The 144,179-nt window shown below is 41.1% G+C and overlaps 3 protein-coding genes across 3 annotated transcripts in view; all 3 read right to left on the reverse strand.

The window, feature by feature from the left end:
- The window catches only part of RRM2B (ribonucleotide reductase regulatory TP53 inducible subunit M2B), a 20,156-nt gene extending 16,767 nt beyond the window's left edge, over positions 1-3,389 (reverse strand). The window contains exon 1 of the mRNA XM_030445837.1: positions 3,277-3,389. Coding sequence (XP_030301697.1) covers positions 3,277-3,324 — 48 coding nt within the window. The 5' untranslated portion in view covers positions 3,325-3,389. The remainder of the gene's footprint in view (positions 1-3,276) is intronic.
- Positions 3,390-10,790: 7,401 nt separating this feature from the next.
- UBR5 (ubiquitin protein ligase E3 component n-recognin 5) lies at positions 10,791-89,660 on the reverse strand. Its single transcript, XM_030444117.1, is given in 60 exon segments — positions 10,791-11,981; positions 13,083-13,168; positions 13,764-13,908; positions 15,233-15,346; positions 15,586-15,741; positions 17,177-17,261; positions 17,654-17,829; positions 18,151-18,211; positions 18,473-18,603; positions 18,883-19,027; positions 19,574-19,685; positions 20,261-20,504; positions 20,775-20,873; positions 20,990-21,110; positions 21,719-21,939; positions 22,498-22,611; positions 22,711-22,883; positions 23,479-23,552; positions 25,279-25,509; positions 25,894-26,105; positions 27,678-27,946; positions 28,303-28,560; positions 29,495-29,626; positions 30,732-30,843; positions 31,550-31,673; positions 31,897-32,136; positions 32,649-32,809; positions 33,022-33,151; positions 33,251-33,377; positions 33,489-33,607; positions 33,698-33,844; positions 34,785-34,876; positions 35,337-35,485; positions 36,302-36,399; positions 36,733-36,856; positions 37,279-37,374; positions 37,751-37,902; positions 39,329-39,455; positions 42,779-42,989; positions 44,030-44,227; positions 44,858-45,012; positions 45,217-45,328; positions 45,421-45,564; positions 48,022-48,134; positions 50,078-50,187; positions 50,882-51,066; positions 51,851-51,968; positions 53,858-54,012; positions 54,750-54,860; positions 54,940-55,056; positions 60,350-60,561; positions 62,490-62,639; positions 68,837-68,996; positions 70,183-70,372; positions 73,383-73,444; positions 73,446-73,503; positions 74,268-74,344; positions 74,522-74,603; positions 75,111-75,155; positions 89,548-89,660. Coding segments are annotated over 60 exon segments (8,397 nt in total). The 5' UTR covers positions 89,610-89,660; the 3' UTR covers positions 10,791-11,768.
- A 52,896-nt stretch (positions 89,661-142,556) lies between these two features.
- Positions 142,557-144,179, reverse strand: part of KLF10 (Kruppel like factor 10) — a 5,541-nt gene continuing 3,918 nt past the window's right edge. The window contains exon 4 of the mRNA XM_030445888.1: positions 142,557-143,725. Within this exon, the coding sequence (XP_030301748.1) occupies positions 143,466-143,725 (260 nt within the window). The 3' untranslated portion in view covers positions 142,557-143,465. The remainder of the gene's footprint in view (positions 143,726-144,179) is intronic.

Raw genomic sequence — 144,179 nt, forward strand, 5'->3', positions numbered from 1 at the left:
GGAGAGATGACATTTAGGAGACAGGTCAGTGAAGAGCAGCATGGAAAGGGCACTCCATGAGCTGGGCCTTCACCTTGCCTCCAGCTGGGAACCCCAGGATCAATGGCAGACAGCATCCCTGCCAGGCACGTCACCAAGAGGCTCCTAAAAACAACTGTTGTGAAGAGATGCCAGGACAGCACCGTGCAACCTCTCCAGAGGGGCTGGTGACTCACACTGACCAAAAGCTTAGCCAGGAGGACATATTCCTGGGTCAGTCCCGAGATTGCTCTGACTCTGCTGCAGAGGATAACTAACCACAGCAGAGCAAAAGGTTTTAAACACCATTGCTTTTAACTTTCTGGGAGGTGCCAAAGTCCTTTCCCTATCCGATCTGCTTGTAACTACTCACATGACAAAGGGTAATCCTTCCCTTCAATTTAGAAAATACCCTCCCTCACATTTTTAAAAAACAAACAAAAACCAAACACGTGCACATTGCACAGCCAGCATACATACCACAGATTCCAAAAAAAACTGCATCAGGAAGCACATTTTGGGTTACAATTTTACCACTTTATTATATTTTTAAATACTACTCCATTACAAGAGACAAATTACCCAGCATCATCTCTCAGAGTCTCTGCTGAAGGCCATGACAGTGCAAAACCTTTTGTATTTCCTAGGATGCACAGACAGCTGCAGTAACCCACTGGAAGTGCCAGAGGGGAGAATTTGGGCCCTATGGGGTCAGTGCCCAGCTTCAGCACACACCTTCTCAGTGCCTGCCTTGCAGCCAGCACTTCCACCTGCTTCTGCACCAGCCATCATCTTTCTATCTGCTTGCAGACTATCCCCAAGTAGTTATTTTAGCCTAACAAGGCAGACTAGCAGTTACCAACTGCCTTGAAGTTTCTAAGCTATTCAAAAGCCAGCATGCAAGGCCCATAATGCAAGGAGGTAACTGGAAAAATACTTCTGGAGTACAGAAGGGAAGAAGAGCACAGGAAGAGCAAAGTTCCAGTAAAGCAGGAAAAATGGAGACCAACACTAAGACAAGAAGCACTTGTCATTTTTCCAATTGTCTTTAACAGCTGCCATACTGCAGGCCAAAGAGAGAGAGGGATCAAGACACCAGGAATACTGTCAGTGCACAGTGAGACAGAAAGATGAGAGGAGAGGCCATGAAGCAGTGTCTATGCTCTGGGGAGCCCTGATGGCAGGAAAGCAGAAGGATGGCATCCAGGAGCCAGAGACTCAGATGACATGACCCTGAGAAGGACCATCACACAGAACTGGAAAATGGCACAAGATTTTTTAAAAAATAGTTGCGAGGTTTTTAATTTTAAAAAAATAAAAAGTCATCCCATGAGACACCACCATACTTAAACCTCAGCCCAGTGGCATGGAGTTTGACACCCAGGTTCCATTTCTAAGCTGGCAGGAAGGCATCTCCTGGCTAAAGACAGTCCTGTCTCTCCATTTTTATTTCCTTTCATATTATCCAAAGTTTTATCAGAGATTTAACCTGTTCATTAACCCAGTACATGTCTCAGTACAACTCAGCTGAAAATTCATGGAGGATCATTCTCTAATTAAATTTCGCCTGCACAGCACATTCTATTCAGTGCCAAGGCTTCAGAGCAGCCACCACCTTGCACTGAAAGAGCACATTTCCAGTCCTGCTCTCCCAGGCAGCACTGGCAGAGATACAGGGAGCTGGAGAAGGTAACAGTCATGAGGCCAATACAACTCCTGCTTTAGTCTGCACCTCCAACCTTGTCCTTAATCTATGATGTTACATAAAACAGTCAACACTCACCAAAGTAATGAAGAGCTTCCAGTAAATAATGCAAGCATGCTACTTTCTGTTCAGACGTCAGCCAAACATATAAAAGAGCTGAAGCTGGTGGGCACAGCTCAAGATAAACTCTTCTGGTGATGCCAGTAAATCCCATGGACAATAAAGACTGCCTAGAGGTACTGAATCTCTTTCCATTAATTTCAAATTCAGCAAACTAGGAAATAATTAACATACATATACGTGTACAGCCGCCACCTCAACAGCTGTTGGGCTATACATGCAAGTATGTTGGTTACATGCCCTGTATCAGTGGCATAAAAAAAAAAAAAAAAAAAAAACCAAAAAAACCAGAGCTAGAGGTGCTGGCAGAGCCAGCACTGTGATGCACCACGTACCATGTCCTGGTATCTGACCATGAGCCCTTCTGTATCCCAATAAGAGGAAGTATGAGCATCCCATGAGCTCCCAAAGACTTCATTCAGGCCAGCCTTTTGCTGGTGGTGAGGCACTCCTGAGAGATGGCTTCTGCTACTCAGGGGCAGAGAAGAACAAGACCCCTGGCTCTGCACGCCAAGGGGACACACAGGACTGCTGTTTGCCCCTGGCAGGCCCCAGTAGCATCTCTTTTTTGCGGATACTGTGTGCCACTGGTGTAAGGGAAACACTCGGGAGACTTTGAGGCTTGTATTTAACACCCCAGTTTTTGGCAACCTGAGTACCACCAAGCGACAGAAGGCTGAGAAGACCACACAGGCTTCTCTGCTGTAATGATCCATTATCCTCTCATACCTCGACCTGGCTTTGCAGGGTCGTACCGGGAAAAGACCCAAAGGGTGCTCAGACGCGTCCTGGGGAAGCCAGGATCCTCCAACACCCCCACTGCCTCCAGGGCAGCTCGGGGCAGAGGGGACGAGCTCTGCCTTCCCGGCCCCAGGCGGGCACAGCTCCGTGAGCCCAGGTCATCACCGGGGAGCTCGGGGCCTGGCCCGGACCAGGGCCCGAACCCCAGCCAAGTGTATTCACCACACGCACATGATGGTTCAGTGCTCCCCGCGGTCACGGTACCGGAGGATACGGCCTCCCCAGCCCGGGCGGCACGGGACTCGAGGGTGACCCCGTTCCCCTTCCAGGACTTCGTAAAACGCCGCGACGGAGCCGTGCCAGGAGATGCCCAAGGCGGGTGGGCTGACACCACAGCGGCCGGGACCCCTCCATTCCAGCCCCGCACTCGCCGGGGGAGGCGGCAGCAGCTGCCGGTGTCCCGGAGGTGCAGGAGGCCGCGGCGCTCGACTGGAGCCGGCGGCTCAGGCAGGGCCCAGCTGGGCGGGTGCCTGCGAGGCCGGGGACGCGGCAGCGGTGAGCAGGGCTCCGCTTCTGCCCGCGCTGCCTCCCGGAGACGCCCGCACGGCCGCGGCACAGCTCCCCGGCGGCAGACGGCAGCACGCCCGGAGCCCCCCGCCGCGCTGCCCCATCGCCCCCGGTCCCAGCCTTACCCCGGTCCCAGCCTCCTGCACGACCGCTCCCGCCCGACGCTCGCCCATGACCGGCGGCTACTGGGCCGCGGGAAGGCGGAGGCAGCTGAACGCAGAACGGGCACGGCAGCAGCCGCTCCTCCTACCCGGGGCGGGGCGGGCGGACAACGGCTGCGGTTCCGAGCCCCACGAGAAGGGATTAAGAGCAGGCCCTGCGCCGGTTCTGGGCTGCGGGCGGAGGGAGCCGCTGCTGTGCCCAGGGCAGCCGGGCACGGCCAAGCCTGGTCTCCAGCAGGACCAGGGGAAGGACCAGGTGCTCAGACCCGGTGCTCAGACCCTGTCTCAGGGGCCACCAGCGCAGGCAGAATTGTACCGGCTTCCCCTGCCACCGGCCTCCGATGCTGCCCTGACCGATGGAGAGCCGAAAGCTGAGGGCGTGGAGAGCATCGACTGCACTGCCTTACTGTTTAAGGAAAAAAATCCAAAGCAACAACAACACAAAAAGAAATAACTCCTCCTAATTAGATGAAAAAAATAGAGCTTCTGACTGATGGAAATGAAAGATGAACAAGTAGAGGGAGATAGCTGCTTTTTTGCAAGTATTTACTGAGGAATGTGTACAGTTGAATGTAGTGAAATGAGGCAACCAGGTGTTCCAGCAGAGACTCACGAGCAATGCTCTAAGCCTATGGCTCTCAGAGTTGACTAGCCCAGATCGGTGCTGTTGCTCCAAGAGCAACTGACCTCTCTGCTGGCTAGCCCAGGACTGAGCTGAGCCTGTGTCTTAGGCCTCACCTTTTATTGGCCCCCTGGTCCTGCTCATGCGCAGTGGGGGCCCACCCTAATTAGGCACAGGTGGGCTTGACACAAGCTCACGCCCACTACCTGGCAATTAGTGGCACCTGGCTGCCTTATTTCACTACAGTTGAAGATAGTGGGAACTGACACTGGGATGCAAACTGAAGTTTCCAGTATGGGATACTGGTGGGCACTCTAAAAATGTGTAAGAGCAACCTATGTAAGAAAAGAAAGAAAAGAGAAGAAAAGAGAAGAAAAGAGAAGAAAAGAGAAGAAAAGAGAAGAAAAGAGAAGAAAAGAAAGAAAAGAGAAGAAAAGAGAAGAAAAGAGAAGAAAAGAAAAGAAAAGAAAAGAAAAGAAAAGAAAAGAAAAGAAAAGAAAAGAAAAGAAAAGAAAAGAAAAGAAAAGAAAGAAAAGAAAAGAAAAGAAAAGAAAAGAAAAGAAAAGAAAAGGAAAAAAAGCCTTCTTTTGATCCAACCTGAACAAATACATTCAGAACACCATCTAGTATTTAACAGACACCATTTGTAGAGCTGAGAGGTGCTTGCAGAGGCCTGAGTGCTAACACCATGTGTGAAAGTCCTATGGATGTTTGCTTCTGTCATTTCTTGGAAGCAGATCTCATCCAGAGCTGTGAAAACATCAGAAGTCAGTGGTTTCCTCTTCCTTCCTCATCCCAAAGCTGGCCAGACCCTTGGGCCCCTTCCCTGTAGACGTGGGTTATTTACCAAAACAATCAAATAATCCATAGAAAAAGATAAAAGCCTCACCCAGTGGGTACGGCCTTGTTTGTCATGCAGACCTGAAATCAAAGACACAAAGCTAAAAGCAAATACCACTGAAAGAGAACTAAAAGTTTATGAGCACCAAGACAGTCATGCAGCACACAAGCAGGACGGAGCTGCTCTACAGAGACCAAGAGAAATTCCCAGAGCCTAGAGCCTGGAACTCTGGTTTTCCTCAGTACCAATGACACTGCACCATCCCATGACCGCTCTCCGGTGCTCCTCAGTACAGACATTCCCAACCACCCTGCAGCCAGGGAAGGTACATAGTGCACACCTCAAGACTTTGAGGGATTCTGGTATCCTTTTCCAGAAAGATAACCTTTGGTTTTGTTAGTTTTCTGTCATTAAGAATTTCAGGTATATTTTTTAAAGGCAACTGACCACCATTGAGTGACTGGAACCTTCCCCTCTCCCTTTTCCCCAAGCATGGGATATGGAAGCTGGGCTCCTTTGGACCATATATGCCTCCTGCAGCATTTTGTCTTCTTAGAGGAGCACAAACCTCACAAGGGCAGGACAGGAAGAAAGTTCAATGGCATGATCTTTGCAGAACAGGTGACAGTGCTGGTCCTAAGGACAAAACCAGCTCCATCCAGTGTTCTGAGGAGCAGAAACACTTGCCTAAGATGCATGTTACTGAGCAGTGTACCAGAAACACACACAGTAAATGAGAAAGGATGGGTTTACACCATCTGCTGTTGCCTAACTGCTCTGAGTTAGCCTTTAAGTTTTATTACCTACAGATAACCCATACAAGTTGCTTAATATTTACATATTTATGTGGATATTTATAGCTCCACTTGTTGGCCTAGTGAATATCAGGGATTCCAGTTTTTTGCCCAGAGCAAATGATTAGAGGAACACTGATCGATGCAGATCATGGCCAAATGACGCATTAATTCTGACAAATTATATATATTGGTGTGGGTAAAGCAAAGTGTGAAGATGCCTTTAAAGGAAGATGCATGAATTTATGGGCTAAGAACAGCAAGCAGCAAAACTTGAGCATACTAAAGATATTAAACAACACTGTCCTGCCTACCAGTTGTCTTCACCCCCTAACCTGACTATCCTGGCCGCTGTTTCAAAATTACCCAAATAAGGGATTATCAAAGTTTTAAAATATTGAAAAGGTTTTAAAACTATCACAAATCAATATAGTTAGCAATATAAAGGAGTTCAAGCATTTAGTGATAACTTCCTAAAGTCACAGCTGCCCATGCTTTGCACAGCAAACACCTACTTACATGGTGCCTAAAGATAGTACTGCACAGGAAATGTACAAGGATTAACCAAACAGTTGTTGTCTATCCTTGTACCTACACAAAAATCCACCAACCTAGTTAGCTGTTTTATATAAATTAATTACATCATGTACATGACACTGAAATACAGAAATGCACCCGTGGAACTGCCAAATCATTTTCAAGCAGAATAAACACACATTTGAAATACAGCATTATGAACAACTTTGCAAGATTCAGATTACTCAGCTGTACATAGCTACTACATCTTATTTAGCATGAGCTCCCTGAGGGGTGGTAGAAGCTGTATTGATGCCTTAGCTCCTGCCTGGTGCTGTGGCAGCTGTCCTGCTCTGGTCCTCACAGCCCTTCCCTGCTCTTGCTCACAACAAACATACAACAAACTGCATGGTGGGGAGAGACCCTGATCTGCAGGACCACGTTCACTGTCACATTCTGAAAGCATGGCAGCACTTCCTTGAGGTGAGGAACACTGCACAGCAGGAACAGGAGCAGACCACAGCCAGATAGCACACCCAAATGGGCATTCCTGCAGGGTGGCCTATTAATTGCAATTAATGCAGGTGCAGCAGCAGCACACACCTTTAGTACACCCTTGGACAGACACAGACCTTATGGGCTTGCCAGCAGAGCTTTGCATTCGCAAAGCAGAGTAATTTTGACTCACAAAAAAAAGAACAAACAAATAAATAAACAAAAAAACAAAAAACAAAAAACAAAAAACAAAAAAACCCAACCCCAAACCTGTCAGTATGCTGCTTTGGAAGGATGCCAGCGTATGCATGAGAACAATATACATGTTCATGCTGTATTCAGTAGTTTTGAAAATAATAAAAGCAGTGAGAAAATGTAATCTATTCTAGCATCAATTCTAACTTTTTGGGCAATGTACCCTTCTGTGTCAAGGCAAAGAAAGTTCCCAATATGTCCCATACTTTTATCTACTAAGGTATCCAGATGCAGTCATCACAGCTTCGACTATAATCCCTTTTCTCCCTCCCCTCAGAAGGTAATACTTATTTTGGCAATACTTAGCTGCCTTTTAAACTGCTTTGTTAATTTTACTTGAAGAATGACGTTTCAGATAAATTGAAGATTTTCACTTAGAAATTCAAGTGAAACCTGCTTTTTCAGCTTATAACTGCATACCCAAAACAACTATTTTCTCATTGCAGAGAAACCTTCCTACAGGTTGTGGCAGCAACCTATTTTCCAATAGGTTTAATTGACTATAGTATTCAAACATTCACATTTGTGTTAGCTGCTGTTGTCACTGGACAAGGGATACTGAAAATTTCACCATTATGGAAAGAAAAACTGAAACACTTGGGAGCAACTGATTGTTGCTTGCTATACTAAAGGGTATGTTACTTGAATAGTAACTTGTGGTGATATCACAAACCCTTATAAAAAGGTTATAAAAGAAAAGAAAACCATGGGCAAGAGAAGGGAAGACAGACGCATTTACAGGCTTGCATTTCAAGCAAGACAAAGTTATCCTCTAAAATACTACTCCACAGAAAATCCTTAAAATACAATTAAAGTCTTTCTTTCTTCTCAGTTCAGCAAATTTGCTCAGTGCAAAGAGAGCTGCAGATTAAAATCAGAAAAGCAATTTCCAACAAAGAAAGGACCCATCAGAGCTCCTGCTGATGTGAGGAAGTCCTGCCAAGCAACTACACTGGGATGGAGGCCAGATTCCAGTTGTGAAGCCTGGTCATGTCCTCCCCCCAGACCATTCAGGAATTTCCAGCAGTTCAAGACAGACACTGAAGTTTCCACATGACCAGTTCATCTACGTTTCAATTGTGTGTGGACATTCAGATCTTGGGATAACCTAATAACAAACACTGAAGTCCAATTAATACAAACTTGCAGAATTTTCTATTCCGTTTTGACAGACCTGTTCTTAAAAAGCAAACTGAAGAGTTCAGAAAAAAAGGTCAAATCATACAGTTTTAAAAGAGAAAGGGAATCCAAGCTACTAAGCTAGGTAGCTGTAGTTTGTCCTAAAGAGAGGAAGCCAGAAAAATTTAAGTGTCAATGAAGCAAAGAGGACAGACACAAAAAAAAGCTCAGAATGACATTGACAGATTAACACACAAAGACATGAACCACAGGTTAGGACACCTACAAAAAAGGGTGTTAAAGAAGAGCTGAAACCTTTCTTCGAGGGGGTTACTACTACCTACTACACAATCTTTCAGGTAGTGGTAAGAGTGACATTCAGTGTGCTGAACGAGGGCTCCCTGCAAGAGCCACCAGCGGGGGACCGTTGGTGGTGTCTGGGGTGCTTCCCCCACTTGCACAGCAGCCACCAAGGAAAAGCTTCTCTTTGGATGCCCATGTGGAAGTAAACTTCTGAAAAGAGCAGGTCTGCACCCAATTGTGCAAGTTATACAAAGACAAACATAGGTTAAGAACTCAGGAAAATGTCTTTTCCTCTGTCTCCCTACATTACTGCTGCTGTACAAGGTTACTGATTTCAGTTCGCACATTTGCCAGTTTGCAGCTTTTTCTCTGCATATTATCTAATGACCCAATGACTAACTTCCAGGGAAAAAAAGTCATTCCCAAACTAAGCAGATGGGAAAGGCCACTTGATGAAGAGTCCATAAACTTTTAAACTTTAAAACTATCAAAGCTGGAGCAAGAAATTTACATTCTGTAGGTTAGCTAAGGAACAGAAACCAATGCTGAGGATTAGCCACGGAAGTTAGCACTGAGGTGTTAGTTTTCCCTACGTTTGGAATAGGAACTAGTCTAGTAGTTGGTTATAACATTTTATTAGTAACTACCTTTATCTCCTACTTCAGCAGTTATGAACAGCTAAAGATTTAGACTATTAAAAACTTAAACATTACAGATTTTTCCTTTAACTAGTTTCTCTACTACATCTTAAAAATGGACTAACAGAAGGGCTTAAGCCAAAGGGAGATGAGGTGTATGATTTTAATAAACATTTTTCTTATTAAAATCTTGATATAGTTTAAATATACCATACAGAGGAAAAAAGCTATTTATAAAGCTACATACACATTTCAAGTCAATGACGACAGCATAAATCATTCTAGATTCCCTCTCCACTTAGCAGAATGCCTTGTGTGTGTATATATGGTGAGCTACTGAGATATCTGCATAATTTTTGTCTAGCTATACATTACAGGACTTAAAAAATGTTTAAACTATATACAGAAATATATATACATATAACATATATTTATATGTTATACATACACATACACTTATATACATATACACACAATACATATATATATATATATACACACAGTACTTTACATTTATATATGGCCCTGCATCCAAGGGCCTTGGATACTTTTTAGTACATGAAGTCTCACAAAGCTTTGTGAGGGAGGGAGCTTTATTTTACAGACTGTAGATCTGATGCCTATTCTAAACAGTTTCTTTTGTTGCTTTCTACTAACTTTACACATTTGAGTTAAGAGGCATTTTTGGTAATGTAAATAATTACACCAGTTAGAAATCCAGGCATAAGGTATAAGTTGCTCTGTACCTTTGTAACTATCCCTTAGGATATGAGAACAGCTATACCAGTACACATTTTCTCTATACTAATACACCTATATCTCAACTTGTGTAGCTGTACTGCTTTGCATTTTTAATTGATACTAGAACAGTAAAATCTGATACAGTTTGGAGCTTAAGATACACTGGAAGTCACAACAGGAAATCCAGAATAGACTCCAGTCCTCAAACATTGTCTGTATGACAAGATCCTTTTATAGGACAATTGATTTGGGCAGTATTAGTACATGCAGAACTATTTCCACATTTGATTCCATATCTGCTTACTTGATTTATCCACAGTTTAACTACACAAGCCTGAAGCAGCCTTATTTAGAAAACAATTTTCAGCATCAATATGGCAACTGGTGACCACAAATTCTGATCTCAACTGTCCTCCAGTACCTCAAGCAACTAAGTAAATGATGAAAATAGGCTTTCTTGAAAACCACAGCTGTAACTTCTGGTCATCCTCAACAAAATGACACAAAGAAAAACCCTGTGGAGCTCTGGCTAAGATGAATTCCACTCAAATTTTGATGGAACAATAGTATAGCTCTTCCCAACAAAAGGAAGGAAACAAAAATCACTAATATGGACTCATGGGGTTGGAGAAGCAAGAAAGAGGGAGGACATCATCACCACAAAAGCCCTTAACCTTTAATACTTTATTCTGCTAAGCTTTCAGAACTTTGCTTTGACATAGAAAAAGCAGCTTCTTCCTTTATTCATCACTTCCTAACTCTCAAAAACCTTTCAAGCACTAGGGAAAACACATCCTAGGTTATGGTCAAAGACTGCCCTCCCCCCAGAACTACCACCTGCTTCAAAAGTGAACATAGCATAGAACCCACTACAATGCAGTCTGAAAATTTTATTCTAACCTAATTACCTTGATATTTTTCAGAACAAGCCACTTTCCCTTCACACCAATTCTGCGAAAAGAAGGGGTTGCCTGGCCTGTTTCATGCAGGATTCTCTGCTAACTGTAAAATGTGGGCTGAATGTCTTCTGCAGGTCAATTTTTCAGTTAAAAAATTCAGATTTTTAATGAACGACTGTGTTTAGTGTATGCTGTCAGCTAAAGTATAAATGGCTAAATAAATAAAAACTATTGTTTCTTCAGTATGACTTGGTATTTTGTCTGTAATTTCTTTATTAAAAAACTGTAACAAGATACTTAAAAAAAGGCTAGATACAAAAGAAGTTAAGCTGCTCACGAACATTAAAGTTTTCCAAAATGTATCTTCAATAATCATGATCTTATAAACATTTTACAGTTACCAGAAAGTGCCCAGGCTGAGTTTACATAGTTAGATAACGTAGTACAAGTGTTGGGTTAGAACTGGTAGTGGAACAATCTCCTGACTGTCTGTTCACTGAAACAGGGATACAAAAATGTTGATTGTGAACTATGAAATACTGTGCATTGGCCTCATCGTATGTACAAAAAAACCCCAAAAAACAAAAACAAAAACCCAAAACAAATAAAACAAACCACTAAAGGTACAGATTACATGCAAATAGTAGTGATGGTATCTGATGCACCAGTGTTCAATGCAATCAGAACAAAAATTGCAATGAAAGTGGTTTCATAAATGAGCGATCCCAACTCTGGGATCTGAGCTGTCAGGAACTTTTTACAAGTTCAATATACATGATACACAACTGCAGCCAACCACAAATTAAACACCATAAAAAAAGTTAAAATAAAACACAGAACATACTTAATTTTTTATTTTGAAATTCCCTACTCCCTCTATACAAGAACCTTTGCTGAAACACTTTCCACAAAGGCAGCAGTGAATTTTCAGAACATTTTACATATTTTCCCTCAGCAAAAAGATAAATCACAGTGTAAATTATATTGTTCTGCTGTCATCTTTGGCTGGGGTTAGGCAAAGGAGTTATTGACTGGCAAACTGTTGCACTCAGATATTGCCAGTGCTCCTTAGGCCTTTACATTACAAATTTAGTACAGGAATGTTTGCATTTAAATCTTTAAGGTACCACCAGGGGTATGACAGCATTAACTTTCATAAACTTTTATAGACAAATGGAAAAATCTACAAAACTTAGCTAGTAATATTACACAGCAATACACACTTTTTATACTCTACACAAAACCAAAATTCTTGGTCTTAATGGCGAGTAACAATTTCTGTTTCAAAATCTGCTTAGAGGAATAGAGTGGGACATAAAGGCGAGAAATGCAAGTGTTTGCTGTAGGAAGATGTTGGTCATCTGGTGGTCTTATTGTGATTGATGGCATAGGCTGGAATCCCTCCTCACTGGCAGGCAATGATGGACTTGATGTCCAAAAGTAAACCTGAAAAAAGAAGACATCATTTAAAATTTTGCTGTACTAGGCTAAAGTTCAGACCGCCTACTATACATTGGATAGGGATAGCTTGAAGAAGAGCTGTACAGTCAGAGCAAGTTTGATCAGACTGTGTTCTGTTCAATCCACCAACTAAACTCAGTGGTCATGCTGCATCCATTTGTAGTAGCTTCCTTTATTTCCCTTTTCTCAACTGCTCATTATATTACATACTTCTGTTAAAACTGATAAAAGCAGCATTCAAAATGATCCTGTATCAACAAATCCTCAATGAAATGTCCCCAAACCCATCTGGTAAAATGGTGATTGCCATCAACACAAAAATTCATCAGAAATTTCTCACAAACCAGCTAGTTATTCCAGAATATAGTACTTGTACAGACAAAAGGCAGCAACAGACAACATATGTTTGTCTCATGTGTGAAATACTGTCCTTCCCTACAAAAGGAAAACCACAGATACTCCTTAAAAAAAGTGCTCTAGATTTTCCACTTTTCAAAATTAGTCCTTGTTTGTTTTTAGTAAACTCTAAAGGAAAGACAGTATCTTACATATTAGGAAGTTAAAAGCAAATACTTTTAAGAGGTGTATAATTAATACACTTTACAGGCAAATTTTGCAAAATGAACCCCCAGAAGAGTACCTGGTCTTTTTCATCAGTGATTCCTATAAGGGTCTGAGAAGGGGATAGTACCATTACAGACATCTTACACAGAGGACACAGGTGTTGTTCTCAGGATACACAGAAGTCAGGAGAGTAGATGATCCAGATAGAGAATTCAACCTCAAAACCTTACTAGCCCACAACACAGTTGATTAACCACAGTTATTCAGCTGAACAACAACTGTGCTTCCACAAGAGACTCATGAACAGAGCTAAGGACACACAATGTTTACTGTCAGTTGCAAGAAGGTCTAGGATTCACACCTTGTTTCCAGAACTGAATGTTTAACCAAATCTTACTACCCTGCTCTGATACTCTAACTCCTCTCGCAGAAAGTCTCTGCAGGTAAACACAGTTAAAATAGTAATGGTGCCAAGGTTATTCAAGTTCTTCTGCACGTTTATACTGCCAATGGACAACTTACTAGGTCTTGTCGTTCTGTCATACTCATCTTCTCAACTATGGACCAAAACCAACGCTTGAACTGCAAAAGCTTCTCAGCATTTTCTCCTGTGTGAAATAAAAATGTATGTAATTCAGCTGGGACACTGTGCAATAAATGTTAAGAGATCTTTTCTACATGTATTGCAAGTTGGACCTTCAGCTACAGTGTCATTAATAAAGTCCTGATATTGGAGACACCACTAATTTTGTGATTAATACACACACTCCTGAATGTAAAGCCTAACTCTGACATACCTCTCTACAACTCCCATCTCCTTCCTCCAAAAACATCTAACAACAGCTACATACAGTTTTAAAATTATGTAAGAAATCTTACACTGGATCAATCACATTTATACTTCTAAAACTAGGTCCGAATCTTCAGAAATATATGCTAACAATAACACAATCCTTGTATTTAATATCAAATGACATCAGAGTTGGAACAATGTGCTTCTTCCCCTCCTGCCAAATGAAAGTGAGTATTTGCAAAGGTATATAAAAACTCTAATAATAACTTAAGACATCCAGCAACTTCTTAACCAATGTAAAATCTGAAGAGGTATTTTAAGTTTAATGGTGGTAACTTTACTCCAAACAGAATAAACAGTGCTAAGTTATTCCTACAACTCTATTTCTGAATAAGTAAGTTATTTCATACCTGACTCATCATTGAAAGAGGTAAAGCTGATTAACATTTGCACATTTACTTCACCACAGCCATTTACCAAAAGTCTAAAATCTTCTGCTGTCAAATCTTCTAATGAATTCTTTGGAAGTACATCCAGGAGCCCTTTCCTCATTGCCTTAAGTGAAAACCACAAGATTCACGTTATAACCATATCACTTTCAGACTGACTTTAAACACCTCACTGAAAAGTTCCAGGTTAAATCCCCCATTAACACAAAGTTCATTATTCCCCGAGCTGTTATTTTCTTTCAAAGCTTTAACATCCAAGATGCTGGTTTCCTGAAACAAAAACCTGTGCCAATCTGCTAACCCCTACTTATTGTTGCAAGTGAAAGAAGCAATGGTTTCAATGTTTTACCAGAGGCAGAAGCAAAAGCACTCAATGTTCAGGTTATTTTGCTAAATTATGATGAATTTGATGAGAAATAAGAAAAATGCATCTTGCATGCTACTTAGCTTCCTTAGACACTCACACTTTAAAAAATGTTATATGCACATTTTCTATAATCAATATCCTGAAGAAGATTGGAAAATCCATTTTAAAAAAAGAAGGATAGGCATAAATTTGTTTCAGTAAATCCAAAATTAACACAAATGGTACAGTTATCAACTCTCAAAATTAACAAGAGTCCAACTATGAATATAAGCCAACATGAGGACCAAGTAATATAATTCCAGGAACATATGCTTTCTGTGAGAATTTTTGACCTAAACTGCACAGAGCTAATCTAGCAGTCTGCAAGCATTATCTCAGAAGTGCAGCAGGAAACCACACTCAGCAGAAACGACCAAGTTTAGATATAGTATCGTATGACAGAAGGTGGCTTTAAATACTGGACTGTCATTAACTGTCTGCAGAAGTATATTATTCCATAAATTTTATTTTTAAAGGGTTTCAAGAATCTAATTATTTAAATATAGTTTTATAATCAATTATGAAGTTTCTTGCTGGGCGAGTAAGATAGGAACAAACTTGCATGTTTCGTAACTGATTTTTTCTTCTGAAACATCACCATCAAGTCAGAAGTTCTAAGTGATTAATATAGATTTTCAAATTTTATTTTAATCTTTGTTTATTTGGCTAAACAAATGGTGGCAGATTATTATAACAAAGTAGCTCCTAAATACAATGCACAAATTCCAAGAGGACACATTTGAGCTCAAGAAGTCAACATACATGTTTAAATAATAAGATCAAGTTTAAAAGATTTTATCTTTCATTCCATAAAAAAAGAGAAATTCCTCAAAGTACTCAGCCTTTGCTGTACTGCATAAACAGCATAAACAGCTACATGTACTGCATAAACAGCTATACAATTACATAAAACTTAGGAAATTAAATATTTTTAATCAAGCCGCCAAGAATTCAAAAGAAACCTTATTAGCAATACCATAATAAGGAATTATTTTTTTCTTTAAACACTCCAGCAAAGACTTACATGTAGAGGCTGTTCTGCTACTACCAACATTCGGTGTTCTGCATATTTCCGAACATACTCATATACATTCTGAGGAGTCACTGGTATATTTACACCATTGGAAATGAGTTCAACCTATGGCAAGGTAACAAAGATCATTCATTAAATAAAAAAAAATGAAATTAGGTTATTACTACAGCCACAGTACACTGAACAGTTTGCCTTAATATCCCTCTAAAACCAAGCAAAATTTACTACAACAGATCAACTTCAGATGTTCCCTATGAATGGCTATGCTAACCAGGCTATTGTAGGCTCTACATGCATAAGTTGTCAAATTCTGAGCCTATAAACACAGGTTTAGCTGTGCTTACCTGCCCTCCACCCTCCTCCTTACAGAGGTCTATTGCAAAGGCTAAGTCCATTGCTGCAAACACTGCATCAGCGTCTGTGCTCTGGGAGGCGAGGATAAGTTGCCGAAGGCTTTCATACATAACAGGATCAAAAAAAGCAAAGTCATGCCAGTTCACCTATAAAAAGAAAAAAAAGAAAAAAAAAAGCTGAGATATTTGAAACATACCAGTTGTTTTAAGAATATATTCAAAATCATGTGATCTGTGCCTAATCCATGCACAAAGCACACATCAGTGCATGACCCACATAACAAAGCAAGCAAGCACTTGGCAATAATGGCAATCAAACTCCCACTTTAAGTCTGCACTTGAAGATAGATTAGAATACTCAACTGAAAGGCATCAGTGGAGTGTAAAGACAGCCGTGTAAAAGCCTGTCCTGCTGTTAAGGGCATAAAGGCTATAAAAATTCATGGGGTCTTTTTAAACAAATTTTTCTACCTATCATCTAGATGAACAGATCTGATGAAGGTTGACTGAGGTTGGAAACAATTTGCATCAGTGCTCCAAAATGCTCAAAGTTACCCTCCACTTGTATATTAAACACATACATGTTGCTGTTATATATATGTATTTAAATGACTGAATACCCACTACCTGCATACCAGTTTCCAACAACTTAAATACCAATGTCTACTTTTTGCTGGTTTTTATAGTTCCTTTCTTCTTTGTTCCTTACCAGCCTGAAGAGAGTCATCTACTAATTAAACTAACCTAAACCTACACTAAAATGTCCTTTACAGAACATTTAGCTGTAAGGGATACATATTCAAGAAGGAAAAAACCCACAAGAAAACAATTAGAAGGGAATCTCTTTTAGAAGATATCAGAGGATATTTGGAGGCATATCATTCTGTCATTAATCCTTTTTCATTAAAGATCATAAGTGTTTTTCAAACTGGAACAGGTTGCTGAGGGAAGTGGCTGAATTACCATCCCTGGAGGTGTTTAAAAGATGCATAGATGTGGTGCTTAGGGACATGATTCAGCATTTAATTCAACTTAAACCTAAGTTCAGACAGAACTTATAATTATGCTATTGACTAATGCATGACATGTGCAGTACATAGTTGGTGTTTTTTGGGGGTGGGGAAGCATTTTTGCCAAAAGCTTAGGCAACTACTGCATCAGGCTTTACTCTGAATGAAATTATACCTACACCTGAGACAAAATTTTAAATACAATTCAATTCAGTGAATTCTCTCAAATATTGTTAAGCTGAGATGCTACTGCCTAGTACTGTCCAACACGACCTCGTCAAGTCTTCAGTCTCACAAAGAGAATAAGGGGAGACAGTAAGCTGTTGCTAAAGAAAATCAAAAGTTAACCTATTACAAAATCATTCCATCTTAAACCAATACCTGAATTCTAGTACATCTACTCAGTTTAAAATCTAGGAAATGAAGAAAAAAATCCATTAAATTTAAAAGCATCCTTACAGTTCCAGTATCACTCTGCTAGTCAATATATGCACCATAGGGGAAAAAAAGCAGTTTTTAAAGATGAGCTTTTGTGTAATTAAAGGAAATGCAAATTTCTATGTTCAACTTACCTTTCTGCCAAGAAGAACTTTGATTACGTGTCTATTTAATGTAATGGGACACAGTTCATTCTGCAACAAGCACAGTCCTAGGATTCTGAAAATAAATGTTTGGAGTTTACTTTGGTACAGTAGAAAATTACATTGGAGATCTTTCAGTGAACTCCTATTAAAACAGTCAAAACATTCTAAGAATCAAGATGCAAACAGCCTTCCAGCCCTATCAATCCCCAGAAGGAAAGCAAGGGCATGTATAATTTAAAAAGATTTCTTGCAGTATAAAACTTCTAGACTGTAAAACAAACAAACAAATGATGGGAAAAGTAAACTTAACTTGACATTTGCTAATCCTCACTCTGTAGCTCCAGGTGAGAAATACAGAGCATAAATGTAATACAATTTTTGCAGGCTGGAGCACTGTACTCTTCCTGGGACTTTGTATGTTTATCTCTAACTTTTTTTCCGATTAGAAAGTGAACAGTAGCATACCTGCCAATGTTTCTGAAACAATTCAGCCTTGCTTCTGTGTTTTTACCAGGTCTTGGTGTATAAAAACCTCGTTTTCCAGGTTGGTAGAAAAGTGGTGCATTATCATCCCCATCATCTGTATCATCTAATTCCATGTCTACTACACTGCGGCTGGAACCATGTCGCTTTCTGTTTTCCTGGTTTGAAAGTCAGAATAGCAATTAACAAACTTCTAGTTACTGGCATACATCAAGAAACCCTTTGCTACGAGATCCAAAGATTCCAGTTTCATTGGTTGAGAAGGTCCATGATACTTCCTTATGATAACATTTAATATTTTAAAGTAATTACTGCTTAATCCTTTTTTTAAAAAAGGACAAGCAGACAGAAAGATAATTCCACAAGACAATTAAACAGAACTTTGTCTTGCATGATAAAGGAAAGCTCTGGTTACTTGACTTTTTAAAATTGCTACAACTGGATCTTAAGTAAATTTTGTTTGGGGAACAGTTCATTACCTGCACTTTATCTGAAGAGTCCAGCAATCCAAGATCCAATATACTGTCAGCACCATTCTCCCTTGACAGGGTTAAAAAAAAAAAAAAAGAAGAAAAAAAAAGGAAGAAAAAAAGAGGTAGATTTAATTTCACAATAATGAGCTGTCATATTCTAAAACCAGACATTAGATTAAATCAAAGTCAACAAGTCACAGCCCAAAGAAAACTACCTGTAACAAAAGCAAGGACAAAGTTGCATGTATCAGACTTAGATGTAGCACAGTGTTAATATTTTGACCACAAAATCAGTTTTAATTTCTTATCTAAATCCTCAATACTTTACCTGCCATGTGCAATAATGAGTTCCATTGCTTCATCAACTCTTGCTCTAAGAGAATCTTCACTAGCTAGTAACAGCAGCAGCTGAGCAGGCGACAATTCCAACAACATTCCTGTGATTTTACTTGCAAATGCCTGCGGATAAGGAATGAAATGTCTTAACTATTCTCCAGTTCTCTCATTTTCAATATGCTTTTATGAAGGCTCTATTGTTATAAATATAGAATGAACTTCAAGATACCTCCTAAGCTAAATGCCAAATTACAGAAAAAAATCAATGACAATGAATACAAAAACAGCCCTACATGTTCAAATATTTCAGTTATGTAAAACAATAATGAACAAGGAAGTTATATTATAAATTAAAATACGGCAAAATGTGTCATTAAGGGCATTAGATAGGTTAAGTCTTACTGGTTGCATTGCTTGCACTCGAGGGTAGAGCCTTTCTCCAAGGGCTTGTCTGTGTGCTGGAAGAGGGTCAGGGTCATCACTGGGATTTCCTTCTGATGCTGGTCTAAAAGGCCGTGTGTCAATGGAAAGTTGTCTTCTAAAGTCCCTTAAGAAAATCAGAGTAGTTAGTACTCATTTCAGAGGAAATACACAAAAATCCTGTGAAATGCTATCATTTGCACACTGATTCAAAACAGTCTAAGTTGTTATGCTGGAATAGAAGTGTTACATACACTGATCCAGAATGATCCAGAGAGAATCAAAGTGAACCAGAGGTTTTTTTTATATTTACAAAATACCAGAGGAACTTCTGGTATTTTGGATACAACATTCAGAGATGCCATGAACAGCAATGCATTTCTCAAACACTTTACAATTTTTATTTTAGTATACAAGTTTTTGCAACTGTTTTAGAAGGAGAAATTTATGGCATATGATTAGAGACATAATTTGTCAGTGCTGAAGTAAGCATAATTATTCCTTAAACAATTAAAGTATTTATGAGATTTAAAGAAATCACCCTGTTAATTGATCCTGAAAGTGAAAGAGACAGCTTTAATTTGAGACAGTGTAAGTATTTTGCCTGGAGATAACCAAGGCAATTATTCTATTTACCAAAGTATCTCCAGCACATGAAAAGTGTGTCACTTACCTATCCCTGTCTCTCCGAGAACCAGCTCGTAAACCGCTACTTCTCCGCATTTCTCTCTCTCGCTCCCTTTCCCGATCTCTCTCCCCTCTGTTTCTCAATCTTTGCATCAAACCTGAAGGGAGGAAAAAACCTTGGAAGCTTAATCTTCTTTACATTTCTCTTCCCTACCTAAATTTCAGTGTAAGTGGGACACAGTTTGGAAGATTGATTGAAAGCCATCAATGAGATTACACCACTTCACTTGTAGTGATCTGAATTCAGCCAGATTTAAGAACTCAAAAGTGTTTGTTCCAACTTAGAAATGCCAAAATACTTCCAGAGTTTACATATAAAAGTTATTTTTATTTACCTTAAAAATTAATTTGTGACAAACCAGATGGAACAGACATACTAAAGTGTATAAGCTCTTAGTTGCTAATTCACAATTATTACCTACTGGAAAGAAAGGTGCTCAAAAAAAGCTGAGAAATTTAAAGACAACTCGTGGTTCAAGAAAAACAAGAGCTTCCTGTTTCTGAACCCAGAAAAAAAGCCATTTCCTTGCCTCAGAGAAGTAGCATGCACAATTTTCATCATTCCCCTCCTGAGCTAACAAGTGAAATCTCTGAAACAGTGCCAAGCATTTCAACATGAAAAGCCATCCAAGGCTTTTATGTTATCTGCAGATAACTCCTGTGCATCACTTACTTGTATGGGTACCCTTGTTGGCATTCTGAATACAATCTAGATTTGGAAGTTTCTCATTTGACAGAAAAGCCTGTGCAATGGCAGTATAAAAGCTTCGTGCCACACCACTGCCTTCTCCTGGCTCATCCTTAAAGGTAACTTTTACTCTGTGTACAGCCATGGGGGTGGTAGCACACCTGCGACCAAAATGATTGTTGAGCTGCCTCATAGTCTGCTGAATTAGAAGATCTCTGTCTCGATCAACCTAGAAAAAACACAGAAAGTTCTCAGTCATTACACTGAGAAAATTACAGCTTCATGAGAAATTTCTGGACACTTTTGCCCACATTCAGAAAATACCAATTATTATGAGTGTGAAAAACGACAGAGTAATAGCAGCAAAGGTCACACAGTAAAGTTTAAGGCATCTGCATGCAGACCCTGAAATACAGCTTCTCCTATGAAGTTGCTGCAATGTGTAATTCAACTTTTAACAAAAAATGAATACAGGAGAATATAAACTAACATTTTTTACCTCCAATATTAAATCCCTGGATTGCTGGTTTCTAAGTTTTTCCATCTCCCTGCGGAATTTTGATTCTTTTACTTCAAAGCCACCTAATTCAGTCAAGATCTTAAAAGAAAATTAAAAAGGCAAAAAATTAAAAAAAAAATCCAAAATTAGAATAATGAAGGAGGTTCACAATTTAAATGTAAGATGACTTGTCCTTAACACCAGGAAATACATACCGATCCAGGCTCTGCTCCAACATCTTCCATGAATACTCTACCAAACAACTCTAAAGAAAGGCGCCAACGTCCCAGCAACATATCATGAGATATGACCATGCCCATGAAGCTACATTGTGGCCTGGCAGAAAATGGGAAAAAATGACAGATAAAACCAAGTTAAATTTCAGACCTGTTTTGTGTACTTCTACCTTCAAATGAGTTTATTTTTGATAAAGGATAAATTAATACAGTAAGTCTGAAGACAAAGCACATGAAGCTGAGTAGTTTCAGCTGCAACACAAGCCTTGCTTCCAAAGAGAAATTACATTCCAAGCATGTAACTTCACTGTTAATGGAATTCACTATTCTTGGTCGCCCTTCAATAAAGACCTTAAATTTTTTAAAAAAACTTGTAATGCAACGTGAGGGCAGTTCAATCCCTAACTGCATGATGTGCAGTCAACATCCTCAGACACAGATTGCAAATTGTCAATTCCATTTTTTAAACTTAGCTACCCAGGATATCACAGTAGATCTGCAGCTGGAGGTCAGGTAGTAAAAAGACTTTCACTGCAGTTTGTGAAGACTTCTTTGAAGACCACTCAGCTGTTCATTTAGCCACTAAACACAAACTACAAATTCAAACTAAAGTAAACCTAATTTTAATTTTAAAAGATTTTTCAGAGACCCAAAAGTCCCTTTATCAGTTCAGAAATATTGCATAGAGAAATTCTTAACTCAAACTACCTGAAAGATGTGAGAGGTGGCCCTTCACTTTCTGTCAATCCTATCTCTGCCAACAAGCTGCTTTTCAGCTGTGCTGCAAGATCATGAGCTGAAGGCCCTGGCTTTGAACTCTCAGATTCTTCTGTAGGCACATTTTGCTCCTCCCCTTCCTTCTTTTGCCGATTTTGCATGCTCATAACATTTTTTAAGTTGGCTGCATAAGACATTTTTGTTGGAAGCACCTAAAAAGGAGAAATAAAATTAAATTGCACTTTAAAATCAGTCTAAAAGGCTTTTTCAGGAAAAAATATATAAAATCTTTAAACCATACAAAAGCGAGCACAGCAATTGACCTGCTAAACATAATAACCTCAATAACCTCCATCATTTCTACAAATAGGAAAAATCATTTTCCCACTTTATGTTTAAAATTTATACACTTGCCATTTAATGATTAGTTTGTAGGCAAGTAAAATTACTGGGCTAGAGTGAGATTTAATACTTTTTATCACAAATAATTAAATAATTGGCATTTCAAAACTAACCCAGGATTATACTGCAGCCTTTAAAAATACTGCCTGAAATCTGCTATAAAGCAGTAACCATAAAAGTTCCTACACTGCAAATAAACCCAAGCATATTTTTCATTAAAAGTTCAAGTCTTCATTCTTACTGGGCTTTTAAATTATCATTCTGAAAACCACTTAAAGCTCTCCAGAAACATTACAGTGTATCTTAAGGAATGAAAGTATAAGCTTAAGTTACCCTACTGTTTAAAATAACAAAACCTTTAAAACTACCTCAAGGCAGTTTCTATCCACTGTAACTTCCATTAAGCATTTCCCACTGTTGGCAGAAGATGAATATAGGCCTTGACTTGGTCGGCCAAACAGATCTTCTTTGCGAGCATTTGGCTGAAAATTAACAAAAACATTCTGGGTAAATAATATATTTCAGTTAGAAAGGCAAAAGCAAACTGCACTTTTCTTCCGAAACATCATCTCTGATGTCACCTGTAATAGATGGGGCTGGTCTGCCAGGGGGATGGCCTCTGCCAGAGGAACCTCAAAAGGATTGGGTGGAATGCAGCCCAGGAACGTCATTGAGTCTGATCGTCTGAAAAACGGATGGTTTTGGCCAGTCTCTGCTGGGAGGGAGTCATCATCTTTGTCATTGAGTGTAGCACCTAAATATCAGAGGTGGTTTCAATTAAATTTCCACAGTTATAAAAGCCAAGGTTTTAAAATAACAACAATTCATACCATTTCCTCCTAGCTATCTGACTGGAGGAGCATCTCTGCAAATTTAAGACTTTAAGGAAGAATGCTTCCAGAAATCTCAATGAAGTTGCTTAGTCATCACTTTTGTTCTTTTTACTGTAACTAGTTTTACAGAACATGCATTCCTACACTATATGTATTTAGGATAAAGCATACATCTACCATTTTTAACAGCAGTTTCATCAGATAAAAAAATGTTAAAATCAGTTTACCTCTGATTCAAATATTATATTCTGTCATTGTGTGGAATGATAAGTAAGGGCACAAACTCTGCAGTTTAGAAAGAAAGGAGACAAAAAGATGTCCCCAAAATGAGAACAAGCAAGGTAAGAATAAAATCGGTAAAGTAACAATGGTAAGAAAATCTTACTAAATCCCAACTTTAATGTAACATACACAAGAAGCAAAATTTATTCAAAGTCTGTCTCAGCTAGCTAAAGGGGAAAAACACACTAAGTGTTGCATTTCTGGCATTCTAAAGAAGTGGTTTTATATACTAACTCTGATTGGTGTCATCATCATTTTCATGTTCTGAATCTTCATTGTCAAGACCTAATTCCAAAAGCTCTCGAGTTCTTAAAAAGAAAAAACAGGGAAAAAAGAAGAGTCTTGAAGAATTGTCTTGAAGAAAACATTAAGCAAAACATTTACACCTGAAGCAATCAATAAAAGCAAGAGTTTAATCAGCAACTGTACTTCAGAGCTATAAATACCAGAACAAATTCAGAGTACTGTAAAGTACTTCACAATACATACTCACTACATAACTCGCACAGTTAGCATTATAACAACTTGGCCACCTGCCAAGTTTGATCTAAAAAGTTGCAGCCTCAGTAATGTGAATGCTTGTTTTTAAAGACTATGTCACATGATAAAGACCTAGGAACACTGCATTAATGGAAAAAAATATGTAAGTAAACACTACTCTTAAATTTACTGTTGTAGAATGTGCTCAGTCCTGTAAAAATAATGTCAATGATCACATCTCAGAAGCTACTGCAAGCTACATATTAAAAAAAAATGGTTTTCACTATAATACAAAAAGGATCAAGAACTTTCATTAGTATTCATTTCTGGTAGTTTGAGCATTGTGAAGTATGTTCTGAAATTAGATGGGTAAAATTTCATTTTATATGGGCTACTAAAACATCATCTAACATCTAACTTCAAATTTGAACAACTCACCTTAAACTGAAAATCTCTAAGCCTTCATAGTTTTATAACCATTTCATGGGTATTCTGCAATTTTTTTTATGAACAGTTATTTCACAGATTTCAGTATGTGATTTTGGGGGGACAAAGCAGATCCCAGAAGTACATTACTGCCTGGAAAAGGCTTAAAGCCACAGGTCTAACTACTGAAGTCCTCTGGTACACATTTTGGGGTCATAACAAGCCTTACATTGCTAACGTAGATTAAACATAACACTGGCACTAAAGCAGAAGTCCAATATATGTCTAAAATACCAGTATCTCATATTTTACAGTTATTAGATTCATAAAGAAAAGGAAAAGTTACATCCAACTTGTGGTATTGAAAATTAATGGCAGGATTACTACTTATTTAACTGCTGGCAAGTTCAGGTACATTAAAACTTAGTAAGAAATGGGAAGAGGTGGTGTAGGCTACCAACATACGGACATTTTTATTATCATTAATTGCCATTTCAAATCAAAGAACAGTTCTAAAAAATTTTACAACTTGTTAAAAAGTAATAAATATACTTTGTGAAATGTTATGGTTGAAGTAGCAGGGATTTTCAATTTCAGGATATTTTCAGCTGTTGACTTCCCTATTGTGCTTTATATTATCAGGCAACACTCAAATATCCACAACCAAATGGAAAACAAAACTACTAAGCCCATCATAACAGACTTTTACATGGTATGTAATTCTCAATGCATTTGAGAGACTCCTGTATAAGCTGTTAACATGATAAATGTGAGGAGCAGATTGCACTTTTCAGCTGGGAAACTGTGCTGAGTACTTTTTTTGGAAACACTGCCATGGAGTTAAAAATCAAATTCAAGCTTCAGCAGTAAGAAAACCTTTTACAGCAATCGGCGTTAGAAGATTTGAACAGGATACTGCACCAGGCTTACCAGTCAAACATAAGTACATTATCCACCATTATATATATTCTTTTAATAAAATGCATGTTACTACACACATGCATATACATATATAGATATATATATATATATATATATATGAGTTGCTGAGTAACAACACCAATGACTGAAACAAAAGGGCACATGCCACTTTTCCAAAAGCTTTTATTTCTGAGTCAGCCATCATACCTTTTCCGTTCTAGCTGAGGAGTATCCAACGTCGTCTGTTGATTCATTGCTTTAATCCAATAAATAAGCGCTTGGAAAACGTATGCTACGTGCTTTAGTGAACAGACATCTAGGACAGGAAGAACATCTGAGTGCTCATCGTTGTGAGAACGCATCAAGGAGAGGGCATAGTTGAGGAAATCCCCCCGGGCTGACATCATTCCCTGCCGGGCACTGAGTAAAGTGGCACGTCTGAAGGCAGAAGAGGATTGAGTGCAGAGAGATCAGGCACTGCAGCAGAATGCATCCCTTACATAGCAGTCACTATATTTGTAATATGGATAAAAAAATCGATCCCCTCCCCTCAAAAACCCATGTGGTAAGAGGAAGAACCATAATTTTATGATTTTTATGATAAGCAGCCATGTATTTTAAACAGTTAATACCTGAGATGAATCTAGTATGTTAGAGTAGCATGTCAGAATAAAACAAGTAGCAAAACAGGAAACCAGACTGAATCAAAAAAGTACCTACACTGTTGCATTGCAAAACTAGATTCCTAAAATGTCAGTGAACAAGGTTTCAATGTGAGACTGGCAATTCATACCACATGCATTAATCAAACTATTTTCATACCTTCTCCCCTCAAGTGTTCTTAAGCTCGCTTCCTCACGGGCTGTCATCCTTTCCCTTCTGGCTGAGTTTTGAGAAGCATGGAGAGGATGATTTGGATGCCCAGGATCACCAGCAGATGCTAATGCAGAACCGTAACGCAGCTGAGCTTCAGTAGAGTCCATGATACTAACCATCCAATTCCAAGTAGGAATAAGCTTTTCTTCCACATAATTCTACAGAAAAAGAGATTTAATAAAGCTCTGCAAACAACAGAAACCTCCACCATGTTTTTTACACCTGATTCCTTACAAAAAGGCTCTAAAACTACACTCAAGAATGACTGATGTCTGAAAGCTCTACTGAGACTGATTTACTGCAGTGGTATGCAGCTCTCATCACTTAATACCTTGGTATTGTTCAAGCATTCTTCACCAGCATCTCCAAGGTGTGCACACCCTGGGGATTTTGGTCCACTTCCTGACTTTCTGGAAGATTTAGAGCTCTCATCCTAATACAGCATTCACCACACAGGTCTTTCACCATTCTTCACCCCTTGCAACTTACTCAGTGACAACAACAAAATTAAGACCTGCATAGACAACTGTGCCTGCATACAAACCTCTCCTTCCTGGTCCAGTCTTTACCTCTCCTGCTCCCAATACAGGCTCTGGAGTCTTTCTTGCCATCTGCTAGCTCCACTGGCCCGCCTTCTCACCTTCAAGAACATCCCTCACACTTCAAATGCATCCACTAAACTAACAAAATGCTGTCTCAACCATTTCTGTATTGAAATGAACCCTCAACCATCAACCTTTGACATGCTAATACAAATCTCTTGCTGCCTCAGCCCTCCTGGGCACTCATCTGGCAAAAAGGTAACCTTTGCAAAACACCTCTACTCAGCAGAGACAGTATTTTCCCATTAAGAATCTGCTGAATAGTTTCATTACAGAAAAGGCTAAAATCAGTTCTATGTTGTCTTATTATTTTCCCTGCATATTTCCCCCAGTGTTTGACCCAAGAATATCTCTAACATTTCTCTTCCAAATTGTAAGCCCTTTTCTTCCACTGCACTGTGAAAACAGAGCCATACATATACTTCATGGCTCAATCACAAGTAAATACATTGTCATCCAGTTTTTACATCCCAACACATAGTATGAATAAGAAAACCAAATAATTTGATTTCTTGGGCTCCCTAAAGCATCAGTATTATTCAATCAGTTGATTTTTGTACTGCATTCAGTACATATGATTTCACTCTATCCACTATAACCACAGTCAAGCTGATACACACTTACTGAACACACTCCTGTGTCATTTGTCTCAGAGACTTCTTTATGTACATGCCAGATACCAGTTTTCCCTTTCACTTGTTTTCATTAAGGATGCACTTTATACATGCATGTAATGGAAAGGATGATCAAGTCCCTTAAAGAAGGGACAGTGAACAGTGCATAGCATATACTTGTACTTCTAGTTTGTTGTTGTGTTTAAATGGACTTCCCAAATATTTCAGTTTGTGCCTGCTGCCCTTGTCTATTCACTAGATATCACTGAGAAGAATCTGGCTCTATGAGTGTTGTCAAACACTTAACAAGTTGCCCAGAGCAGTTGTGGAGTCCTTGGAGATACTCAAAACCTAACTGGACACAGAACTGAGCAGCATTCTCCAGCTAATTCTCAGGGAAATTGGACAAGACAATCTTCAGTGATCACTTTAAACCTTAATAGTTCTATGATTTTACCTAAAAAAACAACTGTACTGAGATTAAATTTCTCTATGGAGATTTGGATGTCCTTACCTGCAAATTGACTGCATCTTGGTAAGTCAGTTTCACTGCAGCTGGGATCTGGGAGTACACTAAATGATTGTACTTGGGAATCAGACCCATCAGATCAGATATCTGCCGTATCACAATACTGTATGCTCTTGCTAAACTGCTTGCAGATGTTAAATAGCTGCTTGCATTGCTGGCTTCAAGTGCAGCAGCAGCAGCTGCAGCACTTGTACTGATGGTACCACTCCGACGTAGGTTTGATGGATCAATATAGATCAAGCCTGCTGAACTTGCTAAACACAAAAGAAGAATGATGTTAATGAATTTATTTAACCATTGCTATGCATTTTATGTATTGACTGATACAATAAACATCTCTAGAAATAAGCTTGCAAATATTACTGACATCCAAACTATAACTAGTAAGGAATTACTAGCTATTGTAAGCATACTCCTATCTCCTTAAGAACTAGAATGTATCCTTCCTTTTTTTTAAATTCAAAACCAGAACTGAAACTGTCAAGACAGGTTATAGCAGTGTCCCAAGACAAATAGGTAACATTTTATCCCTAAGAAAACAAACTAAAACAGAGGAAAAAACAAAGCCAGAGTTAATTGACATTCATGCATGCATTTTACTCAGACTTGCCTGCTGGGGCTGATGTACTAGAAGGAGCAGTGCTTGTAGTTCTCTGGTTTTGGGTATTACGTACAGCCCATTGCATGGAGCGGGGAGCTTGGGCAGCACCATTGGCATGTGAGCTGTTTGTGGTTCGTTCCAGAGGCTCATCAAGCATGAAGGTCTCCTGCTCTATGTCATCACTCTGACTGCTGCTGCTATCAGAGTCACTGGAATCATTTGATTGAGAGTCATCTTCAGAAAAAAATGCTGGAACACTGCTAGCTCCTATTAAGAAAATAAGCAATAAAGAGTAACAGACAATGGCACTTGTGTGCAGTTGTACACATTATATCAGCATTGTAAACTTTTTCCATGAGAACAAACTACATGTACTAAAAAGGTCCAAGTACCATTACTGAAAAGGTTTAAAAATTATCCTTATATATAATATATATACTGCTAATCTTCCATAGGTTTCATGAAAAAGAGTAAGATTACTTACATTTTAAAAGACAAGAAATCATTTGAATTAAAAATTCTTTACTCATTATGGTCCCCAGGCAATGAATTCTAAATATTATGCTTCCAAACTGCACAGCAGAGCAGCTGCTTTTAAAAACCCTTAAAATGACTGGTCAGGTTTCACACTTTGTTTTAAAGCATATCTAACTCCTACATTAAAAGTGAGTGAAAAGATTTCATTTCACTTCACTTCACAAGAGTGTGAAGTAACATCTGGCTAACACAGGCAGAAGCTCCATAAGAGCAAAACAGGCTGCACCTAAGTGCATCTCCTCATCCAAAAAGTCTGCATAGTACCTTACCATAAAAGTAAGGAAAAGCAAAGGAAAAAGCAGAAATGTGAGGAAGGCAGAGGTGGGAGAGAAGAAGCTGGATGAAGAAAAAAAATTAAAGGGAAAATAAGTTTACAGGGATATTGTTACAGGTATTTGTGAAAGGTGTTTAAAATGAGAAAACAAAGTGATTTTTATTCTGTCCAATCTAGCTGTGAAGTAATTTCTCTTGTTTAAAATATATGGCCCTGTGGAGTGCTGGATGGAGGCCAGATCCAAAGACAAAGAACAGTATTTTTTAGGTGAAGCCAGTTCTGCCCTTGTCAAAGCCATACTCAATCACTAACACATTTCCTTTCCTGAACAACTTAATCCCAATATCTCAATTTTAACAGCTAAATTAAACACAAGGTGATGTGGCATACCTGCTTCTGACCCAGCAGTAGCTGCAGTGACAACACTTCTGCGGCCACTGGCATTGTCCTGATTACTGTGGTTACTCTCACTGTCACTTTCTGTTTCAGCAGCAGCTAGCAAATCCAATTCCATATCACTGCCTAGAAAAACAACATTAGAAACATCTCATGTTTAAAAAGAGAAAAAAACAGAGTAACTTTCATGACTCATCTAAGACACATTAAACAAAATCTAGATCCTCTTACTGTGGCAGAAGTTAAGATATGCAGGGAGAGGTCATAAAAGCCATGCACACATGCAGCAACACTTGGAGCATAGCTTTCTATTTTCCAGCAATTAACAATCATCTCTATCAGTATTGCATATGTACATTCAACACACACACACACACAGACACTGAAAATTAAGACTTTAAATTTCAATTAACTGGATGTTGTTTCAAAATAATATCTAAAACTTAAAACGTGAATAGAACTATCACTTTTTAATTATTAAAAAAAAAAAAGGTTTGAGAATCAAATATTCTGCATACTCAACAAGCAAATAAACAGATTTCCTGTACTGTAAATAGGTTGACTGTATACACAAAGCACAGTCAGAAAGAGAAGATGGTAAAATTTTTTAAATCATAGCTTTGGGACATCTTATCCCAAACTACTAATACAAGTCATATTAATGTCAAGAATTTTCATACACAATGCAGTAATTTTGTCTATAATATACTGAATTTAGTAAGTTGTGATAGGTTTGAAAATGGCTCACCATCATTCAGATTCCTGTGGAAAACATCTCTACCATAACCACTATTCTCACATTAGCCATACAACAGGTAGGTATTTTTTCAGTCCTTCAAACAGTTTATGTCAACAATATTTTAGAACAGCAAATACAAAAAGCAAAATAGATACTACTGACCAAGCATGTAACATTTGTTTGGTGGGCTTTTTTGTTTGTTCTTAATGGTGGTGGTGGGGTTTTGTTTGATTGTTTGGATTTTTTTATCCTTTGGTATCCTAATAGTTTCTCCTTTGGCAGAGAAAAAAAATGGTCACATAGTTGCCTGCTATGAGTTATCTAATAATGTTACCCATGTCCTTTTGGAATCAGTGTAGTCTTGACAACTGGATTCTCTCTACTCATGCAAGGCTCTCAAATCATTATCACTGACCCTGAAGATGCCTTTTAGTTTCTCATGCACAGGTTTTTCATCCAAGATGTAATGTGCATGATGTACATTATACATACCATCTTCATCATGCTCATCATGCTGTCCTTCTGCTTCAGCATTTTCTTCACCATGTTCCTCCTGTTCATCATGATGGTCTTCTTCACCAGCTACCCCCTCAACCACCTCAACCTGTACAAAGCATTGTAATTTTATACTTGAATATCTTTCCCATCAGAGATAATCTACATATTTTCAAAAACTCAGTACAAAATCCGATTTAAAAACTTAGAAATAAAAAAGCCCTTATCTACAAAGGATGACCTCACAACAGAATTTACACAAGCAGAAAATTAACTTAAAGCCACTGTAGTTCAGGTCCAGAAGTAAAACACAGCCTTGTACATTAGATTTTAATGCTCAAAAGGTAAAACTTACTGTAAAGCCTAGAATTAGTTTATAAACACTGAACAGCAATGATCCTGACAAAAGACCCTGTAGTTCTCCAACAGGACTTGAGTAATAGCAAACATGCTGAAAGATTTAAGTGTCTTAAGGGGGAGTTACAACGTAAGGTTGCATTTAAGGGAAGTCACATATGTATTTATTAGTATCTAAATCATACTAGAGTTCTGTCAAATTCAAGACACTTCGTATACTCTGAAATGACTAAGTGTTACTGAATACAAAGCAATGATTAAAAAGCCCTGATAGAACAAAATGGCACACTAGGACTTCATGAAGTACCTCTCAATATCTTTTGCAAATCAGTGGACTTGATACATGGATTTCTAGTTCAGATGTTTAAGCATGTGCTACTACATTAGGTGCTATACTGAGAAAAAAGAAAAAAGAAAAAAGAAAAAAGAAATAATAAAATAAAATAAAGAAAACTGACCTCTTCCACATCTGCTGAAACGATATCATCTTGTTCTTCATCCCTGCCACGAACTGGCTGTGACTGGCTGATTCGTCTTTGCTGAGGATTCCTTATGATGTAGGATGACTGAGATTGACTAGAACTGTTTTAAAAAGGGAAAAGAGAAAAAAAAATAGAGGAAAAAAATAAAACAAACACAGAAGAACAAAAATTATTTGGGCCTCTGGACATCAACGTGTCAGTAGGACTGTCAGTAGAAGAAGCCTCACCATACTTGTGTTAATAAAATCCAACAACGACCCAAAACAAAATCACCTTTAACAAGTCCTTGAAATGAACAAATAGTGAGCTTTAAAAAATTTTACCTGCTAGACTGGTCAGATGATGGTCTGGGTGGCAGAGGCTCCACAGAAAACAATTCCTCACTTCCCTGCATGGCATCTATACTAGTGCTAGCAAGAGTAAAGGGTGCTGTAGGACGTGCAATTCCCATCCTGACTGGAATAATTAGAGATTCTGCTACATTGCACAACTCTTCAACAGCATAGGGCAGTAGTGCCTGGAACACACGTTTACATTTTCCAATTGGCTGTGGAATAAAATTGCTAGGGAAAAAATATAGAAAAATAAGGGTCAAATATGACTTTTCATTAAAAAAAAAAAGGTAATATCAACTTTTTTTAGAATGTCAAGACTATTATCTTTAACTGATATATAAATTTGTGTATAAAGAAAAAATATGCACAGCTATTCAAGTCAGTTTAAAACATTTTTCAATAATTTGAGACAAAGGCTAGACATCTAAAATCTATTATAGACAACCAACCATAGACTGTAATTAACATGTTAAAAAACTTGCTTCCAAAAATACTAACAGTTTAAACATAAAGCTTCAATATGAACATGCAAGTTAAACAAGTGTTGCATTAAAAAGAAACATGGTATTCTAGCAGCTACTCTGTAATCTTGAAGTTTCCTCCTTTCTACACACTGCTGTTTACAGCCACACATTAATTCAGATGTTTCCCACACTATTGTTTGCTATCAACTATTCTATTAAAAGAATAAATTAAAAAAACAAAACCACCACAACCAACACACACACACCACCACTTACTTTTTCTTTTTGGAGGAAGCCATTTCTACACTAAGAATGACAAACACTCTTGCTACAGAACGCAGGAATCTCATTGTAACAGCAATAGCTTCTTCTCTGCGTCCTGGTGCATACTTGTTTTGCAATTCCTTTACCAGAGTACCCAGCAAAGTATCTAAGAGCTGTAGAAACAGTTCATTACAACCTAATAATGAAGTGTCATTTAGAAGCATGGAAAAAGACAGATTAAGGTTCAAAAGGAGACCACAGTCATAACAGTAGAAATTCACAAAAACATAACTAACTTGAAGTTACTTTTGAATTAGACTCCAAATATATCACCTGAGGTAATCTAATATTACTTTTATTCAGAAAATCTATGTCAAACACTTACCAGAATGTCTGCTGTACACTTGACAATAAGGCAGTGTGTAAAACAGTCCAAGCGAATGGTTCCACTTTGCTGATTAAGATAAACTTGTTCTTCAGGCAGAAGATGACCTATCCTACTGCTTGCACTAAGACTTGGAAAAAACAAAAACAAACAAAATAATTTTATGTAAGTCAGCAGGTCTCAAACATAAGATCCAGCTTTACATTGACATCTATTTGTAGATACACACGGGTCTTTATTTTCTTGGGAGCCAAACATGATCATTGACTTCAGCGCATTCCAGTCTTGTAAAACGCGTTCCAAAGCAAGCTGGGCAAATCGAGGAGGTTCTAGATCATGATCAGGCATATCAGAATCTAAAACACACAAATAAAAAAATAAATTAATAAATACATACACCAAAGCAATATAAGAGAGAGATGGTGAAATATGGAATTTGTCACACGTTTCACTGAAACACCTCTTACCTTCAGGATTTGCAGTTTTACGATTACGGTCTTCCCTAATTCTAGGTGGTCTGTACTGGCAGTGTTCCACAGTTTGCCTGGCAACTGTCTGTACTAAAAACAGCAGCAGATGTTCTCCCCTGTGATGAAAAATGAATTAGTGGAGATGTATCACATATTTTAAAACAATAAAAATTACTCTGCCATAGGCACTGCAAATATGAACTTGCCTGCTATTTGGCATGGTAACAAGATTTGTGGTGGTGAGCAGGCGGTAAAGGAGATCGAGGCGAGCAGACTTCTGTCCTGCTATTAGTGTTTTACATTTGCACTTTTCCCAGCAATCACAGTAGGCTGTGGGAGATGTTCGTTTGAGCCTACAAGAAACAGAAAATGAGAGCTGCAAAACTGTTCAGTAATATACTACGTACTTTCTACGCAGGCCGATGGTTTTGGTGCACACGTTAAGATTCCTACTAGAGTTTTTTGTTTATTATAACACCAAGATGCCAAATCCTAGTTTAAAAGAGAAATGCAGTTTAAATGTGGCAACTGCTGTTCTTGTTTCCTACACTGATTTCAAAAGGGCAGTTTCATTACAAAACTTTCATACTGCCTTAGTAAAATTCCCACAAGACCATTTGTTCTTCCCCAAAACAGCCTCTAGCCAAAAAAGTTTGAAATACTCATGACATGCAACAAAATCTCATCAACTATTACAGTATATTGATGAGATTATCCTTATAATTACATCTGTTAGGCTTATTATAGCTAAACTATTAATTCTGTAACATTTATATCCTGCAACAGTAGCACAAGCCATCCACAACTTCAAACCTTTGCTCAGGCTGATCAGAGACATCTTGACTGTTCATTTTACTGCTTGCTCACTTTTCCCTTTATTATAGTTGATCTTAGAAATTAATATGCTACACTTCTTTCTGAAAGTTTACAAGAATGATCTGTTATCAGGATTCACTGACTTTCAGAAAACTTCTGGAGGCACTCGGAACAAAAACATGGTATCACTTAGATATATTTGCCTTAGAATAGTAAGCACTTGGGAGGGTGTTACTCATTTACTCTAAATTCTATGAAGTGAAAAGTACAACATTGCTTCAGGTTACTCTTTCAATTCTGATCCATAAAATAAATTTTACAGAGCAGAAGAAAAAGATATTTTAAATATTCTACTAATCTTCTGTTTTGTAGTACCTGAACACTTCAACCAAGGAGAAAAACCTATTAACTATCAATAAATAGTGATTTATTGATCACCACAAATAGTGGTTTATTTACAAGAAACACACTACTTACTTGCAGTCATGTCCTTTGTGACAGACCCTTGCACATTCTGTGCAACAACAAAGAGATTCCAGCAGGCCACATGTTCGGCATTCAAATATATCCTAAAAAAAAATAATAAAAAAAAAAAAAAAAAAAAAAGCACCATAATATTATGCATACTTTTTTCTTTACAGTACTTGCCATTTCAGGTTACAATGAAATTGCTCTTGTTCAAGCCAATGCCTTCACTTAGAAGTAAATAAGTTCCAGAAAGTAAGACTCTGGTTTTAGTTAGAATATTCAGTGTTTTCAAAGAGCTGTTTCCATGAAAATTTTTGCCAAAGCTACCCAAAGGGGGAAAGCCACACCTATAAACAGCCATATCCTGACCAACAGAAGCCCCTTTGAGAGTACAAAGCAATTAAGGGAGGCAGTAACAATACCAGACTTTAAAGCTACAGCAAATCAAAACAATATAACTTCTAAATTATTAAAGTTACATTAGTGGACTAACACAACACATGATTGAAACTCATTCATATTTACTTAAAAAGAGAAAAAATAAATTTAAAAAAGGCTTACTTGGTTAATATGTTCTGCACCAGTCCATGTAAAACTGCATGTATCATTACAACACAAAACATACAAGGGAGAGTCATCTGGATTTGTACCAGAAGGACAAACCATTCCCATAAATACATCATCTTCTTTTTCACTAGAAGTTGCCTCAGCTAAAAGAACAACAGAACACCAGTGTTAAAAACAATCCCCCCAAAATAACAAAAACCCATTAAACAGAACCCATACTTGACAGACATTTGCAATTACAGAATCCTGTAGCGAATTAGAAGTCTGAATAAAGTCTTCGTTACAATTGAGAAAGCTTTCTGCTTGTCACATTACAGGTACTTCTTATAGAAGCTGCTACACATCCCTGGCCCAAAAGTACAACCACCAACTCTTCTCCAGTTTTGAATTCACTGGTATTTTAATCAATTCAGTGGATTACCCTATTGAAAGATTAAATCATTTATGGGCCATATTCTTGTAAAGAACACACAGTCCTACAGATCTTTGTCACATCACAGTTCTAATCTGCTGAAATTTGTTCTGAAATTCAACTTCGCACATTTCTCTTAAACAATGACATACCAACATGAAAAGAGAGCCACAAAACATGTGTCTACCTTAGCATACTGGTTTATCATATTGGTTTTTTTCCAATTTCAAGAAATAAGTTTCAGGTGATACCTTTGTGCACCTGAGAAACAGTACCTTAATCCACTGATGTTTGTAAAGCAATGAAATGCTAAAAAGACTGAAAAAACACAAAACCAGTAATATTCATAGAACTCTATCGTAATATACACACCACAAAAGAGGAAGACACTCCATAATAGCAAGATTTCCAAACCATACAGCAACACAGTGTTTTTTGGAAGGAGGTGTTTACCACCACCACCAGAAAAGCACTGTTCATAATGAACTGGCACACAAGTCAGATTACAGAAGGAACCACATGCTAATAATTAATGGAACTGGTGTACCTTTAGCAATTTTCTGTGCAGTTTCTAAAATTGTAATTGCTGCAGGATATGCCCGACCACTGACTGCTGACATAAATGGTGTCATGCCTCTTGCATCCCTAAGAAAAATCAAGAGATAAGTTTAAACACACTGTTTAGGTTTTTTTGTTACAACAGGAGAGGTAGGAAACAAAAAAATGAAAACTTAGCACTGCAACTCATGTGCAATAGAAAAAGCACAGACTGAATAAGGACTCTTATTTATTTTACTTCTGTGAAAAAGACCTAATTTTAAGGTACAGCAGGATGCAAACCCAGCTATAATAGTCTAACATTCTCCATTTTAACAAACACAATTTTAAATAACCTTTTAAAAACAAGGCTTCTATGTAATGAATTTTCAGTGATACAACATTACAAAGGATAGTGAAAATTCGTATGAAAATCCTTACTTGGCTGACAGCAATTCCCGAAGATAAGGTTGTAAAACAACACTGTCACACAGTAATTTCAGTATGAAGTGAGCATTTGCCTTCCGATCCTTTGATTCCACAACAGATGGCTCAGTCGAAGGACCTGTAATGAAAAAATAAAAAAAATGCAGAGAAACAATTTTTCTTCAAAGATTAAAAGCAAATAATTTAATGTTCCACTGGGGTGATTCATCAGTAGGTTGACTATTCAGTTGTTTGCCAGTCTCAGCAACATTTAACTGAAGTACTGTAAATTTCAGTTCCAAATTGCATTCTGAAATAGAGACAGTAATCCCAATTTCATACTGATTACCATAGTTTTTGTCATTCCCCAGGTAAAAATTGTTTCTACATAAAACACAGCATGGGGCTTCATGTATGTTTTGCACACTTGTGAAATTCTGCTTCAATCCAATCTTCAGCTGATAAGAGGCTTTTTCATACGCAGAATGTCTGTGCAAGCAGAGACAGCTTTTGAGATAATTTTCCTTCTAAAACATAATCATATAAGCAGCATGTCCTCACCTGGTATCGTGGAGGTGCTAGGTCCTTGGCCGGTGCCAGTCGCTGCTGTGGTAAGAGATCCCACAGCGGGGGCCAGGATAAAATCAATGTCACCATCTTTTAGTAAACAGAACAGCAGGATGTATATCAATACATAAAAACATCCCTATCAACATGCTCTTTCTGTAATGTCTAACACACTGTAGGTGCTCTGTATTTAATGGGTACTCTTTCCTACAAACAGTTCAATTCCTGTTTTAGTAATGTAACTCAACATTACAAAACACACTTCAGAGGTTTGACAGCAGTGTTAGAAAAACAAATACCACAAGATTACAGCTTTTAAGTCTTCAGTAAACTTTTAGAGCACATCTTGCTACCTCTATGGTATTAGCTATTCTAGTCTCATGCTAAAATCTAAGTGATTCACACTAAAAGCCACTGGTTCATTACTCTCCTGCTCCAGTCTAATGTGATACATGAGCAGACTTACCCGGATCCATTGCAGGAGGATCTGGAACCCAGCTGGGAGGAGCTATTGGTGGAGACACCGGGTCCTGATGATCACTTGATGAAGCACCAGCTTCATGTCTGCCCAACCCAGCAGCTCTCAAGGACCTTCTCATCATTTCCCTTAATCTCAAACTGAGGACAAAACCAAGATAAAAATACCCTCACTTTCATTTATAATCAGAACATTTTAAAGCAGAATCTTATACTGAGAAAGGAAACTGAACTCTTCTTTATCTCCATTTTTCTCCAGCATAAAGAAGAATTAACAAAGAGGTATTTTTCATTCTTCTATTCTATTTTGTTGCAACAAAATACAATGACCTTGGAAGGAGAATCAGCCAGCAATGCATTCAGACAGCTCTCAGCCCAGAACACATCTCCAGTCACAACAGCACTGCCTCTTGCAGAAAGCAGTAGCTGACAGGCATTATTACCACTATTTAGCACTGCTTTTACCACAAACTCATTGCTCAGTGTTAAGTTTGTGCAAAGATTTCTTCTTGTTGGTGCCATTTTTCAAAATCTAACTGCAAGAAGAGGTTAATGAAAGAATAAAAATGTGGCTGGAAAAAAATTTTAAAGGAGTTAAAAAACTGAGGAAAACAATTTCAAGAAATTCTGTATCATCTTCCTAGAGGTGAGGGTGGTAGGAATAAGAAGCCAAGGAATCTGGTGTGATACAAAGAGGTACAAACATAAAGGTGGCTTTGATGTTTTTTTTGTTTTAAAAAACACACTTCCTCATGAATAATGCTCGTACTGAATGCATGAGGGAAGCTTTAACCCTTACCTTTATCCCCCACATAAAAAAGATCACTGTGATAAGGACTGTAGCTTGGGAAGGATAAAGACACTATTCCATGACAATTGTTTCAACTATAGAGCCAAGTTAGAAGAAAACAATACTATGCTCTCATACAAAGTGCTCTGAACTAAGACTCAGTACAGATGCTGTCAAATTCCCTTGATGGGAGCACCACCCAGTTAACATCATGAAAAGATGATCATACATGTCCTCAGAAATCAGGATTCTGTCAGGATCAGAAACCTATCTTTTAGACCCACCTCAATACAAAAGACTCCCACTTATTGCTGAGGATAAAAAGAATTAGGTTCTTCCCCACCAGTGTTTCCTTGATCTCAGCATTATTTATCTGCAAAAGTGAGAACCCCTTGCAGAAATTATCCTAAAAGAATGAGTCTGGGCACTATCCTAGTACTTTCATGATACTTAATTTTCCTTAGCAAAAAACACTACAGTTTATTCACAAATTCTCTTTTCCCACAAGGAGAAGCATTTTCATTTAATAACCAAGAAGACAATGCCCCAACCTCAGAAAACAGAATTAGTTTAGAAATATCCCACCATAACTTTTCACACAAGAAAAGACTTCAAAACAACCCACTGGAGCTCTGGTTTGGTGCTTGAAGAAGTGAAATCTGACCTTAAATGACAGAGTCCACTCTTAAACTAGACTGACAAGGAATTCATAAGAGAATGGTAATTAATATGGAAATTGGCACAGAGAAAACAACAAGAAAGTATTGGTCATGTTACCTTCTGCTGCTTGATGATCCTGCCCGATTTCCTGGGCCATTACTTGACACAACAGAGATTGCATTTGCAATAGCTTCCACAGCTGAGAGCCTTTCAGCAAAGGTGTTCCTCTCGGAGCGCTCTGCTTCTGAAAGATTAAGACAAGTGTTAGTGCCAGAACTTCACCTGAGAAAATGATAAGGAAGGAGTATAAAGTATGAAATGCCTCTAATCATAAAATGTTCCCTGAATAATTTTTTTTTTTTTTTAAGATTTAGAGGGAGAGAGTAAGTTCATATAGAAATTTTTATTTTGGACAAGCTCAACCATGATCTGGACTGGGTTTGGCTTCTAAAAGGCCAGCAAGGAAGGCACCAAGTCAAGGCACCAAAATTCCAGAACAAGCTTTTAATTTTCAGTAGCATCAAGGCACAAGGACCTATCACATAGCTGATTTCAGACACTTGCTAAATCAAGGCTTCAAAAGTAATGACAACCAAATAAACCCAAAACATCACAGGCACACAGACACCACTCCCACCTTCACAATGAACAGCTATGAACAACAATGCAAAGTTGTAGGCTTTTAAGATAGACATGCTACCTTATGAACATGCTTAGGAAAACTAACTGTGATGAGTACAATAAGGCAGCTCAATCAGTTTACCTCAGAAAGAATACACATTTCTTCTAAAATGGAAAACCCTAAGCATCATAGCACCTAAAGGTTCCAGTCATCATGAGGACTGAACTGTGCCAGGTGCAACACAGAATATAAAAAATTGCCTGGTTGTCAGTTACAGTACAACTTGAATGAAAGACCTAACGTAGATTTATTTATCTGCAAAATAAATACCCAGATAAATCAGTAAAGTCAGCTGTGCATCATTTGCAGAGAGTAACAGTCATTGCTTTTTTAGGAGTTACTGACAAAGATCACACAGTCACTGCAGAGCAAACTATGAATCACTACAGCCATTGATCCAGAAAACTGAAAAATAAACCACTTTCAGCATGATACAGGCCAGGAGAAAGGCAATTTTCCTTTCAACTGAGTGGAAGACAGTTTTTGGTGCAAACTGAAAGGAAAAGGTTTTAGTATTTAGTTAGTACTCCTTTTTTGAGACCCCCTCAACTGTAAATGCCCTTGACTCTACAAGTAATATGTTGTTCTGTTGACTAATTAAATCTGTCCCAGTTCCCTGGAAAACTCAATTTGTAGGTGTTCAGTAAAAAAGTTATCTGAAGTTATCTGAAGTTTAGTATTGTAACTCTTCACTGATTTTACATGCTTTGAACGATTCTTTTAAACCTGTCTTTTCCATGATCATTTCCATTGGTCAAGCTAAGGAGCTAGAAAAAATCACAGAGAAACAGAGCAGCCTTCCCCCAGCTTTGTAGGTTTGGGGCCATTTTCCCTGCAACTCCTTTACTCAGCACTGTAGGAGAGAGTGCAAAACTAGGCACAGGATCAAATAAATAATAAAAAAAAAGCTTATCACAGCCCTCAATATTCCCTTTCTGGTACTTAAAAAGGAATCTATATGAAGAAGAGTGAGGGATTTCAGGCAGATACTAGCTGAGAAGTGGTAGTATGTTCTGTAATTGCTAAGGAACCATCATATTTGGAACTGAAGCCTTTACTCCTGAATCAAATTTAATTTACAGGTTAGTAGCTGGCTTTATAACTTAGAGACAGTAACAGTAGTCACCACTGCCCTCCAGATGATGCACAGAAAATAAGCTTATCCCAATTGTCATCACTAACAGTTACAGAGGAAGGTGAATGTGATTTGAATCTAAAAATATGAATTCTTTTAAATATGATTTTTGTGAGAGGAAAGATAGAGGCAGAGGGGTGTTAAAAGTCTATCAGGTTCATATTTTTCATTTTTCAGAAAGTTACTTCCAAATGAGGTTACTGAAAGAAAGTCAAGGTTGCAAAGACAAGCACTCAGATTAAGAAAAGTCAGATTAAGTTTGCCCATGCATCCTTATTTCATCTTACTTGGGTGCTTATAATAAAACAATCTTCTGTTACACAGTTCATTTGGTTTGGTTTAGGTTGGGGTATTTTTGGATTGGGTTGTTTCTCCTTCCCTCCCACAACAAGACCCCTGCCTCAATCAGTGCACAGGATGGACGACACTGAAGATGAAGGGCTGCAGGATGAGCAAGCTGTTCATGCCTTGCTTGCTGCACCATTTGGGAGGCGTGTAGCAAGGCAGCAACAGCTTGGTAAGGACAGGGGGAAGCACTGTCTTGTATTTCATGCTACTGATCGTTACTCTGGAGAACTGGAACCTACTTCTGCCACATCTAAGCACACATCACAGAACTTTGTGAAACAAGTTTTTACAGATGATCGTGATACATTTTACTCATTTCTGGACACCTAGAAGGTGCCTTATACACAGAAATAATAAACATTCACAGAACAACTAAAACTACTATTAATCCAGCTCTAGAATATTCTGAAGTAACAGCTACTCAAAAAAAAGAGATTAGGCCCTCAGCATCGTAAACAAAACCCTGAAAAATTAATCACTTTGCATACAGAAAAACTTTAAACTGTAATACCTTCAAGAGATGAGCTGCAGTATTATCCCCATTTTATTAACAGGGATATGAGGAACAATTAAGGTCTGTAAGTGACTAAAATTCAATGACAGCACCATACAAAAATCCCGCAAGGAATTTCATTCCTTATTCAGTGCAAGGTTTGTATGGAGTGCAATAAGAAAGGAATGGGGCCACACACTGAATGATGAGGATAAAAAGAAATATTGAATAGCTACCCATTCGGTGAGCACCGTCCATCTTGTGCACTGAATGAGGTAGTCCTGTGGAAAAAATAGTATGACGGTGTAATTAAAGACCATTTCACAATGAATACCCATGAAGAGCACATGGGTAACCTTATTTTTGGCATTTCCTAATTTTTGAGTGCTTGACTTAGCAACCTTGTTCTGCTACATACTTTTTACATAAGTATTTCATAGATATTTTTAAATGGTGTGAGTAACTGGCATTAACAGAAGGGTCTTTCTTTCACCTTTCTTAATACATGTCATCTGCAAGTAGCCTTTCTTATTGGAGGCATTAAAATATACTATAAAACTTGAAAAATATTAAGTATTGTTTCTCTAAAAAGTTTACTAGTGATATAATGGGGATATGAGTCATATCAAGGTGGAAAAGCACTTCTCATGTAAAATTAACATGTGGATGTGAAACACTTGTCTTTTACAATCAATAAAAACAGCTTAGTATTCTTAACTACTGAATTCTTATAAATGGCTACCAGAGTAATAAAAATGTTATCTCAGCACCTCTGAAAGGCTAGGACACATTTCAGGTGCTAAATTTGAAGATACACATCTATGGAGAATGCAGCCTTTATTTCAAATGTTCTTGAAAATGCACAGAAAGTTTATTTTCAAAGTATTTTCATCATATTGTTGAGCTCACCCTCTTCCTCTTTAGTTTCTTTGTTGCTGGTTGGAAAGCACACTGAGACACAAGCGTGCAGAATGTTGCGGTTTCCATCACATCTATGGCCAAGGAAAGTCTGCAGCACCTGGGGATTCTGATCCAAGACAACTGCTTGTTCAAGATTCATCAGGTATTGTCTGCAAGCCTCGTAGTCACATCGGAGGATGTGCTGCATTAATGTTTGTTTCTGTACTCAAAAGAATGCAATATTTTAACAATTTAAAATACAAAAGGCAGACAGAAGAGCCTCCTACATATTTCTAGTTTTCTGTTTTGGAAATTAATAGGAAGGTCTAAATCTAGAGATTAAGAGAAACTGTTGAGAATACACATCACCTCAATTACAGCACTGTGAAAGACATTCAGGCACAGACAAGTTAAAGGAAAGGAGAGGCTTAACCAGCAGAAGCCATTGGGCTCACAAAAACATGCCTCTGGCTTCACAGATGGGTTCTTGAAACAGATTACTGCTATTTGATGGAACCTGGGAGAAGTACAGGTGAAAAAACTCAGGAGTCTACTAGCTCCTATATATTTGTTTTAAACACGTGAAACATAGACTGAGAAGCAAATGAACAGAAGCTGTTGAAGGTCTGGAAGGCGCCACCCCCAATATAACAAGGTTTCCCACAGTGATGGAAAACTCCACTGTGAAATCAGTCTCAGTCTAACAGCTGTGGCAGCACAGCACCCAGCAGATCTAACTAAAGTGAACCAAATGACTGACAGATTTATAGAAGTAAGATATATAAATTCACAGCAGAACTATTCAAGCAGCACCACAGATGACTATGGAACTCTACAAGTGATTCAAGTGAAAAAAATTTTGCTCGACTCAATTTCCTGGTGTATGGTCCAAATACAAGATTAAAAAAAATAAACTACATTCATAAGAAAATAAGTTTTTTGACCCCTCAGAAAACCTCTGCACCCATAAAACAAATAAAATTGGGTCCTGGTAGATATATTTTAAAAGTAACCTAAAAAGTACCTAAAACAAGATTACCATTTAAGCCTGATAAAGAACCATGCAACCCCAAGATTGATATTTGATTTTACTATGTCAATTTATTTGTGCTTTCATTTTTCTAAGAGAACATTCCATTGAAATTAATCTTTGAAACAGTGACAATACAAATCACTATCTAAAATGAAGCAGCTTTAAGCATAGCTTTAAAACCAAACCAAAAAAAAGCACACAGTTCTGTAGTAAAGAAAACATTTTACCTCAACAGCCATAATGATAATAGCAGCTTTCTTCTTAATGGTCGAGTTAGCAGGAAGATTTGTTAAGGAATGAACACCCATTCCAAGACTACTGATAGGTGGAAGATCAAGCCAGTCAGGGTCTCGTATCCCACCCATACAATCTTTTGCCATTGGATAGATTGTACCATTTCCATCTCTAAGAATAATAGGAGATTCCTACAATTGGGATAAAAGTTCTCGTTAAGTCTCCAGAATTTATGGATATTATCCTTTCCAAATGGTGCTTACCTGCCAATAATGACAACAGTTTACCTAAAATTCTCATTTGTGCCACTTTCTCCTCTCATTAGAACTGGCACAGCATGTATGATTCCCCTTCTCAAATGCCTGAAATGTGCTTTACATAGCAAATAATATTAAAAGGTTCTTTTTTAATGATATAGGTTCATTGAAACATACAGTACCTATAGTTTTAGCTTACTTAATTCTCCAGTGAAAGTTGAACATATTGAAACAAAGCATTCAAATTCAGTTCCTTTGCAAAAATGTCTCCTTCCCCTATCCTAAGAGAATATAGTGTGTTTGTAGAAGTTACTAAATTTTTTCTCAGCCTTCTTCATGGTTGTCAGCACTTTAAATCAAGATGTATAATCAGATGTTGGATGGTAGAAAGAGTTGCACATAACCTCACTACATATTTTTTAATATCAAATACAGATTAGTATTTTTTTCTGTTAACATTTCTATTCATTCTCCAGAGCAGATTTTAATCAGACACAATTTATTCACAGATGACGGAAAGTGAAGTGCAGTGAGGGGAAATGATTAAGATGCAAAACCACAAACCTGTCCAGCTGTAAAAATAGCAACACTTCTCTCATTCTGACCCAGGAATGCAATGCTGCTGGTAGGGAAATTATTTTCCTGTTCAGCCTTTCCTGTGGCAAGGTCAAATATGCAGTATCGAACCCAGTTCCCAGTTTTCAGAACAGCATGAACTCCTTCAAGGATACATGGAGAAAAAAGTTAATGTCTCTTACTAATGGCATCCAGTACAAGAACTCCTAACTAAAGCACTTTCAAGGACTTACTAGTATCAATGGAAACAACTGATTAAGTTAGTTTAACAGTAGTTGTTTTCCATCAGGAGGAGACAGTTATTGTAAGGATCCAACAGAGTATCTTACAGGCTAAGTCCTACTTACCTTTTGAATCCACATTTACTGCTAGGATCTCTGCTTTTTCAGGAATACAGAGTTTTTTAGGTGTCCTCTGAAAACAGTCAGGAACTTTAGGAGTTCCACCAGTTTTTACAACCTGAAAACATATGTAAAATTTTAAAATGCTATTAAGTGCACAGTGCTAACACTTCAAAACACTGTTTCTTTTAATATTTCACAAAAATATACCTGCAGTTCATCTATTCTGAGTAGCCTACAATCTTGGAGAAGAGAAGAAGGATCAGGATCTGAATTAGAACTGCTCTGACAGTTTGCATTACTGGAGGTTCCTGGAAATTTCACAGCAACGTAAGCACCATCCACTTTTAGCACCTACAGGCAGAAAACATTGCAGTTTTACCAAAAGCTTTGAAGAGAAACTGTTTACATTGATTTGCTTCAAAATAATGCACACTTTAAGTAAAAACATGTAAGTTTAAAATAACCAGTGATAAAATCCTCTTTGTCATTAGCCTTGTTGTTGTGCTAACATTACTGAAATATTAAAAACTTGGATTTCTTAATGACTTCTTTAGTATCCTGAATCAAATCAAAGGTCCTTCCATTTCAGCATCCTATGTCCAACAGGAACAAACAATAACAGACAAGTGAAGCTTCTACTGATACTTTTCCTGATATCTTTCCAGCTTCTATCTACTGTAAATAGAAGGAAAAATTAATATTTAATAACCTACATAGACCTTTCTCTTCTTAATTTGTCCATTCACTTTTGGAAGAAAACAGTATTCTTATGGAAATGAGTTCCAAACACAACCAAATAGTCTAATTAAAAAACACCTACACAGGCTTTTTTTTGTTTGTTTTCCCCCCCATATAAGAATTTTATAGCCTCTGTTGCAGAATCTTAGTTCTCATTCCTCAAGATGTGTTGGCTTACAGGTTTATTATCTGTTCTTTAGACTTAATAATAAAGTTCTCCAGTCAGTCCCTTACAACTGAAGGATACAGACAAGTCTATCCAGACACACTTCATGCATCTTTGTATTCCTCTGCCCTCCAAGGAAATAGAAACTTCTACCTCACACTGACAGAGTAATTTTTGAGACATTAAGCCTCTCTAAAGAGTTGCTGACATGCATATCTAATCAGAATTGTCAAAATAGGTTTCCTCGATACTGAAACTTCTTATGCTATCACAAACAGCAAGGCCTCTTGAGTTTCTGGTTGAGACAGTAATTTTTTCAAAAGGAAAACAAAGCTAAGAGGAAAGGGGAACAGGGGGAAGGATAGACAATATTCTAACTTTAAGTAGAATTAAGATCTCAGTCTTGGTCAAAATTACATGCAAGTAATTGTCAATCTTGATTAGGCCCTAATTTCATAAGTTTCTACATAGAAAGTTCTTACAAAGCAATATTAAAGATCTGGATGTAATCAAATTCATTTAAAATGTCCCTGACAATAAAGAACACCTTTTGAATTTTCAAGATACTGCAGGTAATAAAAATCCAGCCATTTCCATGTTTTCTCACAGTATCTCTTCCTAGGTGCAGCCTATCAAGCATACTAGACAAAATAACCTATTGACAAATATGAAAGTATTAGCATATTTTTGAATTTTGAATATTATTATGGATAGAATCAGAGCACTTGTTCCCCATACAAGTAAACATCAGTCTAGCAGCACCCTTTCTAGTTCTAAATAGTAGAGCCTCACCAATGGCTGCAAGAATACTATGCAAAAATGTCACAAATCAGATCAAGTCAAAAGATTAATGAACATTAACTCTGATCTAGACAGACCTCTATTGAAACTTGAAAGACAACACTTCTCGTTGGAAGGATTCAACCTCAGATGGAACTCAAACCAGAGAGTTAAAGCAGCTCTTATTACTCCTGAATCATTACACAAGGTGGGATTTTTTGCCTTACCTATCAGTAAGTTTAGTGCAATGCATAACATGTTCTGGTCAAAAAACATCTGACAAATTACCAGGGCTTTCTCCAACATTCACAGGCTTCATGCCCATGCAGTTTACTCAATGACTGCCCTTCAAGAGAACCTAAGTGTAGCTCCTTGGACACCAAGCTTTGTAACATCAATTACTTCAACTCAAAACAGTGCTTCAAAGACTTTCCAATTTTCTGAAACACCAAAGACAACAAACTCCCAGGCTACATAGGAATGGTATGTTCTCACACAAGATGGTCATGCCACTGAGGCCATCCATATCAATATAAGAAAAAGTGACTTCTCAGAAACTCATGCATTAAAAGGCCATGGAAGACCAGATGAGGGTATATTTGGGTGGACTCTGAAAGGGCAGGACTTCTTAAGCCATGAAATCTTAAGAGCACAAACCCACATAATTAGGTTTTTGCAGTCTAAACCACTGTACACATTTAAAAATTATTTATGGGCATTATATATTTATTCACCCTAACATTATGCTGATGTTAGGAAGCTGAACTAGAAGCCAGTTAAAACAGGTGTAACTCTTCACAATCTCACCAGACAGCTGAGAGCCATTGCACAAGTCATGAAAAGCAATCTTTTGGATAAAACCACATCTGCTTTTCCATATTATGGTTCAATTTCAAGTACCAGAATGTTATTTTTAGGATTCATCATGTTCTCTTCACAACACATTCATTCTATTACCATTATTGTGTTATGGATAAATAAAAATGCACCAAAAACCATGCTAGCCAGAAACATTTTCAAGTATCCCCCCAAATATTATTTTTTACCACTTTGCTTATCTAAAAGGAAAAAACGATTTATCTCTCTCTCCCCAGAGATAGTAGGACAGTGTATTTTAGACAAACCTTGCCAACAGGAACATTCTTAACGTCCTCCACAAACACAACTTCCCTCAGAGACCACTGTTCTTCATTAACTTTCTCCTCCTCTTTTGGGGCAGGAGTAGACCGTCGCCGCTCTGATACAGAAAAGTAATTACATTAAAAAAAAAGACTTGAAATACTTCATGAAGGCATCAAAATGCAATGTGTAGTAAACACCAAACCTTTCTCACCCAGAAGTATTAACAATGGTCAAATCTAGAAAGAGAGGCTAACAAGAATCTGAATTTAAAACCACCTAAATAAAAATGTTAACACTATACCATCCCACTTCCACGTTTTTCTATGGCATTTGCACTAACAAATCCTATCTGATTAAGAAAGTAAATTTTAAGCACTTTTAAGCAAAATTATAATACAATAAATTGTTTAGGCAGGGCTCAGATATTCATGCTCTAAGTGACAAAGCTGACATTGTAAGCTTGTTCATAAACCCTTCATTCAGTCCTGCTACAGACTGTAATGCTTTAAGATCACCTTCAGGAAGTCTGCTTGTCCACTACATATGGATTTATTGGTGAACATCTAGAAGAGTAGCAAATGAGGCAGAAAATAGCTATTCAGGCTAATAGCAATTGCAATACAGTTAGATTTGCTGCAAAGATATTATCTGAACATTATCTGTAATACACTCAGGATCTAAATTTAATATGTAACATGTCTAAAACAGCCCCGGCAAAAACTTCAGATCTCCTGAATTGATTGTTGAGTACAATTAATATTACCAGCATGTTTAAAGTAAGAAGCAGAGAATTTCTAATATGCTCATTGTGGAAATAAATTCAATGCTATTTCAGAATTCCAAGCAAACTTGCAGTTAAGTGAAAAATTACAGGTGAAAGAATTGCAAAACAGAAGAAATCAGCAGCAAAAGATTCTACCAGTGAAATTAACTAGTACTGCAGATATGAGCATACAAGATTCTCAGTCACTGAATGAGCCCATTTGACTCTCTGGGTGAATGCAGTATGTGAATAATTAGAAGAAACATGAGCAGAGATAAGATTTCTTCAAGTTATGGCATTGAAATCAAGCCTGTGTAAACACCTGGGTTTAAACAAAGAAAAAAGCTTGAGAGGTCAGTTACATGAATTCTAATGAATTTTAAGTACAAACTGTAATACAAAACTTCTCTGATTAGCTTTGTTAGTAAACTATGTCTGCTTTAAGATGTCATAGATAACAAAGTACTAGTGTATGTACTGAAATTCACCTGCAAGGCAAGCTATGCAAGAACAGCTTATCTTAAAAGAATTTAAAAAAAAAAAAAAAAAAAAAAAAAAAAAAAAAAAAAAGAAAAAAAGAAGGAAAAAAAAAGAAAAAAGAAAAAAAAAAGAAGAAAAAAAAAAAGAAATAAAAGAAGAAAAAAAAAAAGAAGAAGAAGGAAAAAAGAAAAAAAAAAAAGAAGAAAAAAAAAGAAAAAAAAAGAAGAAAAAAAAAAAGAAGAAGGAAAAAGAAAAAAAAAAAGAAGAAAAAAAAAGAAAAAAAAGAAGAAAAAAAAAGAAGAAGAAGGAAAAAAGAAAAAAAAAAAAGAAGAAAAAAAAAAAGAAAAAAAAGAAGAAAAAAAAAAGAAGAAGAAGGAAAAAAAAAAAAGAAGAAAAAAAAAAGAAAAAAAAGAAGAAAAAAAAAAAAGAAGAAGGAAAAAAAAAAAAAAAAAAAAAAAAAAAGAAGTCCAACTTCTGGGCTGTAAAGAAACTCACTATCACAGTGCAATTAAACATAAACAACTTTATTTTTAGACTTCCTCTTTAGCAGCTCCTGAAGGTAACTTTTGATTCTGAGAATCAATGCTTGCTTAGATACCCCTTACATCAAGTAGTCACTGCTTATACATTTAAATTTAATACTGACAATTCACTGATTATCTAGTCTATTATAAAAGCCTTAGCAGATACTGTAGGTCAGACTGAAAGCCCAAAAACCATCCTAAAATTAATGCAGGTGTTCACAGAACTGTCTTTTATGAAGCCTTCTTATCTACACAAATATTTTAGGTTACTACAGTATACCCATTACTTACTATATGGCATTGATGCACTGCTTGCTATTGAAGATGCATCACTACAGGTGGAAGCTGGGGATGGTGGAGGACCCATCTCAGTTTTCACTGGCTCCTGTTTGCTTTCAGGTCTAGAAGTAAAGGTGTTACTTAGAATGAAGAAAGAAAATCTGAAATGTTTTCCATGACAATGGACAAAGTGCTGGTATGTCCCAGTCATGTTCCTTTAGTAATACTTCAATGAAATAACTCCATACTAGTGACCATCATCTTAACTGGCAAAGTTATATATCTAATGGAAATGATGCTATGCTGCTTAATCAGGGATTACCTTTATAATATTTACTGAGCATAGATAAAATACTACAGAAAATAGTAGTCCTTGTGTGTCCTTGGACACACTTCATTTGAAGACAGGAAGAATTATTAGTTTTATACTAATAGTTTTATTCCAGTAACCTGGAACTCTAGAACTGCTGAACTTCTTCAAGCTTTTATTAAAACTGTTTAAATCTGTTTTAAGAAGCATTTAAATGGCAACTGTCAACCTAATTATTTTTATTTTTTTCAACTATGGAGAAGCCCTGCCATGAAGGGCCTGAAAACAGCTAGTTCCTTCTACATTTTGCATTTCTATAATAGTTTCACATAACTGAGACACCTTTCTGCACATTCAGCAGTTTACAAAGAAAGCCAGAATCTTGTAAAGAAGGCAAAAATTTCAAATGGATAAAAACCTGAGGTTCCTTCTTTCCTATTTTTAATCACCAATTCAAGAGACTACCAAAGAAAAGCTCTGTGTGTATGTGTGTTCTCAACACTTACTTTGCCTCAGTAGTTTTGCTAGCTTTCTCCATGTTTTTCAAGCTCTCAGGTGACCGAAGCTGAAATCGACAGCTATCGTTCATGTTCCAAACAGATTCCATTAACACTCCCACTTTAGGAATTCCAGCACTGATTGAAAAAGCAACTGCTCCAGCATGATACAGGGGGTTATTTCTTAAACACACCTACAGACAAAAATATTTATTTCTATGAGAACAATACATTATACTGAGGGAAATTATATATGCATGCATTCTCTTGGTGATAAATGTAGTAGCAAAAAAACCAAACCAAACCAGTTTACAGTTTATGTAACTACATGATGAAAAGTTAGCACAATGTACTCTGCACTTTGCTGAGAAAAAGAAGAGGGTGCACTGCAATTCACAGCAGAAGGTAAAAGCTTTAGCAGTGCAGCTTTAAAATATATAATATTTAGATGTTCAACCACAGTAGGAACAATTCATCCCAGAGTTTATTAGAATGGATCTGGAATCAAAAGAAATGCATTACCTGGGAAGGAGCTGTTTTGCCTCATACTAGTTCTAGCACTAAATCACAAAAAGAATTCTATGGTTCTATACCAGCCATTAACTTCTTTGTTAAAAGCTTCATACCAAAAGCCTCTCATCACATAAATAAACCAAACTCATACTTAACCCAAAGTGCTGATACTTAAAACACCAGATCATTTGCAAAAGTATATGCTCTACTGATAAACACATTTCTATACTTGCTTCCTCTCACAATACAGGGTCAGTAGATAAGTTAAAACAGAAGTACTTCGTATGAATACAGCTTGTTCCTCTGTGTTTACAGCAATAATCATACTTGAAAAAACAGTAACAACACTAACAGGACATGCTTTTGTGTATAGAGAGAATAGAACCTAACTTGTTTTAGGTTTTTTAAGAGCAGGTTGTAAGGATATAGCACTGTAAAAACATCATTTGTGATGGCTGCACTTGCCTGGGTTCCAACAGTAATGTTTGGCATAGAGGAAATACCAGCACTAGACTTCGGCTTTTTATTTTTTGCTCTGGCCTTTTCTAGCATTTTCTTCCTTTGGCTAAAAGGAACAACACCCCTGTGGAAAAACACGTATTATTTTTTAGAAACACTATTAAATACATTGTGTTTAACTCCAAACACTTTATTCCACCTCCACAATGTAGTCACAATCAAACACAAATATCTGTGCCACCTTATCCAAAATCCCAATGCTGCTGAAATGACATCTTTTTCTATATTCACTCTCACTTTCCAAATTCACCTAAGCTACTCAGTTGATTAGGATAAGGAAGGAGAGCACGTGATACATCACTGCCAAACAGCTTTCCTTCCAGTTCAAAATTTCCACGACTTCTGTTGCAGACTGTATGCACCAGTCACAGCTCTCAAGTTGCAGGTTGTCCCCTCTGAACTTGAGGACAGCTTTCCCAACTCCAGTTGTAATTTCCAGACTTTGCAGTCATTTCTTTTTAAATTCTAAAAGCCTCACTTTCTCATCAGAGACATGGCTGACTGAGTCTAGGACTTCTATGATTTAAGCTGCAAGAGGTGAAAAGAGGACACATCTTTTTGCAATTGGATCCACTCAGTTCAGCTGAAAACTCCCACATTCACAGTGAAGCATGCTTACTATTTTGATACCTCATGTTTTACCCAGTGGGTTATACAGTTAGATGTTTTCACTTGAAAACCTCGATCATGTTAAATAAAACATGAAAATCATCAGTCAGTGCTGGGAATGGAAATTCTGTCTAGTGAACTACAAATCATTGTAAATAAGGATATCAATAGTAACAAAGGCTACTGTCTGTGTCAACCTGATTAATATCAAATCATCACTGCTGACTTTCAGGCTTTCCCAGAAAGGCCATGTTGATTAATAAATAAATTGCTCTCAAAGATTATATATAACTGTTAATAAATCTTTTAATATATATTGCACTTATTCTAAAAGCAGTAAAAAACCCGGGTTCTAATAGCCAGGTATCTCCAATGTTATGGCTTATTAGTTTCTGCACTAAGAGGAATTACTCTTGGTAATTAAAGAGGTATGTCATCTTTGACACAATGAAACAGCCAAAATCCAGAGAGCTATAATTTGGAGATTTGGAACTATAAGAATAAAATTCAGTTGTATTTAAGTTTACAATCCTAGCTGCAATTATACTTAAATATTTTCCAAGGAGTTATTAGAATTTAATGAGAAAGCTGTTTTATCAAATCAGTTTTCAGTGCTTGGATTTTCAAACCACCATCTAATATTTAACCCATCCATGCTTCAAACCTATTTAAGCTTCAAGCATAAGTACTGCAATGACTCCTGACCGCTGACAAAAATAACGTATTCTGACCATGTGTTAAAAATATTAAATGCATTCAAATTAGAAATCAATTTCAGAACTCTCTTGGGAATGTTATTTTGAGGAGGTTTTTTTAAAATTTTATTTTAAATTAGTGTTAGTTATCAACTTGTCAAATTTTGTATTTTACAATGTTTTCAAATGCTGTATTTTAACAACAAGCTCCAGAGGGAGCATCTGATCTTATTTCTCCCTTCTTTAAGATTTGGGTCACAAACTAACTGACCAAATTTTTCTAACAGTGCTTGAGAGAAGAATGTGGACCTCATGTGTGGGGAAGTTTGTTCCATATTTATAATCCAAAAGTGGCCTGAAAGCCATAAAGTTTGTTCTCTGATACTGTGTAGTAGTGAACACTAGAGCATTTATACATATCTCCTAAAAGAATAAGATTATTCCTTAAAGATATTATAATTGGATCCCAAAGATCTAGATATTAAAGATAATAAACATAATTCAAAAAGGGAATCAAAGCTCAAGCACACAGATACAAGACTCAAAACAGCTGTGGTTTATTAGATTTGCAATGCAGCTGAGAGCCCGGGACATGAAGACATCCAATGGATCTACACTGTTGTACATGAAAAACACAGTATTTACTTACCACCAGTACAAGTTATTCTCTAGTTGAGCACAGGTATACAGAGCACAACAGTGTAAAGAAACGATCCGTTCTCCCTGAAGCTCTGAGTATGTCTGTGCAGTGTGTTCTAATTTAGAAGCTACAGAGCTTAAAGTTTCATCTACCCATGTAGCAACCTAGGGAGGAAGGGAAAAAAGGAACAAAGAAGGTGGAGGAGGGGTGGGGAAATGAAAAAGCAAAGTTGAATCTTAATTGCAGTATTTACTCCTTTTAAAAGGAAAAAAAGAACGACAACACAAAAAACAAATTACTCCCTCATAAATTTTATACCCTACCAACCCTGACACCCTTTCTTCCCCCAGAAAAGAGCCTGCCAGATTTTTTTCCTCTATTTCCAGTTCCAGTCACAACAGGTTAAAAAAAAGTGTCATAAAAATACTTCAACAAGTGCATAAGTGCATATAATTTACCAAACAGTTTAAAGTTTACGCTTAACATGGCAGAACAGTATATTTAGTTAGCTTACTTTATAGCACTGAAAGCTTCAATGCCCTTAGTTTTTCTAGTAAATATACACAGAACATTACAAGCTTCTCTATTCTTAAACCAGTGTCAGTTTCTACTGTAACAGCAAAAATTCAAGTATTTCAGACAATCAAGTAAAACAGCTATCTTTTCACTGTTTTACCTGTAAATCTGCCAGATTTTGTGTTTTATGGGTTTTTTGCATTTTTACAGAACACCAGTTGAGTTTCTACTTTGTTTTTACATGTGCATAGAGTAAAGCAATTGGAATGGATGAACTAATTAAGTACTTTCTACAACTGATGAAGAATCAACTTCTCTGTAATATACTGCAAGTAGCTGAGAAAAACAGCTTTGTCAAATTCTGCAAACAGCACCCATCTCATACCTTGTTATTTTCAGTGGCAACAGTTGCTCTAATGCTATTTGCAGAAAGAAGCACTATCTTTTCATTGGTTAATCCCAAGAACATGGCTCGTGGATGATGTAGCGAAGGATTCTTTGGAAACAAGAAAATATTTTAGATTCTCAAAGTATATAAATAATTCTGAAACTATGAATTTAAAGATATACAGTACCTGTGCATTTCTGTAAGGCTCTGATTCACTCCACTTCCACTGATAGAGTTCTCCTTTACTGCTAACAGCCACAAGCTCAGAATACAGAGCTCCAATAGAAATAAACTTTGTTCCATCCTACAAATACAGAAATACAAAGTCTAAGACAGCAATATTATAAATACATAAAAACATACATAGGGAAAAAAAACAAACTTGTAACTGCTAAGTTGTTGGGGGTTTTTTCAGAATTCCCATGAATGTTGAAGCTGAAAGTTAAGTTACATCCAGCTTGTCTCAAGCTGAGCATGCCCTCAAACTCACACAAAACACATTACTGCTTCTGACAAAATGAAGGAAGAAGGAAAGATATTTATATAGCTATATATTATTACATATTAAATATATATTTTTATATATATATTATGTTTAAATATTTATATATTATATATAAATATACAGTGTTAAATATATTATATAGCAATAACATATGCATGGTGATTAACTTGAACAGTTTATTAAGAACTTTCACAATATTTTAAGAACACAACACTGCTTTCAGAATTAAAGATGGGATGATGTCCTGATATCTGTAATTTTTTTTTTAAATTCCCTCTTAAAATTCTGGCTTTTTGAGCCAAGCAAAAAATCAACACAATTCCATTGTTCTACTCCTAGGTATATTCATGAAGGTAATTTTTAACTATCTGAAATATCAATTATCAAATTCACTGCCTCCTCATCAAATAGTTCTTGTCTTTCACTTCTGAAAGTAAATACACAACTGCAAACAAGATCAAGTACTACATGTCACATTAATACAGCATTATGGCCTGGTATGCTGCAAAAGCTTCTAATTATAGGTTGTCCCCCACACGCACCCTTTTCTTCTTTTTAGCATGCTACCAAAACTCATATGGCATCTTTCTGGTATTTAAATAGTACCACTCTGTTCAATTGCTTCATCCTGTAACTTACACCTGGATTTCAGAAACCTGTTTTTACCAACCTCTTCAATTTGGTTAAATATCAATGCTGCAGCAACCACACAACAGTTACAACCTCACTTTTTTCCACGTTCCTGTTCCTCTTTGCATAGAGATGAACCTCTAACTGCAGACTTGTGTATCTGAGTTACTTCACAAAACATTTGTTTACTAACAAACATTTGTAAAGCTTGTCCATTCACTGCTCCACAGCTAGTGCAGCTAGAGGACAAACATGTTTTTTCTACATTTCTTTACTTGTAACAACTAAAAAAAGTACCTGCCACCTAAGGGAGAGTATAACTTTAAAAAAAAAAAACCAAAACCACCAAACCTTATCTTAAACTAGTGTAAAATCAAATGTGGACTTTTACAGCTACAAATCTGAAAGACAGGTAGATGATAACTAGTCTTCTCTGTACTGATTAGCTGTCTCTCTTCTTGACATGATACCACATTTAAGCAATTCAGCCTTCTGATGGGAAAGTGAACTCCCGTCAAGACCACTAAAACAAAAAAAAAATCCCCCTATTTGGTACACTTATTTGTGCCCTACATTAAGAGATTTTTCTTTCAGCTACAGCTTTTCAAGTAGAAACCTTCTTACTTTCATAAATCTGGATTCACTGGGTTTTTTACTATTTTCATGCCCAGAAGTATACATTTCAAAAGGTGTGAGCGTGTCCTTGAATAATACAGGATTCAGTAAATGTCTTATTTTCATCAGTATTTTGAGAAAGAAAAAACAGCAGGAAAGGATAAAAGCATTCCCAAGTGTTTCCTTTTTACATCCTGGTAACAGGATCTAGAATTACTCAAATTGTAAGAATCATTTGGTTCTGGAGGGCATTTACCAACACTGCAGAGAAGAAGCACAAATGCTAATCTGGGTCATGATTAATACTTGCCACCATATAAATACTGCATATTCTGAGGAAAAACTGCCATCAGAACCTAATGTAGTCTAATGAGATGCATCTCTATTTCATTACCATAAATGAATCTTCAGAAGTTATCTGGCCTAATGCCTCAAAGCATGGAATGCAATTCATATTTGCTCCAAGACTATCACTATGACTGGTGATCTTGCTAATATGTTTTACAGCTTTTTATAAACAGTTTTATACCACAAGCTCCACACTAAAGAAACAGAGATATGCCATTCACAATTTTTCTCTCACACCAACATATTCACTGTTGTGATAAAAAAATTGGGACCAATGCTACGCATGTCTCCATAAGGCCATTCCGAAGTGTGTACACAAAAATGCACAAACAGCATTATAGCTCTGGTTCTGTAACTGGTGTGTTATGTGTTCAGCTATAAAGTCTCACTTCAGATCAGAGAAATTACCGTCTTGAAGATGATGGAAGGTTGCTGACAAAATCTTAATATCTCAATAGCTAAAAAGAATATACCTACTTGAACAAACTAAAGGCTCAGCTGGCACCGAACTACCATCTACCAGGAAAAAAAGGGGAGATAGAATCAGAAACTTAGGGGTCAGAAGGGGCCTCGAAGGATCATTGAGTTCAAATCCCCTGCCAGAGCAGGGTCACCTACAGCAGGTCACACAGGAACACATCCAGGTGGGCTCTGAATGTCTCCAGGGAAGGAGACTCCACAACCTCCGTGGGCAGCCTGTGCCAGTGGCTTACTATAGCTGCCATACTACAGAGTGGATCGATCACACATGGCACAATGCTGCTATGTGGCAGTGGAGACTAATAGTACTAAAATCCAACAAGATTTGAGCTATCAGAAGAATTCATTCAGGGACTTGAATTCTGTTCACATATTTGGTGGAGAAAACTCTGTACCTATGCACCATGATGTTTTTACCAGGACAAGCAAAACATACATCCAAAGATCTTGTTCATTTGCTGGAAGTAATATGTTTCTTTTCCAATTAATAATTTTTGCAACATTAATGTAGTCAAGGCACTATTTTATGCCTTTGGAAACAGGGACAGTTTTTATTTGCTGCATGCTTTGGGAATTAATCAAACTGCCAGAGGAAATGGATGCAAGCTACACCAGGGGAGGTTCAGGCTGGATATTAGGAAACATTTTGTCTCTGGAAGGGTTGTCAGACATTGGAATAGTCTGCCCAGGGCAGTGGTGGAGTCAGCAACCCTGGATCTATTTAAATGGTGTGTGGACCTGGTCCTTAGGGACATGGTTTAGTGCTGAGCTTCCAGTGTTGGTCAACGGTTGGACTGGATGATCTTGAAGGTCTCTTCCAACCAAAGACATTCTGTGATTCTGTGAACATCATCAGTCTCATTGTGGGTAAAACTGAAGCATTAGAGCAAACTAACAGCTTTCCAGAAGTTTCAACTATTCCTTTAAGGTTGGTACTTTACCTCCCACAAATGCAAGTTAACTGTCCTCATTATAGACTACTAAGTTTTGTCTCAAATGCTAAATGTCAAAATAATGAAAAATCAAAAGGAAAAACATTTGCAAATTATTTCCTAGCAATTCCTCAGGTACTTTTCTCTCTACCCCTTGCTTACTGTCTTTTCCATTAACAATTTAAGATCTGCTTCCCGATTTTCAAAATGGAAGGAACATTTGCACTGGCCTTTCAGTTAAATAATCTCTGAGGATTAACCTTGGATAATTTCTGTTGAAAAATACTTCAGAGTGGGGCTACGGCAAGAAAGATGCAGAAAACATTCTTATGAATGCTCATCTGAAGAAGCGCATGAAACCTTTGACTACTTCTGGATGAAGATGAAAGGCTTTTCCAGTCAGACACCCTCATTTAACTGGAAGCCATGGTTTATATGTGTGCACATGTAAACAGGTATCTTGGAAGAAGTTCAGTATATTTAAATTGAACAAGCATGCAATTAGCAAGTTAATTCCATAAGTGATAGCCAAAATAACCTACTAATTGCCCAAGGGCAAGATCTGCTTAGTTCACATATAACAAAAACCCCATTCAGGAAAAAAAAACAAAAAAACCCACCAAACCAAACAAACAAAAAAACCCCAACTTAATTTAGTAACTAAGCTTCAGGGCCAGAGAGAAGAATGGGGTTAAAAGAACATTCATGAAGTCATAAAGAAACCAAAATAAAACAAAACCAACCAACAACAACAAAAAAAGAACAAAAAACCTAACAGTACATAAATAAATAAATAAGGAAAAGGAAAAGAAAGCAACCAAATAAACCCACAAAACAAAGCCAGTAATAGTAATAAAAGCCTTAATAATGTTACCAAAACACTGCAGTGAAAATCAAAACGATAAGTTAGTATTCCAAATATCAACTACATTTATTCTTTGATGCTAAAAGCCCTGATATCTCTCTATCTGAGCCAGATAACTCCCATTCTACCACTACAACATAGCAAGGTGGACAAAAGCTGCCAATTTTCACTGACACAGAAATTCAAAGTTACTGGCTGAAAAAATAAAATTAAAAAATAAATCACACTTTAGACATAAAAGGTCTGGTTGGGAAAGCAACTATTAGACAAACATTATTTTGTGGCTATCTTTATCTTTCAGTTTGAATGTCCAAATGAAGATGGTAACAGCTAAGGCTGAGCTGACTGCCATTAAGTAAAAATAAGCCTCTGAATTCACCTCCCTCTTCAAGCGCTCTGCCTATACTTAGTCAAAAAGGAAAAAACAGAGAAAGAAAGTGTGACACAGCAAAGCAGGAACCTTATAGATACAAACAGAAATGGCACTAGACAGACACCCCAAGTATATAAAATTTGGCCTAATAAGTACTGGTTATCACATTGATTCCTGTGAAGTTTTTTGGTTTAGGATGTTTGGTGGTTGGTTTTCTTTTCAAGCATCCAGGTAACTCTTAAAGAAAATCACTAGTTAGCAACATATAGGTGATGTTCTATTATTCTTATGCCCAATGTGGGAACTACTTGCCTTGAAAATGGATTAGGGTTACAAATCAAAGCCAAAGGGATTTTGAAGGAACAATCAATACTCATATAAAGTTACTGTTAACTCAAACCACAGCTGTGAATAAATGTAAACTTTCAGCATTGTTATTTAAAAGCCTAATGCACTCAAATTGAAAGTATCTCTGAGAATAATAACGCTAATCAAAAAAGGTTCCCTTGATGAAGGATACTTCACTTTGTCTCATGACTTTCCTATTGCCTCTTAAATACTTTGAGGACCTAAGTAAAAATATAGGGAAAAAAAACCAACATTATGACGTAGACCAGTGCCTTCAAAACACATGGAGAGGAAAACTAAAACAGCAGTAAGAGAAGCACAGCTGTAAGGGTGTAACTAGTTATAATTTCCTAAGTGCATAAAATGAAGAATATGTTTCATTACATTATCTCACATAGACTAGGATGTGGTATTGAAAAAGGAAAAACAGTATTTATTTGGAAATACTAAGCAACTATACAGGACAGCATGCAAATAATTAAAAAAATTAATAACCAGTACCTTATCTGGCCACCACTGCAAGTCTTCTCCTAAAGAAACAGGACTTTGAACAGGTGTATTCTTCTTGTCCAGGTTTGGTTCCCCTTCCTTACTTGTAGAGCCTCTCTCATTATCAAACGAGGCTCCATCAAGCCACCTCCGTTCACGCAAACGCAAAACGGACTCACGTTCACGCAACAGCTCAGAGTCTCTCTCTAAGGGAAGAAGGAGAACTGGTATGCAATTGGGTCACACCAGTGGGATAAAAGTAAGCCACTCTCTAGTAAAGACCCTTCAGGATGCAACTAACAGCAGTTAAATCTACTCACACAGATTAAAAATCAAGTCCTGACATGCAACATTCAATATATTAATCCTTTCAAGAACATGTACTTTAGAATTACTAAACACAAAATAAGCTAGAAATAAAGTCTTAAGAGTTATGTGCACTTTACAACTGCTAAAGCATTTTTTCTTACATCATAAGAGGCCAAATACATCTAACATAGCAATTGAAAGTTTTATATTACAAAATGCACATTTTTTCAGTATTATTTTATCAATGTAGTAACAAAGAAATCTAAATCTGCACAGTCTGTTAGATATCTTTATGCAAACCAAAAAAGAGTATTTATTAGAGAGTTTCATAACAAATTTCCCCCAAAAAACAAGTGATTTGTAAAGGTTAAAGAAAGCAAGCATTAAAAAAAGCTCTTGTATACATGTTTGATAATCCAACCCCTTTTCTTTAAAGCAATATTCCACAGGACTGGATTTATTAAATCGAAGTTTATCTGTTTTGAGTATATCAAATGAAAACTTTTCAAGAGTCAGACAAGTTTTAAAAAAGGATCCTTGTAGGAAAATGTTCCTTACCAAAATGCTTCCCCTCCAATTGGCCTATAAACTGTCTAAAGCCAGTACTCTGCAGTTCGCTCATGCAGATAAATTTTTAAAATCAGGTAATCAAACTAACTTTCCAAGAGTCAACTATGCATGGAAAATAAGGATTATAAAATTCTTGGTAACGTCTTATATAGAATAACCTTAGGAAAGGAAAAAAAAGGAGGAATTTAGGAGTTATGTCAGATGCTGAATATTTGTACATGCACATAATGCATTTAACCTATCAAATACTTCACTTATGCTCACAAAAATCAACTGGAATTACGTGTATGAGATGACCACATTCTTTATATCATAGTTTTTTGCCAAGTCTTGGGTCTTTTGCTGTATTAGACAAATGGGAAAATTTTTACATAAGCCAAACATGAAAGCTTGTCTTACAAATATATTTCATAAAGTACTGTACTGATTTTCTAGCAAACATCACACTGACCCCTGACTTATAATTTTGTAACAGGAACTTAACTGTTCAGCAATTAATATACTAAAACATGTTCATGAAAGGCAACAGAACTGATTCAAATAAACAATCACAGCAGAGGTTGGATTAACAGTTTGGAAATACTCTAGGCATCTGCACAACAGCTTCAAAAAGGTAAGAAATTGCTGAATTATCTGTTAAATCTCTGCTCCAAGAGGTTTTTTTTATCAGCTGCCAATAGTTCTCCTTATCCAACTACAAAAATGTTTCCAAAAACTAAAATTTAGATTTCTTCTCCCTCTTTAGTATCTAAAGTTCCTCATTCCAGAAAGGTCATTTCTGTCATGGGACAATTTAGTAAATGTGAAGAACAGTGAACAAAGAGCAACCCAAAAGAAAGGAAGAAAGAAAGAAAAGAAAAATAAGAAGAAAAAAAAAGGGAAAAGTATTAAGAATGCTGAGTGTCATCAACTGTTACTCAATTTTTTGAGCCAAATTAAATATTTGTAATGCAATCTATGTATTAGTAGGTACTTACACTACAGTTTAAAATAAACTTAACATGCAAAAATTCACACCACCTTGCAACACCAATGATTAACAGCTAGATTTTAAATAAATGACTAGCGAGGTTCTTGCAGAACTTACCTTCTAATATTCATAATGCATTAACAATTTTGATAGTCAGTAACAGTCTATTTGTCTACTCTGTATTTGACACCATATCACAGTCTACTTTCGCATTGTATCAGAATCTAAACCACCAGTGTGTACTATCACTAGCTTTTTCCACAGCAAACTACTTATTACAAAGAAAAAAAGGTGCAAAATTACCTCTGGATGAGCCTAGCCTGGAAAGTGATGAGCGCCGAAAGGATGGATAACCAAAGTAACTAATATCTTCTGAAAACATAGCATCAGCATCAATAATGACACTTGGGTGAGCAGAATGTATGTCAGCATCCAGAAGAGACATAAGATCCTCTATAAGAGGAGACAAGGGTCTTAAGTGAATAATCAGCTACTTAAAACATCAGCTAGAGAGACCATCAACTAAACAAATATTTAAAAACAAAACAAAACCTATCTATTAATTTTCTGCTCTTCAGATTCACCAGTGCAAACTCATGTGCCTCCTATGCAACCACATTTACAATCAAGCTTAGCAAACTAATGAACAAAACCAATCTCCCTACAAGAACTTCTCTGACACTCATCTAACCACATTTCCCAAACAAGACTTGCCCAAAAGACATTTTCTGTAACCCAGAAATTCAAACTTTAGCCTGTCACTTGAAAGGACAAAGCACTAGGGTAAGATAGATACATATGCAAACATGTACATGCACACTCATGCATGTAACACAGAACTCCAAAGATGACCCAGAATTAAGGGAGGACAGAATTGATGATGAAATCTGGCCTTCACATAGCCATGTCTTTGATGTCAAAAACTGTAACATTTCTCCATGGAATATGTCTTTCAGAGACTGACACACTGGTTTAATTCACAGGCTAGTAGCTTGTAGCTCTCAGAATAAAGCTTTAAACGGTAGCTACACCATTTTTATTACCACACAGTTAAAAAAAAAAAAAAAAAAAGCCAAGCCAATCCCATGAAAAATACTAAAAGTAGTGACTGCACTGGTTTCTGTGTTAGAAAACTTTCAGTTTCTCAAAAATACTCATAGTTATAAAGTATAGAACAATTTCCTTCCGTTTACTAAGCTACGGCTACCATCCACACACAAAACAGACTACTGAAAATTCATGTAATTTATTGAAGTCCAGTAGTTTGTACAGACAAAACAACTAAACTGACTGCCATCTTGCTGCTACAGAAAGGACAGTCCTACTTCCCTCCTTCATCCTGGTGGCAGGTGCTTCCTTGGGGCCACAGGCCCACAAGGTGGGATTTCTGAATCTATAAAGAGCCCATTCACCTGGCTTGAAACAATAATTCATAGTGTATAGAAGTTAAGGGGGGAAGGAATCTTCAGACTGACTTCACTGGATAGATAAACAGTGCCCCAAAGGTGGTTCCTCACCACATGTGCCAAGCTGACAAGACCCTACTGCTGACAAAAGAGACAGTTCTGCTGCTCCCCCAAAGTTTTGATCAAATTGGTGTAAAACATCAGATTAGCTTTCAGCTAGCCCATACAGGCACACAAACCTCACCACCATGCAAGTGAGTGACAGCACAGCTCCTTCAGGCAGCAGCAGCACCTCATCTGTTTAAACCACTCCTGCAGCTAACAGGAGGCTACACACAGTCCCTTCAGGAAACGCAAAGGGAGCACACATAATTTCAACACATCTAGTTCTCAGCCTCTACCTTATCATAAGAATAAAACAAAATAGTGGCTAGAAACCACGCTTTGAAGAAAAGCATTCTTAATAGTAACAACCAATTTTTATGGTTTTTTCTTCCAGTGTCTTGAATGAAGGGAGCAGGAACACAAAGGAGAGGGTATTAAAAAACTGCAAAGGAGCCAGAAGTCAGCACTTACAGCCAGCAGTAATTGACCTAACTGTTCCACTTATTGATATTGAAAGTGTTAAGAGACTTTCATATTCAGTAGAATATTCATCCTTACATTTTTTAAACTCTTTTCTCACACACCGACAACCAGCTGTCCCCAAAAAACCAGCACTGAAACCACTAAGTGCTGTAGATTTCAAAGCAAGACCTGCACAAATGCCTTTTACATAAGATAATCCACTCAGTTGCAGACTGTACTTCTAAAAACACATCACTTGGGACTCATGGTTCATGCAGTACATTTTAGCAAGTCACCCTTGACAGACTACTTGAAAATCCTAGTAAAAAAAATTGGATTTGGCAAACAGGCTGCTTCTTACTAATACACTTCAGATCCTCCAGAGTGGCCTTATCCTGTTTGCTACTTTATCTATTTTCCACTGGCTTTCCACAGCAATAAACAGCACTATACCTCATCTTCAGACTGTCAGCCCCTAAGTACCAGACTTTAAGAGCAGGAACCCCAGGTGAAACCCTGTTGTACTTCCCAATATTCACACGCTGCTGCTCCTATTCCGTCCTCCCACACAAACCACAACCACCTGCACTGTCTAGTAACTCAATTTTTTTGGTCAGTATCCAGCCAAAAAGTGCAAAAACCTTTGATCTCTTTTTAGGAAAGTGATTGGACAGTACAGAAACAACACTCTGCAGCAAAATGGACAATATTAGGTTTTTTAAGGTAAGCTAACCCAGAAATACTGTTGACAGAACACATACACTAATGTGTGACACACCCCCACACACCCTTACATTATGTTAGGCATCTTGGGTTTAGCTGAGTTTCCAAAAAGGAAAGCAAAAATTCAATCCATCAGACTAAATAACCAAAACTATATGGATTTTGGCTAAATGTGCATTAAGACAAGTGAGGAAATTAAGCCTTTTCTTACCCTCTTATTTCAGCTTCAAATGAGATTTTAACTTTCTTCCAGTATTTCTGCAAGATATCCCTTTTCTTCCATTTCCATACCAGCAAACAAAGGTGCTAAAATCAGTATGGATAGGAGCCAAATCCACTCCCCTTCAAACATCACTGGGATGCTGTGAAAATACAGACTGCAAGGCTACATCCAGCTTAAGAATCCAAGAGAAAATGCATTCTCTATGACTATTTTCTTGCTCTTGAGAAAAATCCCATGGGATGGCATCATTCACCTTGCTGCTGTGTTAGACCAGAATCAGACCACACCTTTCACATTTCTATGTGATAATTCTAATAGACCTCTTCAGTTGAGAAAGCACCTATGACTCACTAGTAAACACCATTGAAAATTGGAAGATAAGGAATATTCAACACAGAGGAAAGAGAACAAACAAAAATTAAAAAAACCCCACCTCTACCAAATAAAAAATAATAATACAAAAAGCAGTAATTCCAGTACTGAGAAAAATTTTATTTTCAGGAAGCCCATATGTAGCATTATCACTGGATTCATTAACTGAAAGCATTGCCTACATTGATTCCAGTCTCAAGTTGTGCTTCCATTAAACCTTCTCCCTTAAGGGGGCAATCATAAGTTCTCTCCTCTCTTTTCAAACACACATTAAATATTTTTATGAAATATTCAAGAATTCAATGTCTGAAGTATCTCCTCGTCTTTCAAGTTTGGATTAAATTGGCCAAACCGTGACAGCAACGGGAGGAAACATGTATTCTGGTTTCCTAGGAAACCAGACTCCCAACAGAACTCCAGAACTCATTTCTTGATAAGATATATGCATTATTCAAAACATTACCCAACTTGAAGTTCTAAAGAAAGAAATCCAACAAAGAAAACCAACCCACACCAACAAAACCACAGGAAAAAACCATACACCTAATTGTTTTCACCCAAAGACAAGGCACTGAACTGATCCTATGTTACTCTCTGGTTCCCACCTCCTCTCACTGCAAGCCAAGACAGTTAAGTACTGGTGCAACACCAGCGTATCTACTGTCAGCATTAAAAAAAAAAAAAAAAGTGGTTTTAAACAAGCTCATTTCAATTTCAAAATGCAAAATAGTCTGAATATAGCCAAACCTATGTTTCACAAGTCCCACTAGTGAGAAGCCACTACAACAAGAAGTTACCGAGCAAAAATGCAAACACCTGAACTACACAAACAACAAAATATTTTATCTCCTACAGAATCTCTATATAGCAAATTAACAGAACATAAAGCTCAGAAGCCTCTAATTCAACTTGCTATGAGCTAGAGACCTTAAAGACTTTTCTGAGCTAAATGGTCTTGTTCTATGCAGTTTTTTACCTTGATTATTTTCCTTATGTAGCTGTTAAGAAGTGTAAAATTCTCTTAGTGTTTTTTTAAAAGTTTCTGTCTTGGAAGGCTTAGAGAAGTAACCCTTAAATTTAGGGGTCAGAAAGCACCAGACATGCAGAAGAGAAATAGTAAAATGTAGCATATGGTTTTAATCAAAATGCAAGAGCCTCAAAAGCCCTGAAGCAAATCTTATCATTTGCTTTTTCTGTGCTTGGAAGGAACAAAATCAAAAAGCTTTAAAGCATAACTTGACAAGATTTAAAAGAAAAAAGACATTTTTAATCTTTCAGAATCATAAAAACCTAAGAATTAAATGCATATAGCATTTATGAGTTATCTACAGTTTTCTTTTATGAACTCTGATGTTACTGGTTTCAAAAGAGCATCCAGAAGTGAGATGACAAGTAAAAGAAAGAAGAGTACATGGTTTCCAGAGCAAAAGACTTTAAAAATGTTTCTACATCACTCTGAAGGATAAACTGTTGATTACTTTTTCCAGAGACCTACAGGCAAGTTTCTCTGGCCATAAGGTTTTCCTAAAAATTAGCCTGCATGATTATGTGTCACAAGTGAGGACAAGTAATTTGTACTTTTTAATATCTCATAGGTAGAGTCACGACCACACTGCCTAGTGCTCAGCTAGAGTTTTTCCTACTGTTTTGGTCACATTCTGGTATCAAACTAATTAATTTCTGTGCAGCAATCTTATTTTTGCTGCCCACAAAACTGACATAAAGACAGGGAAAGCATAGTATACCCTAAAAGCTGCTCATTGCATTTCTGAAGACTGGAGTGAAGACATATCAAGTTTCACTTCAGTTGTCATTTCCACATCTTTTCCCACAAGAACTGGGGGAAAAGTATCTCTGCAGTGTAAAAGAACAAAGGGGAGAAAATGCTAATATTAGGAGGATGCCAATCCCTTGTAAGAGATTAGTCTAAACAGAAGAGAAGCTTTAAAAATTAAGCCAAGGACAAAACTGTTGTGGACAGCTAGTGAGGACAGTGAAACTTTCCATAGCATATTGCTTTAACCCATCTCCAACAAAAAAACTCAGACTGTAGTGCAGACACCTTCAAATAAAAGTTACCAGTCATGGTCCTTATGATCTCAAGAGATACTAAGAATGGTTAATGCCACAAAAAGCTGGTTAGTATTGTTAAAAGGGACTTCTACTGTAAATTATTATGAACAGTGATTTATATTCTGAAGGCTGGTTTTGAAGGAATGCAAACTCCTGCTTTGAATAGCTGGAAAGGGCTAGGAGAATTTACTTCCTCCAGTGCAACTGTCTAATGTCATTAAGCTTGGGTCTTGTTCCTTTAGTGATCAAAGATTTTTCACTCCCTTCACCAGAGGATTCTTCATTCTACAGCAATATAAAGAAGCTTGACAGATGCAACTAAAACTAGAAGAGGCAAAATGAAATACAAAGCCTTTGCTGCAGAGCAAAAAAAACCTTTGTCTAATCACATGATTAACAAGATAATGATGGAGTAAGCCCATGAACCTCCCTGGTGAACCAGATGAGCAGAAAAAAAAACCAAAAAACAACCCAAAACATTTATCAGAAAAATCCCAAACATCATTTTGACACAGAGAAAGAAAAGCTGAAATGTAGTCAGAGTTTAGATGTGTTTTTTTCATGCAGTGCACTTAACACAAATATTAGATTTGGCTGCTATGTTTTCAAATAGGTATACTCAGAAACAAAAATTACCTAAATTATTTAGCCATGTAAAAGAAGACTCAAAGTCTTCCATAAAATGCAATTCTATGGGAAAGACAGTATTTTTGAAATAGATGGACTTTAATTACAGTATTTCCCAGTATAGCCAGAATACTACAGCATTTATGAAGGAAACTTGAGATGAAGCATAAATCCTCAACCTACTGTACCAACTCTAAGCTTGTTTTGCCCTCACTGAGGAATTTTATAAAAACAGCTGTATATTTTTGCTCTAAAAACTGATGTATTAAGAATATATGTTAGTAGTAAAATAACAACCAACATGCAAAGTCACTAGAAGGTTTTTAGAATTAGCTTTTATGAGCAAGCCACACAGCAGTCCAAGCATGTTGTTGAGCAGCAAATACAGATGTAAGTAATGCTGATGTTACAAACCTGAAACCTAAAAAAAGAAAATAACCCCAAAACTCTCATGCCACCAAAAGTGTCAAAAGTTACTCTTCAATGACTAAATTTACCCTCAAGACATCCCAGTGCACCATTTTTGTGCATCTTTAGACTCTGCTCCTATAGGCAAGAAATATTCTTCTTTTTATACCTTGCACAGCACAGGGCACACCATCAGTGCTTAAATACAGAAAAATACATTTATTTCTTATCAAAAGTTGCAGGATACAAACCTCCAGGAAGATATGATTCACTTGCTGTGTCATCTCCATCATCTCCATCTTCATCATCACGACTCAGCAAGTTATTTACAGCAAGGTTTACATCAAGATTTGTTCGCTGGAGTTCCCGAATAATAATACTTCTGGATTTTCCTTGTAAAACCACTTGTGCCTGTAAAAGCAGAGTATAATTGGTTACTGGTCATCCTCAGCTCACCAACCACCCTTTTTAAGAAAAGAATGCTTAATTGTAAAGAAAGTTTAATAACAACAACAAAGTCAATCACAGTACATATAGACAAAGGCTTCCATAGATTTTTTTTTTTTCACATTATCTTGAACTACATATTCAACCTTCTCTCAGTTCAAGTTAGGACACTGAATTCCAACTTTAGTGCTGTATTTCCTAATGGTCCACCTTAGAATCTACTTCTTAAAATGCTTAATGCTGTAAGCTAAAGGATAAGCAAAATATGTTCCTGAGAATGTCTGCAATATTTCTACCAAAGTGGTTACATTTACTGTGTCAATTGAAAGAGTTCTGCCATCAACCGGTTGTTCCAAAGCTATGCCCCAATTTCCTGTTTTTTTTGCATTTTTCTATCTTTTTTATTTTTTTTTTTTTTTGCCACTAGTTTCCCTTTCTACTGCCTTTCAATATAACACCACCTCATTTCCTCTTTTCTCATCATTCTGTTTCTAAATACTTCTTTTCACCAGTTTCTGCAATATTCAGATCTTTATCAGCAAAGTGAAATGCAGAAAAAAACTTCCTGAATGTTTAAGCAGACCCAATTATTTTATAAAACCCAAAAAGCATTCTAGTCTATTCCACTAATGCTAAGACTCAGCATTTTCTTTTCCAATCTACCAAATGCCGTGAAGATGACAGTTCGGAGGATTACTCCAGACTATGTGCAGAAGGCAAGAAAAAAACAGGAACAAATGCTTTCTAACACAATAAAAATAAAGCACCAATAAAAATGGTCCTGCTGGCAAGCAAAAAAATATACATTTTATCCAGCACACAAGGGTAAAGTTTTTCTCATAATGCTTGATATGATTCTCAATATTTCATTTTTTCACATCTTCCAACTGCAAATGGACAATGCACGACTTCCCCATCTAGATTAAATACCTAACTTCTCTTAGGGGAAGTTTTGGAAATGAAAAATTCTGGAAGCCAAAAAAAAAAGTCAATCACTCACTAAAGATTTACAAATACATACAACTCAGGTAGGGAAGGTCAGTCTTCTCAATTATATGCCATTACTCCTTGGAGAAAATGCACTATCCCAACACATTCTGTTCACATGCTATGAGAAACTCTCTGAGTTTTGGCAACTAGCTTCATGTACCTGTGAAATGAGTTCCTCTGGAATGACTGATGCTGGAATCACTGGTTGTGGCTGACTCCCCAGCAGTCCAGATCCTCTATCTCGTCCTGTGCGTATAACTCTGGTCTGCCTTCGAGAATCTCGAGCTCCAGCAGATGATCTACCAGAAGACCCTCCTCCACTTCCACCAACTCCTGAACTCCAGCGACTTCTAGAAATTTATAGGACATTTTTTTTTTATATAGCAGCACACTTTGATGACTGCTTCAAGAAGTAAGTTTTTAGTTTTGTTACAAATAACTTGTCGGCAGTTTCTGAAAAACACTGCAGATTGACTTCATAGACAAACGCTGTGAACATAACACTCAAAGCTCATAAGAACAAGAGTACCGGTTAAGAATTACACAGAGGAAATATAAAAAAAAAGAGCTCCAACTGTAGCCTGCACTCCTTCCTACTCAAATAGTTGTGTGGATGTATGCATACGTAAATACATGCACACATCAGTTCCTTCAGTTTCTAAAAGCAACAGTATCAGCAGCAGCATAACACTCAGCTGTTAATTTCCTACTGTAAAACCACAAGCACAGCAGCTTCATGGCCAGTGGACTCTGTTTTCAGAAGGTCACTATGTTCAGATGGGTCTTCTAAAGTTTATGAGACTTGATTTATATTAAGAAATTGCTTAAGATTACACTGAAAAAGTCAAGTAATCTTTACTGCAAAACAGATCTCACAGTACTTCTCTGATCCTCACGGATGATGTTCAAGAGATACTCTACTCTGGACTATTGGAAAACTCAACATCAACTGTATACACTGCAAAAACATATCTCAACTGACTGAACACCTTTTTCATTTCTAATATAGAATATCAAATCAATATCAAAACAAGGAAATAAAAAGACAGTAATGTGTAGAAAGAAACAACTTCCCATCATTACAACTTTCCACTAACCTCACACCACAGCTGAATCCATTCTGGAGATCAGACTAGATAGTCTGGTGTCATGAAAGGCAAAAAGACTGCTTTGTTCTTCAAGGTTTGTTGTACAAACTATTTTGAAAAATACCCCAATATGGTATCATTGCTATTTAACAATCAATACCAGCAGAACTTTCCTGCTCTCAACTACCCTAAGCCTCAATCTCCTTTCAAGAAAAAAATTTAAAGAAAAAGAAGTACATTCTCTGAAGCATTTCTAATAAATGCATGTTAAAAGTATACCACCTGTAGCTACAAAAGCTAATTAAGTAAGAATACTTGTCTTACATTTGATGGCTTATGCTCATTACTAACATGCTTCTCTTTGTTGGTAGTGGTTTTCTCACAAAAAGACCATGCAGTCACAGAATAACTCAAGTATCTGGCTAAGATGAGGCCCTATCAGAGACATCTACATTTTCAGAATTCTAGACAGAGACCACAAGGACAATGACAAGACAAAAAGCAATTCAAATATGGCTTTAGCAAATGTCTTGTCTCATGAGTCAGAAAAAGAGCTCACAAGAAAATTTACTACTGAAATGGGAAACAAAGCAAAAAAAACCCAAACAAAATAACTTTTAAAATATAATTAGTCAGTTAATCTGTTTCTAGAGGTGGGAAGAGGGCTGAAGGAGAAAAAAAAGGGGGGCTAAGCAGAAGTCTAATTCTCCCCATATTAAAATTCTCAAATTCAATTCTCACCAGGGAAGATACAGGCTCAAAGAAAAGGTTACATATTAGATTTTTATACTTGTTAGAGATGCATTTTTTACTTTAAGTTATAAAATGCAAATGACAAGGCAGGTAGCAGTAAAAAACATTTATACTGATTTAATAATTCAAATATTTCAGTGTTTCTTAACTTGGCCCTGTTATGGAGAAAAAAACCCAAACTCATAAGGACTCTGCTGTTCCTATTAAGGCTGCCTAAACCTCATCGAAATATTAATACAGACTCGAAATCCTTCTGCACATTTCTGCTCACCTACTACTTTTCCACATCTCTCCAGTGCCCACTAGCATGCTAGCAACTTTCCAAATCCAGTGATCTAATCTAAGGCCTCCATGGTTTGAATGTTTTTAGACTCAGCTTAGTAAGGTAAGTATTCCCTTCATTTAACAGGGCAGTTAGTGTCTACTGCAACTCTCCTACTTTGTTGATATTCAACTACTTATTTCTGAAACACGCAAGAGAAAACTAGGAACTCTTTAAGGTTGGAAGGTTGGTTAGGTGTCTCCTAAGCACATAGCTTCAAGCAATTTTAACCAGTTACACTTTGGAAAAAACAGCCAGGAAAAGTCAAGTCTCACACTTTGCTCAGTGAGTTTTTAACGCATGGGTTTTACATTCAGATGCACAAAGGTTTTTACAAAAAGTTTTGAGGGATGGGGTAAGGGAGGGAGCTATCTTTCATGCAATTAAGTCCAGAATGGAAATTAGCTTATTTGGTAACAGAATTAATGTGTAAAAGTTGTAGCTCCTCCCTCTTTATAAATCATTCATATGTAGAAAACAGTTTGTGAACAAAATTGTCCTCACTACAGTTGTAAACCTTAAGGAAGCAGCACTGTTCCAAAATGTCCTACAAAAGCATTTAATAAAGGGTTACTGTGACTATGTAAAGAAGATTAATTTACATTGCTCTGTCAAGGGACACCATCCAGTTTTTAAAGCTAATGATAATAAAAATCAGTATAGTACACTCAGTATATAGTAGAACTGAAAAGTTTGGGTAAACAGCTTTTTCCCAATGTTCCCTTCCTAGCACTATGTATAAGGATACAACTAACAAAACATAGTTCATTACTTGGGCAGGGGAGAGAAAGTCACAATAAAACTGAGCACACAAAGGTCTGTAAACACAGACAATTATGATTCTTCCTGCATAAAGGCACTCATTTTACTTTATAGTTTAAATTGATAGTGCCCCTCAAAAAAAATTGCTTTTCAAAAATCAAGGAACTAAAAACCATTTTAAAGAAGACAACAAAGCCAAAATCCAGTTATTCTTCACACACACACAAAGAACTCCCCATATCCTGGGTACTGAAGGGTCACTTGTATCTCTCTTATTTTAACCAAGGCAGTGAGGTTTTTTATTAGGCCCTACCTACACAACTGCTGTAATTATACGTTCCCTTACACATACTGCATACCAATTTATATATGTGTATACACATATACTCATATATGGAAAAAACAGATTGCAGCCTCAATCCTATCAAAACTTACCCAAGGGTGTTGCCTGCCAGTCTGCCCAGAGTTTCAGAACCAGACAGAAACCATGGGGAGTCCACTAGTCCTGCCTGGCCTGGAATGTCCTTCCTGCCCTGAGCCACTGCTCAACTTTTGAACTGAAAGTAAAAGATGGTAAATCAGTCACAAAACAATCCCAAATGGGTTAAGAACAAACCTGGAATCCCAGGTCTAAATTCTCAGGGACTTAGTCTGTAACATACCAGCTTAAGCAACACCCTTGGGGAATATTCCAAACTAATCTAGCCGTATATTAAGAAGTATACTGGAAAAACAAAGTGGAAAACATGCCTAACAGATCTTAAGTACATCAGCAAACCATAACAGGACAGTTTCAAATACATATTAATCTCACTGGAGTTAGCTACTGTGCTGAGTTTTCAGATAGTGTATATGTACAAACTGTAGTCACCAGGTGTTCCATACATAAACCTGAGCCTCAGTGTGCTACTTTCATTTTAGGAAGTGGCTTACATTCAAATCTGAGCCATTAAATAGTCCTATTAAGGGAAACTTACCTGGACTGAAGATAACAGGTCAAAAATGTAAGCCTCTCCAGGTGGACCACTTTCAGAGCCTACATGAGGCTTAATTTAACAGTTTTTTTCATAAGGATTTTTTTTTGGTGGGGTTTGTTTCTTTAAATTAGAGAGATCCTGTTTCACTTCTTTTAAAGTCACACCTACTATTTATTCCTACACCAGTTTATCAAGCTAGACTGTTCGGCTGCATCACCATAACCATTGCCTATCTACTCAAAGTACTCATTCCAAAAGCAATCCAGTTAAAAAAAAAAGCAAGCAGCCAAGCTGCTTATTCAGTTCAAAAGAATTATTTAATATGAAGAAAAGTATCTCTTACCCATCATTGTTATCAGGTTTACCCAATTCCAATCTGTCTGGTTGAACTGAAAAACCAATCCTGCAGACTCTACCATCCTAGATTTAAAACAAGAAAACCGAGTGTCCAAAATCAAAGTGTAAGCCAAGTTACAAAAAATACAAATAAAAACAGGTCTTTAGTTACTGAAGAATGTTGACTAACTTGATGTTAGAAGAATTAGTTTTAACTGTCTGGTTTCAAGTTTGTTATCTAAGCAGCTTTAAGTAATTTACCTCCAGAAGAAACGCAGCATGATTTGGTCCCACCACACACTGTTTAATAGTGGCCTGTTCCAATACATTCAAAGGGGGGTGGCTGAAAACAAAAAGTGAGACTGTAAAACATTTTAACTTGTAAAGTTTGAATAAAATTTAAAAAAACAACAAACTGGGCATATGGAAGGAAAAATGTGCACTACTGGTTACTGATATAAATCATTCAAGAATGACTAAATATGCATACATTGAAGCAACTATGATATATTTTTTTGTCATTAAGCACAGAAAATGGGGAAACAAAACCTTAAAAAGGAGATACCATTTTCACTTAATTGGCTCAGCTATAAACAGTAGGGCTATACTTCAAATTAAGGAGCCGTTTCATTAGGAGCATACTTAATAATGTAATTAATTATAACTGAAAACCTAACGTTTTCTTCCCAATATAAGACCTGTGTCATCTGAAGCATTTCTGAACTTTAGGATTAATAGTATTGAGGCTTTTTAAGGCTCAATATCTACAGTACAAGTGTTTGCTTCTTGTTGCTCTTAGAAAAAATTTACTTTCTGGATTAATTTACAGCAGCATGTGCAATGCCCTTACCTGTTTAAATTATATTTGTTCAGCTTCTCTGAAACTTCCCTTAATCTGAAACACAAACAAACAAAGCTCTTGCTTGAAAGACATCCTCCACACTACATCCACCTAAGAGCATATGTATGACATTATGGGAACAACTTACCACCACATTTAATGGAGCATAAATACTACTTGGTCTTAGGATTTTGTATAAGAACTGGATATCAATCAGCTTCAAATCTGTTTTTTCCTTTGGACATTTTTTGCTTCGGTTCTACCCTCCCACCCACTATCTTGCCTCAAAACTCATGTTTTGCAAGTCACTGTCAAAAAGCACTATTGCCCTGTTAGCACCATTTACAACTTCACACAGAAAACAAGCAGCAGATGAAGCAATGAGCATTAACTGTAGATGTATTTTGTGTTTGTTCATATATGCCTGAATACAGCAATCCCAGAGCAGACAGGAAATCCAAGTCTGTGTCTTAATCAGTCAAAAATCTGGCAGTCAATTCCTCAAAAAAGGCAAGAAAACAGATACCCAAAAGCCTGCAACCAAAGGGATGGACAAAGTTTGACTCGCTGAAGAAAAAACCCAAATTCACTGTGGTATAGAGTTACATAAAAACATCACCTTTACTAAAAGGGAAAGACATGTTTTCCCAAAGTACTTCATCTTACTTTCATGGCACCTAGCCAAATGGAAGATCAGAACCCAAAAAAGGGCAAACCCACAGATGGACTCGCTGCTTAGAGTATTGTGTTCAAGAGCAGAAACCAACACAGCAGTTTCTAGGCTAATTTTTAAACCACTTAGAAAAAGACCTTCTCTAGGCAGCCAAAGGAAGTCTTCTAATACCATGTAGGCATTTCAGGGTTCCTTTGTTCCTAAAGATGACAAACAAATCTGAAAAAACCCCTAAACAACTTCCAATTTTAGATTGAAATTTTGCATTATACTGAGATACAAAACCAAGATGAGTCCTGTAAAATGTAAGGCCTTCTTAATTAAAGAAAAAAATATCATACTTTTGGCACTGTGTTCAATCTAGCATTCCACAAACTTTCCTCATCAGCAACACCTTTCTAAACCTAACAAAAAGACATGCACACCAACACCTTTTTCCTATGTCTGAATCCATTCCTGCTTCTCTTCAATTTCTGCACAGAGACAGCTATGGACAACAGACTTCAGTTACTTGCAAAAATGAGGAAGATTACAAATTAGAAGTCCAAACAACAAAGTCTTAATGCTATCAACAAAGTTTAAAGTGCATGTTCTGAGGGAAAACAAGGGAGAAAAAAAAGATGCGTCTGTCTGAGAAACAAGATAAATACTGACAGGAATAACTTTCAAGCACAAGAAGAAAGGAGTACATTGAAAGGGCAGCAGGAAGGAAGAGAATGTGCTTGGAATAGCCTTTTGCTTTCCAAGTCAAGCTGCCAGTTTGTAAGAAGGCAATTTTACATTCCCAGCTTCCAGGCAGACCTACTTCACACAAGCCAAGAACACATAGACAGACAAGGTAAGATTCTGTGCACAAAAGGAAAAGGGAGAACACAAACTTCGTACAAGTTAGTTAACTACTGTGGGAGAATGCAGAATGAATCCCAAAAATGAATGGCACACACTCCACAGGTTACCCTATAGCTTTATAAAGCAAGCAGGGATCTTCTGCATAATATATGACAAGTTAAAACATCCCTGAAGTTTCATATCTGAAGTATATCACCCAGCAGTTTCCCACAGGAATCCCAAGCAGTTTTCCATCAGCATTTCTCCACTTGGTAAGCATGAGGAATGATTGCAGAATAGAAAAACTACCTTTACATTCACTGCACTGCCTGCATGAAAAGCTGATGGCAAATAAAATAGCTCTTTATTATCAGACTAGTAAGAAGCAATATTTAAAGCTACCTCATCTGAGCTTTGGATCACAAAACTTCAACAGTACCAACAAAATATATTTTTCTATTTATATTTTTAAAAATTTTAAAATATTCCTTTTCTACTTGTAAAAAATTATGAAGTGATAGGGAAGAAATATGCACAGGAAGCAGACCTGCATACTCTGTGAATCTATCAGCAATACCAGTTTCAACAGAGTAGGCTGATCAGCAACAAGCCTGGGTCAAACAAGATATAACAGCAAGCCAGACCCAAGGAGGCAGCCATGTGGCCTATTAACAGGTTTTAGCGCAGCAGAGATGCAAAGGCTCCAAAAAAAAGCCTTCTCACCCTTCCCTGCCTTGAATCATGTGGAAATGAACTCCCATGCCTATCAGTGCCATAAAAACAGTCTCAGAAATGCAGAAAATGGACACCAATGAGAAACTTAAAAGTACAGTATTTTTGTTTCCTGATCCCAGAATGTCTTGGATGCTGAATGCTCCCATTGATATGAAGTCCCAGATAGCCACCTTCCATGCCCTGAAAGAACATACAAAAGGATCCCACCCCTGATCACCATTCCAGTTTTAGAAAGCAGTTTCTGAAGAAGCAGACTTCCACAGTTGTCTGTAGTAGACAATTTTCTTCTAATTTAATAAATTAAGAAATGAAGGTGAAAAACCTCTTCTCCACTAGCATGAGGGAGGATTTGGGACGGTGTGGGGGAGGTGTAGTGGTAGAAGAGTGGAGAAAAATACTGAAGTGTGCTCTAAGTATTGATAGTAAGGGAGTGGGAGATTACCACACAAAAGCCAGCAATATTACCCATAGAAGACATAAGGTAATACACATTAAAAAAAAAAAATCCCAAGCACAAGTAGAAAACTACAGCCTCCAAGGTAACTAATACTGCTCAGTGGGGTGGGAAGACATCTTTAGACTATAATACACAGAACACCACAACAAACGAGATGACAAAGAAAGGCATTGCTTCATCCAGTCAGTAATCAGGTGTACCATGGCTTACACTGCATCCTCTCCATATTCCTAGGAATATAAACCAGGACAATTTGGTTATTACATACTAAGCCAACACATATTGCTCAGGAAATCTCTAAGCTGCAAACTGTTAGAAGTTGGAAAAGCACCACTGCATGCCTGCCCTATTCTAACACTCCTATCTTCTAGCACTGGTCCCTTCAACACAGAAAAAACAAGATGGACACCTTGTCTGACTATAATAGCAACTCTTACCTTTCATGCTATCAGCCAGCACAGGTTTACAGCATATGGTTCCCAAACTTTACTTTCTATTTTTTAAGATTATCAGTTTGAATGATAAAGGTAATTCTGATGTTGAATAATCCTCTCTGGAACAATGGAAACATAGTGTGATGAATCAGTAAGCCATAGCAGAAAGCTAATATGGCAAACATCAAATTAATTAATCTCCTGAAAACAGTTTTCTGCAGTATCACTGAAGTCTTCAGCTAACGCAATAACTGCAGAAAGTACATTCCATTATGGCAGACCACTATTATTTCATGATACAACACAATGACCTAATCCTAAAATTAGGTTTAAGCTGGTCTGCTAAAGCAAGACAAGAAAAATAGCAACATCAGAAGGTTAAGGAGGGATACCCATCAAAATCTAATATTCAGAACTAAACATACTGCACAGGCTGGTAAAATGACTTGCCCATCTTCTTCACCTTACAGAGGATAAGAATGTATCTCTGTTCTGGTTTTACAACAGCAAGGAAAATGTCCTATCACTGAACCAAGGGAAAACAGTGGATTTTGTACCTAGACTTAACTAAAGCTTTTGACACTGTCTCCCATAATACACTCAGAGACGCCCATAAAGTAAGAATGCACGAGCAGTGAGGTGGACTGAAAACACTGAAGGGCTGGGCCTAGGGAGTGGTGAGCATCAGTACAAAGTCAAGCTGGAGGTCAGTGCACCCCAGGAGTCAATACTGAATTCAGTCCTGTTCCATAGCTTCATTAACCATCTGGATGAAGGGGCAGAGAGTATCCTCAGCAAGCTTGCAGATGACACCAAACTGGGAGATGTGGTTGATATGCCAGAGGATCACACTGCCATCCAGAGCACAGCAACCTCCTGAAGTTCAACAAGGGGAAACACAAAGTCCTGTACCTGGGGAGGAACAACCCCATGCATCAGGACATGCTGGGGACCGCCTAGCTGGAAAATAGCTCTGCAGAGGAGGACATGGGAGCCCTGGTGGACGCTAGGTTGAACATGAGCCAGCATGTCTTGTGGCCAAGAAAGCAAATGGTCTCCTGGGCTGCATTACATGAAGTATCCTTCCCTTTATTCAGCACTGTTGAGGCCACACCTGGCATTCCATGTCCACCTCTGGGTGGGCTCCCAAGAGAGCCAAAGAGACATGGATATAATGGAGAGAGTCCAGAAAAGAGCCACAAAGATGAATAAGGGAGCAGAGGGTCTCTCATATGAGGACACGCTGAGAGCCAGGACTGTTTAGCCTGGGAAAAAGACATCTCTTGGGGGAATCTTTTCACCACACATAAAGACCTAAAGGGAGGCAGTACAGAGGATGGAGGCAGGTTCTTTCCAACAGTGCCCAGTGACAGGACCAGAGGCAATGGGCAAAAATGAAACACAGGAGGTTCTGCCTGAACACCAGGAAACACTGTTTTACTCTGAGAGAAACAAAGGTCTGGTACAGCTTGCCCAGGGAGGCTGTAGAGTCTCCATCCTTGTGAGTTACCCAAAAGCTGTCTCAATACAGTCCTGGGCAATCAGTTCAGGATTGCCCTGCTTGAGCACATGATTTGGCCCAGATGACCCAGAGGTCCCTTCCAACCTCAACCATCCTGTGACTGAGAGCTTTTTCCTTTTGGGATGTGATCTCCACACATTTGACTTGGAGACACAGCAAGATAATCACTTTTTTTGCCATTGAAAAGCTGGTAAAGCCTCATGTTTTGCTATAGAAACCATGTAAGTGCTGTGGCTTAGAAAAAAAGCTACACCAAGGGGTCAGGGAAGTGCCTGAGAAGTAATATTTGATATCAAGTAAAAAAATTCACAGGTACTAAAATCCACAGAGGAAAGTACTGTTTCACTAGCAGGAAGAGAACCCCCTCAGCAAGATCACAGCATGGCCACCTGTAGGACTTGTGATACAAAGCATTAAGTTTGCCAAAACCAGATGCCACTGATTAATGATGAATTTCTAGGCTGGCCAACAGGTTCCTCTAGTTCAAAATTTACTTAGGTCCTTTTCTTCAGATTTATCATTTAGGTGACTGTGAAAACATGACCTTCTGAATAATTAAGAAAAAACAAACGCAGAGTTCAAAGTGCAGCCATAATGTCACTCAAGAATATATATGCAAACTGTAATTTTTAAATATGCAAAAAACCCATCCTAAAATACTATGACACAGCATGGTCCTTTCTAAAAAAAAAAAAAAAAAAAAAAAGCTGTAACTACAGGTCTTAATACAAATATGAAGAAATAACAAAATGTATGATCCTGACAGGGCAAGCACGTAGCAATTACAGCAAAGCTACATATAGTACATTTAGTGCAATATACACCAAATTTGGTAGCAAAGCAGATCTAGAGCTACAGGTTGCCTAAATATCTGGTTGGTGTTTTCGTGGAAAAAAAGAAAAATACAAGACAGAAGAATGAGTCAGACTCAATCTGATGTTACTTTTATGACAGGAGACTTCCAAACTTAGGATCTGCAGATTCAGGCAATACAAGTCAGAATCCTGTCCTCTGGCATAGAATGCATTAAATCATTATTCTATGTTACCAAATTCTGTTCAATGGCACAAAGTCCTTGTAGCTGCAAAGATTTCCAGCTTAACATTTAGCAGAAGGCTATTTCTTCAGTCAGAAGACCACTAAAAGCTAAATAATTGGAACAATCAACACAGTTGGGTGCAAGTCCTTAATCTTGAAACAACAAAAGTTGTAAGCTACTTAGTGATCCATTATTATACTCCCATGATGGTAAAATTTGGGTGATGAGAATTTAGAACCCCATGGTTGTATACAAACATACTTGGAAAATACATACATGAAATAACACAAGCCAGTATTACTATGTTGAGAAACATATGAATGCTAGCCACAAAAACATAGCTAGGAAGCTGTACACATTTGACTAGAATGAGTAAAAGCCACTTAAAAGGCCCATTTCAACAGAGAGAATTTTTTTTTCCTGTCAGAGTGTTTGTTGTAGTGTTTCCAATAAGATAACTAAAAAAAACTGCTATAAAAGTAAAAAATCCAATCACTGTAAAAATCTTAAAATGTTTTTTGTGTCCCATAGTGATAGATTGTTAAAACTCCTTCAAGAGTTAAATTATGAACCACCAGAGAGGTGTGTATTTACCAGCATACCAGATTAGAACCAGGAGACCTGTATTCTGGTCCCAGCTGAGGCTCCAGTTGGGATCCAAAAAATAACACCACTATCATTTTCCCTTTTGTTTCTGGCTCTTACCTTTTGAAAAGCCCCTATCACTATGTGCCAACTTGGAAAATGGCCTTTGACTGGAGCACTCAACGCTAAAAAAATATCTTAAAATGTAAGAACTGTCCTATTATTAAAAACTTTTGTGTCTTGGCTAGAGAAAAACACAGTTTGTTTTGTACAAGTGATTTTATTCACAACAAATCACAAGACACTGAAGTCTAATTGCACTGAAAAAAAGTCCAGCGTTTTTTTAGCATGTTTAGTCCTTTGGCTGCCAATTCCTCCAATTCCAAAGCTTGAAGTTTTCAACAAAAAACTCTATGCTACCACAGCATTATTATCTGCTTGTCACTTTTTCAAACTTGTTAAAATCTGCCTTTTAAATACCACAAAACCCCCTCTTACACTACACTTTCTTCTACTAACACCTTTGAAACCTTCCTCTCAGACACCGCATCTTTGATTTAGATAAGAAGAGTAAGACTGGCCTAGGGAGAAGAGAGCAAGCACCATGCCAGAAAAACAAGCAGCCAAATCACTTTGTCAGATGTGCAGCACTGCAGGCAAATAACCCAAATGAAGAGAAAAAAAAAAAGGAGGAAAATACACTGAGTGTGGACTAAGATGAAGAAGACTTTCAACAGCCCAAGAAATCTTCATTACAGAGAATTAGCATCTTGTTTAAGTAGAGAAGGTATTAAATACGTTGCAGAAGAAAGCAAAACCATCAAGCCCTGTGTACAGAGGCACAGAGCAACTTTCCTGGCTATTTTTTAATGAACAGGCAAAGTGCTGATACATGGGAATAATTACCCAGGATCACACAAGATATTCCCAACTGTCCACAATACTGATTACTTTGAGAGGGCGGTGGGGGAGGGGGAGAGAGAGAGAGAGAGAGAGATAAACCCAAACAAAAAACCAACCAACCAACCAAAAAACAGAAACAAAACCCCCAGTCCCCTCTAGAATGTGGGTTTGTTGGGGGTTTTTTGCCTAAGACAAATTTCATAAGATTACTGAAGTTTCCAGCAGCCTTCATGCTTTTTTATCTGTTGAGTTACACTACCATTGTCACAAATTTAAATTGGCAGATTTCCATAGCTGGCAATAAAACAACGGTAGTGAGAACTTCCAACATATCTGATGTCCAAAATAGTACTAATCATGTCAATGTTTTCAAAGTTTTTTTATTCTGTGTTCTTTAATAAAACACCATAAACGTAAAATTAAATCAGAAACACAAGTGACTAAAGCTATTTTGCAGCACCTTTCCTGATTAAATATAGTAAGCAGTTGAATCAAGTTAAGTTGGCCAAAACAAAATTTAAAAAAATAAACATTTAATCTCCATTGTAGATGTAAAAATTTGAGAAATTGCTATGAGATCTTTGGGTATACCACCAAACAGACTTTGGATTATAACTAGGCAATGTTGATAAACCACAAGATACTCTTTTTAAAGATTATTTTTGTAACTGTAGCAAAATAATCATGCTGGAGTGTTACAAAAAGGTAGCAAATGAACATACAAAACTTCTCTGTACCGATGTGGTACTGTCACGCTTGCACTTTAAAGAAGAGCAGCCAAGTTATGCTGAAAGAAATTCCCATGACAACTTCTGACAGTAATGGTGAGACTTGTGTGAGGAAGGTAAAATTTGCAAAGATAGCAAAATTCATAGTTACATCACTCCTCAACTGGAACCAAACTGGGCAGTTTTACATAAATACAGACTACTACTGTGCTCACCTTGCACCTTTTTCCTGAGCTTTCACAGCACTTTGAAGTGTCTAGAACAGGCAACTTTGTACCCTTTTTTAGCTGTGACATTGGTACATGTTCTCTCTCCAATGTAACAAAAAACTCTTTTACATTGAAACAATAATAGTTCATTTTACTATGGGAGGAGAAGGGAAAGAAGAAAAGGAAGCAGTGCTGGTTGACTGCTATTTTTTTATGTACAGTAGGATTAAAAGGTGTACTACAGAGATTATTGTCAAAACAGTGGAATGTCAGAAAGAGAAAATTAAGATCTGAAACCTCAATAATTATTGCTGTAGTAGATGCTATGACCACCCTCATTTAGACTGACAAGCTTACAGCTTTGGACAAAATACATACACACCTTGAAATTGACATCTGTGCACTTATTTTGGTATTTGCTCTCCTAATAGTCCCTCCCAATTTAAAATCCTGTAGCCACTACCTTAGGCCTTGCCTCCTTGTTTTCTCTGGGGCATACACACATGCCCACTGTTGCAGTCTTCTATGTGAATTTGTTACCAACAGCCAAATCCTTAGTGGACTTCACTGAATTCAAGCTAAAAAAAAAAAAAGGTTTGTCAAACTGAAAAGCACAAATATTTTTGTATGTAGTTTTCTTCTGCATAGTGTCTGATGAGCTGATTCAGTAAACTACAAAACAGCAGCTTTTATGGACAGCATCTTGCAAATTAAACTACCTAGATTACTGTTTGTGTAATCACTATAATAAAAACTACTGGAATCCTTTATGTAGTTTTCAAATACATATTACTGTCTATTTCACTTAAGTCACCAATGCAACCATGCCATAACTGTAAAAAGGCAGCTATAACACAGTGCAGATCATGCCATGCTTAGGTACATCCTGGGCTGGTTTTTCTCAAGTGTTAAGTAATTTTTCACAAAAATGTAAATCCAGTGCTGAATAGTTACTTACTTAAAACTTTAGATAGCTTAAGAAAAAAAAAGTGTCTTGCCTTTTATGTTTTATTTATTATTTAATTAAAAGTTCTTTACAACTTGTTACAAAAGCATCCTACATGGCAACTAGAAACATTTAATAAATATATACCATATGAAAATTACTTTAAAGTATGCTGTCAATTATAGATTTAGCTTTTGCTAAGAATTAGCATATAGATGTCATTAACTGTACCCTACTATTCTTAGAATTTAAAAAAGATGTTTCCTGGCAGCTCTGACTTGCATTGCCAACCTTAAGATATGGCTATTGATATCACATTCCATTAATCTTATCATTGGTCTAAAATAACATGCCCTCAACATCACAGATAACTTGAGAAGGAAGAAAGACACAATGTTTGTGCCCTAATTCCCATTTTACAAAATCCCTTGTGACAGGCCACAGCTACCCACAGCCCGGATCACGTTGACTGTGGCAGTTTCACATTACAGTAGCCCAAAATAAACTTGCTGCTTTCAAAATAGAAGAACTCAACCTTGCTTCCTCTTCCCTGTTCTTCATTCCCAACTCTCCCCCTTTTTTATCCAGCTACCCTGATGCTCACCCAGCTGGAAGATAAACCAGTTCAACTTCTTAATCCATAAAACTGTATTTACTCCACTTTACCAGACTCAACTTAGTATCATTTTAGCAAATTAAGTCAAAATAAGTACTGTAGGATCAGACATTTGAAGTTAGTGCAAGGTAAGAAGTGGTGAAAAGAAACCTCTCCACTTCAGAAAAGAGCAATTGCTTTGACTTACAACATCTCAGAAAAGTTGCAGCAAAAATGTTCACAGGCTATTACAAATGTACTCTCTAAAAAGCAGCATCTGAAGTGTGGCAAACAACTGCAACTGGAAAAGAACCCTTGCAGAGCAAAGTCCAAAAAGGCCTAAACTATTGCCTGTATAGAAGTAACTTTTCACATTCAGCATGTAGGAAGTTACGCCTCTGCATAAATTCTGATGCTTAATTTCCCAAACCATCATCCCTTAAACAACAATCCTGAAATAAGATCAAACTTCAAGCCACTGCTTCTCAATTGTATGAGGCCTATATGGTCTGAATAGCCACAGTGACAGTGAAAACAATTTGACACAGCTAAAACATTCTGTTCTTAAAAAGTGTTGCCAACTAAGAGCCTAATGATAAATAATGCCAAAATAGTCATGCCATTCCTCAATTTAATTTTTTTTATGCTTTCAAGAAATGAATCCTAAAACCAGAGTCAACTCTTCTGCTACTAAAATTTCATCAAGCAACTGTAACTCAGGGAACTGAAGTACTACATCAGTGGTGGTTTCCTTGTAATTAAATCATCTGTTCCTGTTTGAGGCAGGCTAACATCACTTTAGCTAAAGTAGATTAGCCAACAGTTTAAAGCAGACCAAAATAAATCACCTGAGCTAAAAGAAGTACTGGTATCTATCTACAGACAACTCACAGGTTTTCTCTTTAAGAACAAGCACTCAAGCCCTTCTTTCCTCCACCTCTGAGGACCGACCAACGCAGATTACATGCAAGTAACAGCAGGGAAGTTCATGCCCAGGCTGCCCTTCCCCTCCACAGGAGGACAGGTACTCTCAGTTTGCCTTTGAACACAGAAAAGGGAGTTCAGAGCTCAACAAACACTTTGCATTACCAGGAGCTCTCTCCCTGATATGTGGGGCCAGGACACCAGCCCCTCATCCCTGCTGGCTCCCTGCACAGAATTATACACACCCTACACCAGCTCCTTCCAGCAACAACTGCTTGGGATTTTTAATAGACTTGCTCATCAGTGAATGCAAAGGGGGCAAGAAAATCTGTCAGAGTAGCAATACCCTCTATTTAACCACGTTCATTATGTCTCATCTTCAAGAGGAGAGAAAAAAAGTACATTAACATTGTGTAGATTACCAATGACATCATACCCTATACTAGAACTTCAGTGGCTCAGCTGACAATTTTCTTACTATAAAGTAAAAAAAAAAAAAAAAAAAAAAAGACAAAGCCTTGAGATGAATCCTGCCCCTGAAAGTTAGTTCACGTAAAGAGAGACATTCATATGGTGTGAAAGATTCCCCCTCTCATTCTACAGAGCAGCAAGTGAGACTGCTCCTGTGAGGATTCTTAATAGCCAAGAAATGGTTGTCATTGTTACACCCACGTCCTAAAGCAACATAAAATTAAGACATATACTAAGAAGAATGAGCAACTGATCTACCTATGAAATTTTGTGTCAAACTTCCTTCAAAAAGCAAAGTCTTCAATCCTGAAACATACATGAAAGAGGTGGATAATCAAAAGAATTATCTAGCATCCACTGTAACAAATTGCTGGGTATCTCTTTTTTCAAAGATTAAAGCTATGAATTATTTATATCCAAATATTTTCTGTAGTTGTTTCTCAAACTCTTTCTTCTTCCATGCAGCTAGCTTCCAGACATCTGAGTGAATACAACAAGCCAACAATGCTTCCACTTACTTGAGAGAGGTCTAATAACTACCATCAAGGGACAATATTATTTTCAAAAACACTGTTTGAGAAATTATTTCAGCTGATGAGTAGGTGTGCTCAGGAGCCTTCCCAGTTATTTGTGGTACTACAGCTACTTCTTTTTTCTTCAAAGCATTTTACCACTCTCCAAGTTGCTACATGAAAAAGAGGGATAACAAATTACACAGAAAACCTAGTGAAACCTGTAAAACAGTGACACAAACTGCACCAAACCAAACTGAAAAAAAAATACTTTCTCACATATTGGAGACTGCTTAAGAGTTGAGCAATACCTCAGGAGAAGAATGGCTTCCAAACACACTTAATAGCCTTCACACATCTACAACTTTGTATCAAATACCTTATTATAAAAAATTCAAACCTATCCTGTACCCGGAACACACAGGGTTTCCAACAGTCCATCCTTTGCATTTTAAAATACCATTACTCCTTAGATGCAGAACATGGATCCATTACTGAAAGCAGTACAATTGATCATGTCTTTTATACACTAGAAATGAAAGCATGCTATATAGAATTACGGTCCCAAAATCAGATTTTGAGAAGCAATTATGATTCAGAATGCAGACAGAAAAAAAACCTAACTTGGGCAACTGACCACTGTCTGCAGCACAGACTCAAAAAAGCCTATGTGTTAAGAGTAGAAAGAAACATCATAGATATGAGATGTTCCAAGATCCTAAATTCTATGTGCATGTATTCGAGAATTTATTAAGCTATCTGGCTCCTGATCTATACTGACACAACAGTAATAAGCAGCAATGCTACTGAAAAAACTGAACTAGCATTTTCAGCACATATGTATGTGCCTCAATCTGATTTATTAATCAGATTTCACTGCTTTACAAGTTCTGATATACACCTACAGCTCTTCTAGTACACTTTTATTTATGAAGTGGAAATTTATGACTTGCAGCTCAGATCAAGGAGCCCCGTGATTTTTCAGAATAAGTCACTACTTAAATGCACTTCTGCAGCTTTCTTCGTATATTAATTACCACAGATTATGAAGCTTCCTGTATCAAATAGAAGTTGGAAGAGCTGTGGTAAGAATGAGAAAAAAAGAAGAAAAAAAAAGTAAAATTAGGAAGCATTATAAAGACTGAAGGGGAATCATATTCAGTAAGTCGAGAAAACAGGTGACATAAAAGAACAACGCAGATTAGCAAAGTGTGATAATTACATCATGTTTTCTAAAAGCCTATCAACATTAAAAATAGATAAAAACACTTCAGTCCTTTCCACTCCAAAGTGCTAAAACCTTCCCTAAATCAAAACAGTGCAACAAAGAAGCAGAAAAAACTAGTACAGCATCACATCTCAAGAGTTTGCCACTCCAAGGGAAGAAGCTGAATGCCAAATTTGAATGTGTCACTATGGAGAAAGCAATCCCTTAGGAATGGGTAGGCCTCCTAGAAAGCAGGATCCTCTAAAATGTTTTATCAACTTAAAGATAAAAAAATACACTCCACACTAACATACTTCAGGTTTTAGACCTATTTTATCATGAGAAGTTTCTTTTCTTTGTTTAAGGGCAGGCAAGATGCAATTTGGCAGAAATTTTATCTTTACAATGACCTATTTCCTCCTCATAAGGCCTCAAACCTCTGCTGTGGTCTTGATAGAGGCATCTCAGAAAAGACTGGACTAGGAAAAGTGACCTAACTACAAACAACAGTGGAAGAGAGATGGACTCTGACCTACTCTGAAACCTGGCAAGATCAAACTAGAGAGATGTTAAGATTTATAAATAATTAAATACTATTTACAAAAATGAAATAACATTTACCAATAAGGTAAAAACTATTGGTTTATATTCAGTGATGATTAAAGATCTTGATTTATTCACATATAAATTCGTAATAAACCAGAGATTAATTTACACTTTTCTTAGGAATTTCCATATAAAAGCGTACAAGTGAAATTCACAAGTTGTAACACATACCATTAGCATTTGCTGCAGAGGAAACATCTGACAGCTATAGAGCGCTGTCAAATGCACGCCGAGCAGCAAGGGAAATTCGCTTCATGGATTTATTTTCTCCCAAGCTTTCTATCTTCTCCCCAGGCTGTTAATTTCTCTCCCTCAAACCAACATAAAGTTATTCACGAGATTTACAAGAGACTGCGCCTCTCTCTTATCTGCAGACGCAGTCTGGAGATCGGGTCTCCTATTTTATTTAAAAAAAAAAAAAAAAAAAAAAAAGTGCGTACGAAGGGGCAGGCAGAGCACATCGGCGCTACGCGCGCCTGTAACATCCATCCCCCCCGGCGTACGCCTTCTTTCTCCTCGCTCCCATCCTTCTCACTCGCACACCGCGATCCCCTCTCTGCATTGTCTGCCTCGATCCATCTCTGATTAATGTGGACACAGATTCGCTCCTCCTCGGCCACGGATCCTCGGGAAACCCCTTCCTCGGGCAGGCGCCGGGACTTCCCTAGCAGGCCGGAGTCCCCGCTAAAACCGCGCAGGGGTGACAGGCCGCCGGCGAAGGTCACGGCCCCGCGGCCCCGCACCCCCGCTCCCGAGACGGACAAAGTTTACGGCGGCGGCCGCCCGGAGAGGCCGGCAGCGTGCGGCCCGTGCCGCTCCTCGCCGCCGGCCCCTACGAGAGGAAAGCGCCGGGGCCCTACGGCTCCGCGACGAGGCGCCGGGACAGCGGCCCCGCGTCGGGGCAGTGCCGGACGTCCCCCGCGGCCCGGGATGCCCCGCTCCCCCGGGGCTCCCCCGGGGCTCCCCCGCCGCTCCGGCCCCCGCCGCCGGCCCCTCCCCTCACCCACAGGGGGCCGAGCCGCGCCAGGCCGGCCCCTCCCCTCCGCCCCCCGCCGCACGGCCTGCCCCTCACCGGTCATTGAGCTGGTCCTCGGTGCCCGGCAGCGGGTGCACCACGAAGTGGATCGAGGTCATGTTCCGCGCCGCCGCCGCTGCCCCCCCCCGGCGGAGGGAGGCGGGCGGGCGGGGGCCGGGCACACAATGGGGGCGGGGGGGGCGGCGGGGGAGGGGGCGCTCGGCCTCCGTCCCTCCCCCGGGGCCGCTGGTGGCCGCCGGTGGAGTCCTCGGCTCGCCCGTCGCGACGCGGAGAGCGAGGAGGAAGGAGCCCGCCGCAACGGCGCCGGGAAGAGGCTCAGCCCGCACCGCACTCACACACGCGCCGCCATCTTAACTTCCAGCGGGCCCTTCTCCCTCCCTCCCTCCGTGCGCCGCGCCGGGGAGGGCGGGGCGGCGGCGCGCGACTGCCGTGTAAGCCTCGCGCTGACTGGCGCGCGCGCCGCCGCGCGGCGCCCCTGCACTAAGCGCGCCGCCGATTGGCCGAGAAGGCCCGGCCGGGGGTGGTGACGTCATGCGCGAGAGACGTGCCGAACCACGTGCCCCCCGCGAGCGGCTCCCGGGCGGGACGGTGGGGGCGGGGTGGTGCGCGCGCCGATCCCTGAGGCGCCGAACTGGGGCCTTCCCCCCCTCCTCCCAGCCCCCCCCCGCCATCCCGCCCTCTGCCGCCATCCTGCCCTCTGCCGCCAGGGCCCGGCGGGAGCCCAGCGGAGGGGGCGGTGCCGGTGCTGGTTCGACTCTGAGGCGGGCGGGCCGCTCTTGGCTCCCGGATAGAGCTCTCAGCATTGGCGCCAGCGCCCTGAGGCGCTCCCCCGCCTCGCCTGGCAGCGGTCTGGTGGCGCATGGAGCTCCTGCCTTCCCGAGGCGGCGCGGGTCGGGCCGGTCCCCGTCAGCGGTGTCCGCCTCGGCTCGCTCGCCCCAGCGGCTCCCTGCGGGCCGCACCTCGGGCGGGACCGGCGCGGGGTGCGGCCTGGGCTGCCGGAGCCCTTCCGGGGGTGGATGTAGGGGAACGGGGGTGTGAGTCCGCGGGTGTCTCCGGGGGTCCCAAGAGGGGAGTTTGTGACAGGACCCCCTTACCCCCGCCTCGGGCACCGGCGCTCGCCAGAGCCGGCTGCTCGCTTCGGAATCCCGAGGTAAAAGTAACCCAGTGGGTCTTGCCTCCAACAGGCAGAGTTACCGAACCCTTTTGCAGGGAGGTTGGTGGTACATCAACGAGAAGCGTTCTCTCCGTAAGCCTCCAAATTACTCGATGCCGTCCTGGCTGTGCACGCTCCCCTCTGGGCAGGGATTAGGTACCGTGTTCCAGAAAAGCATACCTTGGACATGGAACTGATTTTAACAATATCCCGATGTGCTCAAAGTTGAGTAACAAAGTCGATGTAACATATTTTTTTTTTTTATAGAAACTAATACCTTGGCTGGAGTTGTACCAAGCTTTGGTGTTTTGGGGGCTGGTTTTTTTTGTTTGACTTTTACTGGATGCCACTCTTATTTTCAGGAAATCAAAAATTCAGAAAACTGGCCTGGTAATTTTTGGCATGTGAGGAGTGCTGGCAATGATATGATAGTGGTATATAAAAATCCAGAACCTCAGTCACTGAGGTACCATTCATTTCTAAGGCTGTGTAATCATAAACCAAAGAAATCTCCTTGTTCCTTCACTGTCGAATATAAAGAATTTTGCAACTTCCCATCTTCAGTTCCCCTTTCTTCCCTAGTGCTTTCTCCAGTACAGCTGGAAGGAGCTGATCCAAGAATCAGCTGATGTAGCTGCTTGCAGCCCAAAGGTTTGGGGAGTTTGTCATTTGTTTTTCAGTACAACTACCATTAACATCAGGAAATGTGGTAAAGAAAGAAATATTCCCAGATACTGTTTACCCAAATGTTCTGTTTCCAAGTGACAGTGATAATCAAATGACTCAAGAACAAAAAAAAGTTTGTTTATCCTATAAAGAAAATCCTGATAAGCTTCTGGAAATAGACAAAGCATGGAATAGGAGTCATTCTGTTTGGTAGTGAGACAGTGCAGTAGCTATGCTTTTAAAAACAGCTATATCCATGATTTGCCTTTTTTGTCTTTGTTAGGGCAGAACAAAAAGGTTTTTTAATTATTTTGTTCTGCATTTGATCATACCAAAGTTAGGGTTTGCTCTGCTATTTTATTATTTTTTGGACATCTGTCTTTATACTTTCCATGAAAATGTTTATGTTGTATATTACCGTGGGTGATTCTTCCGAGCTGTTTTGATCTCAGTCATTTTATCAGAATCACTTTCATATTTTGATCACCTGAAAAATATCCCTTGTCCAGCAGATTTTTTTTTCCAGGCAAAAATAGAGTATTTGCTTTTGACAGTCATTCCTCTTTTCTGGAGGAACTGTAGGAAAGTGAACTCCTGCAGTAGGTCTTGTTGCATCCTTAGGGATGCTTTTAATGACTTCTGGTGGGGTTTGGGAAGCTCCAGGTACTCGTTTGCTCTTGGGATCAAGATCTTGCTCTCCAAAGCATTTACATTTCCAAATAACATGACTGGTTCAGTGGAGTTCTTTTAGGGGCTAGGTATAAGGAAGATATTTCAATTACTCTCTTCCATGCTTCACACACAAGCTTTGAAAGTTAATTGGTTATGGAAACCTATTAGGTAAAAACCAGGAAAAGAGCTGGAAAAACCCAAAGAGGGCACATGTCTGTCAGGGCTCAGCAGGATGCTGCTGGCATTTCTAAGTAAGCTTTTTCTGTGGCTTTATTTACTCTATGACTGAACCCCAGTTTTAACCATTCCCTGTGGCTGTGCCAATGCAAACACTCAGCATAAGCAAAAATGAAAAAAAAAATTAAAACTGATTCCACTGGACCTTGTGCTTGGAGCCAGAATAAACCTGAGTAGTGCAAATGTCAGCTTTTGTTCGCACTGAGAGTTTATACTGCTGTCTGAAATGGCACCTGCTCCTGAGTGTACTTGGGAGGACACAAACCCAGGTGTTCAGAGGACTGTTCTGTTACTCTGACAGGAGTGTGTAACACAGTGGAAGTCCCAGCACACTGCCAGAAGCACCCCCACTTCTCCAAAGCAAAGCTGACTTTTTCTTACTGGTACCAGTAACGTGGTAATAACACACTGAATGCTTGTCTGGTCCTACTGATGCATTTCTTAGAAGATAGTAACACAGGTGAACAGCACTTGATGATCCTTCAGTTGTCTGAAGTTACTCCAAATAGAATTGCTCTCTGGTAGTAGAACCATTCCTACAACTCCTGTTTTTAAGAATTTCAAAATAAAATACTTTTTCCTTAAGTCCTCTGGATTTTCTAAGTCTGTTGGATGAAAGTATCCAATACTCAATTGGTATGTAAAAATTCCCATTACCAAGCCATGAAAAAAATTAAGAAGAGAATTTGACTTTCTTAATTTTACAAAATGTATCTTTAAGACTGAGTGTCTCGGCCTAAGAAATTTAGTTCCCCCTGTTGCACAACTCCTGGGTGTATAGATGGTGCTATTTTCAGGCCTCCTGATAAAGCAACAGCTTCCTTAGGAAGGTGCAGCTATAAATACACCAACACCCAACCAGCAGAACAAGTTCCTTGCTGGTATCTTGTCAGTGTGAGAAATTTTTATCTGCTTGGAGATACTCTGTAAAGTAACTCCTGTGGGATCATTGCTGTCATGTCTGGAATTGAGTTTTTATGAGAGTCAGTATTCCCTGAGGTTTTCAGACTGGTAGGAGTGCACAGGTTGGAAGGGACCTGTGGAGGTCACTCACTCAGCTTCCTGCTCCATGCACATCCAGTTCCAGTAGACCAGGGATGGTGCCATGAGGAATGGCTTCTGAGTAAAGTGCACCAGGACAGTACCAATCACCCACTGGGATCCCTCAGCAGCTGCAGGCCCAGTGGTGTGCACAGAAGTCAGGCCTCAAGGGAAGGAACCTACTAGAAACAAGAGGATTAGGTTAGGAGGACTACAAGGGACTTGGTTCTGTAAAGAGGGTGAGCAGATGCTGTGAGGTGTGCCACAGGCAGTGGTGCTGCAGGTGATGGGGCAATGCTGCAGCCAGGGAGGAGGCCCTGAGCATAAGTGGGAGCTTCAGGCAGCTAAGGAGGGCCCAGAATGTGCTTTCCAGGCTGCTAACTCCAGATGTCAACAGAGATGACATCAGCCTGGCAGCAGAAGATTGTATTTTGCTGTGGAAGAAATGAGACCAGCATTCCTGGAAATGTCAACAAGAATGCTGTGCAGAAAACTGCAGCTTCTAACTTAATCCCAAGGCTGGGCATAAGTTCCTGTAATAAACAGAAAAGCACATTGCAAAAGAAGAAATTGTGTTTCCAGCACCTGGTGCCACAGCCTGAAGCAGCTCACGGCACTCGCTGCCTCCTGCTCTCCCTCTGTCTGGGTGTAGCGTGCGAGCAGTTTGTTAGGATCTGGGAACATCAGGCTTTTAAACCACGTCCATGTGTTTTGCAACACAAGTACCTGCATAGTTTGCAAGTTAAAACTAGAAATCAAACAGTTCCTGCTGAGGAGGACTGTGCTGCAGACCATTTGTTTTCTGCTGTCATAGGCTACATTTTTGTACATTCTGTACAAGGCTGTCATACCCTCACGTTTTTTTATACCTTGCTTATTTATGACACCTGAAAGTTCATCTTGGTTCCAGTACTCAGTGTTACTATTTTCTAGCTTGTTTTCTTATTTTCTAACTTGTACTTTGTGTTCAAGCGAAGAGGTCACTGTAAAAGAAAAAGCGTTTGTGCAAAAAATGATGCTGATCTTAAAGATGCGTTGTTTCAGGCCATAAAAGAGCAGGTGGTTTAGTAAGGTTTATAGCTGATTAAAATTGTTTCCCATGGATGTTTTCCTTAAAGTGGGATCTTCAGTGTCTAATAGTGCACACACAGTTTCTCTCTGCCCTGGTTTTTCAGTGACTAATACAGGATGAACTAGACTGCAGTATTTCCCTCCGTTGCAGTAGTGATCAGTTTTTCTGCCCCTTCTCTGATCCTTCTGTCAACAAAGCTGAGCGAGATTGCAGCTCAGAACATCGTGTCAAAATTTGGCTGAAGGAGACTCAGAAATTCAGAAGTTAATATGGTGAGCTAGAGAATTTGACACACAGCCTGATCATGTAACACTTGCTGCCACACACAGACTCAAATATATCTGTTTAAGATCAGGCAATACTGCAGATACCTGAACTTTTCCTTCTGAGTAGGGATCCAGATTATCTCTCCTTGCCCATGCCCAGCCACAGAATTTATGTGATAGTTTTTATATATATATAGAGCAGACCCGTCTGCTGACAAATGTGGCTGAGCTTGGCAAGAGCTCACCAGGCATTCTGGGCAATGTGCAGGAGCCAAACATCCTGAGAAGAGAGTTTGTCAGCAGCCACTTTGTGCAACCATCCCTGCCTGGAAGGTGATGTGGGCAGAGCTGGTGTGCACAGGACCCTGTATCTCTGGGGCTTTGTATCAGCTGTGTCACCTGGGCAGGTGTTCCTGGGCGGGCAGCTGAGAAGCAGAGTTCTGCTTGTTTACATCAGAGCAGCTTCCTGTAAGCTCCTGGGCAGGAAAGACAGAATTTGAGCTTTAGCAACCTCTAAGGCAGGCATGTGTCCCTAGCAGGCTGTCTGGGCTCCCTGTAGAATTGCCTTCTCCTGCCCATCTATCTACAGAATGCCAAGGGAGTCTGGATGATTAACTGGGACAAAAAAAGAAGTTTTATTTCTGTTAGTTCCATTTGGTGGGGTTGGTTACACTTCCCTTAACCTTGTTTACCTTCTGAAAAAAAAAATTACCTTTCTAAATTGTAAAGGTGAATTGCATTCACACCAATAGTTTTGTGTGGCCTTGATTCATGTATTACCACCCAAAATTATTGCAGTGTATTTCTTTTTTGTCAAGGAAAGGCATGGAGACCTTCTAGGGCAAAAGCAAGTGAATTATTCCATGTACTCCAGTGAGGCCTGGATTTACCTTCCTGTGTACTCGCTTACTTTCTAGCCACTGTCCTTTTTCCATCAAATAGCCACCTGACATGGACAGCTGTTGATGATCTAGAAATAAACAGAATCATAGAATGGTTTGGGTTAGAAGGCACCTTAAAGATCATCTAGTTGCACCCCCCCTGCATGGGCAGGGGCAGCATCCAACCGGGCCTTGAACACTTCCAGGGAGGGGGCATCCACAGCTTCTCTGGGCAACCTGTTCCAGCATCTCACCATCCTTGCAGGAAAGAATTTTTTTCCTTAAATCTCCCCTGTTCAAGTTTTAAAGCATTTCCTCTCGTCCACTCGCTACACACCCGTGCAAAAAGCCCTACCCCAGCTTTCCTGTAGGCCTCCCTCAGATATTGTAAAAATTCTATAAAGTCATCTTGAAGTCTTCTCTAGGCTGAACAACCCCAACTTCCTCAGCCTGCCTTTATAGTTAATTAATAAATAATAAATTCTAGATAACTCTTGCATTTGGTTTTGATTACACTTGAAACATTATAGAAAATAAAAAAAATTTGGGAGTCAACTCTAAAGAAGCTGTTGCTGGGACAAGTTTCAAGCCCAAACTCTTGCTTTGAATGATAACACAGACACAGAGAGAGAGAACTGAACTGCTTGTGAAACAGCTCCAAAGCAGCCTCGATTTACAGCTGGCATTTTAAGCAAACAGAAACTGTGTCATTTGAGAAGTAATAAACAGTGGCTGTTCAGGAGATATTTGGCCTGTGCCAAAGAAGTGTACACTGAGGCTGAGAATCCACCAGCCCTTCTGAACAGAGCTCTTCCACATTTCATCAGCCAGAGGCTCCCAGCATGGGTGTGCAGGTACAGTTTTGAACACAGGAGTGAAAATGGGCTTGTTTCTATGACTGCCCCATTCCTTTTAAGTGATGGGCTTTGCTTTCAGGAGATATCTCATCATCCTAAAAATCTCATGAGCTTCTCTCTTCTCTGTTTTTGCCCCCTTAATATCACTAAGGACTTTGACATACAATAGGACTGCTGGTTTTTAACTGTTCCTCCCCATCCCTGTAGCTTATTCCCAAGCTGAGAACATAGCAGGTCCTCACTACCAGTTGCAAAAGTGGTTAAACGTACTAAAAAAAAAAAAAAACCAAAACAAAAAAAGATCAGGTCTAACAGATGGAAGTCTCATGAAATAAAGTTTTAGGATTTTTATGGTGATAAATATGAATAAATAACCTGGAAGGTTTATTTCCATTGCAGTGAAAGAGGAAAGGGACATAGTTAACTGATGGATAAACATTTCCCTGTAACAGCAATTGCAACACTTATCTGTTGTGTATACGTGTGTGTTGGTGCATGTATTTATATAGGCAGGTCAGTAGTTAATAAGAAACTGCAGGCAGATTTGCAAATACAGAATTACTTGCTGCTAACTGAACATACAGGTAATTTCACTTGCAATGAATGCTGCTTACTGCTATAAACCAAGTTGAACTGGGGTGTTTGAAGATTTATCAGGATTTAATTATTGGGGTGAAATGTATAATATTGCATATCTGCCTTTGTCTATTTTTAACAGAAGTGTTGACTAAAAGATTCAGCAAAAGGCAAAGATAGAAAAAGATGTCCCTAAATCATCTTTGAAGGATTTTATTGAAAAACATGATGCTACCGGAGTCTGAAGGAGGGATTCAGAGTATTACAGCTTGCAGGAAACCTCAAAAATCACCTGAATTTGAGTTATAACCACTGGGCAAAAACCAAACTGAAATAAAAACGCCAGGTAGAAACTTGACAGATGTGTTCACTCAGGACACCTTTACTTGTCCTTTTCCCTTGTACAGCTTGTAGAAGCTACCTAGACCCAGCCAGATTGGTGTAAAGCTTTCCCTGATGTGGTGCCATCCAGCTGCAGACATGGCTGGGGGCAGCTGGCATCTACTGGGAAATGTCTGCTGGTGTCACCTAACTTTTGGGACTGCAAAGTAAAGAGCACAATCACATTGGTTTGGAGTGTACTGTTTAGAAGTGCTGTACGTCTTTAATGCAGAAATTACAGCTCTGTGCATGAGGAGTGTATAGAAGTTTGCAGAATGTAAGGCTCTGGGGTGGGAGTTTAGATAGGTTTCAGTCATAACGACACCTGAACATACCTTGTATCTTTAGCTTCCTATTTCCTAGGATTCATTCTGATGCTCTGATAAACTATGATTTAAAACATGCTGATCATCAGTTTTAAAACTGGTGATTTAAACCACCCTTCTCCTACATGTCACTGGAAGTAGAAAGCACTGTGCTTCGTAGCTGTCTCACAGTGAGGCAGAGAAGAGCTGGGAGGTCCATGTCTCAGCCTGCAGACACCAACTCACAGGCTGCCATCTGAGCATGGAGTGGAAATCAAGATTCAGAGAACAACCCTGATTTTAGATGTCTAATCTCCCACTGTAGTCAGTGGAGATTTAGTTTTGGCATCAGTGAAGCCAGGAGCATGATTCAGCTGTCGAACCATAGGTATCCATCTTCAGGCAAACTGAATACCTCGTGGCAGTGGGAGGTGGGACACTGAGCTCATACCCGTGTGTCGACACCTCTGGCTGCACATCAGCAGCTGGTGACAGGGATTCAGCCAGCAGCTGCTGGCATTGTTTCTGTTCCACAGTTTAATGACAGAGGTGATGCGCGGGACCTCCCTCACAGAGGCTGAAGCTGCTGAGCCCCTGACATGGTCTCAGTGTGTAGATCAGCTTCAGTCCCTCTGTGTGGGGTGGGTGAGCGTGTTAGATCTTATGTAGGGTACCAGGAAAGAACACCCAATGCTCTGCAATAAAAAAACAGCCTCGCTCACTTAAAACTATTTTTACAACCTCCATTGATGAGTACAGACAAATAGACTTGACTGAGCCTTCTTGGTATATGAAAAATTAATATGTACTACTTCTTTTTGAAGCGGTGTTTTAGGCTTTATTTTCAAGACAAAAGAGTAATTAAAAATTATGCAAATGAGCTGCCAAACACAAGACACTTGTGGAAGCAGGCAGCAGAGCATTAACCCTTGGTGCTGTGGAGGGGACACAGCCACAACGGCACTGGGTGAATTCATTTCAGCTCTTGTGCTCTTTAATTACAGTGCTCTTATGGCAGGGCCTGAGGTGTGAGGCTGCCTCTCCTGCCTGTGCTGATTAGCAAGTGGGTTTAGGTTGATGGAGGAGGTGCATTTGCTGCAATGTTCACCCTACAGTCCTGCCTGGTAAAGGCTGTACCCAAATCCAGCCCGGGTGTCTCAGAAAGGACAAGTATTGTGGCTGTCAGCTGCTGTTTTTGAACAAGTTGTTTTCAGACTATTTAAATGACTGTCATGAGAGAAATATTAAATTGCTTTTCAAATGTCAGCAGTGCAATAACACTTTAAAAACAATTGACACTGTCAGCTAGAAGTCCTCCTAGCATGCTGGGCTGGCTCATGTACACAAGACACACATCAGCCTTGAATTTCTGAAGAGGAAGGCTATATAAAAATGCTACACATTGTGCTAATTTCTGGGTTCACAAGCTCATTGTGTCATCCAGCTATAAAGGTGGTGAAGATAAGTCTCAGCCAGGAACAGATGGGTCTTGATATGCTATGGAAGTTTTCCCTGATCTTTGCAACCAAAGCAAACTGCTGATGCAGCCACATGGGTGCACACAATAGTGCTGAGCAAGAAATGCAGTGGTTTGTAGCATAGTGAAGGATGGCAAATGGCAGGAGCTGGCAAATCCCCAGCAAGCATGGGGGTGTAATGCAGCTTATCTGTGGTGGAGCTGCCTGATTGTGGAGCCCACAACACAGATGGGACATGGAGCTCTTGGAGTGAGTCTAGAAGAGGGGCACAAAGATGATCAGAGGGTTGAAGCCCCTCTCCTATGAAGACAGGCTGAGAGAATTGGGGTTGTTCAGTTTGGAGAACAGAAGGCTCCAGGAAGACCTTATAGTGGCCTTCGAGTACCTGAAAGAGCTACAGGAAAGCTGGGGAGAGACTTTTTATAAGGGTGTGGAGAGACAGGAAAAGAGGGAACAGTTTCAAATTGGAAGAGGGTAGATTTGGATTAGACTTTAGGAAGAAATTCTTTACTATGAGAGTGGTGAGACACGGGAGCAGGTTGCCCAGGGAAGCTGTGGATGCCACCTCCCTGGAAGTGTTCAAGCCCAGGTTGGAAGGAGCTTGGAGTAGCCTGGTCTGGTGGGAGGTGTGCCTGCCCATGGCAGTGGGTGCAGAACTCAGTGATCTTTAAGGTCCCTTCCAACCTAAACTGTTCTGTGATTGTATGATGCTGTGGGTTAAAGTGGTCATGATGGCAGCCAAGCCTGGAGAGAAAGGGAGAGAGTTCAGATAGGGTGGTTTTGGAAAGGCTGCCTCAGCCGTGCCCAGGTGGGATGCCAAGCCCTGTGAACAGGGGGTTTGTTCAGTGTCAGGCGGGGACAGATCCTGCTGTGGGCAGGAAGGAGCCTGGCTTCAATATAGGGGGGACTTGATTCTGCATTTCCTCTTGCACTTCAGTTGCTCATGGCTCTCTGAAGGAGCTCACAGAACAGTGCAGGTGCCAAGAAAAACACTGAGGCACTTGCTCTTCAGTTGCTAAATGAGGGAGGGGAGTTATTTTTTTTCCCCTCTGATGTCTTTGAAGAAGTATATATTTGTGTAGTGAATGACTTTAGTAACAAATAATGTCTCAGTGCTGCTCTAGGAGACGAGGAGAATCTGACTTTCTTTCTTGCATCCCCTTATACCCAAACTCCAGTGTTCTCCACTCACCAAATTGCTCCTTTACTGCCTTTTTAGGTAAAGGTGTCATTTCAAGCTGTCTGTCTGTGCTAGCAGAAAATACTGAATAAATGCTTCAGTGTATTCAAACCTGGATGCTATCAGTGAATCTGCAGACATAAAACCTATGTCCAATTTTGAACTGGATACATATGCATGAAAAGGTTAGCAGAGTTTAGCTACTTTGAGTTTTCCTGTTTTTAAGAGCTTTTTTGGCTCAAAAATATGATGTCTCTCACGTCTTTGGAAGGAGTTGCCTAAAGCACATGATCAACATCTGCTGGTTTCAGATACACCAGAGTAGCTCAGCAAGAATGTAATAAATGCAGAGAACAGAGAAAATATTGGTCCTCTGTATTCTTTTTTCAAATATGGTTTTGGTATTTTCCTATTGCTCAGTAATTTGAGCAATGGCCTGATGATCTGGTTAGTGGAAAAAAAAAGAAGGAGAAAAAAAAGGGTGAAACCCAGTTATATTTGTTCAGGTTTGTGTTGGTTTTGGAGGAGATACCTGAAAAGGATATAAATCAGACACTGCTGCTGTACTGTGCTTACCTTGCCAGCTTAAAAGAACTAAAGTAGTTGAAATAGGCAGAAATACTGTTTTATGATGGCCCACATCTCAAAACAAATCTGAGCACAAAGAGGGTGGCAGGAAGTTGCTAGGAAACCTGGCAGTACACTGGGCAAGTTTTGCAGCACAGGCACCTGTAAGAGAGTAGTCACCACGTTGCCAGCCAAGGCATTTCCAAAAAACTGCCACGAAAATTTGTAGTGAATGTTCATTTCCAGAAACAAAGTATCAGGAAATGCCTCATAGCCCTTTTTAAGTCAGTGTAGCTTCGCGGGACTGCAGGGTGTTCCCAGAACCATCCCTGAAGCCTCAACAACAGGGTCCTGTCACACTCCTGCAGAAGCCCTGACTCCTGTGTTCAGGCAGGGTCTGCCCAGGCTGCTTTGTGCAAGAACATGCCTGCAGTCATCCTAATTAAGTTCTTAGGAAAGATCCTTTCTTCCCTGGGCTGTAACCTAGCCCATGTTTAGTTTTCAACAAGGGAAGTTTAAGGGAATTAACTCTCTGAAGGCAGGGCAATCCAGTCTCATCTCTTTTGCACTTAGGGTGGATTATAGCAGCAGAGATTTCATGCAGACATGATGCCACCTCAGATGGGTTTTCTGCATAGGTGTGCTCCAGAAAGCTGAGGTGAATCAACTGAAAATGTTAAATCTACAGGCCCACAGTGTCAACATGCACACCTTAAAGTCCCCATTTCTGTACCAAGTAGCTGTAATTGTGGTATCACAATCCTCTTAACATTCAATTTCTTTGGCTGCTATCATCTTTGGCTGCTTCACAGATGAACATGGCTGTTTCTAGAAGGAGACTGGCATCTGAAAGACTGGGGAGTCATCAAGGACAGGTTTTCTCATTTCTCATGGAGTCACCTGTCAGTCCAGGTTGTGTCTGGGACAAGGCAGGTAAAGACATCTCAGTAGGATGCATGTCTGCACACTTCCTCAGTAGCTTTCTCAAAAAGGGACAATGTGAGGCACAGAGATGGAATGGTTGGCTGCCGTGCGTATGATGAGCAGAGCAAGCTGCCTGTGGTGTAAGAGACTCCATGAAATTCCCTCCATGTCTGGATCCCATGATATCACAGCACTGGCAAATTCCTGCCTACCACCACCCTCCTTTGCTATGTCTAAAACCTGGTCCAGGATATTCCCTGCTCCCCTCTCCCCACCTGTCAAGATAACCCATCATGGCTAAAAGCTATCAGCACTCTGAAGACAGTCCCTGGGATCTCTGCTCCTTCAAAGACATGCAATAATTTAAGAGAAACCAGGAATGCATGTTAAGCATAAGGAAGCCCCTTTGAAGAAAGATTCATTTTAAAGCAGGTATTCATTACAAGGCAAGGGAGTCATTCTGGAGAAGATTTGGTGCTGATATGCAATGCTGATATGTGAAGAGTGGCTGTTACAGGATTTTTCCATTCTGGTTTATCTAGTCCTTTTTGACACATGAAAAAGGAAAGATCCAAATCTTCAGTTTAACTTAAAAAAAGATCTTAGGAAATCCTACTTTACACAACATATAATTAACATGTAGAATCAGCCCTGGATATTTCCAACATGTTCAAACTAGCTCCTCACTTGATGGTCTAGCAGTGTTTGTTAGCTGTGTCCTCCTGTGTTGCTGGGGATGAAGGGCTCCAGGACATTCTGTAATGACAGAAACTCAGTTGCTAATTTAAAGAAAAGTGTTCTCTTCCAGTACAGTTTCTGAAACAGGAAAACTTTGTGAGAGATACAGCAAGATCTGAAGCTTTCCTGCTTCCGAGCAGGTTTTCTACATTCCAAAAAGGTGCTTAGATATGCACAGAAACTTTTCCAGTGGTGTTAGCTGGAGCAACACTTCCTCCAAAGCCTCTTGGTTCCCACACCTTGGGGCTTGGAGAGCAACACCCACCTCACCTCCTCTTACAGCCTGCATGACCACACCTGGGTGGGTCCCTTTCACATTCTTTAGAGCCAGTGGGGAGAAACGAGGACCAACAGGCTCAGCTGTGGAGCTGCTGGTGGGATTAACCATGCCCTAGGAGCACACCTCTCCTGTACTGGCTGCAGAGAACATTTAGATGTGATTTGCTGGAGAGGTTTGCAGCAGACTGAACCTCATCAAGGTGCCTGCTGGCTGCAGCAGGGTTGCTGCCAGACCATCCCCACTTCAAAGGAATTGCCACCCCATACAGGTGCTGGGCAGCTGCAGGTGTCCCCCAGCTGAAACAGTAGCCTCAGACTGTCCCTGTGGCAGGCACAGTTGCCTTGAAGCAAGGATGTGTTCCTCCTGTGAATTGCCTCCTCAGCCACAGATGTTCATGTGCCAGATTTATTTAATTTCTTATTAAAACAGACATTTTTTTCTTCCTTACAGAACAGATGAGCATAGAAATATTTCACGTAATTACTCATATCACTGAGATGTGACAGAATTATCAAGCACTTTAGATCTTTTTTAACTTGGTATGAAATACCCGTCCTATAAAGTACAAAAACACCAGCATCTAAACAAAAGGCTTCCATAAGTTTGATTTTAATATTTCTGTTAGTTTCCAGATTTGAAACAACAAACTTTCCCCAGAAAATGTGACTTCTGAGACTCACATGGCTTTAAACATCCTTTCATAAGCCTCTAGAAGCCCAGCGATCTCTGCTATGCATCTCCTGTGCTCGGTGATGCTGCAGCCAGCCCAGCATGCCTGCCACAAAGAGAATTCTCATTGACATCCTAGCCTCTTCCAAGGCAGCAGCACCAGTTGCCAGCACCATCTTTTGGAGAAGCATTTTATTAAGCACACTGACAGAAATGCAGAGCTCTTCACACATATTTGAGTAACATCTCTGACCAATGTGTAGGTCTTAGCTTCATCCTGAAGAGGAGAAAACAGAAGGTGGCCTTGGCACATACAAACTATGTGTATGCTATAGAAATGAGAGTTATTACGAAAAGAGTTATCCCTTCCATTCCTCTAGCACATTGATTTCTACTCCTGCAGCAAAGCTGAGCTTGTAGAGGACTGTCCTGAACAGAAATGGATGTCAAACTATGAACTAACGACACAAAACACATTTTTTAATAACAAATAACATTTTGTTCTTTATTTACATTTGGGTAGACAAGATACCAAAAATAGAAGCATAATACTCAGCAAATATTCTACATACTAACCTGCTCAGGTTCTGATGGCTCTTGGCACTTGTTGGTAGATGGGAGTTTGTACCCCTGGGGTGAGCTGTGTCCTGCTGGCAATACTCAGCTCTCTCATTCATTCACTTTAGAGCTGGAAAGCACAGATAGCAACTGTCTTCAGCTGCTCCACAATTTACATCTCTTCTGGGTGCCAGACTTGCTGTTTGCTGATCTATTTGAACTAAATAGCTGTAGCAGAAATAGAGTAATGTTGGCTGAAAGAAAAAGCTGAAGCAAGGGGGTTTTCAGAGCAGCTTTGGGGCCTGAAGACTGCTGCAGTCCTGCTTGTGCTACAGAGAGGTGATGTGGGTGCCTGGAAATGTCTGTGGCTGTGATAGAGAGAAGAAATTTCCATTTAAACATCAGGCTGTTCTCTTTAAGCACTGCAGCAGCTTTCAGACACTACCTTTGGGAAAGGTGGATTGGCCTGAGGGAGGGAGGAAGAGAGGAGCTCTTCCATGGCATCATTCCCTCCAAACCTGGAGGACAGTGAGCAGCTGCTGTGAATGCCTCTTCCAAGTGACCTGCACTGTCCCCTCAGCACAGGAGCAATGGCAGGAGCAGCACAGCCAGGCTGTGCCACATGAGGGGAGCAGTGAGTGGGCAGAAAGCCAGAGCTACTGGGGACGTGTGTAGTGAAATAAGGCAACCAGGTGCCACTAATTGCCAGGGAGTGAGCATGAGCTTGTGTCAAGCCCACCTGTGCCTGATTAGGGTGGGCCCTCACTGCGCATGAGCAGGACCAGGGTGCCAATAAAAGGTGAGTCCTAAGACACACTGGAGCTCAGTCCTGAGCTAGCCAGCAGTGAGGTCAGTGGCTCTTAGAGCAACAGCACTGATCTGGGCTAGTCAACTCTGAGAGCCATAGGCTCTCAGACTCATTGCTTATGAGTCTCTGCTGGAACTCCTGGTTGGACCTTGAAGTGCCGTTCCCTAAGAGAGGTTCATCTTGCTACACATGTGAATACATTCTGGAGTTAGAAGAGGCTCTAGAAAAGGCAGACAGCCTTGCCATGACAGACAGGGTTTTGCTCTCCAAGGTGTGGTGCTGCAGGGTGTTTCAGTTAAGATCTTGAGTACAGATGGCATAAAACATCTTCAGGAACAACGCTGTATTCTGTGGTGCCCTGAAATCTGCTGGGGAAAGAGCTGTCACTGCTTTAATTGTACTCAAACATGAAGGGCCAGAGTGAATAATACCATGAGCAGGCAAGTAATTAACGAACCTGTTTGCTATGAAAAGGAAGGGTAACACTCATTTTCTACCACCTGGCCTGTTGAGACCAGACCTTGTTAGGAAGAATATTTATTTGTTCAGTTGTAAGTATGGCCCTGCTCTCAGGTCCTTGCCACTATGTGCCATTGGGACATCAGGAGTGGAGGAGAGCCCAGGGTGATGTGGGAAACATCATTTAGGAGGAAGACACCTTAGGGCAGTACTAGGAAAACAAGCAAAATTAAACCCTTTTAAAATCGACTAAGAGTCAGTGTGTCTGAGCAGCAGTGTGAGAAGTGAGTCAGTGTAAAATATTCAGCAAATCATTTAAATCTGAGTTGAAGGAACTCAATTGCTCTATTATGAGCTTCAAGTGGAGACAGAATTCCTTGAGGAAAGATGTTAAAACCAGTTATTGATATAACACAAATATCTTTTCCCATGAAGGTAAAGAGTGTTAAATGTGACCATAAAACCAAGAAGATATCAAAGAATTATCTCATTTATATAAGCAGCGTGTTGGGAATCCAGAAATACCATCCCCACAAGTTAATTCTACAGGTTTGCATGGGAAGTCAATGCTACTCCAAAGAGCAGAAGGCTGAGCTGGAGCCTGATGCCTTGGGTCTGCTCCAAGCCTTTCAGCAATACTTGGCTGGACACATAGGTGCACAGTTACATGGCTAATTACTTCCCTTCCATATGGAAATTAGGAGAGGGGAAAATGATCTTTATTACCCATTTGAGCACATGGTTACCTGGTTTCAGTGTGTGGCTCTGTATGCAATCACACTCTCAGTTTAACAGCATTTGGCTCTGTTAGTCCTGACTGGGCTTCAGGTGATATCCTTACACCACTCTTAATAATTTGATTGGGTGTTAAGGGATTCCAGATGATGCCAGTAAATCTGTATGTCAGACATAGTCAAAAACAGGTGAAAATATATTGGCCAAACTCTCTTTCAATTGATCAGTACTTACTAATTCAGGCATCATGTTTGGAAGAGCAATGAAGGCAGCAGTGCTTGCATCTCCTAGAGTTAGATTTTGGGGACTTGAGGGGTTGTTTGGGGGGGGAGGGTTTTTCCAGGTTTATGTTATTTGAGGTATTTTAAATTCCACCTCCATGGAGTCTCCTGTGAAGGTGGACTCCAAGTGGGGAGGTCCCTGCCTCCATGCTGAGGACAGGGAAAGGCAGAAACACCTGGCAGTAAGCAGTGGGATGGAGGACATCCAGTTTCCATCCCTCCACATTGCTTTTAGATTTTAAGAGAAAGGTTCTCAGCTTCATGGATGTCAGGAAGATCCTGGCAGCAAGGGATGCTAAAGGGCTCAGAAACAAAGAGACAAAGAACCTATACTGTGTTTGACTTAACTGTGTTGAGGTCTTGTTGCATGTAAGATCACTGTGGGAGTAAGTTCAAGACAATCTGTGAGACTGACAAAAGCCATATCAGAGATGGATGCTGCAGCATATGTGCTGCTTCATCCTCTTCCCCATGGCAGGTTAGATCTGACTGTGCAGGCTCCACAGGTAGTCCACTGATAAGAAAAGAATTTCAAAACAGCATTTGCAAGCTAAGCTTGACAGCCAAGTCACTTCCTTGACATCTCCAAATATCTTACATTGCCTGCTCTTAGCAGAAGTAAAAATTCACCTTGACTTCATGGGGCAGGGACCCGATTAAGCTGAAATGTGCATCATACCACAGCAGTTTTACTTTGGTAACTCTGTGTCCCAGTAACACACAGCCTCCACCTATCAGTGTGTTGCCATCACACTGCATTCACAGCACTGGGTGACCACTACAAGACCCTCTTTGCTAGAGAGAGCACTGGGACTACCCCAGCAGCAGCTGGAGTGTGGCAGATGTCCCTCCTTCCCCTCAGGAAATGGAGCTGAGCTCGTTCTTGAAATAACAGGCAGCACAACTTCAAGGTGGGGCCAAGCTGTGCTTAGAGCAATTCTCATCCATCCACATACCTTCTCCACTCTGTTTGGTGCCCTCTTCAAGCAGGGCCAGCCAGGCGGACCCACATCGTGGGTGCTGCTTCCCCGTGCCTGTGAAGTCACTGGCTCTCAGCAGTGATGTTGGCCAACATGCAGGCGCACATGGATGATTACTCCTCCAGCACCTGCCCCTAATTAGGGGCCCAGAAGGTCAGGCAAGCTCTCCCACAGCTCACAGGAAATAATTACAGAGCTGCTCACCTTCCTGCAGCACGAAGCTCTTCCTGATGCATCCCAGAGGAACCGGCAGCATTACTCATAGTGGGTGATGCTTCCCAGCATGAGTCTCACGCCCCAGCTTGGCCATGCAGCCTGCTCCCATCTGGGGCTGGTCAAGTCAGTGCTGGGGAGTTGGGGAGGAAGGGGAGGAGTGGATGTAGCTCTGGCTGTGGGAAGCAACCCGTCAAGAAATGTTTGTTTAAAGCACTGCAGATTAGCTTGCCCCAGGAGTGAGCTGCTTCTGCAAATTAAATGGCTCCTCATGAGTCAGGAGTCCACCCCTTAATTACACAGTTGTGTATTTTCAGAAATGGATGAAAAAGTAGCAGGAATTCTGGAGAAGCTCTTTCAAACTGATGAGGCCCCACTTCCCATTTATTTGCCTGGTCCTGTGCTGCCTCCATGGCTCACCAGCTCTGTCGGGGGAGCAGCTGGAGGTGGCCAACTGTGGTGCTGCCCTGGAAGAGATGTTCCCCCGCCCTGATCCTCCCCTGATAAGGCAGTGAAAAGAAAAGGCTGATGACCTTTCAAGCCAGCTTTGCTGAAAAGATTCCCACTTAACAGCTCCACCTGCAACATTCCTCATTCTCTTAACCTGGAGATGCCTTGAGTCTCCCTCCTTGCTCTGCAGGAGCAGATGTAGGCCTCTGGTGAGGACTTGGCAGCCTCAGAAAATCTGTTCACCTCTTTATGGGGATGCATAGCACCTGCCTTCAGGGGGCCAACCTCACAGCCATGGCAGGGAAAGAGACCACATTATCCTTGTCCGGTGATACATGGTGGCAGCACACAGCTGAGGGACTGCCCTTACCCCAGCCCATGGGGGAGCCTGAAGAAGGTGGGGAGTGGGACCTTCATCCTACACCTGCCTCTAGCCCTGCTCTGTGGAAAGAGGTGAAGCCCCCACCCCAGGGGACTTCCTGGCCACCCTCTGTCTCTGGCACCACGAGGTCGTTTTGTAGTTTGGATAGCTTAACACAGCACACTCTAGAGTGAAAAGGATGGCCCATAGCTCATTGTCACCATGGAGGCTCATGCAAGACTCATTGATATGCCTGGCCCATGGACTCAGCAGGCTTTTTGGGGCTGGGGAAGTCTGACTGAGCAGTGAGTTTTTTAGGGTATCCTTAGCTGCTTCACCAGTCACCTACTTGTGGTCATGTTGAGAAGATATCAATCACACTGCAGTCTTTTCAGAGAGAAAGAAGTAACTGTTTTCAAGTACATATGATCAAGAGAATCACTTGCCCCAGACAGAGCAGATGGGCACTTCTGCTTGACCCCTAGAAAATTATTATCACCATGTAGATCTTCATAGAAAGATCATGAAACATAAGATGAAAAATAACTTACTATGTTCCCTAGTCTAGCCACCCATCCCTCCCTTACAAGTGCAAAGTGAATGATTCTGCAGGGAAAGACCAAAGTTTTAAAGTGTGGGGGGTTTAAATAAAAACAGCAAGAAGAGGCAGGAAAAAAGCATGCTGCCAGAACACAATTCTTGCTCAGTTGCTGCAATAAAGCAAAAGGCTTTAAAAGGCTACAAATTACTTTCAGAGCTGTAAATTTCATTTTGGTTTAATAACTTCAGCCCAGCTTTGAGAGCATTAAAAAAAATGTCCTGCCTGCAGATAGGTTTTTATGATTTTTAAAGACTATTTGAAAATACAAGTGAAGATATGCAGTTGTTACAATGCCCCTGGGGGTGAGCAGTTCTGTGCACAGGTGTTTCAGGAAATCTTAGAAAATTCTCCTTGCTACCCATGGGTTAGTTGAACCCACAGGGAGATTTTCAGGACAGGATAGGACAAGAAAAAGCAGGTGCTGCTCCCAAAGCAGGACTGTTGCATGCCAGGAGCAGTGCTGCCTGCTGCACATCAGACTGTGATGGTGGGATGGGAAAGGGGGCAGAGGAGGAGAGCAAAAGTACCAATACCTGGAGGGATCCTACAGGAAAACTGAGGAGGGACTTTTTACAAGGGCAGGAAGTAATAGGACAAGAGGGAACAGCTTCAAACTGAAAGAAGTTAGACCTACGTTAGACATTAGGAAGAAATCCTTTACTGTGCAGGTGGTGAGACACTGGAACAGGTTGCCCAGAGAAGTTGTGGCTGCCCCCTCCCTGGAAGTGTTCAAGGCCAGGTTGGATGGGGCCCTGAGCAACCTACTCATGTCCCTGACTACAGCAGGGGGGTTGAAACTAGATGATCTTTAGGGTCCCTTCCAAACTAAACAATTCTATGATTCTGTGAAATCTCTGCTTGGCTGATTTGTATCCACAGACACCTACTCATCCTATGTAGGATGCATGGTAGTGCCCTCTGACTTTATTCTGCATGCAAGTCACTCTGCTTAGTGCTCAAGGTTGTGGACTGTGCTGATGCTCTCCAGATCTGTGAACAAACTCCCTGGGTGAGCATTCCTGTGGGGGAAAGCTCACATGCCCTGGCATAAAGATGCATCAAAAAGGAAGCAGCACCCCATGGGCATCTGTCTGCAGTGCCTCCTTGCTCTCCTGTAGATCTCATGGTGAATCCTCAAGCCCCCTCATTTCATGTACTAGGGAGGTTTAACTTAAAATAATTTACAAGCCATTGTTTTTCCTGCAGAAATTTTATTTGACAGACATACTTGTGTCCAGCATCACAAGTAAGTATCGTGTCCACCAATACATTCCTTGCTTTGTAATGGCTCCCGTGGTCCTTGACCACACGACCCCAGAAGGATACAGCTTGATGCTCAGTTTTAGTGGGTTTCTCCAGATCCCATCCCTTCAGATGGGACTTGGCAAAAAAACTTCTGTGAAACAAAGGAGTCAGACTCTCACCATGCAAGAGAGATCTCTTGAAAGACTCTTTCATGTGGAGCCAGAGAGACTAGAGAGTGTCAGAGTTTTAAAGACAAAATACTGCCATCAGAAAGGTATACAGACTTCATACAGGAGGGACCCATCATACGTTGTCAGCCTTTGAATTCATCTTTTATTTAAAAGATTTGTCTTCAGACCAAAAAAGTGATGCCTTTTATGAGTAATAAAGCATAAAGTAATTTTTTTTCTGGATGAAACTACCATTCAATATAAAATAAGATGGCTATTTTGATTTATTGAACAGACAAAGTCATATTTTTCCTTGGAAAAAACCCACATCATCCAGCTCCCCAGCCTGCAGATGCCCTCGAGACGAGGGTATTGGTGCTGCTGAGGCTGGGATTAGCTTTTGCGTCACAGCCCGGTCTGAGGGAATATGGTTCATATCTTGGGCTGCAGCACTTATCAGAGATGATAGGATAGACACTGATGTTATCATTGCCAGCCATGCATAAATATAATTAGGTATATAGTTACATCTCATAGAATCATAGAATGTCAGGTTGCAAGGGACATCAAGGATCATTTGATCCTTCTAACATTATTGTTTATATGATCTGTCCCAACACCCTGCTGAGCTAAGGCTTAAAACTTTCCAAAGTGAGGAATCCAGCACTTCCCCTGGGAGACCATTCCAATCTCTGACTGTCCTCATAGTGAAAAATTGTCCTCTTGTGTTCAAATGGGATTTCTCCAGGAGCAACTTGTGCCCGTTGCCCTTCATCTTATCCAACTGACTCCTTGTAAACAGGGAGTCTCCATCTTCTTTGTAGCCCCCCCTTTAAGGACTGGAACATTGTAATAAGGTCTCCCCTAAGCCTTCTCCTCTCAAAGCTGAACAGACCCAATTTTCTCAGCCTCTCCTCACATGGCAGGTGCTACAGTCCTCTGGTCATCCTCGTGGCTCTTCTCTGGACCCTCTCCATCCTGTCCACATCCTTTTTGTACAGCAGGGGCCACTCCAGGAGTGGTCTGACAAGTGCTGAGTAGAGTGAGATGATGACTCCTATAGCTCCTGGTGATGCCTTTGTTGATGCAGCCCAGAGTGTGACTGATGTCCAATAGGAAGCCTCATCTGTGTTTGTCCAGCCTGGTTCTTGGGGTCCCCCTTTTTCACACCCTGCTCAGCTACTGGTGAGTCTGTGTCCCTCCAGGTGAGCAGCCCTGTGGGAGCACCCCCAGGAGACATCTCAGCTTTGCCACCTTGGGGGCTGCAGGGGACATCTTCTTGTCTGGAGCTACTTGGGCTTTTGGATATAGCTAATAATTTTGGAAGGCACTTCAAGGTAAAGCAGCTCCTGGATCCCAATGAGTCTCCTGCTGTTCTCTTAAATGCACAGGGACCTATGCACTCCCATCAATACTCAATCCACTGCAAGCCCTTAATGACCATATTCCTTAAACATGAAGCACTCCCCACTCCTGTAGTCTTCTCTTAGTTTTTCTGGCACTGTTAGACTCAGGTGGTTTTGGTGTCGTTGTTTCTTGGGAGCCAGGCAAATCCATCCATTCCACAAGCATCACAGACACCAAAACCCACATGGATCATTCTCAAGAAAAAACTGATGCCTGACAGGATAACAATGGCTTTGGAAGCCCTCAAGGCAGGAGCAGATGACTGCAGCACCCCAGCTCGAGCTCACTGAGAGAGCAGGCAACAGATCCCAGCACACATGGAATCTGGAAAGGCAACACCATCAGCTCAGATGAGTGCTTGCAGCAGTGCCCTGAGGGTACACAGTGCATGTGCCTTGTCTCCTTCTCTGCAAAATAACTGCAGGATGCAGCATTCTTTTTCTGTCTTCCATCTACCGAAATCCTCATGTCCTCCACTCTTGCCATGGCTGCATCTTCTACTGACACAAGGGCAAGTGAAAGCTGTGGAGTAACATCTGTAAGGAGGGTAAGCAAATACCTGGATCTGCTTTCCTTAGTACTTTGTTTGCTTAATACAGTGTGAGAGCAGGGACATAAATATTCTCGAAGGTGCATGTTCCTAGAGTGTTCCCAGATGTACCTCTGCTGCAGCTGTCAGTAAGGAACGTAAATAACTGTTTTTAACTGTTTGCTATGTCTTGCCCATTAAAAAAAATAATGGCAGAGTGCTAACAGGCAGAGGGACACACTCCTGATAGGAGCAGTGCATCTGAGGTCACATCTGAAACTTGTAGCCACTGGAGAAAATCCCTGGAGAAGAGAGCCAGCTGGATGAGGAGATGGGGTGTTCTGCCCAGGGAAGCTGTGCAAGAATTGCTGTGGGCATCTCACCTTTCCCTGGCACTCACTGTGGGGGCAGTGGTGCTCCTAGGGGTTCCAGAGTCCCACAGAGAAGCCTGACACATGTTCAGGCCAAGGCTTCTGGTAGCTGCTGCCTAACACCAGGCAACAGTAGGTAGGCTTCATGCATCCAATGCCTTGTGCAAAGCACTTGCAAAAGGAGGAAAAACACACAGCAATTGGAGCTCTCCTTAATTTACAAGTTTTCTTTAAGGTGAGAAGCTGCAGTTTTGCAGCAGGTTGGCAGCAGCCTGCTGTTGGGTGTGTTCTTCTCCTCTCCTAAGGCACTGAAATGGGAATTCCCATGAGTTTCAAGAGTACACCACACTTCAAAGTTTGATTGGAGATCTGGACTTTGCCCATGGGGATTTCTGCCTGGGAGAGAAGAGTGGTGGCTTTTATTCCCACTGTGCTGGTGTGCCAGGACAGGAAAGAGGGAGATAGCACTGGCAACTGTGCTGTAGTGATGTTGTGCATGAAACTGTACCCGAGTCATGCTCCTGGTGGTCCAGCCATGGCACATGAACACCCATCAAGCCCAAGGCCCCCAGCATGTCCCCCTGCCAAAGGTTGCAGCAGGGGGCTTGAGTTGCACATGGACCCGGGCTGTGCTTCCCATGGCAACTGTGGAACTGTGGTGGGTCATCAGGCCCATGAAGTCACAAGGTGCTTGCTGGAAGGCTGTAAGAGTGCCTGCAGCTCTGCTCACACACTCACTTCTGGACAAAACTGTCCAGAAAATTTTTTTTCCCCCAAAGACAGCAGGCTGCTATGGGTGCACTCATACCCTGATGCTCTCTGCAGTGTAAGGATGTCATCACACCGCTGCCTTTTGGAAGATGCTGAGCAGGAATTGAGGCAGATGGAAAGAGAGATGCAAAGGCAGATGACACTGCTGGACCAGCACCTGCAGCAGCTCTTTGAAGTGCTGTCTGCATCCTGCCCATGCAGCCTGTCCCGGTGTCCCTGCTGCCTCTACCTCTGGGACAGGGGGGGCATCACCAGAAGGTTGGACACTGAGCAAGAACTGGACAGGTAACAGATGAGATGCCTATTTCCTACAAGCATTGGCATCCTGTAGTGCAGGAAGGAGGGGGGGTTGGCAACAGTATGAGGAGCAAGGGTGAAAACAGATCAGGAGGATGTGAAATAACCAAATTCTGAGAAACAGGTTGCAGGGGGAGGCATGGTCTGTGCAGCCAGGCAGCCCGAGAGGAGCCACACAGGCAGAACCTGCACCAGGAAGGGTTTGGACCACATTGTGGCATTAACCATCACACAAATTGCATGCAAGCTAAAATGCACAACTAGATCCAAAGCTGTTCAGCTATGGAACAAAGTCCATCTTCATCATAAAATCAGTTTAATTCTTTTAAGTCAGTGATTATTTTCATCAGTAACCTATGTCTGTCTGTATGTGGTGGGGTGCAGGAAAGATGCACCAAAGGTGCATGTTCATATTTTCCAGACTTCTATAGTTGGAGGAATGTTGATTTGTCCATCAACACTTAGACCTCTAGTGGGATGATTTTATTTTGTTAATGAAATTCAAGATTGACCGTAGTAGAGATAAAACCCAAAGGTAGCTCTACAGGAAGGGAGTTGTTGAGTGATAAAACCTCACTTGGGTTGTGATAAATTATTGAGAGACCAGAAGGGCTAAGAAGTCCCTTGGTCATCAGCAGAGGTGAGAGTCTCTTGCTGCATTTGTGGCATTGGTATTTTTTCCCCATGCTCAACTTTCTGTTTGAGTTCTTGTGTTGTGCCTGGAAATGATGAGACCATCTTGGCAATTAAAAATGTGGCATTTTTGTCACCCATAAAGGATCAAGTATCATTCCACACTTTGCCATGTGGGTTTTCTACTTGATGCAAAAATGTTATGGGAAAAAGGGAAAAAGCCTTACCCCCAGGTGCAAAAGTTGCTGGCAAACTTAGTGCAAAACTTAGCTGGCAGCTGCAGCTCACACAGGGCTGTTGCGTAGCAGATTTGAGATCCCAAGTGTTGCAGGACCGGTATCTGTGTCCAAATTTTCACCAGTGCATTGGGTAGCAGGGCCAGGCAGGCACATCATTCCCTTACAAAATCATTGCATGTTAAAATCTCAGAGGAGGAATGGAACTTCGCTCTGAATGGAAGCTGCGTGGACTCTGGATGGGCCATGGAATGCCAGGCCATGCTATGCCAGGCCATGCTGTCCCCGAGGGACAGGCTCACCAGATCTGCAGAGCTCAGGACAACTTGATGGTTTGAACATAAGTCCGTACCACTGCCATCTGGCACACATCCACAGCAGAATTTCAGACCACCACACAGGGGAATTCAGCTGCCCCCTTCCTACAAAAACTGCTGTGAAGGACCAGTTCTTCTCAATAGTTTTATCCTCCTCCAACAGCAATAGAAAAGGAACAATGGGACAGCTCTCCCAGAGCACAAAAAATACATCCCAAAATCATCACACAAGGTAGAATAATTGCAGGCTTTAAGTAGGATTGCTGAAATGGATGTAGCTTGCTAATGAACCACTCATTAGGGATTTCTCACCTTAGTGGTCATACAATCATAGAATCATAGAATTTTCAGGGTTGGAAGGGACCTTTAAGTTCATCTAGTTCCAACCCCCCGACCATGGGCAGGGACACCTCCCACTAGATCAGGTTGCTCAGAGCCCTGTCCAGCCTGGCCTTAAAAACTTCCAGGGATGGGGCTTCCATCACCTCTCTGGGCAACCTGTTCCAGGGTCTCACCACCCTCATGATAAAGAACTTCTTCCTAACTTCCAATCTAAATCTCCCCTCCTCTAGTTTGAATCTATCCCCCCCAGTCCTATCATTACCTGACATCCTAAAAAGTCCATCACCAGATTTCTTGTAGGCCCCTTCAGATACTGGAAGGCTGCAATACGGTCTCCTCAGAGCCTTCTCCTCTCCAGACCGAACAACCCCAACTCTCTCAGTCTGTCTTCATAGGAGAGGTGCTCCAGCCCTCTGATCATCCTCATGGCCCTTCTCTGGACACACTCCAGCACATCCATGTCCCTCCTTTAATAGGGGCTCCAGAACTGGATGCAGTACTCCAGGTGGGGTCTCACAAGAGCAGAGTAGAGGGGGAGAATCACATCCCTCAGCCTGCTGGCCACACTTCTCTTGATGCAGCCCAGGATACATTCAGCTTTCTGGGATTCACATGTACACTGATGGCTCATGTTGAGCTTCTCATCCACCAGCACCCCCAAGTCCTTTTCCTCAGGGCTGCTCTCAAGCCAGTCACTGCCCAGCCTGTATCAGTGCTTTGGATTGCCTCAACCCAGATGCAGGACCTTGCACTTGGTCTTGTGGAACTTCATAAGCTTGGCATGGGCCCACCTCTCCATCCTGTCAAGGTCCCTCTGGATGGCATCCCTTCCCTCCAGGGTGTCAGCCACACCACACAGCTTGGTGTCATCAGGTAACTTGCTGAGGGTGCACTCAGTGCCACCATCCATGTCACCAACAAAGACGTTAAAGGGGACCAGTCCCAACACTGATCCTTGTGGGACTCCACTTGTCACTGGCCTCCACTTGGACATGGACCCATTGACAGCCACTCTTTGGGTGAAGCCATCAAGCCAGTTCTTAGTACACCAAGTGGTCCATCCATCAATCCCATGTTTTACCAGCTTGCAGAGCAGGATGTTGTGGGGGACTGTGTCAAAGGCTTTGCTCAGGTCCAGGTGAATGATGTTGGTTGCTCTTCCCTTGTCTATTGATGTTGTGACCTTTACATAGAAGGCCACAAGATTTGTCAGGCATGATTTGCCCTTGGTGAAGCTGTGTTGATCACACCCAGTCACCTCTTCATTATTCTGCCTCATCAGTGCCTCCAGGAGCATCTGCTCCATGATCTTACCAGGCACAGAGATGAGACTGGCCAGCCTATGGCTCCCTGGATCCTCCTCCTTTCCCTTTTTGAAAGTGGGGGTTGTTTCCCCTTTTCCAGTCAGTGGGTACTTCACCAGACTGCCATGACTTTTGGATTATAATAGAGAGTGCTTTAACAACCACATCTGCCAGTTCTCTCAGCACCCATGGGTGTATCCCAATGGATCCCATGGACTTGCACACTTTCAGGTTCTTCAGATTGTCATGAACCTGATCCTCACAATTGGCTGTTCTTCCTTCCAGCCATTGCCATTTTCTTCTGTGACTTCAGGAGTGTGTCTGGAGCCCTTGCCAGTGAAGACTGAGGTAAAGAAGCCATTGAGAACCTCAGCCTTTTCCATGTCCCTTGTCACTCACTAGTTCACCTGTTTCCTTTCTGAGGGGGCCCACACCTTCCCTAGACTTCCTTAATATGCCTATAGAAACTTTTGCTATTCCCCTTGATCTCCCTGGCTAGATTTAGTTCTAACTGAGCTTTGGCTTTTCTAACCAGGTTTCCTGTTGCTCGGGCAGCTTCCTCATATGCCCCCATTCTAGCTGTACTTTCTTCCATTCCTTGTAGAGTTTCTTTTTGTGTGATAATGTGTTCAGGAGCTCCTTGTTCATCCAGGCAGGTATCCTAGCATTCTTTCCTGCTTTCCTCTTTGTTGGTATACTTTGCTCTTGGACATGGAAAAGGTGATCCATGAATACTGACCAGCTGTCCTGGGCCAACCCTTCCATCTAGGGATTTGCCCCATGGTACTTTGGCCAGCAGATCCCTGAAGCTGTCAAAGTCTGCATGCCTAAAGTCCAGGGTTTTAAGCTTGGAAAACATCTTCCTAGATGCCCTGAGGATCTTAAATTCAAGTGCTTCAAAATGACTGCAGGCAGGGTTGTCCCTGAGCCTCACGTTGGTCACCAGCCAGTGGTTGGTCATGCTCATTCCCTCACTGCGTGCCCTATTTCCTTTTCCATCACACCCCTTATCTCTTTAATTTGGTGCCTTGTGTCCAATTTAGCTGTTATAATCTAGGTGACCATTCCATTTTCTACTTTACAAATGGTTTGGGTAAAAGCCAGACTTCTGGTTGAGCAGAGTCAGTGACAGAATTAGAAATCATTTTAATGGCTCAGTGAGTTTCCAGCCCAGCTCTGGTGTAGCATTTTGGGGTTTTTTGACAGATATGTCTCCACCTCACTGATTGCTTTAAACAGAACTACTAGCTGGAAAATGTGATCTATTGTAACTTTTGTTGTAAAATGTAGGAGAAGTCATTAGATGGATAGACATGGATTTGTGGGCATATGTACACTGGCTTCACTGTATTTAGGTGAACGATCTTTTCAGCTCCACAATTTCTCCATCCCAAGAGGGTACACTGAAATATTCCTGACTGCTGTAGCATGCACGTGAGAGCTCCCAGCTGCTGTTCATCAGCATGAAGATGGATCCAATAGTTTGCTATATGCTTCTCTTAGTCTTGAAGTGGTCCACCCAATCCTCTGTGAGTTGGCCTGAAAGGCTGTCCTCTTGTTTCTACTGCAGCAGGCAAAGAAGACGTGACAGGACCTTGGGCTCTCCCTATGATGACCAGCTTTTGGCTATGATGGACGTGAAAGGTTTTGACCCCAAGGAAGTCTCTGTAACAGTGAAAGATGGGAAGGTGAAGGTGTTAGCAGAGCATGAGGAGAAGCACACCACTGCATCAGGGAAGGAGTATAACTACAGAAAAACAATGAGGGAAATCAGCCTGCCATTAGGGGTGAGAGAGGACGAGGTGACCTACTCACTGGAACCAAATAATGTTGTGAAGATCAAAAAGGCACACAGGAGCCACTCTTGTCTCCCATGAAGCTGAGGTGCAGCACTGAGCAGCACCTGGGCACAATTGTTCATTTTCTTTAGGACTGCCCAACTAAGCTGTGCCTCGGGACTCTTCCAGAATAAATGACAGCACTGAGAAGATGTGTGAAGCCTCATTTTGAAGGGGTTTGGTGGGTAAAAACAGGGGGATGCCAGCAGGAGAATGCAAAGATGAGCATACTTGGCTGTGATCACTTGCGGGTCTCCAAAGGCATGGCTGAAGGTAGTGTGGTTCAGGGCAGGTATTTCTGTTGGGTGCAATCTCCTGGATTTTAAAAGCTGAAAGGCACCATTTATGATCTGTTATGCTTCTATAAAGACATTTCTCTCATTCCCTCCACTTCCATTTGAGATGTAAGATGTTTCTAGGAAGAAAAACTTGAAAATAAACACATCCCAGGGAGGAGCCTCCTGAAAAAAATAATGAGCTGTGCCATTTGTTCCCTTGGTTTGGTTCTTGCAGAAGCTGCCTGGCTGGGAAGAGGCACAGTTGAAGGACAGAGAGCTTTTCCTTAGAAAATGTCAGGACTGGGGCAGAGCACTTACCAGCTAAGAAGGGAGTGACTATAGAGGGTTTCCTGTTGTAGGAATAAATGGCTCAAAATGAATAAGAAAACATTTCTCATGTTCAAATAGGGGAAGAATTGTCAAAAGAATTTCTTCAGGGTAATATTAATAAAAAATTAAGGTCCAAAGTGGGACCTCACACAGCCATAGCACTTGGTCTCCCTGAGCACAGGGACCACCATCACCAGGATGGGGGTGACACCAAGGGACAGCCCTGCAGGAGGATTGCATTTGCTGCCCTGGCCTCAGCACTCTTGTGGGAAGTAGCAGATTTTTTCCCCCAAGGCAGCAGATTTTCCTGCTGGGGAACCTAATGCTTGGGGTTGCACTGGCACAAAAGTGAACCTCTGACATTAACTCTCCTGTCAGGGGAAAGGGTGGGCAGCCTGTGGGCCTTTGCCTGCTCCAAACCCCTCAGAGAGGGGTGTTGTCCCCTGCCATAAGCCTCCCTGAGAAATGCAGTTGTTTGCTGTCACACAGGGGCACCCCAGCCCCCAAAGGACTCCCACACTGCTGGGGCAACACACCTCCAGCAGCTAAGGGGTCCCTGGTGCCACTGCTGACATGGGGATATATTACCCTGGAAACACTCACTCCAAACAAAGCTATTCCTTTATCTTCAGCCTGCAATCAGCCAGCCCTGCTGTAACCATTTACATTCATCTTATGGAGGTGGTGAAATCAGAGGGGACAGGTTACAAAGCAGTGAGCCTATGGCTGGAAGCACTTCAGATGATGGAGAGACCCCTGGCTCCACTGACCCCTGCTCCTCTCCTGCGGGGTGGAGATATGCTCCAGCAAGAAGCAAAACCATCCCTGTCCATGTGTTCAAAAGTCTCAGAGAAGCCCTCTGCAGTGATTTGATGTGGTTTGGGTCAGGATGGAGTAGTCGGCAGCACCTCAGCTGTTGATTGAACAGCCCCTTAGGGCAGCTCACTGCAAGCATCTCCCCAAAATCACCAGCACTGTGAAATTTCAAACAACAAGTTGCTGATCAGTTTGACTTGGCAATAACCAGCTAGGCAATTTAACTTTGGTGCAAGAAATGAGCTGCTTCTGGCATGTTTAAATTGAGGAGCCAGCACTTAACCAGCTGATAACTAATTTTAAGCTTTATGGGCTTGGTGTGTAGCTGGGTCAGTGTAGAATCATAGGGCCATGGAATGGGCTGGGTTGGAAGGAACCTTAAAAATCACCTAGTTCCAACCCCCCAGTCATGGGGAGACATCAACTAGATCTAGTTGCTCAAAGCCCCATCCATCCTGGCCTTGAACATTTCCAGGGAGGGGAAACCCACATCTTCTCTGGGAAAGCTGTTCCTGTATGTCACGACCCTCACAATAAAAAGTTTTTCTTTTGCCTAATCTAAATCCCCCCACTTACAGTTTAAAACCCCTTGTCTTGTCACTGCAGGCCTTGGTAAAAGTCTCTCTCCACCTTTCTTACAAGCCTATGCACAGGTAGTCTGATTCAGCTGGTGTTTGTTGAGGACATTTAGCAATAGCCACACCTCAAGTTGGAGGCATCGAGAGGAACCTCCTGTGAGAGGAGCAGGAGGAATGGGGACTGGGGATGCTACAGGCCTGTGGAGAAGGCTGTCTTCTTATCAATCAAACCACTGAGCAGCAAAACTACAACCCCTCTGAGATACAGTCTTCTCACTTCTTAGTTATTTCTTCAGAAGCTGCCTAAGCATGCAGAAGAGAAACATTTCATCACCTCCCATCTACCCATGACTTCAGACTTGCAGAACATATCAAGTCCCACAGCGATGACAGGACTGGCTGTGGCTGCTGTTATCCTTAGAGCTCATCCTTTAACATGTGCTTTTCAGTTTGCTCTAACTTAAGCTCCTAACACCAAATTACACTCCTGAGCAAAAAGACGTTATTGACAGATATGGCTTAGATCCCAGGTTCCAAGACTAGATGACATTGCCAGGTCATTTGACCTAATTTCACATTATTATATCATACTATATCATATCACATTACCTGATCTAATATGATACGATATGATACTATACTTATATCATATTATACTGTACCACAAATAAACTGCTCAAAGTCTAACTTGCAGGAAGATAATCTTTATTTGAAGAATTCAGGAGGCAGAATCCAGCACCTCTCTATATTTTGCTCCAATTGGTATTTTCCTTGTAATTAAATGTCATGCCTTGTTACTAACACAAGATTGTCTGGCATAATCAGTTCAGGTTTTTTTTTTCTATGAACATCTCCTGCACTGTAATCAAGTGACTTTTCAATCTTGAAATTCTAAAGTTTCACACTGCAAGACCTGGTTTCCAACTCTTGAATATTTTTAGCTTGTTCTTACCCTCTTTTTCGAGTTTTCAGTGCCCTTGGCAAAGGTGGCCACCAGGTCTGGATGCAGATTCCCTCTCCACCCCACTAATTCAGCTTACAGAGGTATAAACACGTTGTTGGCTTTTTTATCATCTTCCCAAGATGGGAAGACCTCTGCATCTTTCTGATGCTGTATCAGAAGGTCCTCCTGCTGGGTGACCATTTCACTCTCAACCCTGCAGCTTGCTGGGGGTGTCACATCCCCCCTTTGCAAGCTGTACCTCAGTGCTGCCCCTCCTTGTGCTGCAGCCACAGAGAAGGTTGGTGTGGCAGCCCAGGGGATGTGAGAAACATTCAGGGGAAGCACACTTATTAAAGGAAGATTTAGGAAAAACTGCTTGGTTTGGGGTTTTTTTCTTATGGAAATGAGCCACAAAGAGCCCTTTTTTCCTACGGATTAGGACTCTTAGTGTTCATACTAAAGAGGGCTTGCTGGCTGTGGGCATATCTTAAGAGGCATTCTGAATAAAACTCCTAGTTAATTTTATTTCCTGTGAAATGCTAGTAAATGGTAAATGGCTGGCCTGGTAAATGCTTCTTAAGACCTTTTCCATAAAGGAAGCACATCACTCAAATACGCTAAGTTTTGTTAATAGTTGCATGCTGTAAATACCTTGGGACATGCCCCTAAGTGATCTCAAAATCTTTACCCTCCAAATACTACTTAAGTAAGTGTTTGCTAAGTGAAAACTACCATAAACCCAGCATGACGTGCTCACATCAGCATCTCCCTGAAAGATACCAATTTGCCACTAGGTGGCAGACTTTTTTTTAAATTATTTTTTTATTATTTAACTTACCACTGTGTAACTTTTTTTTGAAGAGCAAACCCGATGAAGGTGCTGGTTACAAAGCAGTAGGGCTGGCAGGCACTGCAGCTGCTGTGTTTGGAGCTTTAACAGCAACTGGAGAGGAGGGCAAGAGTTAGAGCTGCAGCTTGTGATCCTGGGTGTGCAGGAGCCCTCATGACAGAACATCAACACGTTCTGTTTCTGTGCTGGATTATATCAACCTTCAGTCCTGCAGCTCTTCCCTCCCAGCTCTGGGATAAGGTGAGCTGCATTTGCTTTGGCAACCCAACTCTACCACAGTTATTAGCCTGAGAAAGGACTTCCAGGAGACAACTTCAGCATATTGTTGCATCAAATTATTTTAGGGGCCAATTTTGACCATCCTCACGCATCGAATACCCTCTCTGATTTCTTTGGCATGAGGAAGAAGGCTGAGAGGGTGACTTGGCTCTGTAGCCATAAATGTGGGTGCATTCTTGAACTCTAGCCTTATCGAGGCATTTATAAACAGCCAGAACCCCAGGAATTTGTAGTGGAAGGTCATCTGAGGGTGCTAAGGCCAGGCATTTTCCTGGTCATGGGTTTCTAGGGATGTTCCTCAACCCGTCAGTGCTTTGTGGGCTCAGCTCATGTTGAAATGTTATTTCTCTCCCAGCTATTGCAAAACAGGGGAGAGCAGAACCATGATGGGAAGGGCCAAAGTGATCCCAGCTTTCCTGGGAGTGCTGGTGCTCTGCTGCTCCAGAGGCAGTGCCAGCATAGGAGGGATGTCCCAATGAAAGCTAAATTGCTGCCTGTGGCAGGGGCCAGCCTTTCACACCTCTGTTCCTCACCCTCAGGCCAACAGCACTGTGAGGCTGGTGGGGTGAAGAAGCCATGTGGAGCTGCTACAGCTACCCTCCACTGCACCTCCACACAAGAAATGTCATCCATCCATTTTATTTGTGCCTAAAGTTAAAATTAACCATTGTCCCTACTAAGCTACTTGGCACATCAGCCTCTCAGATAAACTTTTCAAGCCTGTTTTCTGTCCTAGCCCCTGGACAAAGCCCTAAGAGTTTAGAAGACAGAGCATGGCCTATGACTTCAATTGTGCCTCTGAACCAAAGACTTGGGGGATTTGTTGTCATTCTGGAAGAAGCACTCACCTCATCAATAATCCTGCACTGGATTTAGGTTAGGTGTAAGATGATTCTTCCAGGGCACTCAGTGTGACTGCCAAGAAGCTGCCATCTCCACAAGCCCTGGACACTGACCCTTGCTCCTCCTACTTTACCCTGTGGGTCCCTTTCCTCATCCCTTGAATAAAAAGTTATTTTTTCACCTCTGGCTGTCTTCTAATCCCACCCTCCTAACTTGCTTGTCCCCCTCCCCTTCAATTGCTGTAGGTCAGGCCTTTCTTTGGCAAGTGGAGCGCGGAGTTTTCTTCTCTTGAAAGATGGAGCCCTTTGCAAGGGGCAGAATCCCAGTCGAGGTGAAAAAAGCTTGGCTGTCCCTCAGGTTATCCTCTTGATTGTTCTATTATATGTAAATATCATAAAATCATACCCATGTAATTGTCCTCAATTTCAACAATAATTACAAATAACAGAAGGTCTCTCAGCAATCTGGTCCCTCATGCTGGTCTCTAATTTGGTGAATCTTTAAAGCCTGCAAGTGAAAATAATCCTATAATTAAAAAAACTGTAAATCAGTCATCAAGCTACAGAGAAAATCACCACCCCCTGGACTTCACTGGAACAGAATTTAACTTGCCAGAAAAATAAAATGCAGCCTCTTTTTTGTTTGTTTGTTCATTTTTTTGACATAGATTTGTACATCTATGCCTGCATGTGCAGAGCAGCCTGCAAAAAGTGAGAGCTGTCAAGGCTCAGTTTGCCTCAGGGTCACAGCAGTGGATGTGGATATCAAAAGGGAAAGCAAGGAACAAAATCCCCTCCCTGCTGAAGTCTGGGTCACAAAGCCAAGAGGGTCCTACAGTACCAGGTGCATGCAAGCAGTCAGTGATGGCACTTGCCCCGTCCCCTCATGTCTCCCCCTGCCCTGGGGCTGTCATCCTTGGGGTCACGAGCCACCATGTGCTCCATGTTTGTGGGGTGATGGGCTGTATGCCTGCAGGCACAGAACTGGGAACACCACCCAGAGCATCTGTCACCATACGGCCTTTTTAAAGAGAATTTGACCCAAAACCTATGTCAGTAGCAAGGCAGAGAGACTCAGAGGACTTGCCAGCATGCTCACAGCCCCATGATGAGCAGAGTCACAGTGGGGAAAGTGCTCGAGCCCTGTGGGATCCCTGTGTGGCACCAGGACAAGCCCCAGCCAAAGCCCAAGCACTTGTGCACAGTGAGGGAAGGTTTCATTCTCCTGCAGGGGAATAGAAAAGGGGAGAGAATGAGAGGGACTGGGGCCAAGCTGGTGCACTGAAGGTGCTCAGACCCAGGCACAGCCTCCAGCAGGGCATCCCCAAGGTGCTACAGTGGCTGCTGCCTCCTGCTCAGCCAGCAGATACATCCATGCTGAACAGCATCTCCCACTGCTCTGTGTGTCCTGGCTTGTCCCTCCTTTTGGGCTACCTTCTTGAAATGTTTAAATATAAGTATAACATATAGGACGCAGTAGAGGTGACTGGTGTAACAGATGAGAGGCTTGAGAACAAGCTGGGAGTAGGGAACAGGTGCAGATAAACCATTAAAATCAAAGACCACCCTTTGGTGGAGAGACAGCAGAAGAGAGTGATTGAAAACAACTTGCTGTCTATCAGGCAGAATGTAGCAGCTACCAGTTCTGCATCCTTGCTGAGGTTTTACTGACAACAAAATACAGTAAGTCTGGCAGATATTAAGAAGAGAGAAATAAATAAAAATGCCACCATTTGGGATCTATTCATGGCAGGTCCTGAGCACTTTCTGTTCCTGCTAAATGCCCTGAACAGAAACTGCACACAGCAAAACTCCTCTGTCACTGTGAACACCTGCTAAGTGAACCTCCGGGGGGAACAGAGAGCTGTTTATAAGCCCAGGAGCAGTCCCTCCTGCTCAGACCCTGTGCAGAGGGGCTCATGCCAGCAGGGCTACAAACATCAGTGTCTGTGGGGCAGGGCAGGGTGCTTTGGACATAGTACAGTCAGAACCACACCACTTGTGATCCAGCTCAGGATAGAAAACTCCCTCTCTGTGCTCTCAGGTGGTGAGGTGAACAGCAAAGTGTGTGGAAAACTACCACTTTGAAGCAAGTGCCCAAGATCCACCTTTCCCAAGCAGGTCCTCACCCCTCCTGGTCTGCTCATTGTGCCTGGAGAGCCAGGCACTTGGCTTGAAATCCAGGCCTGTCACCCACATAGATTTATGGATTTAAGTGCACCAGGGTAATGTCACCGTGACCCCAATATTTAGAAATAGACCAAGGGGCTGGCACCCATAAACTCCAGTCCAGATTGGGTGCCTAGTTAGCAGGATGACATTTCAAATGTGATGCAATTGATGTCATGATTTCAGGTGGGTGTTTTCTAGGAAGGGTATGCAAAGCGTGTGTATAAAAAATGACACTTTGTATTAGATTAAAGCAGCAAAGGAAACTGGAGAAAGTACTTGTTTATTCCCCAGAGGAGCTCCTAAAAGAGTAGGAGCAAGCAATGCCTGGACTGTAATATTATTCAACCATTTATGTGTACTTTTTTTTTTCCCAGAAAACCAGAGGTAAAGCAAGTTACCATGTGGCAGAGGATCCCTGCACACATGAAGGGAGAAGTGGTAAATACTGAGGTAAACACTGGCCAATCTGGGGCTCCTACAGGAGCTTTGTGCAGGCTGCCTGGGGTCCTGCTGCTTGCTGCTCCAGCCCTGCCTTCACAGCAGCTCCTGGAAACTGGCAGTGTTCCTCCTGGAATATGCCCAGCCAGCAATTCCCAGGTTTTGCATTCCCAGTGTTGTCAATCTCCCTCAGTGCTGGCCTGCCCAGGGATGTCAGTGATGAAAGGAGCAAGGTTCCTGCTCTGCACCTCCCTCCTCCCAGCTCTGAGGCCACACTGGGACCCTCTCAGCCTCCCCTCCCAGGGAGCCTGCAGACAGCTGTGTGAGAGGGAGAAACCACCTCAGTCTCACTCTGCACACCCAGAGCCCTAGCACAGAGGAGACAGCGTCCCCCCACAGTGTTAGGGGGGGTATTTTCCTAAAACCATAGGCGAACCCTTAAGAAGGTGCTCCATCACTCTGACAGCAAAGGGAGGACTGAGCCAGAAGCCAACACAGTCCTGGATGCAAACATGTGCTTCTGGGAATGTCAGTGCATGGAGAGCTGTGCATGGGATGCAGCCAGAGGTTTTGTTGTGCTATACTTCATTTTGCCTAAACCCTTGAGCTATATGGGAGGTCTGGGAGAAAATACATAATTATGGCTCTCCAAAACTGCTCTCCTGCTGCCCAGCCCTGGCCCTGCACTCTCAGACCCGTGCACTGCCAGGGAATAGCAAAGCCAATCAATACAGATGAGCTCAGCTTCAGCCTGAGGCTCATGCTGCTGAGAATTACATGTGAGGTAAAATCTGGTTTTAAAGAGGTTTTAAAATTAGCTCACAGAGGGCAGTGGAGCCAGGGAGCAGAGGGATGTGCTGCCTGTCAGTGTGTTGGCTGGCAGCAGGCAGCTCTGCAGGCAGCACAACCAGAACTTCCCCTCTAGCAGCCCATGTGAAAGGAGTTTTCCGGTGAGAGCCTGTCCCCAGGGCACCCTGAAACAAAAGCTGCACCACCTTCACAGCCAGATTATTGTGGCCCCTGCTCCATGCCAGGTATCACCCCTGGTCTGCGTGGCAAATGCCTGGCAGCTGGAGGCAGGAGTCACTCGAGGAGGAGAGGTGACACCCAGGCTGTGCACAGACAGAACAGCCCTGGACCTTTCCATTTTTCTGACCATCTCTTTGGGAACATGTTATTGGCAGAACAAGAACAAGGCTGACCAAATGTGTCAAAAAAGATAAACAGTTTCAGGTGAGAAATGCAATTGAAAAGCTGAGCATAGGCTTGAGAACATTGAAGCCCTCAGGCTGGAAGATGCTGCACCCTGAGACTGCCTGAGGGCCACCTTCAGTACCTGTCTCATCAGAGGGCTTATGTACCTGAGACCCAGCACGGTGTGGGACAGAGAGTGCTCAAATCTATATTGCACTTGACAAGGAGAAACCATGAGTGAAATGTTAAAGGAGTAAAGAGTACAAGTTCCAAACAACTTCAGGAGGAATCAGTGAGGGACAAATTTAAAACAAGAATGTTAGGAGAGCTGACCCTGCCCCCAGAATGGAGAGAAGCACAGGCTTTGGGATATATCTATAAATAAACACAGGCTGCACCAAAAGTGCTTCACTCTTTCAACAACCTCTCCTCACTAGAGCATGGCAAGATCCCACATTTTTGGCCAACCATCCATATCCAAGAGTAAAAACATGTTCTAGGGGCTTTGTAAGCCCCCTGGTAGAAAAAGCAATGGCCCAAAGCCAGACCAAAGAGCGATGCAAAGTCAGGGAATGACTGGAACATGTTACAAACATCTTTGGTGGGATTTTTCTCTGCTGATGATGTGTCACAGCAGTAGTGGATGCTTCTCACTAAGTATCAGAGTCAAGCACAAGATTTATCTCTGTTCAAAATAACCAGCTGGGATGTAATGGTATAAAATGCAGTGTAACAAACTAGATGACTTGATGGTGCCTGCTAGTCTGAAAGGCTCATTAGCTTCTCCTGAACCTCCATCCATCCTGGGCCAGGCCCGCTGCAGGGTGTAGGAAGAAGCTCCCATCCATCCCCTGCTGATGACAGCAGGAACTCGAATCCCAGCACAGTTAATTTGCTGTAAGGGAACTGTTGGCTTTTAAATGGGAAATAAATAAAATTAATAGCTCAATGTTTACTTTCTTGCACAACTGATTTCTCCACAGAGGGAAGTTTAATCAGTTCTTAATTATTAAAGAAACTCAAAACATCTTGTAGTCTCCTGTGAAAACCTCTGGTTTCTCTAGGACTTGAACTCTAATCCTGGAGATCTGGCAATATTGGATCAGTCCTGGACACCTGTGTTTTGGAGGGATGTAAGTCTGGGGCTTGGGATCTACACAGGTGTGCCTCCTGATGACACTCTGGAGATCTGACCTCATCCACATCCTGTCATGGGAACCATTTTGGTAGACCCATGAGATGTGGCAGAAACAGCAGTTCATCACTTACACTCATTACGGTGGAGCAGAGTATCACAAATAACAAGTAGGGACATGATCTTACCTCTAATAATCTAACATTTTTAGAATATTCCTTTGATTATTATAAAAGGAAGGGTAACTAAATGTGTTTGAAGACACAGAGGCTCTTCCCCTGCCTAGCATAACATCAGTCTCTTTGACATTGTTTGTGCCAGTTTTCTCCTGGGTATAAAGATTTAACTTGATTTCAGACATCATCAGGAAGACTCAAAAGGTAAAGGCCAGGAATTTTTATGCTTGCTGGCTGGAATGGTTTTTATTTCATCTCCTTGACAGTGATTATAGAGACAATTTTTTCTCCTTGAAAACAGTGTTAAATTCACAACTACTCACAAAGACATATAAAAGTAATTCATTGCACATCACTGAACACCCTCGAGGGACCTCGAGCAGCATTAGCATTTTTATAGCAAGTGCTGGTATATCCTTCTGCACATACCCTACCTACTCTTTTGTTCCTACATGATGTCTATGAAAGGCACATAAATACTTGAGAAGATGTGCCCAGCACCATACAGAAGAGCCAAAGCTGGCTAGAGGAATCTGTGGCAGGATGCAGTGGGCCTCACCAACTTTCACATCCGCTTCAGTGAGGCATTTTAGCTCTGCTAAATGCTGAGGACCAAAGGTAGATGATTACTAATCCACCCATGTTGACCACATAAGGCTGATTACTCCTGACCAGAGAAACCTCAACTCATGTCACCTCCTGCTGGGGTACCTGTACCACCAGTTTGTGGCAGGTAGCACACAGAGGACCCAAAAGGATGAGAAACTCAGGCTGTCAGCAGGCTCTCCAAGAGGCTTTAAGACATGCACCTTTCATCTGGAATAAAGGTGACCATCAACAGTGTCACTGTGCGACTGTATCATTGGGCAAAGGAGTAACTTAGAATAGCTAGATAAAGAAAAAGAAAGAGCAAAAGCAAGCTGACTAGACTCGTGCTTTCTGCCAGGCACACCAGTGAGCACCACAGTAATTGAAATTTAAAACACCAAGATAGTTGGGCTTTAAAATTCTTTTATCAAAAAATCAGTAGTGAGAGAGTTTCACATGAGCTAATATAGATGGTGCAGATGGAAAGTCACTTGGCAGAGTGAGGCAAAGGGATTGCTTAATTTTTGGCTGAGGTTCTCAAGGATTGTAAAAGTTATGTTAGCAAATTGATTTTTTGCTTTTATCAGCTGACATTCCCTCTGATCAAGCTTCCTCTTTTTCTCTCCCCCTATTTTTGTTTGTTTATTTTAGGGCATTCACTTCTAGTACAGAGGAGCAGCAGGACCACAGCAGGTGCTGTATGTGGCCTGCAAACTCTTGGCACAGAGAAGCTTCAGCTCAGATTTTGGCCACAGGTCTATTTGCTGAGAAGGAGCATAAAAAGCCTCTGCAGCACAAGATGATTTTCTGCTTAGCCTGTGGCCCTAAAAGAAAAAATACATAAGCACCCTTTGCCTAGACCACTGCTCCACCTGGCTCCAATTTTCTCGTTGAAGAGAGCCAGACTTCTGAGAAGTGTGAACATGGGCTGCCCACTCTGCAGGGAAGTGCTTGCACACACTGTGGGTGCCACATGTCAGGGAGCACCAAGTTCACCAGGAGCTTCATCATGAACTCCAGTGTTTGTTAAGAAACACCATGGTTTGTGGTGCTCCCCTTCCAGCTCAACTCTTCTGGGATCTGAAGATGTGTGGGACAGGGCTGGAGTTTCCAGAGAATCTGGCTTCAGACAGATTTTGCTGAACATTGACCACAGCCAGCTAAAGTAGTTTTTGTTCCAAAGTTCTGCTGTAGGTGCTGGCAGGGCTTTTTCTGCAGCATCAGCCCAACTAACACAGAGTGAAGAGGTTATAGATTTGTTCCTAGGCTTTGCTCTCACCCAAAGGGCCCAGCCTTGCAGTTCACACCAGATAAGAGCAGGCAGAGAGCAAACCTAGAACAACCCCTCTCCAAGGCAGGAAGGGTAGAGCTGGACAAGTAAAGCCCTACAGCAGGGAATGGACAAAGTGCTCAAAGTTCAGCCTTGGGGTGAGGATCTCCTCTGTCTTTGCCATTTGGGAGCATCTTCATCTGATGCAGAGTTGTCATCAGGAGTGTGGGTGCCGACAGGGTCAGTCAGGGCTGGCCTTTCCAGGTATGTAGTGACTACAGTGAACCAGAATGAGCAAGCATAGCTCCCTTGCTGCAGCTCCAGTGGCTCTGGCATTTACCCGACCAATGCAATTTATGGGTTGGGGTCCAGGCATGCAGGGAAAAATATCCCAGGCTCATCCCTGGGTAGGCTGCAGCTGTCCACATGTGCTGCTCAGTGCTGACCTAGCCCAGCCCTTTCAAATCCCAAGCACCGAGTGCTGGGGCCAATGGGTCTCCACACTAGTTCCTGCTGAAGACAAGACAGTCACAGAATAAGAATGGTTTGGAAGAGACCTTAAAGATCACCCAGTTCCAAGCCCCTTGCCATGGGCAGGGTCACCTCCCACCAGACCAGGCTGCTCAAGGCCCCATTCAACCTGGCCTTGAACACTTCCAGGGAGGGGGCAGACACAGCTTCTCTGGGAAACCTCTTTCCAGTGTCTCAGTCTCCCCAGGCTCAGCATCAGGAGCTGCAAACAGCAAGTGGATTGACCTGTGTTGTACAGGGGGGGAGGTGTAGCCCTGGTGCTGTCCTGTGCATTGCTGGGGTGATACCCACCCCCCCTCACAGCAGCACCCCTCACTGAACAACCTTCCTGCTCATGTGCTGGCTTAAATTTGTTCCACAAGTGAAATGGCATGGAAATCAGTGTTGCTGGGGTGTGTGAAGGTTCCATTTTCATCTTTTACTATCACAGACTTTATTAGAGAATTAACTCCATAAATTCAAGCATCCATATAATCACCAGAGGTCTTCATGTCACCGGGGATCAACCACAGCTTTAAAATACCCTCTGTAACAAACTTTCCTAAAGGCTCTTGTTGTATTTATGATTCTCTAAATACCCTTGGGAACTCCAGGACAATGATAAGAATCAGGCTAGAGACTTTTTGTCAGCTTTGACTAATGAAGAACCCACTTCATGAAATGAAGTGACCTTTCCAAAATACTGTGGCCTTGTCCCAGACAACAAGGTCTAAGGATAAGCCATAGTTCCTGGCTTTGTTTTCAAATAAGTATACTCATATTCAGAAAAGATTTATTTGTTGTTTTAATAAAGGAATATACTCTCAGAGTATCAGGGACTGAAAAATACCCCCCAGCTTTCTGCCCCCAGCCAAGCTGTATTTTTTTTGGCTTGCCACTGAGTTACCTCAGGTATTGCACAGGAAGCACTCAGAATTAAACCAGTCTGACCTGCTGAGAATTGTAATTTGCCTTTCTAATTCCAGAAGAAAAGTTAATACAAGCCCTTTTTTCCTCTGTTTTTTTTCTTCTGAATTGCAAAATAGGCCATCACATGGCAAACCAAAGGGAAGGAGGGAAGCTGCCTGGCACCTAGGCATCAGGCTCAGGGCTGCATGAGGAGATGTGAGTGCTCTGGGGAGAAACTTTTGCAGCAAAGTGGCAAACGCTGTTTTGTCTCACCACAGCAGCTGCGGGGGACAAACACAGGCAGGGGCAGCAAGGACAGGAGTGAAGCCTTGGCAGCACAGCCTCTCACCTGCTTTGCACAGATGCTGTGTGTTAGAAAAATCCTCTCAGCTCCTTTGTGTTTGAATTTAAGATCACCTGGGAGGAGGAAAACCAATTGGGATTACCTAGGAAAAAGGGAGAGGAGAGAAGAGGAAGAGACATTGGTAAGATGCAGCATCAGGCTGTGGGTCCAGCAGGACCTGCTACAAAGCTGGCAGGCAGGAGGTTGCAAGTGATGTTAGAGAAGCCACAGGGCAGCAACTTTTTCAGTTTAGCAGAAGCAAAGCTGCTTCTCCTGCCTTTGCTGTTCTCTGCTTCCTTCTTGAAAGGCATCTTCAGCCCTTCTTCCCCACCACTCCACAAGCCAAGATCATGCAGATGTTCCTGTCAAGAGGTCTTAGATCCCCACTGGAAGAGTTCATGTCCTTGATTTCATAAATCTGAAAGGGCCAAAAGGAAGAGCAGTACAAGGGAAGCAACCTCTGAACAACAATTCTTCCCTACACTCCTTTCCAGAGCATGTGATGGACAGAAGTGGGGATGGCACTGAACTGCAGTCCTACATCATGGTGTTGACCTTCGCCTCTGCTGAACATGGACACAGCAGCTGAGGCCTCCGTGCTGCCAAGCTGGAGACACATTGCTGGCACCCTCCTGTCCCTCTGAGCCTCTCTCTCCCAGGGGTCTGAGTCATTGGAGGAATGTGTGGGGGATGCCAACATGCTGAATAAAAGCAGTAGAAGAAAACAACAAAAAGTAAACAGTATTTGGGCTTTTTTTTTTTTGCATGAAGTTAATTAAAAATGCCATAATTGCAGAGGGAAGCGGAGTCAGAGCTAATTTCATCACTTTTACAGCTTTTATGCTTTTGCACAGTTCTAGGGAACCACAGTTTCAAACCCTGTGAGCCAGCACTCCAAAATATCAGCAGTCCTAGAGACATCCCCTCCTATCACACACCCTGCACTCCTCAGGGACCAGCTATCCCTTTCTCAGTCCCTGCCCACCTCCCCACCTCTTTCTCCTGCCTTCCTCCAGGCCCCTGCCCAGGACCAGGCAAGCCTCCTGAATTATGATTATATCCCCAGCACCTGTGTGGCCTCCCAAGCCCCAGCAGCTCCCTGTGGATCCCCCTCCTCACCTGACTCCCTTTGCTGCCCGGTGGCTGCTGAGTCGGGGCTGGGATCTGCCACACGAAGCCACCACCCCCAGCACCCCCCCCACACACCCCAGGTGCTGCCTGGTGGGACATGGTGTCAAAATGGTCCTTCTGCAACAGCCTTTCCCTGGATGCTGCCTCCCCCTCAGGCCTCCCCTGCTGCACAACCCTCAGCAGTCCCCAGGTTACTGCTGCCAGCAAGGAGCCACAGCTACAGCCATCAGCTCATCAGTGTTCCCCAGGGCAAAGAGTTCCTGCTCCAATGCCCACATTCATGGCATTTTAACCCGGCAAGTTGCCTAAGGCTACTCCTGCAAAGGCAGATTTGCAAGGCCTTAGAAAACACTTGGTAAGTCCTACACCTTCATGCTGAAAAGCTGTCCCTTTCAGGCACATCTCAGCAAGAAGCTGTGCAAGTGCTTGTTTGGAATAAAATATCAGGAATAAACTATTATGACCTTTTTAATAATAATTTTTGAATAAGTTTGGGGGGACAATACTATATGTTTTTATCTGAAATACTGAAATATGAGCTGGCTCATTCATTCCCATCTCTGGTGTTCTGGTAGTATAAGAAGGCATAGCATAAGCAAGCACTTTCTTTTGTCTGAAGGAAGCTGTGAGAGGGAGAAAAATAAAAGGGATTTTATTTCCTGCCTTAGGACTGGGAGGGTTTTCCAAGATCTCCTTAGAAAATGGACCACAATGAAAATGGCATAGCATGCTTGAATTTCCAACCCCAAGACAGCCAAGCCCAATGTAGGGGAGCAGGGCTGTGGCCAGGGGACCTCCTCACATGGTGCCCAGCTGGCCCCTGCAGTGGCACATCCTCTGCACCCTTGAAAATCTCTCTTTCTGACCACAGCTGATTTTAAGGCAGCAACTGCCCAGATTGGAAACCCCCTGGCATGTGTTGTGGGAGGCAGGAGTGCCTGCTGCCTGGGGGAAGCCAGGATGGCAGAGCAAGGGAGACTTTCTGGAGGAGGTTTTTGCATCAGCTCCTCCCCTAACAAAAGCTGCAAAATCTTCGTTTTGCAGAGTTTCAGGTTATACCCAGTAAATTTTGTGTGTCATTTTGTTTGTAGTTTTGTTGTATCCAGCAAAACCTCCACCCTCCAGCTTTGCCACCCTTCCTAGGGCCCCAGACCCCATTTTATACCTCATCTGTAATTAAACATCCACTTAGAAAGCAGCAGGCACTGCAGAACTACATTTGTTTCTGCAAGAGCAAGGTTTGGGTGCTGTATTGTATGGGGGTTGTTGCCATGGGAAATATCAGTGCTTGTCAAAACTTTAAAATCCAAAACAGCATATGAAAGCATCCTGCTGCTTCTTGGGCAGTGCACCCACAAAGCTGGTTCCAAACTAAAATGGTGGCAAAGTGATTTCAGAGACGATGAGGAATTAAATTTGCTCAGTAGACATTAAAGACAGAAAGACATAGGCAGCCATGAGGAAAACAGAGTATCGGTGTGTAAACAAAAAGTACCAGGGTAAAACAGGCCAAAAGGCAAAAGAGCTAATTAATAGCAACTTTTAATTTTAATTCAGTAACATTAAAAGAAAGTCCTGTGATTCAAACCCAGCACTAAGATGACACTGTAAGCAGTGCTCGGGGTTGTAAAGAGCTCCTGTTACATCAGTATTAATTACACCAGGTAGTGGCAAGGCAGTGCCTTGGCTGTGGTTCCCAGCATAGGTCAGTAAGGGGGTGGCCCTGTCCCTCTATTCTTCCTGCCTGTTTTTCTCCTCCCACCCAATCCCCACTACTGACCTTTATGAGTGAAGAGGCTCAGGGTGGGGAGGGAAAAGCACTGCTCCCTCCTCCCCAGTTGATCAACAGCCAGAAGAGGAAGAAGGGAGGAAGCGAAAACCACGCTGCACCCTGGGACCCAAATGATGCTCAGTCCTATTGACCCTCCTCCAGAGTTGCACAGGTAATCAGCTTCTCCAAGCTACTCTGGCATGATCATCAGCACAACAAGAACCAAAGCGTTTACAGAGGAACTATATAGCTAAGGCTTAGGGCTCAAGACAGTACATGAGAGTCCGGGAGAAAGAAACCTTAAATCACTGCCAGCCAGATACCAGCACCAAGGATTGTCCCCAAGTTGCATACAGCCCAGCCTGGCACCAAAACAAAGCAGAGGGTAGAGCCAAGACAGGACCATGTTACTGCTGAAGAATTCTCCTCCTCCCCAGCAGCAGTGTTGCAAAACTAAATCCTTTAATACTTTGTTGCAAAGTTTCCATTCATGGTGCTGGTAAAAGCCACCAAAACACCATTGCAGGAACATTTGTCTTTCATTTCCTGTTACCTACTAACACCAGCAATACTTCAAGTGCACACAAATTAGTTGCCACCTTTTTATTTTTTTTTTCCCCTTTGGGTAACAAAGGCAGACAACCCTCATAACTTAGCGAACTAAACTAGCTGTCTTCAACTGAGGCATCACTTCGATTTCCCTCCCAAACACACTGATTTATTTAAAGATTTGGTACTTCAGGGCTGTCACCCAACTCAAACTATTGACTGCTATCCACTCAGTGTAGCTGCTGTCCATTCAAAACCTGAAATGCTGTGCAAATAGTACTGGACATTTTTTCACCTTGTGTACAGTAAGTCAAGAGAAATTATCACTTAAATTCTAATGATCCATCCTTTTTCTTCCCTAGATCTGTTTTTTCATTAACTTAGAGCCTAAATACACCCCTAAACACATTAAGTCTCATTAGTTATGTAGTTACCCCAAAACTGGGACATGGTCTGAACATCCATGTCTTGGATGAAAACTGTGAGTGCTGAATCAAGCCACCAGCACATAATCCACATGTAAAGCGATAAAGAAAGTTCATCACCTTCCAGCCCATATGTCCTGGTTAAGCAGCTGTTTAAGCTTGCCATGACACAGTTTTGTGAGAGACTTTTGGATTTTGACATAGCATTAGAAGTAGAGCTGATGTGAGCACAGGGCAGGGACACAAGAGCAAAGCTGTGTGGGCCACCTAAATGACATGAACTGCAGACCCCTCTGCTCTGAGACCATCAGGTGCTGGTGCAATCTACCCTCACCTGGAGACATGGATCATGTTTTGCAGGTGGCACTTTCAAGACCTCAGGTGTTTTGTCTTCTTGGCAGTGTGTCTTTCCCTCTGTCCCCACCCAACTGCATCTCAGAGCAGTTATAATTACCCAGCTGTCAATGCCAGGGAGGTGTGTGATCTCCTGCTGCCAAAAGAGGCCACACAACCTTACTTGCAGATGCTCCTGGAGACAGCTCTGGCAGTGTTTGGCAAAGGTAAAGATTCTGTTGCATTTAGCTGACTAAGCACAGCACCAGGCAAGAGTATTTCCAGACTGAGATCACGTAGGCCAGCCTGGGCTCCCAGTAATGCCCTTGGACAGCCATGCCAAGGCTTCACAGCTATTGTCAAACAGTTTTGTTGCTTGTTTCCTAGTAGCACCTCTGAATTCCACCTCATGGTACAGTGTTGTGAGCTGAGAGCTGGAGGGACTGAGCCCTGTTTCCTGCTCATGGCCCAGAAACTCAAGGAGAGCTGCAAAGCTCTCCTGTGTCAGGGGTGTGTGAGGGGCTAGCAGGCTCTGTGGGATGTGCTGCTCTATGCAAGATCAATGAATCCTCTCTGAAAAAGCATGTATACCCCCCCAGCACTCCTCTGCTCCTTCCGGGAAGGTTTGCTGTCTGGTGCCTGGAGATATGTGATACCATAAAAGAAGTTGGAGTCACCTTCCAGATCTATCTGCATCTAGAATATATTTCCTCTCTTTCTTTTACATTTTATAAATAGTCCGGTCTTCCTGCAGCTTTTTTCCTGGCGTGGTGACTCATCATTGACTCATCATACTTGTTGCTTCACTTAAATAGGAAATTGAAAATCTTTTGCATAAATGGAAATAATAATAATAAGAGCCTCCCCAGCTGCAGACTATCAACTAACCACTTAAGATATTTTTCTGTGGAAAGATCTGAAATGATTCTTGGTGTCCTATGGCTGTGAAGGTTATTGTTAAGATGAATCAGTGCAAGACACAAGCAATACTACCTAGGCTGGCTAACCCATAAATATTCACCATTTCCACCTCCTCTGCTTCACTCTGCATACTTCCAGACAGTAACAATTTCTTTCTCCTTAGTTCAACAATGAGTATTTCTGACCTGTGTGCTGCATTCAGAATTTCACAGGAGTGCCAAAGTTTCCCGTTTATTGCAGAAAATGCCAAGACTCTTTTTCCAGCATGGTTTCCTAGTGAAAGGAATCAGAGGTGCTCACATCACCATCCTGAGCAGCTTTTCTGGCAGCCTGGGGAGTTCATTAATCACTTCAGCCATGGCCAAGCAAGGAGCTGAAATCCTAGAGTCACTAAGCTCCCAAGCTTCATAAGAAGAGACCCAAATTCCAGACTGATGCCAGGCAGGGCTGGGGACTTGGTGGGTGCCAGTGCTGGTGGGGAGGGTGGGCCCAAGGGTCAGGGATGACACAGCAGGCAGAAGCACAGCTCCAACATAGGGCTGAGGCTGCTCCAGTGCCCCCAGTGGGGGCATACTGGGAATACTTCTGGCTTCCTATTCCCCAAGCTTTGCTCTGGACTGTGGCAGCTGGTGCAGAGCCAGGAGCAGTAGGGCACCAGGGCAATGGGGCACCCAGTGACAGGGTGACTGTCACCTGCCAGGTGGAAGGGCTGGGGTGCCAGCAGGCAGCACTGGGCCTATTTCCCAGCAGTGGGAGCTCCCTATAACCCAGCTGGCAGCCCCGGGGTGTGAGGAGGGCAGCGTGGAGCCACTTGCAGGCAGGAAGCCTGACAGTTCTGGGGAGATTAAAAGAGACCCAGAGTGCCCGTGTGGCACAGGGAAGGTAGGTGATGTTGGTGGGGGGAAGAATAGGGAATGAAACTGATTCCCAGCTCTGTGCAGGCTGCACAGCCCCGGGGAGGGAGCTGCTCCCAGAGTCTCCCCAACACGTTCCTCGGGCATCACTGTGTGGATGTGAGGGGGGGAATCCCTCTGTCTAACCGTGGCTTTTGCTTCTGCCTTTGCTCTCCCTCCCCCTTTAGTCGGGATTACCCGAAGAATGCTGATTGCAGCTGATGTGGAAATATGTCTTCATTAAGTTGATTGCATAGATTGTTTGAAAATGGCTGCTCTGCTCTCTTGCATGACTGCAGCTCAAAACTATATTTAGAAAGTGCAATGACTGCTGATATCACATCACAGATGACAGGTGGTCAGGGGAGTTGATATATTGTTTGCTTGATGAAGATTTGATTAACAGTGTGGCCTCCTTGCATTTTGTACCATTGATGTACTTTCTGTACTCTATACTTTCTTTAATTCTGCTCAGGTTGCATTCTCTCTCTTTTCATTTTGGGAAGGTGGGAGTTGTACTTTGCAGCTGCCTACTGAACAATTAAACATTAAAAGCTCTATTTCCCAAGCAGAAAACCTTAAAGTGCCTGAAGTTGCTGTTCACAGTCAGTACCTGGTGCCAGTCCCCCACATATCACTGCAATGATCCCTGCCCTCACAATTAAACGATGACAACAGGAGGGAATCCAGCCCAGCTGGCATAAAAAAATAAGAAGTTCATAGAATCACAAGGGTTGAAGGAGACCTCTACAATCAAAAAGCCCAATTGTGAACCAAACAGATGGAAAAAAAATAGATTTGATAAATGTAAAATCTCTCTTGCATGTGTTGGAAGCAGACAGGAGACGAGCTGAGCAGAGATGCTTCATGCCTCAAGTACACAAAGACATGTGAGTTTTGCAGTGGTCCTGGGGAGTATTTAGCTGAGGCAGGGTGTGCTTGTGTCGCGCTGCAGCTCTTGGTGCATGGGCATGGGCACTCCCATAACTGCTGCATGGGTTTCTTAGGGAAGTTGTTGCCATGCACATACCTCGATAGCTACTTAAAATTTCTGCATTGATGAAGCAGTGGTAGCAGCAGAATTTTTTCACCAATTACATCAACATTCAGAGTAGAATACTCTGGAGTATAAAGTATAAAGTATAAAGTTTAAAGCAAGTCTAAAGTTTCATCAAAACTTTGATAGGATAACAAACTCTCTGAATTATTGAAAGCATTTTATACAACTGTTACCTGATTTAGACCTCAACACAGCAAGGACATGAGCATGTTTAGCCCCTGTCTTCTTATTAACATGATGAGAAGGCTAAAGACATGTTCTGTTCTTATTTTCTTGTTGCTGAAGTATCATGTTTTCTTTAGGTGACAACAGAAATTGTTCCAGATCACAATAACCTTAAAAAAGACATGGAAGCTCTGTGTGACACACTACATCGTAAGACATACTCCAGAAACATTTGTTCTAGCTGAATATTAGCTCCCTCCCGGCCGCTGACCACATGCTTCGGAAGCAAAGACTTCTCCTGCAGAAACCCTGTGGTCAGAGCAGCAGGAATCTCGAGCCCACAAAACACATAGTCATTCATTCATCATTTCTCCTGACCTGATTTTGTGCTCTAACTTTTCTGACAGCTTGTGAGTGTTTCCTTGGTGATCCAAGTTTGTTGCCAAAGCAGACAAATGAATCATCTTTATAATAAAAATGGGGAGTTGCCAGGGGAATACCTGGTGCCTCTGCATGCGGTGTGCATGCCTCAGGCCAGCTCAGGCAAAACCCCTTCCTCTCAGCTGCCAGGCATGTGCCAGGTCTGTATTGTGGCACCCACCCCATCACTGAGGCAGTGCAGACCAGAGCCACAGGATCAGCTGGTCAAGGGTATCTTGAAGTAGCATGGCTGGATGGCAAGGCTTGGGAGGAAAAACCTCAGAAAGCCAAGCTCCCCAGGCAGGAAGGGTAGACAGGCTGTTTTCATCTCAGCCATGTCTGTGGCTCCAGACAAGCTGCCCCAGCTCAGGACCCCTCTTCTTTTAAAAGATGTATTAGGTCACTCATAGAGCATCTAAGGCTTCCACAAATACTCCTGCTGTAATGGAAATTATTCTCCTCCAAACCACAAGGGGAAATGCTTGCTTTTTCCAGCCTTCTCTTCATCCTCTTTGAAGAGCTTAAAATCCTCCAAGCACTGGCAAAAGCATACCCAGGGTGCCCTGGCACTCCAGTGCCATCTCTTATCCATGCTGATTTAGCCGTGGGGTGGGATGACCCTGAGCCCTCCAGTACATTCTCTCCAGCCCTGCTCCCCTTCTGCCTGTGCTACCCCCAGGGCAGGCTGGCACCCTCTGCCCCCACAGATGGTCCCCTATCTCCCCCAACACCCATTGGTGTTGGCATCCAAATACAAATAGTACCAGAGGGTTTGCCAAGAGCATTTTGGTTCAGCGTGTGGTTTTGGTTTACCTAGAGGAGTAAGGAAACACTAATTATTCACAGAAACCTGTAGAAAATTAATAAAAATCAAGTTTCCTACTATGCAACCAAATTTCATTTCATTTTTTTCCCAATAAAGTCAGCATTGAAAAATTGCCAAAAGATGTCTGTTCAACTACATTTTTCAGGTGAGACTTGGACTGAACCCCCAAATGGCTGGTTTCATTTCCAGTTGGCTTCCATGGCTAAGCTTTAAAAAATGTTATGTGAGTTAAATTCACAATTATGGTCAGTCAGAAGTGCACTTTTTACTATTCAATTCTGTATTTAGAGAGAGAAACCATGTTTTCTTTAGCTCACAGCAGTGCCAGAAAGAGGCCTCCCCAGGGAGTGCTCTCAGGGCACACCCTGTGGACACCTCTGGAGGTGGATGCCACACAGAAAGCACCAGGTTCTCTTCAGAAAACCCAGGCAGTGGAGATGGCAAGTGAGATAGCCATGACACAGAAACTCCCTTCTCCACCTTTTACTGCATGGCAGAACAAGAGGACTCACCTGGGAAGACAGATTTCATTCCAGCTGCCTGCTGAGCTGGAGGGGGCTCAAAGCCCACCAGAAGCACTGCTGAGGAGAGCCACAGCCAGGCAGGGTAAAGAAGAGGGTGGCACTTTCCTTATGCCCCCCTTATGTGGGGCCACGGCATGAAACTGGATTCAAGGTTTAGTGTGCCAGAGCTGGAGAGGAGACCAAGCATCCTAGCCCTATGGCTTGTTGCAGATATGGAAGGGTTTCAGCCCCACAGCTCTCACAATACTTCTATTTTACACCCATGAAATGTAAAATACCCTGAAGCAAGATGGTGGAGCGAGGCTCAGGCTCCTGGGGAAGTCTCTACTCCACTGGGCTGTGATGTTGTATTACCCCTGGAACAAGAAGAAAGGACAGTGACTCAGGTTTTTCCTACGCAGGGCACTGCGTCAAACAGGGCAAGGTAAGGAGTGCCCCTGCCCCAAGCACCCGCAGGCAGAGCAGTGCGTCAGCAGCCCCGCAGTTGTGAAACCTGAGCATCCCTCAGGCAGGGCAGAGCAGGAGGGACACAGCCCCGGGGACAGCACAGAGTGGCCGCTCCCACGGGTGGGCAGGGGCTACAGGAGGCAGAGGAACCGTGCTGCCCACCCACTGCCCCGAGGAGGCAAACCCCCCCTAAGGGAGGACCCTGAGAGGGCTGGCAGACCCCCACCCTGGAGAACAGTGGCAGGAAGGGCACAAGCTCCAGCTGGCGCTCAGCAGTACCACGAAGGGGATCTGGAGCCCCTGTGGTGGGGAGCACAGCCACCACCTCACCTGTCAGCCCGGCCATGGAAACAGGAGCTGGGTTCCACCCGGGGTAAGGCAGTGTGGGTCCATTGCCAGGAAAGAGAAGTAATTTTCACCTTGTTTTAACAGCCCACAGAAACACTTTTTTTTTAGGGGGTGCTCGGAGGAAAGGAGGGGGGATGAATAATAGGGAGGAAAAAAAGCAGATGGAAACAGAGACTCAGGGTAGTAAGTGCAGACTTGAAATTCCACTCTTGTTGGCTTTATAACACTTAAAAGATATACCGAAGTGTTTCATTGATCAGGACACACACTGATGGACACTATACTTTGTTTTGAGGTTATTCTCCTTGCAAAGGGATAAGTTCTGTTACAGAGAAAGAAAAGGGAGGTCTGCATTAGAGAAAATTGGTTTTATTGTAAACAAAGTATAAAGTACAACATAAGAAATGTGCAAATCTTTAAAGTAGTCACAAAAAGCAGATCTAATACACTATTTTCAAATAGTTCACTTTCTGATGCGTGTCTCCAACATAATATGATAAAATAGAAATAGTGAAAGTTGATGCATTATTTGTCAAAAAAGCTACAGTTTAAATTCTAGGCTGGTCTTTACTGCTTCACTTTGCTTTTCGAATCACAACTTTCTAGCTTTATACAATACATAATATACCTATTTCGTTTTCCATATAAACCATCTTTCAAAGAATAACATGATCGAGAAGCATAAGATTCTTGGTTTTCTTCCTCAATCAACCCACGTAGTTTACAGTTACATTTTTTCTCTTAAAAGTGCACTGTAGCCACTTATGAAAAACACAGTGGTACACAGCTGTGAGAAGGTACAAAGGAAACCATAAGCAACACAAAAGCAGAAGCATCGTGCAATGCCCAGGTACAACCAATTTTAATCATCACAAAGCTTACCAAAGAACCTGGGAAAATACTACAAAGCTCATGAGGATTCAGAAATGTTCCCACCCTCCAGCTGCCCACATGGTGCCCCTGAGTGTCCCTTCCAAGTCCCCTGGACAGCAGTACAGAGTGTCCTTTCCAAGCCCCCCCAGACAGCAGTATAAAGCTGGGTGTGTTAAACACCCCATGCAGGAGGACAGGCCTAAGATCTTCAGCAATCTGGCACCAAATCATCACTGATGTTTGGGCCAGAAAAGGGATAGGAGGAAGATTCCTATCACAAATGGGTGGCAGAAGTAAAACTGATTTAGATTATTTTGTGCAGGTGCATTCTGGGCTTTCAAGCCTGTGCCTGTGCATTGCTGTCTTCCTAGTCTGTACTGTACTGAAGATCAACAACTGAACGTTAACATTGGGGTTGGTCTCAAGCACCAGCCGCAAACTTTCAGTAACACTCACATGTGACTCATCTGGAGTATATATAAATAATCTGCAAAATTCAAAACTGGCACAATGTCTGCTGCTCGCTCTAGAACCTTCCCTTTCTCTCTCTCTCCTCCCTTACCAGTGCAAAAGACACCCGCTATTCCAGTCAGCCACCAGTTCTCCCAGCAACATGCTTTGTGACCAAGCACAGGCTGCCTTCGCCTCTCTGCTGCACCGCCACCGGCAGCCAGCGCGGGACAACCACGGACCGGGAGCAAAAGCCTTTTTTCAGCTGGCATACCCCAGCAACAACAGTTAATTCCACCACCTCTGGAGTAAGTCCTTTCACTGCATGGTGGCAGACAGAGGTGGCACAGCAATGCTGTTTAACTTGCTCACTTCCATTTGCCAGTTTGGTAACTTCTTAGCTGACAAGTGGCGACGCGCGTGCTTCGTTAAGTGGTCGCTCCTCATGAAGCGCCGCTCGCACATCGGGCAGGCAAACTTCTTCTCCCCAGTGTGTGTTCTGCGGTGGCGAGACAGTTCATCAGACCGTGCAAACCTCCTCTCACAGCCCTTCCAGCTACAACTAAATGGCTTTTCTCCTAAAAAGAAAAAAAAATAATTAAATAATAACCATGAGTACTAAGGGAGCAACAAACACTACTGCTTTGACTGGTAGGATTTGGTGCTTTTTTTAAGAAAAGTTGCTATTACAACAGCTGAGCTGATAATATGCATAAATATTCACTATACGAATATAGTGATGAATAAATGAATATATGAAATGTGAAAAAATACTTATATATTAGTATTTAATCATGTAGACTCACTACCATGAAGACTAGTACGAAGGGTTAACAATTCTCTGGAACCAAATAATCAGAGATGCTCTTTATGTCTCAAGACATCTGATTTGAACTCTCAGCTCCAAATTATGACAATTTAATATGCCCCAAACTACCCCTGAAATGCAAACTATAATAATGTTTTCTGTAACAGAGCTCTGGTAGTGCACTGTGAGCCTATGTGGAACTATATGTGACTTTTGCTAACCCA

The sequence above is a fragment of the Calypte anna genome, chromosome 2 (assembly GCF_003957555.1).
Source record: "Calypte anna isolate BGI_N300 chromosome 2, bCalAnn1_v1.p, whole genome shotgun sequence".
Taxonomy (NCBI): domain Eukaryota; kingdom Metazoa; phylum Chordata; class Aves; order Apodiformes; family Trochilidae; genus Calypte; species Calypte anna.